General features: G+C 40.2%; 4 protein-coding genes across 17 annotated transcripts; 2 read left to right on the top strand and 2 right to left on the bottom strand.

Moving 5' to 3' along the window:
• The first annotated feature begins 1584 nt into the window (after positions 1-1584).
• mxd3 (MAX dimerization protein 3) lies at positions 1585-10182 on the top strand. 5 transcript variants are annotated; one of them, XM_012959108.3, is made up of 7 exons: positions 1585-2539; positions 3979-4185; positions 5681-5798; positions 6473-6502; positions 7084-7198; positions 8109-8280; positions 8584-10182. In XM_012959108.3, exons 2-7 carry the CDS (start codon positions 4116-4118, stop codon positions 8700-8702), a joined length of 624 nt encoding a protein of 207 aa, XP_012814562.1. In that variant the 5' UTR covers positions 1585-2539; positions 3979-4115; the 3' UTR covers positions 8703-10182.
• A 2020-nt stretch (positions 10183-12202) lies between these two features.
• prelid1 (PRELI domain containing 1) lies at positions 12203-20294 on the bottom strand (the record flags this gene model as incomplete). The annotated part of the gene is given in 6 exon segments (NM_001016173.2): positions 12203-12571; positions 12719-12797; positions 14926-15039; positions 15874-16099; positions 18426-18673; positions 20212-20294. Coding segments are annotated over 5 exon segments (651 nt in total).
• A 230-nt stretch (positions 20295-20524) lies between these two features.
• On the top strand, positions 20525-31994 carry rab24 (RAB24, member RAS oncogene family). The gene is given in 9 exon segments (NM_001016171.2): positions 20525-20554; positions 21506-21707; positions 23347-23415; positions 23802-23880; positions 24369-24436; positions 24522-24621; positions 26270-26320; positions 30329-30391; positions 31630-31994. Coding segments are annotated over 8 exon segments (612 nt in total). The 5' UTR covers positions 20525-20554; positions 21506-21590; the 3' UTR covers positions 31695-31994.
• A 5001-nt stretch (positions 31995-36995) lies between these two features.
• Positions 36996-84552, bottom strand: nsd1 (nuclear receptor binding SET domain protein 1). 10 transcript variants are annotated; one of them, XM_004912862.4, is made up of 23 exons: positions 84232-84552; positions 81459-82387; positions 70108-70243; positions 68503-68675; positions 64655-66719; positions 63245-63363; positions 62046-62307; positions 60567-60673; positions 59346-59406; positions 57316-57422; positions 56687-56830; positions 55757-55892; positions 55173-55373; positions 53222-53401; positions 52244-52400; positions 51924-52129; positions 51733-51845; positions 49471-49740; positions 48354-48470; positions 47865-48006; positions 45207-45313; positions 44559-44754; positions 36996-44255 (listed from the first exon to the last, which is right to left on the bottom strand). In XM_004912862.4, the coding sequence occupies exons 2-23, from the start codon at positions 82368-82370 to the stop codon at positions 42844-42846; spliced, it is 7323 nt and encodes a 2440-aa protein (XP_004912919.2). In that variant the 5' UTR covers positions 82371-82387; positions 84232-84552; the 3' UTR covers positions 36996-42843. The 10 variants fall into 10 exon arrangements, with proteins under 10 accessions (XP_004912919.2, XP_004912918.2, XP_004912917.2 ...); XM_004912861.4 differs by lacking the exon at positions 84232-84552 and adding an exon at positions 84086-84192; XM_004912860.4 differs by lacking the exon at positions 84232-84552 and adding an exon at positions 84000-84076.
• Between the last annotated feature and the right edge of the window lie 59627 nt (positions 84553-144179).

Here is a 144179-nt window from a genome sequence, read left to right on the forward strand (position 1 = left end):
ACGCTAAAAAAAATAGTGTAAAATAATAGAAAAGGCTGTTGCACAGTCCAGTTATTTATAGGGGCCCAGTTTCAATACCAATGGCAGGTCCTTTGGAACTGATCTGATTTACCTGTACTTATGGGAACAAGCACTGTAAGGTGTGTGTAAGGCAGAAAATGCCAGCAGCGTAATTATTTATATATTAATTAACTAATACAGTAGTTCTCAGGAAAAGTTTTCTTGTGTTGGTGGCCACAAAGTAAATAGCCAGGGGCAGCTGGTTATGCAGCAACCGCAAAGAAGTGGAGTCCACATGATCAGTAGAGATATATTGTATGTAAATATATATAGGTTTCCTTCTATAAAATGTCAACACCTAACATCAATTTTTTATACATTTAACCAGAAGCAAACAGGCATTTATGTGGCGTTCCCAGTTGGAACTGACCTAAAGGTCAATGTGTCCACTATATGGGTTAAATGTGTATGTAGAAGGCTGTTATATTGAGTGACTAATTGGGGTGGATTCGAAAAATGACTGGCAAACACGGACAGAGCTAGCAATCAATGAGCAGAGCTGACAATAAATGGAGAGGAGACTCAGGGCCGCCATCAGGGAGGGAGAGGGGGTACTGTTGTTCCCGTGAAAATCTGCTTCGGAATGGGGCCCGGATGCGTCACAAAAGTTATGCATAAGGTTAGGTTGAAACTTACACAATTTACTTAACTTCCACAAATGTTGCCTGGAAACTTAAGAAACTGACCTAACTTGCCTGGCAACTTAAGTAACTTGCAAAATACAATGCAGAGAAGGGGCAAACAGGGGCAAACTCCACTCACCACCAATGAATTCAACAACTTAGAAGTAAATTCTACTTTCCTCCCAATTAACAGACTGACTTATTGGCACATTAATAATTGATTTTAACTATTTATATGAACTGCTTATTATAGAGTAATGTCAGCTTTTTGTTTTAGGAGCTATTTACTGAATTTTATTAGTGTCTTCTACATGAAGTTTCAGTAGGGGAATGACTGGTTATTGGGCTGCACAGCAACATCACTGGGTCCCTACGCTAATGCAATTTATGTAGCTTGTGCAAAAACGTATCTTACCTTAACAGAAAATTACGAAACTGAAGTATAAACTTCACTGACCCCCCAATTAAAATACTGGCTTATTAACACAGTAATTATTATATACTTTATATTATATTAATTGGGCCCCACAGCAATCAATCATTGGGCCTCTAAACTTACAGAGTTAAGTAGTTTATGTGAAAAGGTGGGAAAGGGTTAAACTTAGGGTAAACTCCACTGACCCCCAATAAACTGAATGACTTATTCATTGGACAGCACTGTACTAATGTATTTTCCATGTTGATTGAAAGAACACAACAAAGGCATTTCATCACTGCCAAAGCTTAGCAATTTTAAAGCTATATGAGATAGTGTTTGCTTTTGCGAACAAACCAAAGAACCATTGGCTAGGAAGCTGACGCACCGCCCTATTGGCCATCTAAGCCTGTTAGATTGTCCAGCAGAGCAATTAGTCTCCGGCAAGAGATCTCTGCTACAGGGGCCGTCTAATCAATCCGAAATGCCTTTGGCTTTCCAAAATCGTGTGAAGTTTCCTCCTGCAGGCCTTTCCACTGTTGATTCCTTTTTTTGCCGGTGGAAAGGTTTTTTGAAAAGATTAGTCGCCTGCGGCAGCAGAGATTTAGCGTAGGTGACTAAGCTCTCCGTGGGACATTATGCTTACTGCCAACGAGACTGTTCAAGTTTGGGATCCTAAAATCTATAAATAAACCTATGTGATGGTGTCCAGTCCTGCATTTGAGCACTTTGTCCTCCATCCTGTGCCACCTCAAAAGGAGGGAGCAGGGGTAATAAGAAAATAATTGGACATTTGTGGAGTAATTTTGTAGCACACTTTGGCCATGCCCCTCATTTAAGTCCCATTACACCCCAATGTCTGACTATGGGAGACAAAGACCCTAACACAGAAAGCATTGACACATCTCTGCAGTTGCAGGTAGAACGACAAATGTCTATGTTTCTGTAGTTACAAAGGCTTCACGTTAATAACTTGACCCACTTAGTCGTTTAGCAATGAGCTCTATTATACTTATTAGTTAGCACTGTAAATACGCCCTGGAACCTTAGGGGCTCTCAAGAATAAAATGTTTCGAGGAACTACTTTGAGTAGCTCAGTGTATCCCACTCTATCCCGCCTTCCTTCTCCCACCATTTTGTCTCAGTTTTACATGTATTCCGCTGCTTTTTGTGTTTGAAATTTTGAAAGGTGCTTGACTTTCCCGCCTGAAACTGTTGCCATAAAACATGACGCTTCTAAACAACGCCGCGCCCCCCTCTCTCAGTATCCAATAGAAAAACTCGCACAGGAAGCTCCGCCCGTTTCAGGAAGCTCCATGGTAACCGTGGTCTCCGGTAAGCGGCTGAAAACGTCCCAATCTCATTGTGCCAGCGACATCCTGGAGTAGCGGCAGGGACAAGCAAAGGGCCGAGAGTTGGAGCTCAAGTAATAATAGCGGCGGTAAGTGTAGCTGAGGGAAATATGTGACCTAGGGCGGGGCAAGGTGGGCGGGCCCGCAGGCAGTTGCACTCGTTCTGCCGTCGCTCGGTAGGTATCAGCTACGTTGCTTCTTCCGGTGTTGGTTCCGCTGTGTGACAGCTAGAGATCCCGACTCGGAGGACGGCCTATGCTGTGGGCACATATTGGAAGGGATCAGGTGAGGAGGGCGGATGAGCTGGAGAGATCCCTTGTAGGGTGGGGAAATCCGATCATAACAATAACAAGTCTTGAGAGGTGGGAGGCCTTAAGGAGCCAGCCTACAGCAGAGGGTTTCGCCCTGTACCCTCGGTCTCCTTGACGATTAAAAGTATAAAATACGTGTAATACTAAGTAATAGTTGGTCGATCTGTTTAGGAAATACAGGCAACCTGCAGATCCCCAGCCCTCCTGCAACTCTGTTGCTGCGATTGTGGGCTATTGAATTTCAGTAGGATGTGCAGCTTGGGCAGCACAGATTTATGGGACAGGGCCCAGCTCCCTGCGCTGCCAGGGGCCTCTCTTTTCTTACTCCTCGGGCCTTGCATAGAGCAAATATGGAGGCGATCGGCTGATAATGCTACACTAGGGGACATGGGAGGATCACGGCCCATATAAATAGAATTTGTTCTGTGTGGGGGGAGGAACTAGTTTGTAACTGAACTGGCTGGGACTGCGCTTTCCAGCATCCCTCCTGCCTCTGCTACTGACAGTCCTGCAGCTGCTGGAATTGCCAAGGTATCTTATTCATTTCTTCCTCCTTACTTGTACATTTATACATGGTTTTATTCAGCCAAGATATTAGTCACACAATTCTAGTAGCAGTGCAGGTGAATTAGAGATCACGGCCACAGAACAATTGCTGGGGGGCTTTTCACACATTCTGACCAGATCACCCCTTTAACTGGGGACATGTACAGGCATGGAACCCATTATCCAGAATGCTAAGGACCTGGGGTTTTCCTGATAAGGGGTCTTTACGTATTTCAGATCTCCTACCGTAAGTCTACTAAGAAAATTGTTTGAACCCAGTAGGATTGTTTTGGCTCGAATAAGGATTAATTATATCTTAGTTGGGATCAAGTACAAGGTACTGTTTTATTATTACAGAGAAAAGGGAACCATTTTCAAAAATGTGAATTATTTGATTAAAATGGAGTCTATGGGAGATGGGCCTTCCGTAATTTGGAACTTTCTGGATAATGGGTTTCCGAATAAGGGATACCTGTACTTTAAAAAGAAGAAAATTTGTTGCCAAATCTGTATTACTTCTTACTGTATTTTTTTCTATATGTTTGCCCAATAAAATGGGTGATTTGATCCCACTTGTGTATGTAGTAGAGTAGTTTAAGGATATTTTCAAGTAATATTTTTTCCTGACAAATGAAAAGTTGACCATATAATTATTGGTTCTTCTTGGACAGTTGGAACTATTGGAAGCTGTGAACTGCTAAGGTTAAGAGGCAGCAGAGAAGTGAGTCCAAAGCAAGAGACTGCCCAAGGAGCTTTGCCGAAATCAAGAATCTCTTGAGAGGCTACTGCTGCATCTCCCCCTGCCAAAATGGAGCAGCTCCCCAGCAATCTGCAGGTTCTTCTGCAAGCTGCTGAGTATGTGGAGCGAAGGGAAAGAGGTGAGTTTATATATATTTTTCTCCACCTTGTAGTAGTCTAGTCCAGGGGTCCCCAACCTTTCTTACTCATGAGACACAGTCAAATGTAAAAATACTTACAGGAGGCTTTATTTGGTAGGAAATCTTGTTTTTATTCAACCTAAACTTGCCACCAAGTCAGGAATTGAAAAATAACTACCTGGTTTGGGGGCACTGAGAGCAACATCCAAGGGGTTGGTGAGCAACATGTTGTTCCTGAGCCACTGGTTGGGGATCACTGGTCTAGTCCCCCAAAAGCTGTCAGGTGACACAATCTAGTGTCACAAGTTGGATCCCTGTCAATGTGCATGGGTTAACCAGTGCCTTAAATGTTAGAGCAGTAGTTGCAGTTGAAGGTACCCATTAGCTTGTAACATGTTTACATATATAGTTATATTAGCCATATTTCCAAGAATAACTAGTACCAAAACTATGTTTTCACTACAGATGCCATCCTAATTGACTGATAAGCCTTGTTCAGGTATGTCTAGGAGAGCAAATAAGTACTATCCCCAAATTTCACATCTCGCCATGTTTTTCAGGTTAAGCCCTCCTGCCACTGCTTCAGCCCCCGTATACAGGACAACTTAAGCTGACTGCTTGGCCTCTCCAGACCGATTGGGCAGCTTATTGTGCTATGTATGGCTCCAAAATGGTGGCATACTTGAAATGTTTCTGACCAGGGAAAATTCCATTGTGTGAGATGCGGTACTCTGCTGATGGGTGGCCACATTAGGCAGAGACCCAAAAGCAGATCTTACTGTGTATGCTCACTCAAACACTCTAAATTATGAATCACTATTTCTGACCTAAACCCTAAAACTGTAAACCCTGACGCTATATTAATTCATGAAACTGAATAAGATTGCACTTGATGGTTGGGCTACCTGTCCTGTCAACTAAAAAGTAGTAGCACTAGTGTAAGAATGTTATAATATAAGATGTACTTTTTTTGTTGTTGTCCCCTCTCATTTTCTATAGTGAGCTGGTCAAATATGGGCTGATAATACAATGCCCCATACAATGTATGGGGCCGACCAACTTGTCCAACCAATATCTGTCCAAAAACTGGGCAGGTTTGACTCGAGGAATGTATTGGCACAGTGCTGCAGTCCTCATTCGTCGGGTCCCCATAGGCCCCACTGTATGGGGTTGTGGGTGGCTGAATTAGATCTCGCCAAATAAGTTTATTACCGTGTAAGACCATCGGTATTTTCATTTTACTTCGTTGCTGTCTGTCCTTGAAAACTCTAATATATACTGAATAAATTACCCCTATTATAAAATCTAAGGATATTTTAAGTCACTGAGGTGATGTCCTATGACCAGGGGGGGTACTCTATATTAATACACAAGTTTAAGTGAGTCAAATGACATCACTAAGCACAATTTATAAGGATTTAATTGACAGGTTATGCATGGCTTTTGTATTAAATATATAAATGCGTTTTGTTGGTTTTTTTCTCCAAACGTTAAGACTGTCTAATATTGATTTCAGAAGCAGAGCATGGTTATGCCTCCATCTTGCCATGTGATCCTGCCACCCCGGGGAGGCGAAAGCGTCAGAGAACAAACAGCAACCCAGATAATGTCAGGTGAGACACCACTGAACTACTTTTCACTAGCAATCTGTGCAGCCTTATAGATAGTGTTGAAACCCTTTTTTGCTGGCTTTTCACTTCTAAAAAAAAAAAACTAAAGTGATGATTGGAAATCTATTTCTTTTGGAGACTGAAAAATCTTCTTTGCTCTTGGTCTTACCTTACCATTTCCACCAACAGCTTAGAGGAGTTTCAGACAATATATACAAAAAGGTGGCTCTTTATTGGCACACTGATACTTTTCCATGAATGTCATGTCTCTGTTTTCTTCTTTTAGTACATTCAGTGATTCATAGTCCCGTTACATCTTTGCCATTTATCTTTCATGAGCAGCACTAACAATACATAATGCAGGTAGTCACTCAAGGTACCACATTATCCACGATCGGGCCCAGACTGGCAATCTGTGGGTTCTGGCAAATGCCAGAGGGCTGCTGTAAGATGCCATAGACAGTCACTATTTATTGAGCTGTTTGGGCCTCTGTGTACTTAAAATGCCAGGACCTATTTTGAATCTCAGTCCAGGCTTGTCCATAATTCTCCATTGTGTGGTGCCATGTGTTTCTAGATTTTTTTTTTGCTGCAATGGATATTCGGTCACACAGATACAATGTTTGTAGACTTATTGGTTGGATATTGACATCTGCCTTCTCTTTTTATACCTACAGATCTGTTCACAATGAGCTGGAGAAACACAGGTGAGTTTGCTGAGTATATGATGTCTTAGCAATTCTCCTTTTAAATTTCATCACTGACAGCTGAACAGAGAATTATGAAATTTTACATTATAGTTGCTTTTATTAGAACAACTTATCTCTAGGATTTGTTCATACAGTCTAATAAGAGCTCATTTTGGAAGCTGCGAGACAGGATCCAAAACTGAACAGTTTTCTATTCTAACGCCCTTTTAGCCAAGTGTATTACAAGGCATTATTTTGGAAGCCATGAATTCTATTTGCAGAAGTGTACAAAGTCCTACTGGCTTCTGTAAAAAGCATTGCTGTGTCAGCAGGCAAGCTGGGGGCAAGGCTTTATTATTAATTTAGATATTTTCTCCCACCCGGCTATTTTTTTTTTTTGACTGGGGAGACCACTGCTGATATAAAAGCTGCTCAGTTTGTTCCCTGAAATCATCAAATTGCATTCATGCAAGGGGCTGTTTGCAGCAACCCACAGTATAATCTGCATGTACTTACAACCCAGAGTTTGTTGTGAATGAATGAATTTATATAGGCTGCTAATTATTAACATGATACACATCTGATATTTATAACTGCAGGAGAGCGCAACTTCGAAGATGCTTAGAGCAACTTAAACAACAAGTGCCTCTGAGCATGGAAAACTCAAGGCATACAACTCTCAGTCTCTTACACAGGGCCAAGCAACACATCAAAGTAAGTGTGGAGGGTGGGAACAGATTGATGTAAGGCTGTTTTTCTGATATTCAATAACTGCTATAACAAATAAGTGACTTAAATTTATTCACAAGCTCCCATATATCCCTAGCCAAATTCCTGAGGATGCTGCTTCTCTAACCTATTTATCCCAAACCAGTGGCTTATGAGCAACATGTTGCTCACCACCCCCACATGGGGCTACCAAATAACCAGTCAAAGCCTTTATTTGGCATCCCCAAAGACATTTTTTTCATGCTTGTGTGGCACACCTCAAAGTGGTTAAAAATGCTGATATATGCTATCATTGTTTATCTGTCAATACTCTGGTCAGCACTTTGAAATTCTGGTTTTTGTGTTGCTGGATGATTCCATTTTTGTGCAGACCTGACTGCGAGATCACCTGCCCTTAGTCATAGTACAAAGGAAAAAAACAAATACCCAGCTGATAAACTTAGCTATGCTGAAATAGCATTTCTGTGCTCATGGAAAGCTCTGCTTTCTAATAAAGGACTGTAGGGAGGTGCTTTTGTAGCTCTTGGCATCACACACCTCATCCTAAAGTCAAGTAATAAACCTGCTTTTAGAATTTGTTTACATAAGCGCTCTTACACACAGGTGTTTCACTCTTGCGGATCTTAAATGCATTCCTACACAGGGGAACGCACAACAGAATGCAGCCCATTCTTCCAATTCGGGTTTCACACTGCTGCACACAAGCTTTGAACCCAAGTGGAACAAAACTTGAAGCCCTTACTAGCGTATGCATATAAAGAAACAGCATAATATGCATGTGGTTCTTTTTTGCCCTAATATTTTGCACATTTCAATAGAAATAATTCTAGATCATTCTTTACATTTCAAATGCTGATCTGTTTGTGTTTAACCCTTATTCCAACACTTTGTTCAGAAACTTGAAGACCAGGAGCTAAGGGCTAAAAGCCTGAAGGAAAAACTGAGGGTAGAACAGCAGAAGCTCCGCCAGAGACTAAAACAGCTTTTACCTCCTAACACAGAGAGGATTCGAACTGACAGCTTAGATTCGTCAACTTTATCCTCTGAGAGATCTGATTCTGATCAAGGTGGGTAGGAGGGGCATATGGTTGTGGAGTTATAAAAATGCCAACTCTCACAGTTCTCGTTTGACTACCAGCAGAATTTAGTATTTCAAAGAGAAAATATTTGGGTTGAAATAAGTGATAACTACCAGTGGATGTAACCATTAGAATTTTACAGGGGACCAGGTAAAGCTTGTCCCTCTTCTCATTTTGATTTTGTCTTAGTTTAACTTATGCTAGGATTTATTACTGAATATTTTTTTCATATGTTTTTTGGTGAACCATAACCTTATTCTAATTGTTCTTTTTTTTCCCCTCTTTCTACAGAGGATTTGGAGGTAGATGTGGAGGGAATAATTCTGAGTGGCAATGAGGGTGAACTCTTTGTTTCATTTAGTGCTGGGCTGGAACACAGCTACTCTACTCCAGCTCATGCCTGGCTATGACCTCTGATTACAAACACAGCAGATAAAACATCAGCAGACTTACTACATGGGCAGCTCCACAAAACAACTTACCTTGCAGATCTGAAAACACTTGCTGATGTGGTACACACAGGATAACTCAAATCAATTGTTTTCACTCACCTCCATATAAAGATGTGCTGTTACAGTCTTGAAACATTTGAAGGTGCTTTTGGACATACAACTATTCTTGGAACAGGTAGCAACATTCTAGACTTCTGTTGCCAGTGATTGGTAATGTTTACATCGCAATGCTGAAATGGCAGAAGTTTTTTTTTTTTTTTGTCAACTGACACGTCAGGAATATTTTTTTTCATACTGCCCTTTGCAAATCTATTAGGGCAGTGAGCTTTTCATTTTAAAGGTTAGATAAGGATTTAGTGTAGTAAGGAAAGTTACAATGTCAAATAGCTGGACTGTTGATCATTTGTTTTGCTTCCTGTTGCTGCTGCCTTTTTGTAGTGAAGATACTGCTTGGAGGGATCTTCTTGCTGCCCTGATGGGAGGGGCGCTTTGTGTGCCTGTTTATTTTTCTTTTTTTTTTCTTTTTATTCATGATTGCAATATGTGGATATGAAATCCCACTCCACTCCAACATTGGATTTCTGCCTTGAGCACAATACATCAGGTAAATATTAAGGATTAGCCAGTGTCCTGACATTTGTATGCCATGTGTCGCACATGCATATACAATACCATTTGTTCCCATCAGTGGCTACTGCCTTGGCTACACAGAAGCACTTAGTAATTCTGCACTTAATGGGAACCTGCAATTGTACACTAGATATTTTGTTTTTGTTATCCAAGATAAAAATTGCTTACCTTGTAAATGCAACAAAATGGATGCCACAGTCAGCTGAAACATTTGCGGTGGTCCTCCAGCTCCCATATAAAAGAACACATAATGAGGCACTTCTACTTTTTACTATGACTTTTTACTTCCTTTATGATTCACAGAAGAGAAAAGTTAAAAAAAAGTGCATTTTTAATGTCTGCCACATTGTTGGTATGGAAAGCATTATCTGGGTCTCTTTTTGCCCTCTACAGAACTGCTGCTTATTGCCATATATGTAAAATAGATACCAATGATTCCTGCACTTGGGAAAAAGTTAGGAGTCTGCTGCTGTTAGATCAACACTCTGACGCCTCAGTACCTGAGGAGCAACAAATCTGGTCCTGCAATAGTATTGCCTGTTCTGTAAAACAAATGGCAATACCCAATGTCTGGGTTTGGCAATTATTTATGAAACAATCATCTTAGGATGCTATGTGAAACTGCCCCTTCATGTGCGAGGGTGGAGCGAGACCTTGCTTATCACATTCCTGAACCTGGCAAGCATTTGTTGTAAAGAAATGTTCTGTCAGGGTCTAGAGGACAAATCCTCTGACTTTTTATATTTAACCTATATTTTAGTAAATGTGTTTTGTTCCATATAATGGCTGGTGGTCTTTATTTTTTTATTTAAATGTGGCACATATTTTATTCAGTTCTAAATACCAATAAATACCAAAACATTCTATGCAAATATTACAGACAAGAGACTCAGTTTTAACAAACGGTAGTCAGTGCCCCCTTGCTATATATTGCAAGCAACTTTCCCATATACATTAATTCAACCTTCTATTATGAATTTTAATTTTTTATTTGTATATGTAATTGCTAATGATTATTACTTTCTATTCTACGGGTTTATAACAGGAATTGTATCTTCTTTAGATCTGTTAAACAGCTGGCTTGCAGCACTGTTTTAGGAGCCAGGATATAAAATAAACAGCCAGGCAGATGAAGCTATAAATAGCAATTCCATTTGCAAATGGAATGTGTTAGTGGTTTTAAGGTATACTGGAAAGTATCTTGGAATTGGAAAGATATGTAATAAGAAGTTACAATACATTTATAGCCTCCCAGAGCAATAGTTTTTGGCTTCCACTGTCATTTGTAAGCTGGAAAGATGCATGCGAGGGAGGCAAAAGAAGAATCGGATGTTCTATAACATACTAAAAGCAAAGTACCCCTTCAATCAACCCAATTTGTCAACACACCTCTTAGGGATAAATCTTATTTGAGATAAAAAGACTGCATGTCTCCTTTTGATATATTTTGATGAATGTTGTAAAAATGTATTTAGAGAGTAGTAGTCAGCACCAAGCCTTGTGATTAGTTAGAAGTAGTGCAGGTTCCCCAATGGCCACTTTCCATCGGCACATCCAGGTACAGAAGAACAGGAACAGCACCTCTTGTCTTTGTAGATTAAAATGCCTTTATTGCAACATTTTTTTGGGGGCAAACAACAATAGCAGCAGCAACGTTTCAGGTCACAAGACCTTTTATCAAGCTGATAAAAGGTCTTGTGACCTGAAACGTTGCTGCTGCTGTTGTTGTTTGCCCCCAAAAAAATGTTGCAATAAAGGCATTTTAATCTACAAAGACAAGAGGTGCTGTTCCTGTTCTTCTGTAAAAATTTATTTAATCAGATTCTGCCTGTAAAACACGTGTGAAGACTGGACCATACATGTAAGCCTGAGACACAGACATCAGTAAGGGATGGGGTGTTGCTGAAACCAACAACAAAACAGGAATCTCTTGCCTGTTTTATTAAAATGATTGTCCATTTTATCCAATGCCGGTGTTGACATTACAGCATTCTGTACCTGAATGCATATAAAAAAAAACTAATAGATTGGTGGTCTGATTGTTCAAGCCTTATGGCCATCAGATTGTTTGTAGCTGGTTAAATGTTGTCTCCAATTGCAGGTGCTGGAGTCCTGCATCTGCATACAACTAACTCCCAAATGCTTAAAACTATAAAAGGATTTTTTGTGTTTATTGCCTCTAGCAGTATTGGTGCTTGACATTGTAGTACTGGGGTCTTGAGTACATTTCAGATCAGGGCACTGTCTGTGGTGGAGGTTGTGGGTTCTCCCCCTATTTGTAGGGGGGCAACATGGGCTGATAAAAGCTGCAATCAGCTTATTGTCACGTGTATAACCCAATACCTGGCTAAAAGTTGGGCAGATCAGGGTGAGGAAGCACATCATCTTGTTTATGTGGTCCTCGCCCCGATAGCCCATCAATGTGATCCAATTGTTGGCTTGTGGACCAAATGATCAAGCTGATAACGCCCATCTTGGGTGGACATATCGGGAAAAAGATCTGCTCGTTTGCTGAACTCCACAAACAACCAGATCTTTTAGTGTATGGTTAGCTTGGGTTTGATCCGGGCTCTTTTTTTTTTTTTCCTTCAACCATTCAAACCACACTGCTTGGTTAGGCAACCCTATTGTATGTTTGAATTATGACAATTAAATGTGGCGACTGACGGGTATGAAGAAAACTCCAACAGGGTGAAGAAAATATCAGAGCTATTTAAAGAGAAATAAAACAAGGTAGTTACCTTTACAAAACCCAGTCTTTTATGTGATCCCAAGCCTGTATATGTGAGGGTGCAAGCAAGCAAAAAACTTCCAGGCATTGTAATTAGATAATTATTTAATCATAACTTAAAGCATAGAAAAGAGTAATTTGTGATTCATTGTATTCACATTTCAGATTTTTTTTTTTTCTGGATTTGAAAGGAACTAGAGGAAAGAAATATGATTTCAAAAGATGCTAGTTTGATGGACATTGGTTCAGGTGATAGATGAACCCAGCAGTATTGCCAGCTTCTGGTGCCTGAAACTGAGTGGCCCATGGTCTTGGCCAACAAACCCTTAAACATATTGCTGCTTCTTTGTTGTAGCTGCCTTGCTGGCCAAGTCTTTGGCTTTCTCCTTTGCTGCCAGTGCAGTCTCCTTTGCCTTTTCTGTTGCTTCTTTTGCTGTTTCAACAAGGGTCCTATGAGGCACATCACCTAAGATGGTGCAGTAAATAAATCAGTTATTCTTGAATCAACTATTCATAAACTATCTGCAGAGAGACAAAGGCTACTGGGTAAGAGATAACTACGCAGTAGCAATAGTCTGGGTATCTTTAAACTTCTTTATATTTATCCACCTACCTTGCATTTTTCCCAGAATAAATTCAAAGCCCTTCATTGCCTTGGTCACATTACTTTTAAAACGAGCGAGACCAAACTCCTTAAAAAACAAAACAGAAAAAAGAATTGTTACAACCTTTCAGGACCATACTATAGCAAAAAAAAAATAAATAAAAAAAAATTATATTTTACAGTCATGGCCAAAATTGTTGGCACCCCAGAAAATCAAGTATTTCTCACAGAAAAGTATTGCAGTAACACATGTTTTGCTATACACATGTTTATTCCCTTTGTGTGTATTGGAATAGAACAAAAAAGGGAGGAAAAAAAGCAAATTGGACATAATGTCACACAAAACTCCAAAAATGGGCCAGACAAAATTATTGGCACCCTTAACTTAATATTTGGTTGCACACCCTTTGGAAATAATAACTGAAATCAGTCGCTTCCTATAACCATCAATAAGCTTCTTACACCTCTCACTGGGAATTTTGGACCATTCTTCCTTTGCAAACTGCTCCAGGTATCTCTTATTTTCCCAACATCAATTTTAAGATCTCTCCACAGATGTTCAATGGGATTTAGATCTGGACTCATTGCTGGCCACTTCATAACTCTCCAGCGCTTTGTTGCCATCCATTTCTGGGTGCTTTTTGACGTATGTTTGGGGTCATTGTCCTGCTGGAAGTCCCAAGATCTCGGACGCAAACACAGCTTTCTGACACTGGGCTCTACAGTGCGACCCAAAATCATTTGGTAATCCTCAGATTTCATGATGCCATGCACACATTCAAGGCACCCAGTGCCAGAGGCAGAAAGACAACCCCAAAACATAATTGAACCTCCACCATATTTCACTGTAGGTACTGTGTTCTTTTCATTGTAGGCCTCATTCTGTTTTTGGTAAACAGTAGAATGATGTGCTTTACCAAAAAGCTCTATCTTGGTCTCATCTGTCCACAAGATGTTTTCCCAGAAGGATTGTGGCTTACTCAAGTACATTTTGGCAAACTGTAGTCTTGCTTTTTTATGCCTCTGTGTCAGCAGTGGGGTCCTCCTGGGTCTCCTGCCATAGCATTTCATTTAAATGACGGATAGTTCGCTGTGACACTGATGCTCCCTGAGCCTGCAGGACAGCTTGAATTTCTTTGGAACTTGTTTGGGGCTACTTATCCACCATCCGGACTATCCTGCGTTGCAACCTTTCATCAATTTTTCTCTTCCGTCCACGCCCTGGAAGATTAGCTACAGTGCCATGCGTTGCAAACTTCTTGATAATGTCGCGCACTGTGGACAAAGGCAAATCTAGATCTCTGGAGATGGACTTGTAACCTTGAGATTGTTGATATTTTTCCACAATTTTGGTTCTCAAGTCAAGACAGTTCTCTTCTCCTCTTTCTGTTGTCCATGCTTAGTGTGGCACACACAGACACACAATGCAAAGACTAAGTGAACTTCTCTCCTTTTTATCTGCTTTTAGGTGTGATTTTTATATTGCCCACACCTGTTACTTGCCCCAGGTGAGTTTAACATGTTTGAAACAATCTTATTTATCCACAATTTTGAAAAGGTGCCAATAATTTTGTCCAGCCCATTTTTGGAGTTTTGTGTGACATTATGTCCCATTTGCTTTTTTTCCTCCCTTTTTTTGTCCTGTTTTAAGCAGCCCTAAGCCATAAGACTAATAATAGGTACATATCTTTCTTATGGGCTTTAGTTGCAAATTTTGTGAAAAATAAACTTATTGCAGTATTCATCCACCACCCTTCCATCCTATTTACTGCTTAAAAAACAAGCTCCCTTGTATAAATATTATTATTATTAACATTTATTTATAAAGCGCCAACATATTCCGCAGCGCTGTACAATAAGTGGGTTTCATACATTGCTTTATATGTTACTCTGTATGTCCAATCAATAACCGATACAAGAGGTGAAGAGAGCCTTGCCCAAAAGAGCTTACAATCTACAAGGAGAAAGGTGTGGGAATGGGCATGACGAGAGGTGTGGCACAGGGTATTGCTTTTAGCAGCACACTGAGGTTATGTTCCTTTGTAATGATAAATGGTTGATAAATGCAAAAGAACAGAGAGACAGTGTATACATTAAGGGGACAAACACAGTGTCTGTGAACCAAACAAATGAACAAATCCTTCCAATTTGGCCCAAGGAAGAGGCTCAGAAACTACTAAATTTGATTTTGGGCTGGCTTGTTGCTGCCTACTCACCTGAATAGCCCTGGTCAAACCAAACACTTTGGAGGACACCCATGCTTCACGCTTGATCTCGGTCCAGTTACTGTTCTCAGAATTTTCACAGTATACACAGCGCTCCTCCACAGACTGCAACCAAGACCAAGAATTAGAAAGGGGGGGAAATATAGTACATGTACAATTTCTTAATATTTAACTGAAGGAAAACAGATTTAGCAAACATTACAAATACTGGTAATAAAACCTTCCCTGCATAGAGAAGTAGCTGTGCTGCAAATGGCACTTGAAGTCCCTCAGATAGTGTTTATGCACCTTTCTTAAGGTCATACACGGGCAGATGAACTCAAATCAGCAGTTTATTTTACATCTACAAGTATGGGACCTGTTATGTTAGATCTCCATACCTTAAGTCTGCTAAAAATCATTGGAACATCAAATAAACCAAATAGGGTTGTTTTGCATACAATAAGGATTAATTACATCTTGGCTGGGATTAAGTAAAATGTACTGCTTTATTATTACAGAGAAAAAATAAGAAATCATTTTTAAAAATTAGGATTAATTGCTTATAATGAAGTCTATGGGAGATGGCCTTTCCGTAATTCGGAACTTTCTGGATAACGGGTTTCCGGATAAGGGATCCCAGACCTGTATTTGCCAGCTTATCTGCCCATGTAGGGAAAGGCTCAATAGCTGATGAGGGAAAAGTTGATTACAAAAACACCCGTAGCAGATTAGATAAAATAGATTAGGAAAGCACCTCTACTAAATACAGTATAAGCATCAGATGAAGGCCCATAGAACATTCTTAACCAGAAGAATAGTGTATATACCATGTCATTCTTATGCCAGGTGGTTTTCTGGATGAAAACCAGAGAAAAGACAAAAAAGCATTTTCCGTGATGCATGCAAAATAACAGCACAGCAGCAAAAAAAGGAAGAAGCTACAAAGGTCCAACTCACCATGATCGAGGCATGATTGATGTTCCATGTATATGTGGTCATGGTTTTGCTAAAAGGATCTATGATGGAATCTTCTACGACATACACAGCGTGGGCCACATTGGCTGGGAAAATGCGCTCTGCCCATCGCGGCAATCGATTGGTCTTGGTTAAAAGTCTCCTGGTCAGCAGCTTGTGGTCAGGTGTTACCTCACGGTATAGAATGTCTTCAGATAAAACATGTTTGCTATATACAGGGAGAGAAAACACAAGGACAAAGAATAAAAATGCCACTCTCATTTCTAGTTCTAATTTACTGTAAAGAGTCAATGGACCAGCTAATTAAAAAAAAACACACAGTGCATTGTACTATAGTGTGATAAACCCTATAGTACACACACACATTATATATATATATATATATATATATATATATATATATATATATATATATATATATATATATATATATATATATATATTTATTTTTCAGGCAGGCATTCACTTGTCCTTCATTCATTTGTTCCTGCTTGGTCTATTTATTCACTTGCTTTCCAGCTATTAAACACTTCATAATGATACTGGCAAAGGGGTAATACATCATCATCAAGTCATGGAGCATGCTTAGTATAGGCTGCTATCGAGAAATACCTGCAACTAATGTACTAAACTTTAACTTACTTATCTACTACTGGGAAACATGCGAGGGGGCAGAAGAAAATTAACTCAGCAGTAAATAGAAAGCTATGTCAGAGACCTGTGGTGGTCTAATGAGTGAAAGCAAGCATGCGCCGAACACAAACTTTTACCCATTTGCACCCACTATACATTCTGACCTATGCCAGGAAACACAAAACTTGATTTGTCAATGAAAAACCAGAAGTAGTGTCATCTAATGGCAGGTAGAAGGAGGAAAGAGAAGAGGAGAAGCCTATTGTACAACCTTTTCCAGGCTCACATCCATACCCACATTTAAATTACCACTACGCATCCAAACACTTTTCATTAATGGTCCTGAGCCAGAAATTGCAGTTAGTAAAATTGGGCGCTAGAACAGCACCATTCTATTAATGCACAGCTTAGTGCATGATTTTGTGGGAGGCTCAATATATCTGGTTCCTACAAGGCAACAAATGAAGCATGTCCACTACTTACAGAAGCCAGATCCTCAGATATAGTCAGACAGAGCCCTGCCCTTAGTGTGACCAAGTTAAATCAGTACTAGCAAAATTTGCCCCCCTATGTAGCAGCAGCATTATAAGATCCCCTTTTGCATTAAGCTTAGTCACAACAGACTTTTTAAAAAGTTGTGGCAACCAATCGCCCTGTGTGGTTTCACCCTAAAGGGATAAAAACTTAAAAAATATTTGTAAACTACTTTTAGCAAAGGTGAATTGCCTCTTTTTTTAAAAAAACAATGGGTTTACTTAGCCTTTAAACATAAAAAACTCATTGCCAAGGAGCTTTAGTGTTGAACACTATTTGTTACATGTATTTTACAGGCTTAACAGGAAGTCTGGGAAGCTGTTAATCCAACAGCCTATTACATCAGCTTCAAAATGAGGAAGGCTGGATTTAGAAATGTTCCAGAAAGCAGTACAGGATGCAAGCAAATTAAAAAAAAAGGTGATCAGCCATTAATACTTTAATATGGTTCTTCTGTTTGCCATCTGTGAAAAGGCGCAGTCATGTTCTAAAAAAAAAATCTGAATGTGAATGGCTCAGCTAGAATTAACGTTTGCCTAGCAGTAATGGAGAACCAAAGATAAAATAACTAGGCGACGTCTTCAGCTACAGTCAGAACAGTGGATTTACTACCAGAGTGAACTGTAGCATAAAAGTTAAAAAAACAACAAAGCTTTCATTTAAGATCAGAAGAATATATAAGTAGTTACTCTTTTAAATGTGCCCCTATTTAAAGACTGAGGTGCTCACTGCAATGTACTATAACGAGCCAATGCTATTTTGCCGGCTTACCTTCTGCATAGTAAGTTACACAGTACAGGTATAGGAATCCCATAACCTTTGTTTTTGTAGTCATCTTTTTGTATGTTATAGAAAGACCGATTCTTAGCAACTTTATAACTGGTCTTCATGTTTTATTTCTTGTCGTTTTTAAATTATTTGCCTTTTACTTCTGACTCTTTGCAGCTTTCAAATGGGGGTCACCGATTCCACCAGAAAAAAACTATTGCTCTCTGAAGCTACATTTTATATTTTCTGTTTCTTTATTACTTATCTTTATATTCAGCCCCTCTCCTATTCATATTTCACTTTTTCATTAAAACCACTGCCGAGTTGCTAGGGTAATTCTTCCCATAGCAACCAGATACCTACTGAAATTGTGCAAATTAGGACAGATATTATACTCAACGTCATACTAAAAGTTAATTTAAATGTGAACAACCCCTTTAATTAAATAATTCACATTTTAAAAAAAAAAAAATATTTTTCTTTGTAATTATAAAACAGTACCTTGTACTTGATCCTAACTAACATAATTAATCCTTATTGGAAGCAAAACAATCCTATTGGGCACTTGTATATTTTCAGCAAGAGGCAGAAATTCTCACCTGTAAGGGTTTGGATAGCGCTGCCAAAAAGCAGCAGATACTTGGTCCCATGAGTTCTTCAGGATATTAAATCCTGAGAAATACTTCACCATTGTTCCCAGTCACAGTAGGAATCACTGTGTCAAACAGGGCAGGCTGCTGGAACCATCAGAGGCCGGCAGTGAAGGGGGGGTGTGGAGGTATCCTGGCAGGAACCGTCTGTAGCCAGCTTGTTGCCAGAGAGTGTCTTTCCATTTGAGGGGGAACTGGAAAATACAGGTTATGGGTAAGTACTATGTTTTAGCTCAAAGGAAGTGTGAAGTGATACACAGCTTCTTCCAATTGTGTGGCAAGAAATCACATCATTACCCACTATAAGCATAAATAGATAAACATGTTATTCACTGCCTGGTGTACTAAGTATAACTCTATATGCTAACAATACATACATTTACACCAAATATATTACAAATATACAGACACTTTAGAAATGTGGCTAGCATGGTGGGGCAGTGTTTAGCATTCGATAGCCAGGGCACTATCTGCAAGGAGTTTGTTTGTGCTCCCTATGGTGGTGTGGGTTTCCTCTGGGTACTCAGTTTTCTCCCACACCCCAGATACATACAGGTTAACTGGCTCCTGATAAAATACACCAGCATATGAATCTAAAGGGTATATTTATCATGCTGTGTAAAAAGTAAAGTGAAGCATTACCGGTGATGTATCCCACGGCAACCAATCAGTAATTAGATTTCAACTGTTAGAAAACCAAAGCATCTGATTGGCTGCTATCAGCAACATCACCTTTTCAGGCCACTTTTTACATGCAATGATAAATATACCCCTAAAGCTGGCCACACACGCACCGATACTATCGTATGAAACCTCGTTTCGTACGATATTCGGTGCGTGTATGGCATGTTGGCGAGTCAACCGATATCGCAGGAAGCTGCTGATATCGGACGACTCGCCGATCGGGCCGGTTAGAAAATTTTGATCGGGCGCCATGACCAAAATCTGCCGTCAGGGCTGAATCGGGAGAAGGAGGTAGAAATCCTATTGTTTCTACCTCTTATCTGCTGTTTCAGCCCTGACTGTGTGTGGCGGATCTGACGATGTTTCATGCGACCGATGGTCGCACAAAACATCGTTAGATCGCCATGTGTATGACCAGCTTAAGACTGTAAGCTCAGCCATGCAAGGGTCTGAAGTCTAATCTCTGTAAAACACTGGAGAATATGTCAGTGCTTTATAATAATGTTAGCCTCCATCAATTCCTCTATCAATCTAGTGCAGAGAAAATGAAAAAAGCAACATTGGTATTTTATTTCTTCCACCCAAAAACAATAATCTGATTTTATTTTAGGTTTTTAGCCTGTTTTATCGATTGGCAACTCTTTCAATAAATGCTCATACTTTCTGAAGTTAATCCATTTTGCATTAGTGCCCAGCTGTTGGGTGCATGGGTGCAGCGTATACAGGTTATGGTGCACCTCACACAGTTAGGGACTTCATTAAAGTGCCTGCAGAGTTCCTGGGGGAGCCCGGCACCTCGTACAGCGAATATATAATAACATCTGGAACTCCCTGCAGATAGGAGGCTAGCGGATACTGTCTGAAACCAGGGAGATTAAGTGACAGGGGCAGCGCTTTAGCCAATAAATATCATTCTGTAACATTGCACCGCAGCTCTGGATTAAAGAAAGAAATACAGAATCGCAGTGAAATTGACAAGGTCTTATAAAAGAACCAGCTAGTCTATTGCGTTTGACAGTGACAAGGTGACACCCCCTGCCATCCGCTTACCCGCCTCATTCGGACACTCTCATCTCCCCAGCGCCGCCATGAGGGTACAGTAGGACATCATGACGCTTCCGGGCTTGGGAACCGCATCTCCCACACACGTGACCGCTACACATGTACTTCCGGTGGCAAGTGGCAGCCCTTGAGCAGAAAGAGGAGAGGCCTGGGACGAGCAGGCGGGCACTACGAGCAGGGGGTGGAGCCGAGCCAAGGCAAGGCTTGCGGTGGGCGGGGTAAATGTTGCAGGGCGGGGCTACCGTACAACACTGACAGATGAGAGAGGCCGCAGTGGGAACTGCTACACGATGAGATACGGGTTGCTGCGTTAGTGACCTACACAAAGAGGGGTGAGCTTTCACATATCTGACTGGGCCTACTGAGGTTGAGTAATGCCATTTTATAATGGGGGAAGTCTAGGTGAAATCTATTACCTACCTCTGTCTGCCTGCTGCTGTACTACGTTTCCCAGAATTCTGTCATAACCTGGTGCTGGGGGAAAGCGTGCGAATGCATTGGCCTGTATACATATTCATGGAATCAGGTGGTGGCAAAGCTTGATAGTGATTTTATATATATAACATATTTATATATCATTCTATCCCAGGTTGTATTGGGCTTTGGAGCTTTTGTTTTGCATGGCTAATGTTACACTCCTTCCTTGGTTAGAGTAATGAAACCAGTCTCCCATTCTAGTAAGATCCCAGGGCTTTGTATTCATTTAAGTCAAAATGTCTGTTTTCTGCTTTGTTTAGAAGCACTGTTACTGACTGCACCTTTCTCTCTAGTGGTAAAGTGGCCAGACAATTTAATTAAAAGCAACTTTCTAGTATATATAAAACGGTTTCAGTGATTTCAAAGCTATTTGTATTAGGAATCACTTCCTCCAGCCAAACCTTCTCTTCCCACAGTTCCTGGCACACTTCTGTTATTCCACTTCTTTCCAGGTCTGTTAATCACAGAACATACAAGGCATTGTTGAAATAGGAAACTTGGGCGGAGAGCTGGCTAGAGCTGGCTACCGATACAGTGTTGCAATGGGAAGAGACAGTTCCCTAGAATTAGATTTTCTTTCATTATGGAAAAACTTTTGGGTGGACATTCCCTTTTATAGAAAACTGCATACAATCCCTAATATTGAGTCTAATATACTTTCCCTTTTTTAAAATAAGTTGGTTATAGAATTAGATAGCCGCTTTCTAGTTCTAACAAAATGATATTGATATTTAAGTTCCTATCTTACGTTATAGCAATAACTTATGAGCCTAATGTAACTCATTTCCTTTGCTCTGTTTAAACAGATGACGTTGCCCCTGGGCGCTCACCACACTGGACAATTGCACTTACTGATCCAAGGGACAGTGCTTTGGTAACAAGGAGGACAGCATGAGTGGGCAACGTGTCGACGTTAAAGTGGTGATGCTGGGAAAAGAATCAGTTGGGAAGACAAGCCTTGTTGAGAGATATGTGCACCACCGCTTCCTGCAGGGACCGTACCAGAATGTGAGAGCAGGCGTAGTCTACAAAATTAGCGAATACTTGTATTAAACCAAAAGTGAAAGTAAACCTCAGTCTATTCACAACCAACCTTTTGAAGCATTACAATTCTTGGAAAGGATTACACTAACAATGCACTTCCCAGTGCTTAGTTCCTGTTACATTGAAAAATGTGTGCTGTAAAGTATTTTATATGAAATCACATGGGGGTAGTACAATAACAGATGGTAACAAATTAACCATCAAAGTTACTAGCTTGTTGCTTGAAAGGAGTTGCATAACTAGACCTGAAGAAAACTTTGCACCAGTTATTATATCACCCCTATCATGCATAGAATCTTTATAGCACTAATTCTTAGAGCTGCTGTGGTGAACTCTAACTCTCAGTGGTGAGACCAAGCATTTTACCACATGATACTGCTCAGTGCCACCCCATGATTTTAACTGGAATGGCATATGCCTGACACTGTGCACAAAGGGGACGTTTCAGCCTGAAACTGCTCTCGTGTACATTTTCCCACAATACATTTTATTTTAAAGGTGATGGCTGGTATGCTCATTGGAATGTTTTTACGATAAAATACTTGCATTTTGATGAAAAAAATCCTGTGAAACAAATGCGAGAAAACTGATAAAATGCCAAGAAAAGCTCAGGACAGTGGATTCCATGATGCAAATAATAAATCTGCTGGTCATGATTAGAAATCATCATATACATATACAGCAAATGTATATTTCAAGGAAAAAAGCTGGAAACTCTCAAGGAACACTTCCTGCAGTTCATGACATTTTTACTTGTTCCTTAAAACTAGCTAAAGCATGGTAAGGGGATAGACAAAAAAGGAGAACAGCTAAAAGTTAAGTCAGTAGTGTTTGCTGGAGATGGCTATATTGCTTCTGATAGGAAAAGCCTTTTGGGTAGGGCAAAAGGTCTGCCAACAAAAAAAGCCCAGAGAAAGTAACCACAGTCACAGAGCAGAAAATACCTTGGCATTTTTGCATTTTGACAACTAAACACAAGCTTGTATATTTGCTATGAACTGTACTACGCACAAACCTATAGCAGAAATAGGTTTAATTGGGAAATACCGGTAAATGGCTATTATGCTGTATGTTTTGTCCATTAAAGAAGAAGGAAAGATGTATCCATTTGGGGTGCAAAATGTTAGGCTCCCCCCCCAGTGATTGTAATCACTTATCTGATACCCTGGGCTGGTTCTCCATTTAGCAGAAAACACCAGCAAGCAAGCACCATGGAGTGATCCTCCTCTTCCGCTTCTTCATATTCAATGGTAGGCTGATGCATGCACAGTAGAGTGAAAAGGTTGACTTTATTTATTAAAGTTCTGCTTTTCACTCTATTGCGCATGCTCACTTACTCGAAGAAGGATGAAGCAGAGACAGGATTGCTGCACAGTGTTTACTAAAAAGTACTCTGGGCTGGTGCAGTTTTCTTGTAAATGGAGCAACAGCCCAGGGTATCAGGTAAGTGATTACCAAATGTTAGGTGAAATAGACTTTCCTTCTCCTTTAAATAATAATGTGATAATCACCTTTAGGCCTGTAAACAATTCTAAAGATATATGTGTTTATTGTTAGTTATGCATGTTTTCTTTAGTTTGATATAATCATTATTTTGCTTTAGACCATAGGAGCTGCATTTGTTGCCAAAACTATGTACGTGGAAGGACGCAGTCTAACATTGGGAATATGGGTAAGCATTATGTGCCTGTATAACAGGGAACTCCAACCTTTCTTACTCATGAGCCACAGTCAAATGTAAAAAGACTTGGGGAGCAACACAAACATCATAAACATTTATAGGGGTGCCAAATAATGGCTGTGATTGCCTATTTAGTAGCCTCTATGCATAATCTCATTTTACAGGAGGCTCTCTTTGGTAGTAAATCTTGTTTTTATTCAACCAAAACTTGCCACCAAGTCAGGAATTAAAAATAAGCATCTGCTTTAAGGCCACTAGGAGCAACATCCAAGAGGTTGGTGAGCAAGATGTTGCTCATGCGCCACTGGTTGGGGATCACTACTGTATAATAAAGTAAGTTGTGCCAAACACATTTGTGATGTCCCTACATTTTTCAGGACACTGCTGGGTCTGAACGTTATGAAGCCATGAGTCGCATATATTACCGAGGGGCCAAAGCTGCTATAGTTTGTTATGGTAAGGACTTTTTCAGAACTGGTGTGCTTTATTAGTTAGTGTGTTGGGCCTATTAGAATAATTATGATGATGATGAAAAATGATTTGTGCTTGAGTAATAGAGAGAGCGTTAAAAATAATACCTCCTGATTTAGCTGTAGTTATAAGTGGTATAGCAGAAAGATCAGTAGTGGGCCCCTGCTGTTGGTTAGAAAAAATGTTTTCTTTTGTTTGTTATTTATTTGTTACATTACGCTGAACAGTTTGTATTTAGCAGATTATTAAGAGTATATCTAATTGCCATTTTGAAACAATCTTCTGTTTTCTTGCTAACACTAAATTTCTACCTTTTAACGCCCTAAAAAACCTGAAACATGACCTTTTAGAAAAAACTTATGCCTAACTTCTAACCTCCTGGGGAAGCCTACGTTATTACTAACCCAGTTAGGCAGGGACCTGTAGCAATTACGTAATGTTCTGCTGATGTGCAATGCTTTCTCCCATTCTAGATCTCACTGATGCCAGCAGTTTTGAACGAGTCAAATTCTGGGTGAATGAGCTGCAGAACTTTGAGGAGGTTTGTCCAGTAAAACCCTTAATCTTGGTAATGTATCCATAGTGCAGGGCAGATATTCATTTATTGGACCTTTTTATTTTACCAGCACTGCCGGATTTACATTTGTGGCACCAAGAGTGACTTACTTGAAAATGATAAAAGCCTGCGTCAAGTAGACTTCCATGATGTCCAGGATTATGCCGAAGGTAGGCGTTTCTCTTCTAGTGGCACTAGGCTCTTATTAAAGGAAAACTATACCCCCTGAATGATTATTTAACTAATGCATAGTTTATATAATATTATGTGGCCTATTAAAGAATCTTACCAAACTGGAATATATATGTATCAGTAAATGTTGCTCTTTTACAACCTTTCCCCTGAACCACCATTTTGTGATGGGCTGTGTGCTCCCTCAGAGATCACATGACAGGAAATAATGCAGCTGTAACAGAAAGGAGTGTAGGAGTAAAATAACTTTGTCCATTATTGACTGATGTGACCTAACATATATGTGTGTGCCCTTGGTTTGTTTGTGTACACCGTGATTGCATGGGGTGGCCCTTAAAATACTTAAAATGGCAGATTTCTATTCGGGATTACCTAATGGCACACACTACTAAAAAAGTATATTCTTATGAAAATGGTTTATTTAGATAAGGCAGGTTTTACATATGAGCTGCTTTATGCAATATATTTTTGTAGAGACTCACATTGATCAGGGGTATAGCTTTCCTTTAAGTGGGACTTCTAATGGAATGCACAGGTCATGCAGACCAACTACCATTTTTCATCTGTTACATAGCCCTAAACTGAAGAATTGTAAAGAAAACAATTAAGTCACTGTGTTAAAATCAAGGTTTAGGTTTAGGAATGTACAAGATTAGCTTGGTTATTCTGCTGAAGACATGCTGCAGTAAGTGAGAACTGCCTGCTTTTAGAACTCTTGGTGCCTCCTGGCAGTTCAACAATGCTGTGCATCTCTGTGCTGGAAGCCTGCACATTTTGTAAAATGGAGGCACCCATATAGAATTAAAATGCAAAAAATAAATACAAATGATGATATTTACACTCTGCCAGCACAACAGATCCAGTTAACAAAGACTTATAATAGAAAATATTTAATCAATGGTCAAAAAGTATGCGTTTCACGTGGCTGTATGCCTTAGGGATTGTGATATTATTTGACTATTTTGGTCAGTGGCACACAATGAGATTTGTCACCTGCGGAAAATCTGTGCTACCCATGGGTGTCAAATATATTGCTGCAACTTGTAGTAGAAGCATGGAGTCTAAGTTAATCAGAACTCTTGGCTGTTGTATGGCAGGAAATTAAGCAAGTTAAGCAAATTAAGCAATTAAGCAACCTGCTGGAGGAGGAAATCAGAGTTTGCCTATTTTTTTTGTAAAACAGTTTTTTTCAGAATGGAGTTACTGTAACTGACTTTATCAATCAATAAACAAGCTGTGGCTTTGTACCACCATTCAACTGTGTGTCTTTACAGTTATTTATTGGGTGACAGGTTTGTATATTTAGCTGCCTATGCAGCCTACCTTTCCCAAGTGTTTTTCATGTGGCCATCATGCTTGACCCAAATTAAAAATTGGGGGAAAATACCAAAGCTCCCACCTTCCCATGTGATTCCAGGGTGTATTTTTACCCCTCTTCCTTTCACTCTATTACATGCAACATCCAGTTAAATTGGGGGAAAATGCGGAAAAAGGCTTGCAACAACATTTGTGTACCATGACTCTTATGTATATTTGTGCTGAAATATCTTCTTTTACTATTTTGAGTTGTAAAACCCTATTTCTTGTAATGATGTAACCCTATTTCTTGTAATGATGTGTTTGCAGAGATTAAAGCCCATGTCTGTGAGACGTCAAGTAAAACTGGACAAAGTGTTGGTAAGTAGAGATATCTGGTTTTTATTTTTTTTGTGTGTTTATACTTCTCCATTCCTAAAAACTCACTTTGGTTGGGTTAATGTCATATCGACTAAAAACCATCAGTATTCTAAAGAGTACTAAACCTCCCATCATTGTTCTAAATTTGGGTGTATTCCATTGGTTCCCGGTTCCCCTTCTGAACCGCTTCACAGGGAACATGAAGATTTGTTAAGAGACGAGGGTTCCAATAAAATGTGACCAAATCTATAAAACTGATAGGAAGGGTTTAATTCTCCCTTCAAGAGGCCCACTTAAGATGCCACAAGTGAAACTCATATTTTTGTATTTTCTATACGGACACACCTCGTTCTACCTCCAATGTGCCAAGAGACATACTATACCATATAATGTGGGTAAGCATAGTTCTGATATTCTGCAAATAGAATGGGGTTTCAGTTGTTCTAGAAGTTATTCAAGCAATTAGCTTTGATAAGTCTACTTTAGGTAGAATACAAATTTACATATTCAAATGAAAAAAATTAAACCCTCTAGTAGTTAGTTTAAATTGCTGACATTGATTTCAAAGGACAAAAGCACACAACATTCTGAGTACTGTGATCTCCTCAGAGGAAACTGCAGTGATTAAAGACCCTGAACTGCTTGCCATAGGCCAGTGATCCCCAACCAGTGGCTCGGGGGCAGCATGTTGCTCATCAACCCCTTGGATGTTGCTCTCAGTGCCCCCAAACCAGGTAGTTATTTTTGAATTCCTGACTTGGTGGCAAGTTTTGGTTGAATAAAAATAAGATTTACTACCAAATAAAGCCCCCTGTAAGCTGATAGTGTGCATAGAGGCTGCCTAATAGCCAATCGTAGCCCTTATGTGGCACATCCATGAACTTTTATGATGCTTGTGTTGCTCTCCAAGTCTTTTTACATTTGACTGTGGCTCATGAGTAAGAAAGTTTGGGGACCCCTGCCATATGCTGTGCTCCCTTAAAAAAAGCTTTCAGAGGTTAGTGAAATGAGATTGCCAATGAGACGGCCGTTTTTATTAAATGTAGTCTATAGTTTTCTAGTGTATAACTTAATGCAGGTCATACTTCTAGCTGTGCTATGTAATGTAGTCCTAAGAGTCATGGTGTGTAATTTCTTTAATGTATTTTTCCAGGATCCTCCTTTGTGGCTTTACATCTGACCATATTTGCTTTTGGCTTAACCATTTAACTGCATGTGAATGGGAAACACTGTCACATGACATCCATTGCTAAAAGGGAGGAAGGGCACAAGTGTCTTGTCTATTGTATAGTAAGACTGTATGCTGTTGTGCAGCCTAGACACTCGAGAAATAAGATGCTCACAGACTTGCTGTATATGGGTTATAAGCCTGTTGTATCTGGCTTGGATACTACTCTAACCTTTTTACATTAGCAGGGTATTAGAGCTACTTGTTTAAAGGCAGATTATCATCTGTAACAACATTTCTACCTTATATTTTGTGTTTTTTATATAGCCCCTTTTTTTAGTCACCCATTGCAATGGATTTTATTCTGCCCCCTTTCAGTCCCAAGATTCAAGCTGTCTGTACAGCTGGCAATCGGGCATTATCAGTGAGCCTAATTATTGTCATTAACATGTGTTTATAATGCACCAGCATACTCCACAGCACTGCACAATAGCATGTAAGGTGCATACATCAAACATACATATAGAATACAAAAACTGATTGATTTATACAAGTAGAGAGGACCATAAATTGATTTCTTTAGGCATTTAGCATGGTGAATTATGGTTGACAAGGTCCACAAGCAATTCATATTTACCTGTATAGGAAACACCTGAAGCCTCATGGCAGTATTTAGCTCAAATGGGAATCGTAGGATGCATTTTGAGGAACTTTTCAGCCAGCTGAGCACCACTTATGCTAGTGGCCTATAAAGGCTGGGAACAGAAACAAAGCATATGGTTTTAATATTCCCTTTTATCTCCGTACTTCTCATGTTCTAACAAAGGAATCATTCATTCTTTTTCTGATGGGGCTGAGCTAGAATCACATGACTTTGAAAATAAATAGGTCCATGGGTACCAGCTAAATACAGAAAAAGTGAGATTTTCTTTTCCAAAATTCCAAAATTCTTTTAAAAAGCTCATCTCTTTAACTAAACTGTACATGTAGCTTGGCAACATTTTTGTCTTATTATTATTGTGATGATAGTGATCACAGTCATTGTTTTTATAAGGCCCACTATGCCTTCACATTATTTTGCACAATTGTGCTTAATACAGGAAATACATTTGATATGATACATATGATTAGCGTGTGAGAACTCCGAAGTTCTTGTAGTGGTTTCTTCTGTAGAGAGTTCCTGCTTGGCTAACCACAGCCGCAAATTATATCAGAGCACACCCGTTGGTTCCTAGGATGTGCCTCCTTGTGGCTTCTTATTAGAAGGTTATAGAACAATAAGAGCCTGTGCAAAAAGGTTGTAGCCAGGGCCTAGCAGACAGCGGCAGCTTGGGTAAGGCTAGAACTACAAGATAAACCAGTAACACCTGTAGAAAACTAGGCTTTAAAAGCAAACAAAGTCAATGTATAGATTCACACTATAATATTTCCAAGTACACAAGGGACAAAGGGATTTTGTTTTTTTTAAATTACAATTTATTGTTATTCTGTATGTTTGTTTATCAGCTCTAGCAATGTATAGCGTTTGTGAAAAGATACAAATCTTTTATTCTTCAGTTTATTTTCTCTGTTTGAACAAACAATTTGTTCAAAGAAAAATCATAAACCCTTTCCCTTCTGCATGTGATTTGCATTGGGAAAAAAGGATTTAAACAGCTGTTAGCACTCAATGCTACCGCTGAGCAGCACAAGGAGCGATACCCATTGAAAATAGGGATGCAGAGAATCCACTTTTTCGGATTTGGCCTAACCCCGGAATCCTTCGTAAAGCATTCAGCCGAGTACCAAGCCGAATCCAAATGAGCGTATGCTAATTAGGTTTTGGAAAGGATAAATGTCACCACGTGCCCAGCGCATGGTGAAAAATGTACTTGACAAAAAGTCACGTGATTTTTGGGATTTGGATTCGGTTTGGACAGGAGCATGCCTCCCATGCAGTGTATTGGTGGTGCAGGCTGCCTCCCACCCAGTGGATTGGTGGTGCACGCTGCCTCCCACCCAGTGTATTGGTGGTGCAGGCTGCCTCCCGCCCAGTGTATTGGTGGTGCAGGCTGCCTCCCGCCCAGTGTATTGGTGGTGCAGGCTGCCTCCCGCCCAGTGTATTGGTGGTGCAGGCTGCCTCCCGCCCAGTGGATTGGTGGTGCAGGCTGCCTCCCGCCCAGTGGATTGGTGGTGCAGGCTGCCTCCCGCCCAGTGGATTGGTGGTGCACGCTGCCTCCCGCCCAGTGGATTGGTGGTGCACGCTGCCTCCCGCCCAGTGGATTGGTGGTGCACGCTGCCTCCCGCCCAGTGGATTGGTGGTGCACGCTGCCTCCCGCCCAGTGGATTGGTGGTGCACGCTGCCTCCCGCCCAGTTTATTGGTGGTGCACGCTGCCTCCCGCCCAGTTTATTGGTGGTGCAGGCTGCCTCCCGCCCAGTGGATTGGTGGTGCACGCTGCCTCCCGCCCAGTGGATTGGTGGTGCACGCTGCCTCCCGCCCAGTGGATTGGTGGTGCACGCTGCCTCCCGCCCAGTGGATTGGTGGTGCACGCTGCCTCCCGCCCAGTGGATTGGTGGTGCACGCTGCCTCCCGCCCAGTGGATTGGTGGTGCACGCTGCCTCCCGCCCAGTGGATCGGTGGTGCACGCTGCCTCCCGCCCAGTGGATCGGTAGTGCACGCTGCCTCCCGCCCAGTGTATCGGTGGTGCACGCTGCCTCCCGCCCAGTGTATCGGTGGTGCACGCTGCCTCCCGCCCAGTGTATTGGTGGTGCACGCTGCTCAGATCTAGGTGCAGAAACAGAATTTCACATGCAATTAAACATTGCCAGTGTTGCTCTGATTGTTTTTTTCCTATTACAGATGAGCTTTTCCAGAAAGTAGCTGAGGACTATGTGAACTTTAATTCTATGCAGGGACCAACAGGTGAGTGAGATCACTAACATAACTAGAGGTTACATGGTCAACAGCATAATCCTTTAATGAACCATTTCATGAAACAAACTTATGGACCATACTTTGGAATTCTTCATAAGTATAACAGGTTTGCACTATTTATTGATATAAATGTGTATCTTTATTTATACAGTGCTACTTGTGTATGCATCTCTATATATGTATGTACAGAAACTAAGTGTTATGTACCAAGAAACCCTGCAAGAAGTAGTTCCCCACATAGGTTTCCCTAGCAGGGACTCACATGTTAGCTGATGGAGATGAACAAAGGACTTTTTATTTTTTTTTTGTTGCCAAGATTAATCACCGGCAACAAAACCCTCTATCTGTCATTGACCTTAGGGCAGTGTCACATGTAACACTCTTCCATGGGTGGCAAAGTGCTGAATAATTTTCTTTAATTCTAAAGAATCAGTGCACATGATACACTTTACATTCAGCTGTTTGGCTTAAGTACAGGAAAATGTGGAAGACGTAGGCATTTTCAAGTTGAATCCTCCTTATCTGAATTAAAGGGTATTTTTGGACACTTTGTCCCCTGTGTGAGAGGTGACTACTTAGGGCCACAAAGTACTACATGAGACAGTGCCATAAGAGGGATTGAGAAACTGACATAACAGTTTTGTGGAAGTAGGGCAGCCATGCATAGTGCTTTTTTGTCTTACTGCATTCGCAGAGCTTTACAAACAGAAAACCCAATTCAAACAAAGCCAGAGCCATACATAGTTGTAGCTACTGAAGCCTATTATTTATCTTACTGTATTCACATCGCTTAGCAAATAATCCAAAGAAAGCTAGAGCCAGACAGTAGGAATCCTATACCTGTACAAAGAGGCCTTAAGGTACATTTGCATAGTAGGAAAGATATTAGCCCAGACATTGCATTACCTGCTCACCATTATCCATTACATTTGTTAATGTGGTAGGTTCCTTATAATATATAATAGTTAATGTTCAAGGAGAAAGAAACCCCCAAAAAGAATGAAACTAAAAATGCTATATTGTTCCAAAATTAATATAATAAATTATTTTATCCATCAACCAAATAATTTATATTTTAAGGACCTAAAGAAAAAAAAAAGATTTGTGAAAAAAAAATATTATGGCTCAAATGTAGAAGCTGGAAAGCATACTTTATTAGTAACTCTTCTTTCCAACACTTTTTTCTTATTAATTACAATGATTTTTGTGTTTATTTTACTTTCTAGAGGCAAAAGGTGTGGATCTGAATCAGAAGCAAAACTCCACGCTGTACTCCTGCTGCCATCACTAGGCTAACAAGGTGCCATGTGCCCAGGCACCCACCAACATCTCAGACTGCCTTTTGTTCTAGATTTTGTTTTTCTTACAGTGACTTTGACATGGTGATTGCAAGAAAATTTTATTCCTCATTCCTGTGTTTGGGAAAATGAATTTTTTGCCAAATATGCGTACTGCTGTAGTTCAACATGTCTTGCTGCACACACTGATGTATGGAATAAAGAACTCTCACTGGACACAACCATCATGGATTGTCTGAGACTTCTCTAGGGGGTCCTATACATTTAAATGATGTACACATTGCAGACTGCTTGTGACATGCTGTAAATTAATGAATGTAAAATACCCCTTGCTGGAAGCGAAAATCAATATGATTAAGTCCTTTGCAGACAACTTTATTGTACCTGCCTTTTATTTACAGTGCAATTTAAAGCTCTTTTCTGTTAGATGAGCATGAAATTCCATTTTTTTTCCCTGTCTGTTTTTTCAATCCGTGACAGGTGGCTGGTACAAGGGGAATACTTTATATTGGCTAAGCCTGTTTTGTGCATTTCTGGTCCAATGTGGTACCTGTGCCAGAGCCACATATGCATATTGTTGCTCTGGAATGAATAGTTGGCGAGACCTTCCGCTGCAGAACAGACAAGCAAACTGTATGATATTTCTGTGTATTTATATCAAGCATTATATGAGCCCTCACGGTATAAACACTATCTACAGACTTACCAACTTCTTTTAGATTAGAACGTTTATTGGCCTTTGTGAGGGAGGCGAAACTGGCCTACTGACCAATATCTTGTAGGAGCACAACCAGATATAAATTAAGCTGGCTTGAAAATGCCATTAGATGTACTGTGGCCTTTCCCAATGGAGGCACCTGATATAATGTGGTTGTCATGCCTGGACTGGCAATCTGTTGATTCTGGCAAATGCCAGAGGGGCTGCTGTAAAACGAGTAGATTACGGTGTGTATCATTTTATGATATACATATAGGGAGAGAAATACCAGAATTAGTGAATGAAAACAAAAAATAATAGAAAAGCACCTGATATAACACCTAGGAAAATGATCCTTTAGAGAAAATATTCCTATAATTAAGGCCAGTAACTTGTGGAATACACCGTGGCAGAAAAATGCATAAGTAGCTCTAACAAAACCAGACTGTTGTACAATTTTTACTTTTTGCAAATGCAGAAACTTCTGGACTTTCTTGCTGATTTTTCTCTGTTTCTTAACAAAAATTAATTACATATAAACCAAATTGGTTGAAGGGTAACACTATACAGTCACAAACATAATTAACTGGGAGCCTTTAATTTGAGCACCATAGGCACCAATGCTGCCTTCCAACGCTGGGTCCCTGATTAGAGCAGGTTGGAGTCTGTTTGTTCTTTTTGTGCTTGAGTGGGTTTCCTTCCATGCACCTAAAACATACAGACATATTAACTGGCCCCTGATGAAACTAACCATAGTGTGCACAGTATGGGTATGTTTTGGTTGCACTGGGCCACGGGCAAATGTTAATGAAAAACATCTCTATGCTGTATAACATTTCCCCTTATTTATATAGAATTCACATAAGGCTGATTCCTGGCCTGTGGGGGTAAAAAAAGCAGGCTGAGAATCAACCTTTCAGTTGGCATTGGCCTCCTACCTTGCCTTCACTGGGCTGACATAGTGGTTCTGGGTGCAGGCAAGGGAGGAGACTAAGGCAAGTAGAAGGGATAATTTTTGTCTTGTGTTTTTCCGTAGGAAAAGAAAAATCAGCCTCATAGCGAACATAGGAAGGTTAATTAGACCAGATAGAATTGACTGAGTGTGAATGCGACAGCAACCTTAAATTGTAAGCACCAGTGGGGCAGTGTAAAGCGCTGTTGAATGTGTTGGCGCTCTATAACTAAGGATAATAATAAAATAGCACCCTACAATCTTTGGCCTTTTCAGCTCTTTAAAGACTCTGTAGAACAGAAGTGCTGCTTTGCATTCCCTATGGTAAGATTCTTGTGGCCCTTGCACCTTTCAGCTGCCACAGATAATATGTGACTTGCCTGGTATAAAACCAAGTATATGTTTCCCTTTCTGCTGAAACGATTGTTTAACACTTTTTGGCCTCAAGTCCTAACAACTGGATGTGTTCTTGAGCATTTTGTATCCTGCTCCACTTTTTTCTTCATTTGAAACCTAGTACAAATGACATTAAAAAGATGGTGCATTATATTATTCTTCTTTATTTTACCTCTGTTGTACCATTTATACTGTTCATTAAAGGGAAAGTATGCCCAAATAATGATACTACTTGTAGTCTTTTTTCATACACCCAATATAAACGTTCTGTTCATGGCCATAACCAGTGTTTATCAGAAAACCAAAACATTCTAGCATGAGAGTGGTACATTCTGAACTGGATACACTGAGTGGGATTGTCTGACTTATAGGCTGTAAATTCACAACATACAACCAGAGAGAATAATATCCCAGATGAATGTACCTTAAAAATCCAGATATCAAAACATAATCTATGATAATATACCAATATTCTAAAACAATGACTCTGAAAACACCCTAATCCTTTAAACTTGCAGAGGAAAGGAAGTCCTTTAGCAGCCCTAATTTTTAAACCCAGACCACAACCCACATTTCCATCTGCTAGGACTTGCTATCCACATCTGCCTTTTTCTTAACCTGCTACCTTTAATCAGAAGTGTCATAATTGAAACTAATTGGGGCAATGAACACACAAAACCGCATGAAATGTTTAATATAAGGTTGCACAGAATTCAGGATCTGGTTCGGGATTCAGCCTTCGAACCGAATTCTTAAAATCATGTTTCTTGTTGTTGTTAGATAACCATGGAAGTAGTGCTGGGCGGTATACCGGTAAAAACCGATCACCGGTTTTTTTTTTGAAACCGATATGAATTTTCTACATACCCCCATACCGGTGTGCTGAATACTTCCGGGTGCGCACGTGACGTCAGCGCGCACATGACGTCAGTGCGCACACTCTAAAAAAGCGCCATCGCTAGGACGCATTCAGAGTCGGATACCAATGTGAGCTGTCGGGGGGTGCCTGGCCAGTAATTATATTTTATGTGAAGGGGATGGGGTTGTGTTTGGGGTGGGGTGGGGTGGGGGGTTATATTTATGTGAAGGGGATGGGGGGGTGTTTGGGGTGGGGGTGGGTGGGTTATACTTATGTGAAGGGGATGGGGTTGTGTTTGGGGGGGGGTGGGGTGGGGGGTTATATTTATGTGAAGGGGATGGGGGGGTGTTTGGGGTGGGGGTGGGTGGGTTATACTTATGTGAAGGGGATGGGGTTGTGTTTGGGGGGGGTGGGGTGGGGGGTTATATTTATGTGAAGGGGATGGGGGGGGTGTTTGGGGTGGGGGTGGGTGGGTTATACTTATATGAAGGGGATGGGGTTGTGTTTGGGGGGGGTGGGGGGTTATATTTATGTGAAGGGGATGGGGGGGTGTTTGGGGTGGGTCGGTTATACTTATGTGAAGGGGATGGGGTTGTGTTTGGGGGGGTGGGATGGGGTGGGGTGGGGGGTTATATTTATGTGAAGGGGATGGGGGGGTGTTTGGGGTGGGGTGGGGTGGGGTGGGGGGGGTGTGTGCGGATGGGGGGGTGTTTGGGGTGGGGGGGCTGCGTGCGGATGGGGGGGTGTTTGGGGTGGTCACCTAATCATGCATGGGGAAAAAAAAATACAGTCAAATACCGTGATACCGATATAATTTTGAAAAATACCGTGATATAAATTTTTGGTCATACCGCCCAGCACTACATGGAAGTTGAACATTTTTACTGTGCGCTGCTCTCTGAACCCTCTGTAACCATCTTAATGTAGTCTTTACTTACCGCCTACCCTAACCCACTTAGCACTTCAGTAGAGCAGACGCTCTTGGGTCCAGTCTCCCAGCAAACCAATTTTATAATAACCAGTCATTAACCAGGGTTTATTTACTATATCCGTGGGACTCAGTGCTTTATTGTGCTTTCTTACAACCCCAGCAGACACTTCAGTAGCCACTGGCATAAAAACATATTTCAGTGTGCATGCACCCAGAAAAAGTGGTGGTCTTAGCATGGAGGAACCCAGAGAAATTATTTGTAGTAGAACCTTATTGCTAAAGTATGAGCTTCTGAAGTGCATTGAGGAACCTGAATGATTTAATTTCATGGGAAAACATGATTTTTCAAAACGCATCAGTTGATATAGAGCTTCTCTAGCAGAATCCTACATTGAACTCCATTTTTACACAAACAGATTTTTTTCACATGGGGATAGCCATATTTTTAATTTCCCAGGGTGCCACAGCCATATGACCTGTGCTCTGATAAACTTCAGTCACACTTTACTGCTGAGCTGCAAGTTGGAGTGACATCACCCTCCCCCCAATCCAGCAACCGATCAGCAGGTCAATGGGAAGGCAGCAAGATAGCATCTACTAGTAGATCTGAGAATAGCACTCAATAGCAAGAAATCCAAGTCCGGCTTGGGACTCCTCCAGTTACATGGTAATAGGAGAAATAATAGGTTACCTGAAAGCAGTTCTAATGTGTAGCACTGGCTCCATCTGAAAGCTCAGACTCAGAATCAGACACAATGCACTGAGATGGCTGCCTACGCACCAATATTAGAGCTAAAATACATTTGTTGGTTCAAGAATAACATTTTAAATGGTAGAGTGAATTATTTGCTATGTAAACAGTGTAATTTAGAAATAAAAAGTACCTCATAAATATATGACAGTATCCCTTTAAGTGGCTTTCATTTTAAGGTGAGTGTGGAAGTTATAGAAGTCAGCTACCAGTTTGGAAGAAGTTTAATTAATGTGCAGCATGGGACTGGCCTTTGCCCAAGGCCCACTAGGATAGTGTAGCCCACCAATGTCAGCTACTCATTTTAGGTCAGGTCAGCCTGCTATGGTAGAAACACTGAACACTGCACATTACAGACCCTATCCAGAAGCTGTAATTATACTGGAACATGGAGGCCAGGCACAGTTTCATTCATTCTAGAAATTGGCAACACAAGGAACTACATGATTTCAGTGGAGGCTTGTCCAGAGAGCACCAGTCCCTTACAGTAATCCTGTATTTGGCCACTCAAAATAGGCTAAATGCTAAGCACTTTTGAATAATTTTTTTTTTTTTTTTGAAGAACTGTGAACTCATACAGGTTTCATATCTGTGTTGCCTTTGTTAGACAGTAGAAAAACACTGACTAAACCTGCTTTGTATGATAAAACAATGACATTGTGTCCCCTAGGCTACAGACAGAGCGGCAGTTGCACATTCCAGCAGTGGGGAGCACTTGTTGGTACATACAGCATACATAAGCTTGGAATACTCTGTTATTCAGTTTCCTGGGTTACATTTATTCCTTGCACAGTTCGAGGCAATCTCCACATCAAGCAGTACTTTATATATGTTCTCCTGGGAATTGTGCAAGAGAACACAGTAGGGTACACTACCACCTACTAAAACACATGAAGACTTTGGGCTCATTTTGCAAGTGTCCCACAATTATTCTGCAGTCAGTTGCACATAAAAACAATTTTGGTAAAGGTACTTGTGTCAAAATGTGCTCCTTGCATTTCTGTCTAGTTGTGCTTGGTGCTACTCCACCTGTTCCAAACTGAGCACTGCTGCACCTATTGCCTGACCAAGCAGCAGCTCCAGGGTTCCCTCCTCACTGAGCGCCAATAGGCACAGCACACTTGTGTCTGAAAATTGGGCACAAACATCCCTTGCATGCCACACCAGAAATGATGCCATGTACCTCATTGTGTCCAGTTAATGATAAAAATGCACTCACAGTTGCATACATTTTAGCAAATCAGATGCTGCACTTTGCTCATTGCACTTGTGGACAGATGATGCCTCTTGTTTTGCTTTGAGCACATGGCTACACTGCTGAGCTGTTCTGCTGTGGCCTGAAAATGCCTTAGGAAGTGCTAACAGGCCATGCCATGGCTTCTAACAGGGAAAAAATGGTGCCTTCCGAAGTCAATTAGCAATAGACATAAATTCGGGTAGAATGAACAAAAACGAGGAAAGGAAAGAGACTAAACCTAAATAGGTAGATGCTTTATTTGGAAGTCTCATAGCCTTGGATAGGAAACAACATGGGAGGTAGGTGTGAAATATTTTAACACCATTTTGTTTTTTTTAGCTTTTATTATTTTATTGCCTACAATTCTTTATTTGGGAAAACGGTAACTGCTAAAAAAAAAAAAACAACAACCAAAGGGCCCTTAGGAATGGGTGTCTGAATGTATATTTATGGCAACACAAACACACACATGGCATTGCAAGTGACTTTTTGCGAGTTCAACTTACATGCCTCTATTCTCAGCATATCCCAAAAGTGCATCAACCATTAAAAATGCAGAAAAAATGGCAAATTTCCGTATTTACACCAAAATTGTTGTTAAAAAATATTAAGCAGATTTATATCTTGTCCTTTTAAAATAGAAATGGCTAGAATGTGTTTATATGTCAGTCATGCACAGGAAAATGCAGGCTTGCAATATAGCAGTACAGGCATGGGATTCATTATCCAGAAAGATCAGAATCACAGGAAGTCCATTTTAATGAAATGTAATTTTTAAAAATTATTTCCTTTTCTCTGTAATAATAAAACTGCATCTTGTACTTGATCCCAACTAAGATAAGATCCTACTGGGTTTAGTTAATGCTTAAATGATTTCTTAGAAAACAAGGTATGGAGATCCAAATTATAGAAAGACTCCTTATCCGAAAAATACCAAGTCCAGAGCATTCTGAATGACAGGTCACAAACCTGTATTGGGCTCTGCAGCTGCACTAGGAACTGTTTGTCAGAAAACAAAATCAAGGCATTAAAATAGAGTCGAGAGTTCTTTTGGTTAATTAAAATGAGAAGTCTTGTTGTAATTCCATTACAAAAGTTCCAGCCGATTAAGTGCATGATGGAGAGCAAACATTGCTTTTCCAAGTAAAATTGAGCTTGCAAAAGCCGCTTCATAGAAAATCTGCTTATTTCCTTTAAATGTCTCACCATATTTCCCCGGGGGTGTTTCACTTCACTATCCTATGCATTTAAAGATATTGACCTATCGTATCTGCAGAAAACGAATTACTGCAGCCAATTGGGTATTAAAGGAAAAGGGAGGTGCCAAATGTTAGGCACAGCAATCCCGCCCCCAAGTAATTGTAATCACTTACCCGATACCCCGGCCCAGTGCCCCTATCATCAGAAAATGTGCAATACAGTGAAAAAGCCACATTTTTTTTTGTTAAGGTTCAGCTTCTCATTCTACTGCGCATGTCCAAGCGATGCAAAGACAGAAGAAGGGAGGGGATCACTTGCTCACAAGTACTCGGGGCCCATACGTGTGTAATTACAATCACTGGGGGGTGCCTAACATTTTGGCACCCTTAAAGATCCTACTTTTTCTTCACCACTGTTCCCTTTTCAGTAAATGAAGTTGGAGCCTTGCCAATCCTTTGTTTTAAAGAGAAATATCACCATAATATTAAGAATTGATATGTTATTTATGGGGGAAAAACAGTACAGAGTACATTGAGTAGCTGCAAAACAGAGAAACCCCATTGTATTTAAACAACTCATTTTACTGGTGTGCCTTTTCTAAGCAACTTTTCACTTGATCTCCAAATTTAATTTTGTATAATTTTTTATACATACATACATATACACACCTAATATGCTGCTTTAACCACTTACCTGCCAGGGACTGTAAATTCGAAAGCTCGTTTGGTGACATCCCAACCAACCTATCCCCGATATACCCACCTAAGGTCAAACCTAGGGCCAAACAATTGAATCACAACAAAGAGGATACAGGCTGTCGGGGCAAGAACAGCATCTACAAGCCAATCTGAAGGGACAATCACACCTTCCTGATTGACATGTGGCCGATCTTCAGCCAGATATTGATTGGACCATACAAACTGAGCAACATAAGCGGCTTAAATCTTCCTGCCCCCTTAAGATAAGGCTAATATAGAGAACCAATTAAAGAAGTCTAAATTACAAGCCTTGGAGCTGCAAACAAAATTCAATTAACGAAAACATAATAAATAATTTTGTTTTGAAGGGGAAATATATAACTCAAAGTGCAGAAGCCCACATACCCAAATAATTACTCTATACCAAGAAACTTGTTTTACTTTGTTCTACCATGTCATTTTTGGATCAGTGTCAGACACACACATAATAAGAAGACAATATAGGCAGGAATCAATTTAAACTTTACAGTATTTTTCTTCTATATACAAAGAATTACAGTACATATTCATGAAAGAGTCAGATCTCTTCCATTAGTGACAGAAAATGCAGGAACTTAGTAAAACAGGGACAGTAACAAAAAGGTGAGAAAATATATGATGTGATCCTTCCCTTGAATGACATACAGTGTTAAAACCCACAATGATGTCAGGGGCAGTTAGCTGGATCAAATGCACTGTTCCAGAATCAAGTAGCACCAACATTTCATGATCCATGAACAAGGTGGAATGTGATGAAGATGTAGAAGCCACCAGGTCATGTATAGGCCTTCCGTCCATGTTACCCATAATATAGTACCGCCCCATAGCAAGATGCCTGCAGGACAAAGTTAAATGTTTCTGTAAAACAGAGAGAGAGCAGTCTCATATCCCGATGCACAGTGTTTTCTGCTCATTTGGAACATAAAGGAGCTTGACTTTAAAGTTCAGCAGCAGTGGGCAAACATAAATGATGCCATTAATATCAGAAATGGTTGCTCTACGTTTTATCATACAGGATGACAAGACTTTTCTAGGGCTTGTTCTTTTATTTTGTCTTTTTCAATGTGAAAGAATACGCAAGCATTAACCAGTGAAGGCAACAGCAAATTAGCGGGACAGTAAAGGGCGGAGGACTGGCCTATACTGTATTTCCTACAACATCAACATTTAGTCCCTAAGATGTCCGGTTAGCAGGGCCATGGTTTTGTCATCCTTGTTTATGACTCGATCAGGTCTAGACACTCAAGCAATGTGGGCTTTCTACTCAGTATGCCATTTTAGCCCCATGTACAGAGATGCTAGCTAGATGCCAGGGAGCAAGACAAAGTGCCCAATTACTGCCTTGAAGGGTGAACTTTAAAAGGCAGCGACTATATTCCACATGTCAGATGAGGGCAGTTAGCAGGATATATGCCAACCAAAGGAAGGAAATATGCAGCATCAGGGTATGGGTGACACAAAATCTGTTAAAAGACAATTGCTTTATGTGCAACTGAAGGCTAAAATCATGTGGTGTTCAATCTCTTTTATTTATAAAAAAAAAAAAAAGCAACAATTAAAAAAATGACAAGCTAATCAATGCCAGCTTTCTTTTTGGCTCCTAATCCATAACTACTGTGCAAGGACCAGGGAGAAAAAAAAGCAGGAGACATCAACACAAAAACGAATCTCTGGATCGGTCACATCAATGAGGCACTGGTACAGGCACCAACACCAAGATTCACAACAAGGTTTTGGTTTAAAAAAAAAAAAAAAATAAAAAAAAAATATATATATTAAATACAGTAAAACACTACACACAGCTGCCTGTAGCACCATGATTCCCAGCATAAGATTGCTCAGACTCAGCAAAGGCAGAATTGATTTGTGTCGAAAGGACATTTGTAAGGGTGTGGACCTTGTGTGCTGCAGTAGGGATGGCAGCCAGGGGTGGTCATGAAAAGATATATGTGAATGCACGCCCATAAAACTCTTACTACTCTCAACTCACCAAATCTGAGAAAGGGCCATTTAGGACAAACCGTACCACTAAGATACAAAATAGGCTTATTTACACAACTTTCCCTAAAATCATTTGGGTTAGCACCACATAAATCCTGACCTGTGCCTAACACCACATTCAGACCACTCTGGACTGTAAACGTAAATAATTGTAGTTAAGAAAGGAAACCTCAAACACTGTACATTTCCCAAAGAAAACACAGACATATATGGGAATGAGAAATGTCAGTGGATCCCTACCCAGCTCTTACAGTAAAGCTCTTGTGAAGGCTGCAATCCTACACTAGAGCACTAACCAAAAAAAGCATTTTCCTTTCTTAACAGCTTCTGAACTCACAAATTCTTTCTAGTAGGTTTCTGTTTTCTGCCTGCTGCATTCTAGATATAATAGGGCTATCTAAAAACTACTGTATACACCATACTGCGAGGACTATCCATCTGGTGTGTGGGGCTTTGGTACAGGGAGATTTTCTATATCTTTAATAAGGTGGCGTCCAGCCCATCCCATTAAGTTAGAGAAGCCCTGATATATGGGTAGAGGCTACATGATGCAAAAGGGCAACTGAAGCCTAATATGCTGCAGATAACTGTTTCAAACCGGAGACTGTTTGTGATGAAGAACTGCATGTTTTTTACTTTTTTGGCAATGTTTAAAAAAGGCTACAATAATTCTTACGTATGGGTTTCTGGCCAGTTTGAGCATGCAATTGCAGGATGATACCAGGCACACCTCACTACATTACTCCAAAACTCACTTATCTCATGCAATGCCCATATGCAATACAAGCTCTTAGACCTCAAGAACAGCATCTTCAACAGTCTACTAACATTTCACTGGAATAAGGCACCTCTCAGTTTTATTCGCCACTGGACATCCCTACAATACTAAAATTAGCTGAGCTTGACATGTCTACAGAAGTGCCTTATTGTTTTCACATCATAAAGCAGGTTTCCGTGATATTAACCAGACAGCACACATATTCACAGATGAGGTATGAGAGTTCAGCCGGCAACCACTTCACTGCCTTTGGCCATAGTGTCATCTTGCTTCTTAACCCTTTTACTATAAAAGGGGGTTCAGGGATTGCTGTAAATGAATTTGAAGGAATGCAATGGTCAACTTGTCTTAAAAGGTGGTTCTTAATATAATCACCACTTTAACATAATTTTCTTTTTTTTTTTAAGATGGGTCCTTGTTTATGTACACGGTTACAAACATAGTAGCCAATCAGAAACATTGTTTTATCTATTCCATAAGAGTTCTTCATTCTCAGAATACTGTGTGCAGCATAATCCCTTGTGATTGCACATCAGTCATCACAAAAATGTACTTTTCTTTGCACCAGGAAGCACTCTGACAAAGACTGACAGTAACGGTTCTTCATATTGAAGAAGAGTTTGGTTCAGTGGAACTAGTCTTCTCTTGTACAACAGAGCTGAGTGACATTTCAGAAGTGCTAACTGTTTTTTCTGAGGAGGCAAGTGTACATGATATTGCTCTGCCTGAAGAGTTCTCTGGAGCTGCTGGGATAGAAGGGGACTCTACTGTAGATAAAGATCTCTCACTTGGTGCACTGGGCTTCTCCTTTACAGTTGGAGAACAAGAATCTTTTCTTGGAGTGGCATGGTTCTCTACCTGGCTGCTTTCAAGAGACCCTTCTTTTTTGGTTGAAATTTGAAACCTCTCTTTATGTGCGCTCAGGGACCTTCGGGAGGTTGGCATGGTTGACCTCTTTAAAAGGATCTTAGGATGAACTTCACTGTCTGGTTGATGCTTATCTTTAGGCTTTTCAGGCCTCCCTGTGAGGGATGGGTTAGAAGGTCTTTCTACTTGGCATGGGCTTACAGGTTTCTGAATCCCAGTTGTGTGGTTTTGAGTCAATGGTTGCTCTAAAGTAGTATTTAACTTATCTTTAGATGGTTTATTAAGCGGCTTTTTAGTTATGCGATGTTTAGTGTCAGGGTCCAATGAATTTTGGGTTTCTTTAACATCATTCTGTTTATCAGCCTTGTTTTTTTCAGCAGTTGAATGCTGGTTGGTGGCAGAAGTCAACAGAACTTTACCTGCTGTTGTATACTTTCCAGCTGATGCTAACAAAACTTTTCCTGCTGGTAAAGAATGCTTTCCTGCTGTGGATATAATCATCCTACCAACAGATGGAGAATTCTTCCCAAGAGAGGTCACCAAAACTTTCCCAGCAGACAGTTGCTTCTTTCCAATGGAAGCCAACAGTACCTTACCAGCAGGCAATGATTTTTTCCCCAAGGAGGTCAAGACTACCTTCCCAGCAGGCAATGATTTCTGAATTGCTGAGGCAAGTAACAACTTACTGCCAGTAGTACACTTTTGCCCAGCAGAGGCAAGGAGTATTTTTCCAGCAGACAATGATTTTTGCTCAACAGACCCCACATTTTCCTTGCTAACATTGCCACTAGATGTAGAACCAGCGGTTGTTGGTGTATGCAACACCTCAGTCACTGAAACATTTTTCTTGTGTGAATTGGAAGATGCTGTTTTGCCCTTTGCACTGTCCAGTGTTTTCTTCTTTGGAAGTGAGGGGCCAGCAGAATCGTTCTGTTCATTAGAAGAGTCATACTCCCTAATTTCTCCTGGCTCTAAGGGATGAGGCCCACATGGGTCATGCTCTGTGCAGGATAACCGTCCGTCAAGCTTAGAGATGAAGAGCATTCCCTCACGGTGCTGCTTGCAGAAGGAGCTTGGACACATCTCACATAGAGAAGCAGCCTCCTTGTGACAGATGTCACATTGATGCCAAGGACACTCCCACTTACCTAGAAAGAAATATTATAACAGATATTTAATAATCATCAAAAAGCATAGATATTTTTTCCTTCAGTGATTTTACCAGGGCCAATGCTGGCACCCGTACCTCAACCAGCAAGCTCATTGCCCTAATACTAGCTATTCTGTAAAAGAAAATCTCACTGTGTTAATAATTTTATGCCACAAAATTCACACAATTTTAAAATTTACAATGCTTTTAATAACAGAGAACCGTAATGTTTGCATTTGGCAAAGTAAGCCTATAATAATGAACTGTTATTTCTAAGGCTTTGTCTTATGGACGCACTTACCAGCTGGTCTACGGGTTAATTTCAAGCATTCTGCATGGTATACTTTAGGGCAACCTGGTTTCTTGCAAGATACAAGCTGTCCTCCATCTCCACAGCTGAAACACTCATCTTCATGTTCTTTGACTACCTCACTTTTTTTACGTTTCACATACTGCTTCCGCTTTTTACCCTTGTCCTCAGATGAGACTGGCTGATTCTGAAGAAGCAATCAAAAATGCCTTAAACTTGTAGAACTACAATGGAGTAACAAAAGCATTATGGTCAGCAAATTTAATGTTAAATTTGGCTGCTATGTGGTTGCTAGGATACCAGCTACACTAGCAACTAGGCAGTGATTTTGCAGTCAAAAAGAAAAATAGGAAAGGCTTCTACAGAAAAAAAACCCCCAAAAAACAAAACAACTAGAAAGATAGTCTCATATGGACCCAATTTTCTTTTTTTTTGTTTCTGGAGTCAGTGACCTCAGCACCAAGCCTTTTACACAGCAACTTTAAGTCAATCTAAAGGTGAATATCCCCTTCCCAGATAAATCAAAAGGTAAACAATTAGAAGATCACAATACACACCAACCTGTAACACACTACTGCCAGCCAATTTAAGATTACTGTATTCGCAGATTGCCTGAGTTATTGTTATTCAGTAACAAACCTTGGGGCGCACTCCGAGGAAACCACTGCAGTTTGGTGCTCCGCATTTGCAAACAGTCTTTCCATTCCCAAGACACTCCAAGTTGTAGTTAAATGTTAACTCTACCCCTGGGAAAAGGAAATAATAATATTTTTCATAGTGCTTTCATCAATTTGAATTAAGAATTTTAATTTGTTTTATTAGAACTTCATTATCAATAAATGACTAAGACTGAAGAAAGAAAACACTGAGTGCACAAGGCCACATCAGTGCCTAAATGGCCAGTCAAAAAAAGAGCAAGAGTTCACAGGATACAGCCCCCAGATTACAGGGCAATCAAAATTTAAATAACAAAAAGTATCCCAAACTGAATGCAAACTTGCAGTTAAAAAAAAAAAAATCACATCTTTATTCAAATATCCATATTAAAAACATACAGACCCCACAGAATGCCGCCTTACAATTTCATACCCTTCCTGTACTTAGTCATAGGCAGTTGTGTCCCTGTAGGTTCCAAAGCCCACTTTTAAAACCTATGATTACCCCACCCCTCGTTAAGAACATAATGAAATAAAAACATGGTTGGTTAAAGGAAGACAGCACTCCCCTTCATCCAAAACATTTCACAAATACATTGGCAGGGTTCTGTAACAGTTAAAGCTGTACACCGATTTATAAACAGGGTTCTGTATCATTCAAATTATATCAATAGTCAACCACCATTTAAAAAACATTCATTTGCTGTCCATAAGCTCTTTTTCTAAACAATCTTTACAACAAAAGTAAATTATTAAATCTTAAGTAAAATATGTAACATCAAACTCATAATTGAAACCCAAAGGTAAGCGCATATGTAAATGAAAAATCCAGAATACCTCCCTCCTGGCTAGAAGACTTAACAGGTCCCCATCTCTCACTCCTAATCTTACCTTTTCAATACCCTGCCTGGACTGAGAAGATGTTAGTGTCGGCTCCTAATATATAATGCAAAATGTCTTGTTATACTACTCTTCTCAATGGCTTGGGGCAATCTGACTCAAGTGTTCCCTTATCCTTTCATTCATTGTCCAATTGGTGCAGCCCACATATCTGGCACTGCAAGCAAGTAATTAGATACATGACTGTATTACAATTAATATAATCCCTGATCTTAAAAGTTTTATTTGTGACGGTTGTTCTAAATTCCTTAGAAATCTTGATATGTTGGCACGTTACACACCTACGACTTCCACACTTATGGCTACCGAATACTTGGAGAAAGTTCTGACCAATCCCCTTCGTCACATTGGTAAACAAGCTTGATGATACCAGATCTTTAAGTGTATGTGCTCGCTTGGGGATAGAACTAATCCCCTGATTACTAAAAAGCTCCATCCCTCAGACGCAGAAGACTGGCCAGAGCCATTTTGGGCATTAGCTTGCAAAATATTTTCAAAAGGACTTTTTTTGCTTGACTAATTTAAGGAGCTTAGTTACTGGCAACTGTATAGAGAAATGTGGACAGCAGTCATCTAAATGAGTTGGATTTTGCTGAACAACTTTTTTTTAATTAAATACTTGTAAGTGAACCTCGGATAAGAGCTGATCACTGTAACATGCACAACGCAAACAAAATGTGCTTTACAATTATGGCCCAATCAGCTATAAGCCTCAACCATAGATTCAGCGAAAAATAAAACCAGTTTGACAGTATATGAAACTTCAGCTTTAAAGAATAAGTAAACCTTTTTTTTTCCATCAGTAAAATTACTCTAAACAGCCTCCAGAATTACCTACCTTTGTCCCAGCATTCTCTCTGACCTGGTTCCTCAGTCAGGTGTTCTTTCTCTTTGCTTCCTTGTGCAGAGTGAAGCCCTGCCCCCACTTCCTGTTCGGGTCTCTCATCAAAAAAAGAAAAACAAAAAACCCTGCTAATGCACAGACTGGCTCCTGCTGCCTCCAGGCATACGCAGAAGGCTCTCCACTCTAACAAGGTTGTCGAATTGAAGAGAGAACTGAACAGGAAGTGGGGGCACAAGGAAGCAAAGAGAAAGAACACCTGACTGAGGAACCAGGTCAGAGAGAATGCTGGGACAAAGGCAGGTAATTCTGGAGGCTGTTTAGAGTAATTTTACTGATGGAAAAAAAAAAGGTTTACTTATTGTTTAAATTCTTATGTGCTATAGTGCAAAAACACAGTTTGTAGCACAGAGTAAAATCTATTGCCACTGTTGCCCAAATGGTTAAAGCTGTAATAAGCAACCTGAGGCCATCTGGCTATTTCCGATTCACAGCTTCCTCCCACTATTAACAGCATCAGAATGGAAGGGAGGCTAAATGCAGGGTGATCTATAGTATATCTTAATTTGAACATAGGTAGAGCTGTAGATAATTACTTGACCAAAATCATTAACAGTATTGACCTGTTAATGCAATGCTCTCCTGATGTGTCACCAAAGGTTTCTATTATGATTCAGTTGTTGGAATGGGGACCAAAGATTTAGATGAAACCAACTGGGCCCAGCACATGACTGGTTACAGCAGGTAAAGGTCTGCTTGTTCGAGAAAACTCGCCAAACGAGTGGATCTTCTCTTTGGTTGACTTTACAGTATAAGGTTTACTGCCTAAACAGGAAGGCTATGAAAAAATCTGAAAGTAGGTGAAAAAACAAATAATTGTATACAACTTTTAACTCTTACCTGCTTTGATATCACACAGAGCAAAGAGCCCAACTCGTGTATCACCATTCACAGTCCATTTCTGAGTCTCGCAGTTAGGCTGGCAGCAGTGATTCATAAAACGTGCAAAGTTACCTTTGGGCCCTGCATCAATCACACGGTCCTAGAAAGTATTGTGGAGGGTATTAGAAAAAAAAACACCAATATTTTCTGGTTAAACATCTATCCCTTATCACCTTGAATTTCCTGAAACACAACTACCTTAAGATTACAATTAACTGCAAAGAGAACTTTTATTTTAAATAAGTTTGAAGTTTTAAAGATTATGTCAAGAACTGCAACTAAGTCTCACAATTTAATAAACACCACTTTACAGCAGGGCCACCTCTGTGCTATTTTCTATTGCTGCATTTTTACTGCTATTTACACCAACCAAGTCTTGCCATTTATTTCTGCTGATCCAATTCCACCCACCCCTCCCCTTAGACTATCACACAATTTGATCCTTACCTTATCTAGTGTGAGCATGTAGAAGTTTGTGATGTCTTGCTCTTGGGCGTAACGGATGCGAGCACGGCATTCCTCTTCATCAATCATTTCACCCACATATTCATTCACAAATTCTCCCTATAAATGTTCACAAGTAACACACATTAAGGGTCATTCATAAGTGTGCTAAATAGGACATTCCAAAATGAATCTGAGATCTGCAAACTTATAGCTGCACATTAAATTCAGAAAAGATTGGTGAAGTTGTTAAAGGCATTACCTTTTGCGTGAATTTTTGTATATATTTAGGACATTTTCAGTCATTGTAAACATAGAAACTATATATTATGTAGATTATGGATATTTCCATATTTTCACCTACTTTCAGATAACAAACCATGAAAACTGAAATGGTAGTGAAACTGGCATATCCCCCGCGATATATATATTAAGGAGCGGTGGCCTGACCAAGGGCAATACTCACATACCTGTTACTTTTCTCCAGCTCATGAATATAAGGCACTATAAGCAGGGTAGGGTAAAACATTTGCTATTGGCCATAGCCACTCATCCAGTAGTAAAAAAATGTCTGCAGCTTTTTTTTTTTTTTTTTTTTAACTGAAGGTAACACATGGCAGGTTTGTATGCCAAATTTAATAATTCCTATACACACTGCTATAACAGAAAAACATTAGCCTCTGAGGAATATTGTTGCAGTATTATGTAGTAACAGGCAGACAAAATATTGGGCAAGGGGTAAGGTAAGGGGCAGCCTATGGATAGTGTCTGCTGCATGTCTTTTGCAGATGAGGTAGACTATGTATAAGGCTAGCTGCCAAGCCTATGGGGGAAGAAGGGGACAAGGATTGTCGTCTGTTGCATAGGAAGAGGTGGACTATGGATAGGGTCAGCACTGTCTGTGTTAATTGCTATTGAGAAGGAAACATGTAAAACATGAAAAATCAGTATTATGTGCAAGTTAAAGAGAACAAATTGAAACAAACATAGGACTGCCATTTTGGTTACTATATACTTGAGATGTTGCTGAACTTCCAGCACCCCTTTAGGAGCTTTTAGTTGCCCTCAAATGCAGGGAGCTGAAGGGACGGGTTGAATAATAAACAATAACTTCCCACACCTTTTTAATGTCAGTCCTACACCGCAGCCCCCATCCACGACTTAGAGTTCGAAAGATTTCAACTTCTGGGTACTGGCGTTTGGAGAAGGCTTGATTCTGACAGCGCTCCCCTGCTGGGCACACTGAGGGATGGCACTCGTACAGCAGCATACGGTTGATGCACTCGGAATCCTGCCCACATGGATTTTCATCAGTGGCCTTGCAGTTGCAACGAGGGATTTCGGAAAGATCTGCAGTTAAAATCTGAACTTTTCCAACCGGCCTGTTGACCTACCATGAAAATTATATAGGTTATAAAGGTTTTAATCTTGTAATAAAATCAACAGTTAAAAACAAGCCATGAAAAAGCATAAAAATTACTAAAAGCAAAGCTTATTTAGAAATTTGCACCTTCAACTCTGTTTCAGGACCTGAATCAGGATTTGGACTAGGTCAATCCTAAACTGTTATTTTGTTTCTTCTCAGCCACAGAGATGATCAGACATTCACCTTAAAGTGACAGCATTCCCTCCTTTTAAACATTGGTGCAATGAATAGGGCTTACACTGAACATACATTTTGCCTTTCTTAAATTAGGGAACATTTATGGTTTTTGTTATTTTTTTTAGCAACAATCTACTTCCTAATCACTGCAAGCCTGCAGACCAATGAGAAGTCCTCTGAATAAATGAACCCTTCCTTCCCCCAGCTACAACTGAAGCAGCTTCTCGGTTGTCAGCTGGTTTTGTTTGACTTTGCTCTTTAGGATCGGGAAGTAGAAAGTAGCTTTAGTTTCATTTTTCAAATTCTGCCCTGAAATAACAAAAAACATATAGTTCCTATTTTGCTAATTAAAAGACAAGGCAAAATGTTCAAAAGAAACCCTATTCATTGCACCAGTGTTAAAACAGGGCCAGATAATGGCCAGGGACCCATACATGGGCAGATAAGCTGCTGAATTGGCCTAAAGGGGACGAATCAGCAGCTTAAATCTGCCCTTGTACATAACATAAATTTTTTTTTTATGCTGTAAATATTTGCATATCATTGTAGCTTCCCATTTAAACAGGACATTCAATTACTGAATTTCGCATTAATTTATAAAAGGAGGATGCTATACAGCTTACCCGGTCACTGACAATAAAACATGCTGTCGCACAAATAGCAATATATCTCTTCTAACGTATATGTATAGATTTGCAAAGACAGAATGCTCTTTGCAAATAAAAGTAACAGACTGGTGTGTACCTAAATATTTCCCTATGCTATATTACTTTTTGCCCCTTAGGGCTCTGGCACACGGAGAGATTAGTCGCCCGCGACAAATCTCCCCGAAATGCCATCCCACCGGCGAAAATGTAAACCGCTGGCGGGATGGCATACGTGGCGGCGCGATTTCGCTGAAATTGCGGCAGTTGCCTCAAGAGGAAACTTCTGCGAGTTCAGGGAAATCGCGCTCTAAATCAAACAGGAGAAAGAAATCTGCTGCCCATACACTAGAAATAGCCAAATCAGAGTCTCTATGGACAATCTGACAACCCACATATTGGGCCAAATAGGGCTGATTTGATAATTGGTCTGGGGGCAAAGCATCACATTATATACAGCCTAGAGACCTATCTGACAAGGACCATATCAACATGTTGAGGGTGTTCTGATAGGTTACTAAAATCAAGCCTGACTGATAGATTTCTGAAAACTGAGTCAAAGTCAGAATTACCAATCATCTGTCTAATCAGAGCATAAAGCCACCGCAATAAATTATAACTAATTACTGGAACTAATGGTGTTTCAAACTGTTGCAGTCCTTCCCTGTGGCTTCATAGAGAATAAGGAATGTACCTTAGAATTCTCATAGCTGGCAATTATTCTAATGCAGTCACTGTCCAACTGGAGGCTCGTGGGCTGCATGAGGCCCTCCAAAGGTTTATTTGCCCCCCCCCCCCCCGCTATTTTAAGTTGTTTTAAGTTGACATTTTCATTTACAGTAGTCTGGCCCTTAAACATGCAAAATGAGAAGTAATCGGCCCACTACATGTAATAAATTAGACAGCGCTGCAGTGATTGATCCTTAAAGAATTTGGTATTTGCGGATACCTATAGTTTAAATTAAAATATGTCAAAGACTAGGAGATGTCTATTAGAAATAGCTACAGGAAGAATATTATATTTAATAATATCCCTCCAAAATGTACACATTTTCATTACATCAAACAAAACCACACAAAGCCTAATTGCCATAGACTTTACAGCAACAACACAGACAATTAATGTCCTTTTTACTTTTATGTGTTTATATGGTGGAGGTTTCTTGTCATTCTTTTTATCTTCCTGTAACTGTCTCATTTCTTTCTGGGCCTTTAATTCTTCAAACCTTTCTGCAGCTTCCATCAGCCCTAGAAAGACAGAACAAATTTAATAAGTGACACAATGCAAGTGATAAATGGGAAAACATTATTTGCTCCCTTCTGTACCCTTTTTGTAAACAGCATCCATTCCCTTGCTCATTTTGTCTTTGTTGAGAGCATCTCCTTCCATATATGGGAACACTCGGGCCTGGTGTGTCCACAAATAGTCTTTGGAACCAAAGAAGACAACTGGGAACTCGCCAATGTCATGCTTCATCTTCTGGATGTTGGGTGGAATGGTTTTTGGATGACAAACCTCTGCTGGCCACCACCTGGGAATGCGAAATATAAATTTTGTATATTTGGTATATAAATGTTTTTTTGTGGCCACTAATGATGTAAACTCAACCACTTTTTCCTCTTATCCCCAAAACAAATATTCTCACCTGTATCTCCCCACCTTCACCCACACCACTTCTTTGTAATGTGGCTTTTTGCCAGCTTTGCAATCATTGCAGAACCAGCTGCCCTCTGGCATATCAATGTTTAAGCATTCTCTGTGAAAAGCAGCAGGACAGGATTCACAGCAAAGGAGGCTTCCACCTGTTTGGAAAAGTGGAGAGTTCTTAACTTCCATTATGTACATACAGTAGAGATGAGAGGAAAAAAAAAAGCTTTTTTTATTTGGTACTTTAAATATTCTCTTATTAGCAACTGAGCAAAGGTTATTGTTATTAGTACTTGTGGTATTTAAGGACAGGCCTGATTGCCATTTTAGAGTCAGAAAGGCCCGTTTTTACCATTTTTCTGCAAACATAGGATACCGTTTTTTTTTTCTTTCTCCAGGATACATGAAAGATGGATTTAATTAAAGGTGAAATAAAGGTAAAAACTAAGTAAGCTTTATCAGAAAGGTCTATGTAAATAAAAAACCATAAGCATTCACAAAAGAAACAGGATTTCTTGTCTCCTTTTTTGTAAACATGTTCTTCGGCATCAGACTTCCTCTTTCAGAAAAGTCTTTCACTCCCTGGGGTGGAGTCTGCACAGCTATCTCCTCTCTCCCTTCTCCTGCTCCCCCCTCCCATAAGAATTCATACAAATTCATTCCCCCTCCCATCAGAATGTGTGATCTGAGCTACCAGTGGCTAGAGATGCAGCAGGAAGCTACCAAGCTAAAATGGTAGCTGCTATCTTAAAAAGAAAGCTTCTAGGGCTCTTTACTCAGGTATGGTAAAGGTTTCTGCAGAATAAATATAGTGTTTCTAGGTGGCACTAATGAGATTAATCTATTGGCAGTAAAATGCCAAAAAAGACTTGCCTTCTCCTTTTATTAAGGGATAGTCTACTTCCACTTAAACCAAGTTGACAAGTGCTTGCCTAGATGAACAGTTAACATAATGCTCCAATAGCACCTTACTCACCTTCTGAGCATACAAAACACCAGCTGACATTTACATGCTCATGGTTCTTGCATCCACGCCTTGGGGTGAAGTGGTTGGGGCAAATAATACTGTTGGAAGCCAATGTAACTGCTCCTGCTGGCAGGCAGAAATCATTTGCATGGTATGCAACTGGGCAGCGTACACATCTCATCAAGCGGCCTGAAACAAAACTTGCAGTTAAACCACTCCGTGTAGCCCACATTCAAAGAAAAATACAGTTAAGGAATTAAAAAGTATAATGCCGGGTGCTCATGATAAAGCAGTATGTAGTACAACCCCTAATCAAGAACACATGACAGTAACTTAGAACGTTAGAATGAACGATTTAGGACCCCACGTTAGGCTCAATATTAAACCCACTACTTAAGATTTGGTCAAGCCCTAAACACAAAACTGTGTATGCCAATTAGCTTAATTTAAGTATTAGTTTAAATTAAATAATTTCACTAACAAAGCAGCTCAATGGGCAAGATAAGGGAATAGCATTGAGGTATAACTGTGATGGTTAAGCCTATTAATAGAGGGCTATCTAAAGTATCAAACTTTTTTAATTGCAGGTTTTTTGTTTTTTTAAAAAAAAAAAAAAAAAAAAACGCCTAAATGACACCACACCAGAAAAAAGGTGACTATATGGGTCCTATTTAAAAATTATGCTTAGGCAATTCCAGTACTCAGCTAAAGCTGGCCATACATGTTAAGATTTTTAAAAGATCTTTTCGTCATAATAGGACCAAGCTTATCCTAAAACGATTGTTTAAAAGTACCATTTGTCCATCAACGAAAACAACCATTTCAAGCGATATTGTCTAGTTGAAGCAAAGAAAACTGTGGGTAGCTACCTGTTTGGGCCTACAAACTATTGGACAAACTTTTTAATAATAAAAATTTTCAAACCTGCCTAATCGATTTCCTGACCGAAATCGTTAGATGTACAATCGTTCTGTGCCCACTAACCTTACAATAATTTGATAAAACATACTAAAAATAGGTCTTTAGAGAGAAAAATCTTGTGTGTGGCCACCTTTAGGGAACACTGACACTAATTGCTTATTAGGAAAGTAAAAGGATTTACATCCTAAGGATGTAAAGGATTTTACATTAAGTAATCTTAATGCAATGTCACACCATTTCACATTTATGTAGTTGGATTAAACACAGAACACATCCACCATATCCTGGCAGGTAAATATTCCGTTATTTAAAAATTGAAATGTAAACAGAAACAATAGTTTAGGATCCAGATCTTAAAGGGGTTGTTCAGCTCCAGTTTAACTTTTAATATGAAGTAGACAATGATATTATAAAAGAATTTACAACTGGTCTTTATTTTTCATGAAGGTCATGAATAGAAAGAAAAGTAATAGAAAATAACAATACAATTGTTTCCTCACAAAGCTATAGTTTTGGGGTGTTATGGTCAGTTGGTGAAAACTATAAAAAAAAACTATAAAAAGAAAAAAATAATAGACAAAGAGGATCAATTGAAAAGTTGCTATAAAACAAAATACAGTAACTTTAAGAATAGTTAAGTTAGCTCTGAATTTTAAAGGAGAAGAAAAGGTACAATCACTGAGGGGGTGACAAAATTTTAGGCACCCCCCAGAGATTGTAATCACTTACCCGATACCCCGGTCTGGTGATCCTGTTAGGAGAAAAACGTACCAGTCCGGGGTAGTGGTAGGGTAAAAGGCTGTACTTTAACAAAAATTATATTCCTTCTCTCCTACAAGGAGCACCAGCGCAGGGTATAAGGTAAGAAACAACCATCACTGGGGGGCGCCTAACATTTTTGCACCACCAGTGATTTTACCTTTCCTACTGCTTTAATAGTGGATTTACACTATAACCGTATGCAACAAAATGAAAAAAAAAAAAAAAGCCCACATTGGCTTTTTTTTTTTTTTTTTTTATGTATACAGCACAAACTCACCTTTAGATGCAGAGGGGTTGCTTGGATTGGTGGCATAACAGGTTGAACAGATATGAAGAGAACAGCGGAAGCCTCTGTTTTGTTGAGTTGCAGGAGGGTATTTAAGGGCACATTCTTCATGATAATATTTGCCACAGAGGGGCAGCATGCAGCGCTTCACTCCTTGGTCAGATTCCTTACAAACAAAGCAGGTGTGATAGCCTAAATGAACAGGGAAAAACCAAGCATAAGTACAATTAAAGAGCAGTTTTCAGTGCAACCTCCATAACATTCATTTCTCATGTACAAGGAAATAGTATACAGGATTTAAAAATATCACATATTTTCCTATAAATACCCCTTTTATTACAGGGACCAGTTGTAGATTTGCAAGCAAGCACCCTGACAATTTTCTGATGAAGATGATTAGCATCACGGGACCTAATTAACTGATATGAACAAACAGTATATGCAAAGACAAAAAGTTTACCTCTGCAGAAGAGCTAAATTCTTTACAGATTTAATTTAAGAAAAAGGACAAAACAAAGACCTGAAGATAAAAAGGCTTAGTAAAAAGCTTAAGTATAAAGGTGGCTGAATCGAACCTTGTAACGTACCCGAGGAGCACTCTGTGCAGACAAACTTTCCCTGAGGCATGGCCTCCATGCCAAGGCACTGCAGATGGAATGCTCCACAGCACTGGGCCTCACACAGCAGCAATTCTCCAGGTTTCTCACACACCTGCATGACAACCAAAAAGAGCAAGCTCAGCAAACAAGAGGCAATACACTTGATATCTTGTCAACATTGGGATGATGCAAGACACAGCTACAAAAACTAAATGTGAATTATCCTGCATATTTCAATACTCAGGTTGAATATCTAAACTAAGCAGTCAAGCCGAACAGATTTATAGGCCAGCGATATCCAACTTTGTGGGAACTGAAGTCTGATGGGAGGGGGGGTTACTACAACAACACTTCAATGGTTCATGTCGTCAGACCTCACAGTACTGGATAGTTAAATACTGCTTCCATAATAATAACACACAATTAACATTAACATCATGAATATGTGTTATGTATACTGGGAAGTGAATTCAAATTATATTTTTTCATTATGCAAAATAGCATATTTAAGTTAACCATTTAACAAGCATTGCGTCCATAAAGTTCAGTTCCAATCCAAGTTCAAATGCAGTTAATATGTGATGGCTGCTAGTTCACGGGTACACCGATATATAGCAGCTTCAGTTTATTGCTGGCCATTGACTACACTTAACAAAACTTGCTGGGGATCATTTATAAAACACTGGACAAATTTGCACCAGGGCAGTAACTCATAGTAACCAATCAGCGATTAGCTTTTTTTGAGCCAGCTGCACGTAGAACAATGAAATTAACAAGACTGGTTGCCATGGATTACCAGGTACAAATTTGCCAAGTGTTTTTAAATACCCCCACTATGAGAAGAAACATGCAAAAAAATATTTAAGGTACTTCCTAGAGCTACTAAAACATAATGGCATCTCTTACCTGGCATACATTTTCTTTCATTGCAGCTCCCCCACCACTACGTTCTCCTTGATTCCTCTTTAAGGAGGCTCCTGTCAGCTCATGTTCTAGTCCTTCCTCAGCAGTGTCACTATGGCTGGCAACGCCATTCTCATGAGGCTCTTCCTTTATTCAAACACAAACAAGAACTGTCACAAATGAATAAAGAAAAACCAAAAGCTCCAGCAACAGTTGTTACAGGAGCTTAACAGAGTTGTATTAAAGCATTCATGTCCTGGGAAGGATAATGGAAGACCAGTAAAAGTAAATTCTTGATAAGCTGCAAGGGGTTGTCAAGCCAAGAAAGATTTTATGCACATATTTTTAATTCTGCATTTAGATCTGAACAATATAACATCAGTCAGTAAGTTATCCCGAACCCTCTAAACCACCTTCAATGATGAAATGTGCTTACAACATCAGTAATAATAATGTTTATTAACTGTTAATTATTATTAATAAGATTATTACCAAAGTAATACAATTAATAATAAAAACAACAACAGTAGATCAACTATGTAAGCATTTTGAGTGACAAATGCTTCAACACCATGCCTTACAACTGGTACTGAGGTAATGTCTGAAACATAAAGCAAATTAGCATACAATACCCCAGGGTAGGAAGACTGTCGGGAAATCAGGTTCCTCTTCTTCTTGAACTTTCCCGCAAGCCGAATCCTTTTACGCCTTCTCCGATTCTCTGGCAGCCTTCTGGATGCTGAGCATATAAAAATGTAAGAAAAATCATTGCTGTGTTTGCATTTAATTATCCTGTTCTAACATAAACAGCAGTACATTAAATAAAGCCCTCATTCTACACACTGAAAATTAAAAAATTACCAGATTTGCCACTTTATGATGCTGCAAAGAAGCTTTATATCTTGTGACATGAGGCATCTCTACCCACTACATCAACATGCTGGTTTGGGAATGCCAAATTTAGTGAAGCCAATTGTTCCAATGACCCAGACTAGAAATTCAAAATGCTGGCAGCCACATTAAAGGGATAATATACACCACTTTTCAACATTAGCTGAATGAATGGGACTTGTGCTGAACCTACTTTTTGCCTACTGTTTTAATTAAAATTATTTATGTTTTCTGTTATTGCTGGCACTAAACAAGAATATGACTCCAGTTTCACTTAAGAACTGCCTGTCATTTCCTGATCACACAGAACATCAAGGTAGTGATAAACTAAAGCCGATAAAACAAGTCCACCGAGAAGCTCCTGATAATAAGCTGCTTACAGCTAATGTCTCATGGGAAGATGTCGCCTACGATAGATCTCTGCTACCGTAGGCAACTAATCTCTCCTAAATGCCTTTCCACTGGCAACAAAGGTAATCACCAGTGGAAAGGTCTACATGTCACTTTTGCTTTCTGAAGTGGTTCCTAGTTTCGTCCTGCTGGCAACTTTGCGTGACTTTGGAAAACAGGAACGACGCATAGGTCTTTCCACCAGTGATTCCTTTTGCTGCCGGTGGAAAGGCAGAGATCAATCGTGGGCAACTAATCTCTGCATGGGATATCAGCCTAAAGTCTGCTGCTCAGCGATGTTTGTTTGTTTAAAGGTAGAAAGAGAGCTCTGAACAAACTGCTCTGTTTATAGGGGGCTCTAAACAAATTGCCCTGTTTATAAAGAAAAGGGTTAAGTGAATATAGTCCAACTTTCAATTAGTGGCAAATAATAAATATTGGCAAAAAAAAATAGGAAAATATTGATTTTTTTTTAATTAAATCAATAGGCAGAATGTGATTTCAACACAAGTTCTTTTTAATATGCTCATTTTTAGCAAATATTATTTTAGGTGTATATTGTTCCTTAAAAGACAAGGATGAAAAATTAGATAACTTTGGTCATCTGGGACATTCCTTAGGCTATGGCCACATGGGGTCGATTCTTGGCATGTGGATTAATGCAAGCTGAGAATCATGCCTACATTCCGATCAGCCTTTCCATGTGCCTGCACCTGGAGCCACTACATCGGCCCAGGTGCAGGTACATGGATCAGATTTTGGCATACTTATACATTTTCAGGACTCTGCATGATGTGCCTATAATTGGGCCAATGACGTGGAAAGGCTGAAGGCTGATCGGATCTTAGGGGCTTATTCTTCACCTGCATTTTTTAACGCAGGCCAAGGTTCAACACCCATGTGGACGTAGCTTTAACATTCAGAAAAAACAAATGCTCTAATACTGTACATCAATAGAGAAATGGTTACTCTTTGCTTAAGATTGTTTCTCATTTCACCTAGCTGTATACTTCATATCATCATATGCTTTAAAGTTTGTATCATAATAATCTAAAGGCAAGATTTGTTTTAATATCCAGTGAATATAGTTTATAAAATGATTTTTGCAAAATAATTTACCAGTATGTTTATATTATATTTTTACATCACAAAACCACATCAAAAATCTGCCGTATAAACAGCTTGTAGAAACTGGCTCTACAGTAAGGGCTGTTGCTACATTCTGGACACAATGTATGGGTTATAATTGTAGAAAGCATTTCAATAATCAAAGTAGATACAAATTCACAAACAACAGTGTACACAAACAAGGCTCAAAAGAGGTTTCCCAGAACAGAATGCTAAAAGCATCAAAGAAGATCCACAGCAGAAAAGCACCTACCTGCTCTGTACCTGAAGGACTGCTTTAGTACGTTTTGCTTGAATGAAGTAGTCTTGGCAATCTTAAAAGTTAAAAACACACAATTTGTCAAAACTATTTTAATGATGGCCAAACCCCCAGGAATTTCCCAATATTCAACCAACAGGCACTGTGTAATGTCAACCAACTGTCCTTACACAGTAAGAAAATAATGGTGTTTTAGGGTGACCATAAACAAGAGAAATGCAGCAAATTTATAGAGTGAAGGTGGCCCCTATGCAACCCAAACAAAACTAGAAAGCAAAACAAACAAAAAAAGATGTGAATTAGCTCTACATTGTGTAAGCTCTAACAAAGGGGCCCTCTATACCTCCAGTGTAGGCCAGTATTTAAATGTGATCAGCTTTATATTTCTGTTAGGGCTCACGAGGGAGATTAGTTACCCGCGAGAAATCTCCCTTGTTGCGGGCGACTAATCTCCCGATATGACATCCCACCGACGAAAATGTAAATCGCCGGTGGGATGGCATACAGGGCGGCGCGATCGCCGAAGTTGCCTCCGATTTCCGCAAATCGCAGCGCTGCATATGCTATCCCACCGTGTCATATCGGGAGATTAGTCGCCCGCAACAAGGGAGATTTGTTGCAGCCGACTAATCTCCCTCGTGTGCCAGAGCCCTTAGCCTGGTAAACTGTAATATTTTTTTTTTATTTACATTTTATGGTTAAAAACTTTTTGTATTTTTATATTGCTAAATGATGGAAATAAGTCTTTTTAGGTACTTCTTAAAATGATCTCAAACTTTGTGCAAACCCTTTTATATTCAGTTAAATATTTGAATTTAAAAGTGTTTTGTTGGAAGAATGCGCCAATAAGTGCACAGTAATTTGTATTTCTTCTGTTGATGCAAGGTTGTAAAAACAAGCACCATTTTTAATGTAAATGCACATTACAAAGCAGGGATGCACTGAATCAACTATTTTATGATCTGGCCGAACCCTAAATCCTTTGCAAAAGCTTTGGCTGAATACCGAACGGAATCCGAATTTGCAAATTAGTACAAGAAAGGGTTAAATACATAAATTTCAACTTGAAATGTTTAACTTCCGTGTTTATGAGACAAAATCACGTGACCCAAATCCTGCTGAAAAAGGCAGAATACTGAACCGAATCCTGCATTCAGTTCACCCCTCTTGGAAAGTTAAAATTCAGTTTTAACTATTTTCCAACATTTGTAATACCTTAGCAGGGGGTTTTGAATCTTCCTCCAAAAGCCCAAGCTGTTCATCAAGGTCATCGAATTCACACACCCTCGGAATTAATTTGCTCTTACGCCTGTTTTCTCGAACTGCAGAAAGCATTAAAGACAACTAGTTACAAAAATAACCAGCGAAGGACACCAATGTCTGGTGCACTTACAAGCAAACGCATTTGCTGAGAGTCAGCTATCCCTTGGCATTCCATTACATGTTTTAACTGGACAATTTCATATCAAGAGGTAATGAAGGAACAGAACATTATTTGATATATGTTAGGCATTACCATTTGAAAACATTTTTAAACAACTAAGCTAGTAGAAATGCTTAACTTGTCATTGCTTATTGACACTGTGTCTACATACAACCACAAAGTGTCATAAGCACCTTATGCTTAACTGATTTAGGTCTAATTTCAAACTTGTACATGCAGCCCATGCCTTACATTTCAATTTATTCTCCATTGTAACATTCCCCAAACTGCCAAAACTGAACTGGCAGAGCAGTCACTGAGGTGTGCAGTGGGCCCAAAAAAAACAAGAACAGGATGGTGTTACATAGGCAAAGTTACAGCAGAAAAAAGGTAAGTGTTCTTATAGCTCATTGCAGAGGTACTATAAAACTGTCTATATAGGTAAATTGGTATAACACTCTGCTAAGTAGTCAAAAAGCAAGCAGTGTTATAGCACTGCATGTGTGGCTTCCCTCTATTCTATTAGATTAGATTTGGTGCAAGCACACTGACACCTAAGCTACTGCTGGTCAACATTAGTTTGCTACTATTTGGGGAACCTGCTGGAATTCTAAAAGTTGTTTTACTTCAAGGAAATTTAAAATGATTCTGTCAAGATTTTATGGTGTACTTTTTTTATTTCTAAATTACACTGTTTTCGTAGCAAATAATTCACTTTACCTTTTAAAATGTTATGCTTGAACCAACAAATATATTTTTTAGCTGTAATATTGGTGTGTAGGCTCCATCTCAGTGCATTGTGCCTGATTCTGAACTTTCAGAAAGAGCCAGCGCTACACATTAGAACTGCTTTCAGGTAACTTATTGTTTGTCCTACTCCCATGTAACTGGGGGAGTTCCAAGCCTGACTTGGATTTCTTACTATTGAGTGCTAGTACTGGGATCTGCTATCTTGTTCTGTTGATTGGCTGATAAGGCGGGGGGGGGTGATATTACTCCCAACTTCAGCTCAAGCACAGGTCACATGGCTGTGGCACCCTGGGAATGAAGAATATGGCTAGCCCCATGTGATATTTCAAAATTAAATATAAAAAAAAGTCTGTTTGTGTTAAAATGGATTTCAATGGATGATTCTGCTGGAGAAGCTCTATTTACTGATGCGTTTTGAGTATTCCTGTAAAGACATTAATAAACATAAGCAATCAACTGAACCACTACAGGACAAGAATGGTTTTACAACAATGGAACATGAATGAAATACATCTTTGTACCTGGATTGACTTGCGATTGAGCGGTTATACTAGAAGGTTCAGAAAAGCCATCTGACAAAGATTGCTCTGGTGAAGCAAGACCATGATCCTCTTTTTCTGAAGAATCACTCTTTTCTTCATTATCTGGATTTTTTGTCTCCGTAGAATAAGCCTCAGCCAGTTTGGAAAATTGGGAAGATGATGTGGCTTTACTATTTATTTCACTCAAAAAATCTACAGCAGGGAGGATTAATTTAAGGTTCTTTTGCTTGTTGACTTCCAACTGTTAAAGAGGAAAAAAGAATTACAAGCAACATCTGTTTTTCCTCCACCTGCACATTAAAAGCGCTAGCCTCCTTATATAAAGACTCTTCCTGGCCTACAAACTTTGTGTCATACACCTATAAAAACAATGCCATTGGTGCCTTGAAACCATCAGATTCTGCACTTGTGCTAAGGATTACATATCCCTGGCAGATTAGGGCAATCTGTTTTCAGTTATTGTTATGATTACTAAAACACACAATTGTGATAAGTGGCATCACCTTACTAATATGCTGAAATAAGAGAATAAAGGGGTGTCACCTTCAGGTCAACTTTTAGTATGTTATAGAATGGCTTATGCTTAGCAACCTTTTCTATTTAGGCCCTCTTCTATTCATGTTCCTGTCTCTTATTAAATTCACTACTTGGCTGCTAGGTTAAATTGGACCACAGCAAGCAGACAGCTGCCAAAACTCCAAATTGGAGAGCTGCTGCACAAAAAGGGGGTGAACCCACCTTAAATATGTTGGAACTCATGCTGTTTAGACTGGGTCCGTATTAAGGTTTTTTGTACTGAAGAAAATAGAAGTTACAAAAAAAATAAATAAATAAATAAAAAAATGTATGACTGCATCTATGAAATTACTGCATAGCAAAGCTGGTTTATGGACAACAAACAAAAATGTTAAAAATCACTGCTATGAAAACTGTTCAATACTTGCTCTTTCCTTTTGTTATTCGGGCAATATTATACATGTAGCGAGACAATATTTGTCATTCCTTAGACTTAAGGGCCAGGTAATATTAAAACAATCATGTAAAGCATAGAACTATATGGAGCTTTAAGCAGATGAGGGGTGATAAAAACCCCAAGGGTCACAACCAGCCTGAACAGCCCTTATTTAGATTTAAAAAAAAAAAAAAATACACCATTATGCCCTCTGATGCCAAGGTACCTGGAGAGAGACACCCAACTTCTTCTGCTTGTTAATTTTGGGGGTGCTTGTCTTAACATGATCACCTGAACGCCTGGTAAATCTCTTCCTTTTTTTATATTTCTTTCCAAAATTTGACCCTGTTATGGTAATAAAAAAATTAAAATCAAAAGCAATGTTTGGTTACATGAAAACAGGATCTGTATGTTACCCAGAAACTTGTGTTAAGTGTTAAAAGCAAGTAAAATTTCATACCAATCACATTCTGTCCATCTACTTGCAAGGGGAACCAGTTGGGCAGATTTATTTACTGTTCATATTAAAAATATGAAGGTTTTAAGAAAGTGGCGGGCTGCCAGGAAACAAATCAAATGTGTTTACAGGGGATTGCCTGTGAAACCTCTATGTTTTTAATATGAACAAATCCATATGCCTCCTCTTCCCCTGTGGATAGTACAGAACCCCCCCCCCCAGCATATAATTACACACTTTAGGGACCATATAATGACTATTTGCAAATGCTAACAAACTCCCAGAACAAACCCCTGCCATTTCACCTCCCACAGGCAGCACAGGGCAGGCAAAGTATAGCACACACAGGAAACATAGGGCAGGCAGAGAATGGCACACACAGGCAGGGTAGGGCAAGCAGAGTATGGCACACAGGCAGCATAGGGCAGGACAGAGCATGGCATGTACAATACTCTGTGCTTTATAAAAGATTGTAAAGAGATACCAGTGACACAGAGTGAAACTACACCACTGTTAAAAACTCTGTGTGCCACTAGCTTAAAACTATACAATACAAGGGTATAATGGACCTTTAAAAGACCCTAAAAGACAAACTGAACTTCCTGCATCAACCCTAAGGTTCAGCAGCCCTATAACAGTAATTCCTTCAAATTTGCCTACAGCAGCTACCCATTTTTGATCTTGTACAGCACGTTTATGTTTTTCTGGGCTGCTATTGAAAAACTAAACTTACGGGATGCTGGAAAAAGAGCATAAGTAGAAAGCTAATGCTAAAGTGTGGATTTAAAAAGTGAATAAAGAAAAAAAATGTCATGTACAGTGAATATGTAAATTTTATATTCAGGTTGACAACAGCCCACAGCAATGTGCTGTGAATCAGCAGAAAAGATGTTGAACACTAACTGGGAGTACATTTAGACAGAATTTGGGGACCTTGGCATGACCCAGATATCTCACTTCATTAATCTCAAAATAATATAGTATCAGCACTAATTGGAATCTCTGGGGATTGTAGAAACTCTTTTTCCTTTTGTATTAGTTGCCTTGTATCATTCACACTGCTGCAGTGAATATAGATTTGTATTCTTATGTAATAAAATAAAAATCTGCCTAAAAGAAATTAGTCTTATCTGAAAAGGGTAACTGCTTCAATTCATATTGAGAGCTTCAGCTTCTTACCTCTCTTTGGAGCTTCTGGCTGTGCTGCTATACTAGAAAGCTCAGGTTCTCCAAATGTCACTTCATGATCCTGCAGCTGTTTAGGAACTTCTAAAACATCTTGCTCCTTCTTGCACAAACTGGACTTAGTAGAGGCCTTATTTAAAAGGTTTGTGCTGCTTTCTGGGCCATTATGTTTGATTTTCTGCCACCTCTTTTTAGGCGCAACATACTTTTGTGACTCATTCCACTGAGAGCATTCACTGCTCTGTTCTGAGCCAGGTCCAGTTTCCTCTGGGTAACCTGCACCAACTTCACTGCAATTATAAGGATGGGTTATGCTTTTACTAGGACACTCACCATGTAATTGCACTGAGGTATTATATGAATTTGTAGTTAGTTCTGTACATTCAGAAGATGCATTGACATTTTGTGCAGAAATCATGCTCTTTTTATACTTTGACACTTTTTTGGGCTCCATGGGTGGCTTTTTCTGGAAATTGGAGTTCTTTTTAGAACTTGACTTTCTGTTACAGACGATCTTATTTTGACCTGTTGCTCCCAGTTTACTTTCATTGTTGGGTTCTTTTACCATACCAACTTCATTACTGTGTGTGTGGTTACCAGAAATACCACCTACATCAGGTACAATATCAGGGCTACCTTTAATAGAGTCTTCACATGGGTCGCTACAGCTGGATACAGTATTTTGTCCAGTCATTAGCTTCCTTTCCTTTGTTTTAGTATCATGCATGTCTTTCAGCATCATTAGCAGGTTGCTAAATTTGTAATCTGGTTCCAAAGGTATTCGATTTTGCCCTGGAGCTGAAGCAAAAAGCAAAGGTGTTGATGGTTTGGATACTGTACTTTCGGCTCCATCCTCACTGAGAGACCTGGAGGACAGTTCTTTAAGACCAGATATAACACTGTTTACTAATTTTGTCTCATTCTTCATTGAATCGCATGACTTTTCATGCATATTACTTAACAGATTCATTGCTTCAGGACGTCCAGTTTTACCAAGAGAAGCCTTTGCAGGTTTGTGGCCAAGTTTCGAATCCAGAATGTTTTTAGACTGTGAATTTTGGGTTGCCGAATCATGGACTAAACAGTTTTTGCTTTCAGGAGTCAAAGCCTTGGGAAAATCTTTTATTGAATGTTGACTTGGGCTGGGGGCATTGCTTTCCAATAAAGAATTGTGCAGGTTCTCACAAGAGTCAGATAAAGAAACATTAGTAAGCGACGGACTGTATTTGTTTTTATCCACACTGTGCCCATTCCCATCTGGCACATCTTCAGTAACCCAGTCTTTCGAAAGAGAAAACTCATTACTAGATTCAACATTTGTGCTAGAGTCTAATGAAGATGCAACCAGCCGCTTGCTTGAGCGGCTTAATTCAGAATGAATTCGTAGTCGCTTCCTTTTTTTAGTTGTGCCAGCAGATCTTTCCTTCTGTACAGAGCTTACACTTTGTTTAAGCCTAAAGTCCTTTTGTTTAGCTTCAATTTTGTGTCCCATTAAAGGTTTTTCTGATTTTTCTTGTCCATTGTCAGTTTGAGCCTTTGTTCTCTCTAAACCCAAACTTTGCTCTACAAGTTCATCATTTTTATTCCATTTCTTTGCAGATAACGTTACGTTTTTCTCCTGACTTATGTTGTAGACCTCTTTAGATATTTGTTTAGATATACAGCTCTCCTGTTGAGATGGTGCCATTCCAAATTTTGATTCACAAGTTTGACTGCTAAAAAATTCTGGAGACCCTGGTTCCTCTGTTGTTCTTGAATCATCGGTTGAAACATCAGATAGCCGTAATTCCACTTTTCTATGTTTTACAGGCTTTAAACGCCTATGTTGTTTTTTTGAGTCAGTTTTAGTGCATGACAGGTCAATGCTACACAAGGAAGATTTTACAAATCCATTGAATGAATTCTTAATTGGCCCACTGGATTCCTTTGCACCATAATTTGCTATTTGCTTGTTACCTTCTACCTCTTCTATGCTTTCATACCTCTCAGCCCCTCTGGAGAGACAGTCTTGGGCATGTTCAATGCTGGACTGCCATAGCGATAAAAGTCTCAAGGGGACCTAATTAAAATGAAAAAGGTTATATAAATGTAAATAAAAAAACTTTATAGAAAAGCTTGTATTTATTCTTTCCTATGCTGTTTTAAAGCCATTAAACATTTTCGATATATATTTTTGACAGGCAGTGTCAAGATTACTTCAGAGCCATTAGCATAGGGGCGACCTATGAAGGCTTTTCTAGCAAGAAGCCACCCCTGCATAGGCTGCGCTAAGCCTTCAGTTAGACCATTGTGCCGCCATCCTTTTGGGTGAAGACACACAGAGCTACTAGTACTTGGCACAGCTACTAAAATAGATAATGCTGATCATTTACTGATAATTGTCTCTACATGTTTTAGCAGAGGCGATTCTCAGTATTGTCTGTGGCGTATTTTATGGTGTTTATTAGCTATGACAAGTAGTTGCTACTAGTAGCTCAGTGTGTCTTCACCCTTTAGGAGATCTCAAAGAGTTCTACCTAGCTAAATCAAAATTGTATTTTACTACACTATAAAAAATATTGGCATGAATATGTAGAATGTTTTATCAATAAACTGTCCATTAAAGATGGATTACAACAAAATAGGATTCTGGACAGGGTTGTCTATGTGCAAAAATCAGTAAAACCTTTATCTTAGAGGACATCAAGTGGATTTAAGTAGCTAATCCTAGAAATTTAAAGAAATACTGTCACGGGAAAACATGTTTTTTACAAAATGGATAGCAGTTTATAGCAGAATCCTACATTGAAATTTGTTTTTCAAAAATGCAAACAGATTTTGTTAATATTTAATTTTGAAATTTGACATGGGATAAGCCATATTCTTAATTTCCCAGGGTGCCACAACCATGTGACATGTGCTCTGATAAACTTCAGTCACACTTTACTGCTGAGCTGCAAGTTGGAGTGATATCACCCCCCCTCCCATTCTTCCCCAGCAGCAGTTCAGCAGAACAATGGTCAGTCGCATAAGTCAGTGTAGGACTGGCCAGAAGGGATGACTTTGACGTAGTTGGCCAGCTTGAAGTATATTGCAATGTATGGACAAACAATCCCTGTTTTGTTTAAAGGGGAGGGCATTTCTTAGTAGCTTAATGCACAGAATGTCTTAATGTCCTATATATATTGATAATGGGTGAGTGCAGAGGATCTCTTGTTGTTGTCTATATGTATTTTGTGGTCACAACCTCATTGCACCCCCGCCTAATGGTTTAAAATTTAGTGGTTGAGCACAACTTTTCCCTTTTTTGCTATAATGGGAAGGCAGCAAGATAAATTCAGACACAATGCACTGGATGGCACCTACACACAAACATATCAACTAAAAAATACATTTGTTGGTTCAAGAATAAAATTTTAAATGGCAGAGTGAATCATTTGCTATATAAACAGTGTAATTTAGAAATAAAAAGTACACCATAAAAATCATAATCCCTTTAAGCCTATATTTTTCGAATTTATAACCAATGCATGCTGAATGTCAAATGTGGAAAGCAGAACTTAGTGGTTCAGCATCTCCACCTCCACCTCCATTAATATATTTACTTGAAGGTCCAAGGGGCCAGAAATAATCACAGATCATGTTTTTGGGGACCTTGATATTCTGTAGTATAATACTCTGCAAAAGCAAGGGATAATATGTAGTAAACAATAGGGTGTAGACTGCAATAGCTGGGCATATTGCTGGACAAATAACAGCCAGTAGCGGCAAATAGCGGCAACAGAAACCACCTTACTTTTGCTTATAGCTTATAAGAAGGTATTTTTTGGACTATGCAGACACATTAGAGTAGAATAAAATACCTTATTCTTAAAAGATTTATCTTCCTGCCTTTGAGTCCGCCGGAATTCTGGCAATCCTTCAAATTGGTGTGCCCCCCTGTACGGTACAAGTGCTTTTGCAGGGACCCAGATCTTCTCAGTTAACTCTCCCAAAGTCTCAACATAATAATTCCGGGGTAGCCTTTTGCTAAATGCTGCAAAAAAATTGAATTATACTAAGAAAGATGCTATGTGCAAGTCATAGGGGGGGAACATATTATGATGTTAACACTTCCTTGAGAGAGCAATAATATGCATGCAGGTGTATAGAGATTATTGCATTATACTGCTAAAACAGAAATTATGATTTTGGTTTAAGACATATCTAAAAGTTAAACATTAAACTTAAGTATGAAGACAAATAGAGCTACTTAGTAGAGCTACTTTTCATGGCTACTAAATGCCAGAAAATACCCTGCCATAAGCAATACGGAGAATTGACTCTGCTAAAACACAAGTAGAAACAATTATCAGTAAATGAACAGCATTGTCTCTTTTACTAGTCGTGACAAGTAAATGCTACTAGTAGCTCTGTGTGTCTTAAACCTAAAGTGCTTGTAGCTGGGTAGATAGTGGTTACTGTTAACCCAGTCAGTAGCCTATTTGCTGGGCTTAAATTATAGCTTCCCCAATTGACCTATGTTTTGGACTCAGTTTGGTACTGAGAGGAAATTCCTTCCAGCAGAGTACACTGCAAGAGGCCCAATGCCAACATATCTGCAAGGGCCTCCCAAATCAGATGTGGCTGTTCCTCCACCTGTGTATAAATGCAGGCAGAAAAACATCAGTTCTGCTCTGCTCTGCATCTACATGCATTGAGTCGGCTTGTGTACAGACACACAAAGCATATTTCAACCCAGAAATGGTAATACTCATGTTTTGGCAACTAAATCCTCTCGTGTTTGCACACAGGCTAAAGCAATGCCTGTTGGCTTAGATGGAAGCGTGAGCGAAGGGGATCAGCTAGTTCTCTGCCTGCGGTTATGCACAGGCAGAGTTAACACTAACAATGAGATTAGCTTGTCTTGGCTCATCACTTAGCCAAACCAGGCAAACATTAAGACATAGCACCATCTAGCAAAATGACTAAATCTATTTGTGCATGGTAAACTTAAGTTAGCATGTGGGAAAAGTTACATAAGACAGGATTGAAAAGATCTAGTTCCAAATGACCAAGCCATCATGCCAATTCTAAATGCACTTGTATACAAATATCAAAGCAGGGAACGTATATTAGTTATAATAGTCACTCTGCAACTCGTCTGTTACAATTATGAAATGGGTGATTGCAGATGCTTGCTTTCATAGTTGTAATAGCACGAGCCCTAGTAACACTTATGGTTGACTGCGGTTTGTGGCTAGCAACTCATAGATCTCACCCAATGCAAAAATAATTGGATCAAGAGGAAGTGGAGCTGCCAACAAGGTGCAACCCTATAGGATTGCAGAATGGTCTGTTTAAACCAACTTACTGTCTGGGCAGGTATGTTCAGGGACAGGAAGGGCAGTATGACCAAAACTGATCAAATCTGGACATTTATGGTCAACTTAACACAATCCAGCTTTATGGAACCCACTTGCTATTACCTTTATGTTGGGGTTCTCCCTCTGGCTCTGAATTGGCACAGATTCTGCATGGCCACCATGGGCGCCTGTTGAATTTGGCCCAGACGACATCCCCCTCGTCATACCTTAAAAGAGCAGGTTTTTTCCTTCTTGGTAACTGCAACAGAGAGAAAAAGACAGCAGGAATGACTAGGCAGCAGTGCTCCACCTACACTCAGACATCCTCTAGAGGGAAGTACAGCGCAGGTTACATGAGGACACAGAGCAGAATCCAAAGCGTGAAGGATAAAGCACAAACACTGCAGCACATAACACAAGTGAGAAACATACAGTGTTCACTGACATAATACAGAACTTTGAAACCACTGAACTATGGATATAAATAGGGGTGTGCTTTGGTGTGATGTGAAGACATGTTGTGCATTTTTTAGTGGGAAAAACAAATTGTAGTCTGACAACCTATGTGGCTGTGGCATATGCAATTATTCTTTAAAATCATCCTCAGTGGAGGAATGGTTATCAAAATTCTGATAAAATTCTCCCTAACGCCCTGTGCATGTGGCATGCAATTAGACTAAAACTGCAGCATGCTGTAGCACAGAATTGCACAGGTCAGTGTGACTGCAGCAAACCAGTGATTTGCTTCTTTGGACATCTTTTGGACATGAATAGCTTAAAAAATTAGTTCAGCAAAGAAACACCACATGAACATTATCAATACACATTGCCTGATATCCTATTTGGCCAGAGATCTAATAATCCCTGGTTAGTGCCAAATGCTGCTTAACCAATACCCTGGGGCAGGATCCTGTTCGCTGAAAATCACACTGGCCCAGGGTACTACTGTATGTGCTCCACATCACAATCTTCTTCCACTTTTTTGATTTTTGCTGCAACCCTAGTTCGCATACACAGAGTAAAAAGTTGTCTTTTCACTTTACTGCGTTTGCTCACCCAAACCGGGTTGTATAGAGAGGATACAAGAAGACTAACAGACAGCAGCATGGTGCTCCTACAGTAGTTCGGTGGGAAGTGTCCAACATTTTTTGCATTATATGGTGATTATACCCTTCCTTCATCTTTCATGCACCATTATATCATCTAGCTACTATTCTTTTGAGCCTTGTATATATGCATATTTTTATCAATATAGTACTACTTTTGCACTGTACATTAAACCCTTAATGTAATTAAGCCACATTTCTATGGCAGAAACAAACAGGCAAAAATCAACAATTAATCAGCGTATTGCACCATGAATTCCTCATTTTAAACACTTCAGTTAATAAAAAAAATAAATAAATAATGGCTACAAATATTGTACCACGTTAAAAAAAAAAGACAGATGCTCCATTAAAGGAAATATTCTAAGCAATTTAATCCAATATACGTTAAAAATATTCAGTTGTTTTAAAGTTTTAATGTATAAATGTAATTGCAATTAAAAGAATTATTTGTTAATCTTAAATCCTTGTTGAACTATTTTCTGCCCTCCACAAGCAATTACATTAAGGAGCATCTGTCATCCCCAAATTGCTTCCCCCACCAGAGGTGTAGGATAATAAAGCCCGCACTCCAGTTGGGGAAATAAGTTTAAATTTTTTTTTTTAAAAATCCCCTGCAAAACCTAGGCCTCCCACAGCAGGAAGGAGATCCCCGTGAAGGGGCCACGATGTAAAGTATGCATAATGAGCGAGTCCTGTAGAATGCTCATTATGTACATGCATCTGACATAGGAGCAGTGGACGTGCCTCTCAAGTTTACGTCACATACACGCACATAATGAGTGACTGGTGATACTTGCTCCTTATGCTCCCAGTGCAGGTTTGTGGGCTTTAGTTTCCTTCGGCGGTGAAATCAATTTGTTTGTGAAAGGCGTCCTTTAAAGGAGAATGAAAGGTAAAAACTAAGTAAGCTTTATCAGAAAGGTCTATGTAAATACAGCCATAAGCACTCAGAGACTCTGCATTGACTTCTCTATAAAAAGATTAGTTGTGTCTGTTTTCCTCTGTCACAGACACGCAGTTTTCAGCTCTCTCCTCTCTGCTGCACCCCCCTCCCTCAAGAATGCTAAGAACTCCCTCCCCCTTAGGAATGTGGATCTGAGCCAATCAGCAGGAAGCTGACTCAGTCTTACTAACTGAGCATGTTCACTTGGTCTGGGTGTCTGTGCAGGAGTGAGGCATTATGGGAACTTTCTTTACACAGCTCAGCGTTTTTTCTTCCTGTTTGCTTCAGATCTTCTGAACAGGAAAAATATGGGGAGACTTAAGGGCACTATTGAGACAACGGAAGGTATTCCTGCAGCTTGAGATTAACTCTTTACTAGCCTTTCCTTCCCCTTTAACAGATATGTGAAGCATTCAGGGCATTGTGGGAAATTTAGTCTTGGCTGGACAAAAGCTAACTAGCATAAGAGGTAAAAAAAAACTTTTTTTCACTAGGTAAATGTTGGGTGTAAATTCCATAAAATGAAGGCATAATGTAAATGTGGCGGGATTCATTTAGGCTGGTCAGTTTTGGCTTTATAGTCGACTTGGGTTAACAGCACATTGTAGGATCCAACTATGCTGGATACAACATATGTAGAAATGAGAAAAGAAGCAATTTGGGACATAGACCTGATGAGAAGATCAGTGTAACTGGCTTCTCTGAAAATTTCTCCTAAATTAGTTCCCTTCCTTGTATTGCATTTAATTAAAATGATGGTATGGATACCACACTAGTTTAAAATGCACTGTGCCAAGCAAGCACCTCAGTGAAGCATTCTGCTTAATTCCCCACACCCCACCTTAATATGAAAAATATTTAAAACATTTCCCAGATTTTGATGGACAGTACAGTCAAATAAGCAGCATAAACGCCTAGCATCTATACTTAGGACCTGAAGTTTAGGGGTTAATAGTTTCAGGGTTAATAAAGTATTCCATTACTAATGACCAGTCAATAATAAAAAAAAAAAAAATAATTGCCAACATGAGCAGCCCATATTAAAAACAGATGCCTTGCAAAATTAAGTCTACACCTAATTCCTTTGAAAGCTATTGGTCAATAGTTTTGAAATGTCTGTGTGTTAAATGGTTAACTTGCATACATGTTAGCAGGGCTAACCTGTTTTAATATGCACATATAGCAGGAAAAATATAAAAGCAACAGTAGCACCAAAAAAATTAAAGTGTATCAAAGTAATTCAAATATTACATAATGTTGCCCCGCTATGGTACAACTGGTGTGTTTGCTTTAGAAACACTACAATAGTTTTTAGAAACAAAGTTGTTGTGTAGCCATTTAAACTGAAATAAGGCTAAATAGCACAGTTCACATAGCAGATAAAACATTTACTATGTAACCTGTTCCTTTGTCAGACTGAATGGCCTACCACTGTGGCTACACAGCAGCATGGAACTATAGTAGGGTTTCTGAAGCAAATACACAACTTCAATGCAGGGCAACCATATATTAGATTTCAATTGCTTTAATCTTTTGGCATTTTTCATGTTTTGTTACATTCCAAACTGTAAATGAAATGTTTCTTTATCTTATTTTATGTGATGGATCTACACAAAATAGTCTAAGCTGGTGAAGTGAAATGAGAAAAATATATATAAAAGATGGCATGTGCATAAGTATTCACCCCCTTTGCCATGGAGCCCCTAAAAAGTCCTGGTGCAACCAATTACCTTCAAAAGCCACATAATTAGTGAAATGAAGTCCACCTGTGTGCAATCTAAGTGTCACATGATCTGTCAGTATAAACACACCCTTTTTGAAAGGCCCCAAAGGCCTCAACACCAAGCAAGAGGCATCACACCATAAAGACCAAGGAGCTCTCCAAAGAAGTCAGGGACAAGTTGTTGAGAAGTCAGGGTTGGGTTATAAAAAAAAAAAAATATCCAAATCTTTGAGGATCCCCCAGAGCACCATCAAATCCATCATGGTTCACAAAAAAAAAAATACATCTTCAAAGTTGTAGGCATGTTCTGTAAATAAAATGGTGCAAACTCTCAAAAGAATCTGTTTTAATTCCAGGTTGTAAGGGAACAAAACATGAAAAATGCTAAGGGGGTGAATACTTTAGTAAAGCACTGTAAACCTAAATTTGTACTAGCACAGATGGTAGGAAAATGGAGCATATTCAGAAAGGTATTATGACCTATCAATTATTCTTGGTAAGTTGCAAAATCTTTAGAAAGGACAGAAGGCTAAACATAAGGGCAGAGGTCGACAAAACCCTCAGCTTTCCTTTTTTTTACCCAGGTAGAGGAAAGCAGATCCAATATTGTACACTCCTTCCTGGAGCTCCATTCACAGGCATGCCGCCAGCCTGTGTGGAGCTACAGAGTGCATATTGGCATGGAAATACGAAAGTTTGCATCTACACGCAGAGTGGATGGTCCACTTCGTGTGCCCCAAATGTGTTTGTCATGTTGTATGCACTTGCTGCTATTTTGGACAGATCAGTAGCATTCCAGCGCTTTTTGAACTAACTCTTGGTGCATTTATATAAATTCTTTCTATGTGTAGTTCCTGTTCATCTTTCCATTGGGAAGAGGCAGTCAGATCAGCATCTGGCTACTTGCAATTCAGCTCACATCTGCTTCCAGCACACCAAGCGCCTGATCTGGTGCACCTGTAGGACACTAGCATTACAGCATGTACTTCCATTCTGTCAAGTGGGGTTTCCCTTGCAAGTCTACAGGGCATGAGAGAAAAACCAGACCACTTAATAGCAGCATTTAAAAGGGGAAGAATTACTCTTTTTTTAGAAAATGTATTAAAAGCTTATTAAATGTTCTTTCCATGCACCAGTGATGAAGTAAGAGAAACTAACAGAACCCCATGCCTGGAGCAATAGAAGTGAGTATCTGAATTCTGTATAGAGCATCTACTTTGGTGCCATATATACTTGGTCCCTGTTGGGCCTGACTGCACTGAAAAAACAGTGTGTGTCTTATTTTGGTACTGATATTTCAACTTTATGATATATTTGTTTTCACTATAAGATTGACCTTGGTTAAAAAAAAAAAAACATGGTGAGCTCTATAGCAGTACAGAGTATATGCTCCAAACATATTTGATTTTTTTTTTATTTGATTTGATGTTTTGGTGTTGATGCATCTCTAACAAAGATCTGCTGCACTGGTTTTTGTTTTTATAACTCTCCTCCAACCTAGGTTAAGCCCAGCTTTAACTGAGAAGTCTGATACTCCACCATGCCTATATGAGCAGTGTAAGGAGAGTCAGATCTGTCAGTCATGCCGAGTGGGTTGGGGTGCGGAACTATCTTCTTACAGGCTGCAGTAGTGTTTACATTTGTACTGAAGCCTACAAAAAGATCATATTGCCACCTATAATTAAAATGTGAGTCAGAATATATTAATGTCACTATTTAAATAATTCAGATAACTCACAATTAATGTGTTCTGCTTTTTCTTCTTTTTTGGATTAAAAAATGTAAAGTAAATGTAAGTAAATAAAATAAATGAATCAGGTTTTTGTTTCTATCCTTCCTTACTCTCCTCAATGGACACTATTGGTGTATTTCAGCCAGAGGAGAAACAACCACTGCCATTCCAACTGACTTAAATAGGAATTCTTGTGACAGTGCTGGTACTGACATTTTTTTGCACAAAAATGGTCTACTTGGTGGATTTCTAATTTAAGTGAATAAAAGCTGGCGGTGACAGCTTTTAGCCCTTCTCTAAGAGACGAAATATGCCCCTGGAAAATATGCCCCTTTGCTATAGCCCTAAAGACAGATAATAAGCTCTGTATATGGAGTGCCTAATTCTGCCTTGGTGTCACCTATGGTCTAAGGATAATGTCCCACAGGGAGATTAGTTGTCTGGTATAAACCTCTGCTACTGCGGGCATCTAATCTCCCCGAAAAGCGTTTGCACCGACAATAAAGGAAATCGCCAATGGAAAGGCCTATGCATCAATTCTGTTCAGAAGGAAACTTTGCACGACTTTGAAAAGCCAAAGCAATGCGTAGGCCTTTCCACCGGTGATTCCCTTTATTGTCGGTGGAAAGGCTTTTCGGAGAGATTAGTTGTTCCTGTCTTCCCGTAGGACAGTGCTGTCCAACTTCTACGGTGCCGAGGGCCGGAATTTCTCTAGCATACATGGTGGAGGGCCGCTAATGGAAGCCAGTTTTGACCACTCCCCTTTTTGAAACCACACCCACTTCAAACCACACCTATTTTATCACAATGGTGGTAGCACAGCAAAATCCCAAATGCATCCTTACTGTGGGGATATCAACCATCATTCATATGTGAAAGAATTATGTCATATTAAGATATACCCTTAAATTCCATATGCCTCCTCCTCCCCTGTGGATAGCAGAGCAACCCCCAGTACATAATTACACACCTTAGGGACCATTTAATGGCTATTTCCAACTGCTAACAAACTCCCACAACAAACCCCTGCCAGGTTCACCTCCCACAAGCAGCATAGGGCAAGCAGAGTATGGCACACACAGGCGGCACTCTGCCTGTCCTACCCTGCCTGTGTGTGCCATACTCTGCCTTCCCTATGCTGCCTCTGTGTGCCATACTCTGCCTGCCCTACCCTTCCTGTGTGTGCCATACCCTCCCTGACCTTTTCTGCCTGTGTGTGCCATACTCTACCTGCCCTATGCTGGCTGTATGTGCCATATACCATACTCTGCCTACAGTACTTATGTCTGAGGTGTGAAGAAGTGAACAATGGGAGTGATTACAGCCTGAGCCTGAGGTGTGAACACTGCAGGGGGTGAACAATGCAGGTATTAAAAGGTGTGAAAAACACAGGGGATTACATATTTAAACAATACAGAGGGATTACAGCCTGAATCTGAGGTGAGAACCATGCAGGGGGCCAGTTAATCACAGTACTGATACCATTTAATGCTTACTCAAAGGTAAGCCATCAAAGCAGCCAGACAGGTGGGGGGCCACACAGAGGGGGGTCGCGGGCCGCATGCGGCCCGCGGGCCGCCAGTTGGACAGCACTGCCGTAGGACATTACCCCTATGGAACACATAAGGTAGTGTACATTAACTGAGGGGAGGGTTTAGATAAAAGCAAAATCATGGGGACATTTACGGGCCCAACCACTCTGCACCTCACTTTGGCTAAAAATATCCAACGAGAGGTGCACAGCATCAGAAGGTGCAAACCAGCCTTGTCTTTATCACTGGTAATAGGCGCCCCTCACTGCCCTCTGTTTGTCTGAATGATGTGCAAGTTGGAGGAGGGGAGTGCTTAGTGCCTGCACCCACTAATATATAATTTGCCCAACACTGGCAGCGTGGTATTCATAGGGGCAGACATAGGTCTTGTGCAAAGTGTATAAGCTCTTTCCAATAGTAAATAAACCCTTGTATCTTCTTCTCCAAAAATTGCTTTTAAAATGAAAAAAATTGAAATCATATTCAATCACATCATAGCACTTGATGAATGAGGTGATTTTTTTTTTTTATTCTCTTAAGCTCTAAATATTCAAATTAAGGTTCAGATTTAATTTACCATTCTGCTGAATTTTGTGCATTTGATTCCTTAAAAATAATCTGAAATGCATGAATATGGTAGGAAAAGCTGGACAGTGCAGATACCAGATTAAAACAAATCTATAATTAACCCAAAGGCTTCACAAAAGAATTGGGTGGATGCCAAAAACATAATATACGGTGTCAAGCACAACAATGGCATGATTTACACATATATCAAGAACCTTCCAAACATATTAGTAAATCAAAAGCAGAGGAATGCAAACAAGAAGAAATGCAAAAACTATCAAAAGGTAAACTGCGGGGATGCAACGAAGCCATCAATATCTGGCTGAACCTGAAAAAAAATCCCCGATAAATATGCATGTTTACACCCTAGCAGAAAGATATCGACAAGGCAATGGGTCATTTGGCACCTATATGCAGATCATCAGGTCAAATCTGTCAAGACACAGCACCGCATAGGTAGTCAATAATGACGTGTGTGGACATCTTTAATACAAACAAACAATCCTAATCACAAAGTCATACAAAGCCTTTGGTTCTTTACTACTGCAGGACTACAAACCCCTGTATAGATAGCCAATATATCTGCAATGCCACAGATTGCCAATTCCTGATGTATAAAACCCCCCCCCCCCCCAAAACATTGGGATCTAGAAAGTGAAAGTTAAGGTTAATGCCCCATAGAGAGACTACTATTAGTCTTTCCATCTGCAAAAAAAAAAAGTTATCGCGGTAGAAAGATATACACATCACCTTTTTTTTTACAAATTCGCACATGGTTTTCTTCTGCTGGCAATGTCGTACAACTTTGGAAAACAAATAGACACGTATGCCTTTCCAAGGGCAATTCACTTTATTTCTGGTGGAAAGGCATTGTGGAGAGAGAGTAGTCATCCATGGTAGCTGTGTCAGGTATTAGCCCAGCGGTTTTCAACCTGTGGGTCGGGACCCCTTTGGGGGTTCGAACAACCCTTTCACAGGGGTCGCCTAAGACCATCGGAAAACACTTATTTCCAATGGTCTTAGGAATAATTTTATGGTTGGGGGTCACCACAACATGAGGAAATGTATTAATGGGTTGCGGCATTAAGAAGGTTGAGAACCACTGCATTACCCTAAAGGGGTGGTTCACCTTAGGGTTAACTTTAGTTATGTTATAACTAATAGTTTTTAAGTATTTGCATTCTTCTGACTCTTTCCAGCTTTGAGATGGGGGTCACTGACCCCTGCAGCCAAAAACTATTGCCCTGTGAGGCTGCAAATTTATTGTCATTGTTACTTTGTATTACTTATCTTTCTATTTAGGCCCTTCTCTATTCATATGCCTGTCTCCCTTTCAAACCCCTGCCTGGTTCCTAGGTTAAATTGGAACCTGCCAAACACATAGCTGCTGAAATTCCCAACTGGAGAGCTGATGAACAAAAAGCTAAATAATTTAAGAACCGCAAATAAAAAACGAAGACAAATAGCAAACTGTCTCAGAATAGCACTCTCTTCAATATACTAAAAGTTCATTTTAAGAAGACAGCTTTGATTCCCCACTGCACACACAGTACATACATCTACTAGTTAGGATAATGCAGCTAATACCTCTACAAAAGCAGCACATAAATAAGTACATGTGCCTCAGCAAGTCCACCTATCACCTTCAGCACTCAGCATCAGAACCAATATAGAGTATTCAAAGGTGTTTTCGGTTCTCCCTGAGGGCACTGCAGTGGTCAAATGCCAAATGTGCTATTTCAAAGGGTTTGTTTTGTCCCTCATAAGTGATAAGCTACTGCAATGATTCGCTTACTGGCTGGTTAAACTGTGTTAATTATGGAAAGTCAAGTCATGGCAATTTGAATACCATGGCACTGCTGTCACAGCACAGAGAAGAACTAAAAGCTTTAATGTTTCTGGCCATTCCAGTACAACTAATGAATATGATTAGGTCTAGTAATTTCTTAAATATTTCTTTTTTTAGCTCAACATTAGCAGCATCTCTTGGTTGTTAACTCACTCCTTTGTGATAGGCTTGGGTAGCATGGAAAAATAAAGTGGATAAGAAAGCCACAATACTTACACAATACTCTAGTTAGAGGTGTTGCCTAAAAAAAACCCTTATACAGTCAAGAAAGTTCCACAGCTGCTGTGAAATGTATTAACTAATGTAACAAATTGTAACAGTTGAAATGGTCTGTCTTGATTACTGAGCTGCCAAACAGAGAAAGGGACATTAAAGTTTATACTTCAATTTTAGACTGTAGAAAATAAAAGGTAGGAAAAGATTGATAAGTCTTGAAACAGCTGGTCTGAAACCAACTGAACTGAAAAAAATGGAAGGTTAACAACCCCTTTTAGTTGTTAGGGCAAAGTAATCAGTGTGTCAATGCTTAAAAAAATCTATAAATATGCTATCCAGTATATTGGGCCAACTTTCACATGTTTGTGGGTTAAATTATAAAAACAGAATAATATCATACAAAGAGGTTTATAAAGATCCTGGGTATGCTGATGTTCATAACTACAAAAATCTTGTGGAGGGCCACAACCATTCCACAGTCCTCCAGATGTAGTTTCTGGTCGCCTGAGAAACCTTTAGCATATTTTCAGTAAGAGTGTTTGTAAGAATCTAGGGAATCTACAGAGAATGCATATATAAAACATTAATTTGTTTGGCTTGTTGATTTAGATGGACCCACAACTAATATGAATAATGAACATTCTCTGTAATGCACTGGGTAAAGCTGCTGGTGCTATATAAACAACAGATAATAAATAAGAAAATGACAGTGGATTTTTCTTGTCCAGCCTTAAATTTCTTAAGAAAAGAGCTGGTGTTCTAGTGTGATTTTTCACATTTAATGAGATTTCCTTCTCATATTTGAGATGAATGAGAATAGTATTGCGTGTACAACTGGTCACATTGCAAAACAGTTTCAGCATCTATGGTGTAAACAAAACCTTATTTACCCTCAATGACATCACTGTTATTAAAGTGGAACTAACACAAACCAACCCCTTTAAACAAAGTTTTATAACTACTATGAACAACAACTTTTAATGGAAGGCCCAGAGTAGCATCTTTCTATGTAAAACTAGAAATGGGAGAGAGAAAAAAAAAAAAAAGGTATTTTCTTACGCAAGAACATTAACAAACCGAAAATATCCAAAGGTCTGCCAATTCATAAAAGCATATAAACAATCTGGTGTGCTAGATGTACATTTTTTGTGTGTGTGTGTATAAATTGGACTTTTTACAAATTATAAGGGCGACGCAATGATGCTGTCCTGCACACAGCAAGAAGTGATGCATGCTGCACTGCATTAAAGTCAAACCTTCAACATCCTCTCAGTGTGCACCGATAGGTAGATACCATGCCTGTCACTACATATTGAACAATGCCAGTGGATCAGCCTTTTTTGGTGGTGGTGAAAATGCCTTGAGCCATCAAGAGTCATGGCACACAGGTATGGGTCAGGATTGTCCAACCAGCATACATTTTTTTTTCTCTGTATGGCCAGAAGTTACTAAGCAGTTGCTTAGATTTGCTATATCATAGAACAACAAGGCATAGCAATAAAAACTAAACAAGCTTTTCTAAGAAAAAGAAAAATTATGATTTACACTAAACAAGATGTCAAAGTTAATCATAGTTGTGGAACCTATTGTCATTCTCCACTGCCAGTTAAAAAACCAAGACAAAGTAAAATCTTTGTACAAGTGTACGTGGACATCACCAAAATGAAAATCAATTTTCTATTGAACTTGATATTTATGATGGGGCCACAAAGATTCAAATAAAAATAAACCCCCATTTTAAAACCAAGGCAAGCACCCACTAAGTAAATTTCTCACACACCCACTAACCCAAGATTGGCTTACAAATTGTAATCCTGATCGATCCGGAGATAATTCATTATGTGAATCCAAATCGTCCAGCTCTTCTTCTACAGACAACGATTCATCTTCAGTGTGTTCCGCTGTTAGCGGTCCTTGGTTACTTAGTCTACCATCTAAATGTAAAATTGTACTGTGATCCAAATCCCCATGAATTGCATTTTCTGGAGTAGTATTAATAGGTGCACCGTTTGGAATTTCAGCATCCCGAATCATTGATAAAAAAGATGTTTTTGTGTTTAAATTTTCATTTTCCATTGGGTCCTCTCCATTACTAGACCAAGCAAGTGGAACTAAATCCTCTAATTCTGATCCAAACTGAGGTGTGGGGTTAATTTTAGATTGATTCTCCCCAACAGGTAAAATATTTTGCTCCACCGGTGGCTGTTGCCCATAGCCTGGCACATCAAAACCTGGCCCAGTGTGATTGTAATTTAACTGTTCTATAGCATAATTTGGCTCTTCCATATCAACATGACAAAAAGAATCATAAGGATGCATCCCATTCTTTACATTTTTGGGTTTCATGGTGAGGTCTTGTGAAAATTGACGAGTAGAATCCTGATGACTGGCATGACCTCTTGGCTCATTTGAAGTAAAAAAATAGGGCTGAGGATTTGGTTGAGATCCGTTTGCCTCCATGTTTTGTGATCCATTCATGCCTTCGATGCTTATCATGGAGGCCAGATCCTGGAGTCTGCGCAGAGGAATGTAGTGGGAGGAGGGATCCTGCCCATAACCCAATTTGCCACTTTGCGTGGGTGAGCTCAGTGGAACGCTACACCCATTTGGTAGTTCCAAAATGCCCCTGTCACCCACGCACGGTTTGCTTTTGGCATTAGGATCCACTGAGTTCAAATAGTCTGTAGTACTCCTTAGTTCACAGGCTTCATCCATCCTGTGCAGGCATTAATCTGTCAAAAAAAGCAGAAATTAATAGTTAGAACAAGGAATAAATACAAAAAATAATTGTGAGTGAGACACATGACAATGCTGAAACATTTATATTTGAGTGGATATGTAGTGCACAGCTCTGAGGAATATGTTGCAACTTTTTTTTAAACAAGCAATAACAATATGAAGGAATTAAATGAATAGCTGTATAAGGGTATGGTATAACAAATGGGAACAGTCCAAAGCTTGGCCTAGGCCCCTGTGACTACATACTTGGTCATGTGAAACAAAGCCAGACCCAATTACCACTGATAAATTCTTCCCCTACCGGCCAAAATGGCAGTAGTCAGAGGCCTAATAAACGTGCAGCAAATGTCTGGCTCTGCCGGTGCAGACACTGGAACACAATCTCATCTTGGCCGAGGAACATACCATAACCTGGGGAGGGGAGCACGGAAACACAGACAAAACGGGTCTCATCCGCACAACTGTCTAACCTGCGACCCCATCAGCTGTTTGTGAATCACAGCAACCCCACGGAAAGACTCTGGCTGTCGGAGAATGATGGGAATCGAAGTTTAAACACAACTGCAAACCAGTATTGCCAGAGAACTTAATCACATATGCCGGCTTTGTCCCTTTATGTATGCACATGTATCAGTGGGCAATAAATGCATCCCACTATGTGTAATGTAACAATCCCATTCATCCCCACACACTTATAACATGAAACTGCAAATAAGAAATTTCTATGCAAACAGTTGGAGGTCACCGGTAAAAGGAGTCCGGAGACGGAACCGGCCGTGTAACATATTGGTTAGAGAGGAAAAAGACGAATATGGCTCCCCCTGCCCACCCCATGCATGATCCGCCGGTGCAGTGCAGTAGAATGGAGAAAGGTGAATCTATCCATGCAGGGGAGGGGGGGTTAAAGTTTGCAAGCTGTCCAACAAGCAACCGGCCTTACCGTGCGCCTGCCCCTCATCACACTGCGCTAGGCCTGCAGCCCGCCGGTCTCTGCACTACCTCCCCCCGCCGCACAGCACGCAGCGGGCTAGGCTGCCTCTTTCCCTTGCTGGAGGAGGCGTGCGGAGCCTGGGTGGGGGAGGGGACCTTCAGGAGGAGGGTGGTGCTGCTGGTGGGGGTAGTTAGCTAGTGGGGGGAATACTATGGCTCAGGGGTACTATAGAAAGGGCAAGGAAAGCACACTGAGGGGATGGGGTTGGAGAAGGAAGGGTATCTGCCGGGTATGGGAGGTGACTTTGGCTAGCAATCTCACACCTTGTGTCCATCCAGCTGTTGGGCTTCCACTTCACAGTCAATAGGATCTTGGGATTTGTAGTCCAGCAGCAGCAGCAGCTTGAGTGTCACCGTGCAGTGTCCCTTGGGGGTATAAGAGTGGCCTGCGCTAGGTTGTTATTGGTGGGGGTGCGGATGATGTAAGAGAATCTGTAAATATGACATAGTAGTGACAGACAGGAGTGAGTCTGTGTCCTGTGATTGGGGCTCTTGCAAATGACAGCTCTTATGGCGCGCTGCTAATTGATATCCAGAGGGGGAGTCCATTTTACAGAGGGGGCGCACCTAACATTGGGAAGACGTGTAAAGGGGAGTAATGCTTTGTACACTGACCTTAAGTGCATACTGTATTGTAAAGGTCTCCAGATGGTCCCTTCCCTCCCCCCTCCAATCTCAATGACACTGCCCGTGTCACTTACACTGAGAACGGCCCTCGCTCACTCCTCCATCTTAGTTTCTGTGCAGTCCCCCTCCCTAACACTGGGGGCCCTTCTCAACATAACCACACGCCCCTTCATCCTGTCTTATAGCCAAGTAATGGCATTAAATATAGGCTTGCCCTTACCTCCCGCTGAGAAAAACTGCCCCCAGCTGGGACATGGGAGGCATACTATTGACAATGTCAAAATGGCGTCCCGGGCGCGGCCTGGGCTCCTTCCGCCTTCCTTAGCCTGAGCCGGGACTCAGAGACGGCCTGCTCAGTATTAGCGACCCAAGGCGTTAGTAACTTGGTTGGACTAAGCGCTGCGTGTTATGACGAGTACAGGAACAGCTCCCGAAAGGAGAAAAGCTGATTGATTCAAGTAACTCTTTTGCTCAGTCCGTGTTATTGCTATTTAATAACTCATATTGCGGGCTCATAACGTTGTCATACACTAAACTGAACCGGGCTCCCATGCCGCCTCATTACACTGAGCTATTCATAACACCACTGTGCGAACATGTGTTTTATAAAGAAAAGTCGCGCACACACATCTCTTGTTCTGTACTTTGTGCTCGGCCCCCTACAGGAAGCCTGAGGAACTGCTGCGCGTACTGTTAGGCCTTCTGAGCGGTCAAACCTTGCAACTATTATTCATATAGCGAAGACGTATCCTTTACAGATACTATAGATTTTACACGCCAGTCTCTGCCAGAGTGCACCTTATGTTTCAAAGGGGTTCAACTTTGAGTTCAATTTTAATACCATGTAGACTGTAATATTCTGAGACAATTTGCAATTGATCTTAATTGTTTTTATTACTTATGTTTTTTTTTTTTTTTTTTTAAATGTTTCACTTTTTGTTCAGCAACACTCCAGTCTTGAGTTCAGTAGTAATCTGGTTGCTAAGGCTCATATTACCCCAGCAACCAGGCAGTAGTTTCAAAGAGAGACAGAATTATGAATAAAGGAGGGCATAAATAGAAAGATAAGTAATACAAAGTAAGAATAACAATAACATTGTAACCTCGCAGAGCAGTCGTTTTTTGGCTGCTGGGGTCAGTGACCCCCATTCAAAACCTGGAAATAGAAGAAGAAAGCACATAATTAAAAAACTACAAAATAAATAATAAAGATCGATTGAAAAGTTACACTATGGTCAGTTCTATCAGGAGCCAATTAACCTGCCTGTATGGGTTTAGCGTTTGGTACAGGTTTGGGGTCTTTTATCCGGAAACCTGTTATCCAGATAGCTCCGAATTACAGAAAGCCTGTCCCCCATAGGCTCCATTTTAATCAAATAATATAGAATTATAAAATGTATTTCCCTTTTCTCTGTAGTAATAAAACAGTACCTTGTAATTAATCCAAGCTAAGATATATTTATTTCTTATTGGAATTAAAACAATCTTATTGGGTTTAATTAAGGTTTTATTGATTTTTTAGTAGGTGTGGAGATCCAAATTACGGAAAGACCCCTTATCCTGAATACCCTTGGTTGCGAGCATTCTGGATAACGGGTCCTATACCTGTACAAGATTATCTGGAGGAAAGCCAAACGTGTCTGGAGAACATATGCAAACTCAATGAAGATTGTGCCCTGGCTGGAACCATAGTTATAGAACCCCAGAGCAGCAAGGTAGCATACTATCCACTGTGCCACACATTGCCAGTTTACACATCTCCCAGCATCCCCGGAACTAGGATTGACACCTGGATGGTATTTTACCCACCTGGCCAGTGAAATAGATACTTCATCCCAATGCTTTTAATAGGGAAAAAGCATAAATATATAATAGAAAGGCCAGAAATGTTGGCAACCCTACCTTTGACTGGCCACTACACTTACAGGCTCATGTCTGAACACTTAGGGGCCCATTTACTTACTCACGAACGGGCCGAATGCGTCCGATTGCGTTTTTTTCGTAATGATCGGTATTTTGCGATTTTTCGGATAATTGTCGCGACTTTTTCGTTGCCATTCCGAATGTTGCGCAAAATCTGGCGATTTTTTTGTAGCGTTAATACTTGCGCGAAAAGTCGCGACTTTTTCGCAGCTTTCGCGCCGAGTACGAAAGATTCGGATTCATTCAAGCTTCAGTATGGTGACTTTTCTTGGGCCAGGTTGGAGCTGCAGGGTGCCATTGAGTCCTATGGGAGGCTACCAAAATCATGCTAAGTCTGAAAGTTTCGCCCGCCGCTTACGAGTGCTCAATACGAAAAAGTCACGACAAGATACGAGCGCATCGTAATGGCTACAAAAAATTCGCGTTTTTTCGCGCAAATCGTATTGGTAACGTAAAAGTCGCGACAATTTCCGCAAAGTTGTAAAGGCGCCGAAAATTCGCAAAAAATACGAAAAAGTCGCAAAATGTTCGTTTTCCAATCGGAATTTTCCCAATTCGGATTCTAATTCGTGTCTTAGTAAATGTGCCCCATAGTATAGAACAATGTTTACTTCTAATGCAAATTAACATTTTGTTTTTATCTACAATGTGTTTTTGTCCCTCAGAATTCCATGATAAAAATGATGGAGTGCTAGCAAAGATGCACAAAGTGGTCTAGCTGGCCTCTACTTCCCAGAACAGGTATTCATGCATCAGGCATTATGTATAGAACTGGGAGAAAAAGGCAGACGCAGAGCTAGCTGCAAAAAGTGTTTATTAGCAGGCTCTTTAGCAGGTGGGACACATAATGGTCAAGTGATAAGTTGTGTCCATTACAATTGCATGGGATTGCAGTCAGGTGGTTTTTTCCAGGGTAGCCTAGTGTCAAAATGCATTGGACACCATTTTTCTGAGAACAACACCCATTCCTCAATGCTTTAGGCCAGGGATCTGCAGCCTTTTTCACTTGTGAGCCACACACAGATGTAAAAAGTGTTGGGGAGCCACACAAGCATGAAAAAAGTTCTTTGTGGATGCCAAATAAGCCCCATGTGGCCTGCTGGCCTGCAGGAGGCTCTGCTTGGAGTAAGACTGTGTCTCTGTGCTTCCAAAACTTGCCTCCAAGCCAGAAATGTAAAAATGGGCACCTACTTTGAGGCCACTGGGAGCAACATCAAAGGGCATGGTGAGCAACATGTTGCTTACAAATCACTGGTTAGGGATCACTGCTTTAGGCTAATGCCACACCATGTGCATGGCATATATTTTCGGCAAGCCAAAAAATGCTTGGCAAAAATACGCGCCATACTCTCCTACCTGTGCCTGCACCTGAATGAATGGAATACGCTCATGTGCAGGCACACGTAGCTGAAATACGCATAAAACGTGAGAGAATGTGAAGTCTTGCTTTTATGCGGATTTCGCCTACATGTGCCTGCACCCGAGCATATTGCCAAAAATATACGACATATGCATGGTGTGTCATTAGCCTTACAAATCCAAATGGGAAGTACCCAGCAGGCTGATAGCATGGAGCTGTTTGCGGACAATGCTAGCCTGATTTAATGAATTACTCACCTACTCCAGATCTTCTGGTAGATCACAATCTACCTTTTGGGCACCTTTGACTTTATAGATAGCTGTTTGTCCAATAGACCTGTGATCATATAGCTGACTGGTCAGTTATCACTGTTTGCTCTCTATTTATTCAACTGTTATTGTATAACCATGTTCATTAAGCATGCCTTAGAAATAATTTTGACATTTTAACAAAAATTCAGTGGAGTTACAGGCAACACCCATTTACATTTTTTATCCTGTGGCTCAATAATTGTTATAATAATTGTCTTTCAGCAGAATCCTGCCCTGAAATCCATTTTCTTTTTTTCAAAAGAGCAAACAGATTTTTTTATATTTAATTTTGAAATTTGACCTAAGGTAGCCATACACAGGCAGAATTTAGCTGTCAATTGGGGTCCTTCAGACCCCCTTCAGCACCCCTGAAAGGCCTACCTGACCAGCATCTGGCCTAAAATTGGCCAGATCTTGATTGGGCAGGTTTGATTTTCCATTGGATCAAGGACTGCATTGGCTCATTGATGTGGTCCTGACGGCTCCTATTCCGTTCATTTAAATTTGATTGTTTGGCCCTAGGGACAAACGATTGGATTAACCCTTATATCACCAACCTTAGATGGGCATATTGGCTGAGGATCGCCAAAAGAGCAGATCATAACGCGTATGTCCACCTTTACAAAAAGACATTTTCTTACCTTCCCAAGTCCTCAGCCTTGTTAATTACAATCTGAGAAACTTCAGTCTCTCTTTGTTGCTGCAGTTATTTAATATGCAATTCCATTGCGCCACCTATAGGTGAAAGATTATTATTCCAACTATATGGTTGGACAAGAAATGTACAGGTATTACATATGAAGACGACCTTCTCCATACAAAGCACATTTTATATTTATACATACCTAAAGCATATAAAGAATTGTAATTTCTTTCTTTATTTTGTATCCTGAAAAACTGAATTTGGGCATTCCAGCTTTCTTGTCACAAAGCTTTAAATAGGAATTAACACATATTTATTCAAGTGTGAAAGCGAATATCACCGGTGCTGTTGCCCATAGCAACCAATCTGATCTTTGCTTTTTTCTAACTTGTAGGTGACCGTTCATATCTAATTGCTGATTGGCTACTATGGGCAACATCACCAGTGATGTTGGCTTACACACTATAATAGAAATGCCCATAAACATAAACCCTTATTACTTCACTTTTAAAGTGGACCTGTGACCCAGGCATAAAAAGCTGTATAATAAAAGCCCATTTCAAATTAAACATGAAACCCAAACTCATTTTTTAATTGACACATCTCTACCCATTATAAAAGCATTTAAAAATCCCAGCTGTCAATCACATTGCCTGCCTCACTAGAGGTGGGGCAGACAGTTACTTTCACTTTCAATTCAGAACGTCTTGGATGATGCTGTGCCCCTCACATTCCCCTTTCCTCCTTCCCGTCTAATTTTGTAACCAGTGCATGGACATAGGTACTGGCACAGGAACAAGATTTTGGCAGGATGCGAAGCTTGCCTTAATAACAGTGTCCACAAAATGGCACCTGCCCACTTGCTGCAATTGTGAATTCCAGGACTAAAACAAACAAGGTTTATATAATTTATATGGTGTAAGTCAGTGCTGTCCAACTTCTACGGTGCCGAGGGCCGGAATTTCTCTAGCATACATGGTGGAGGGCCGCTAATGGAAGCCAGTTTTGACCACTCCCCTTTTTGAAACCACACCCACTTCAAACCACACCTATTTTATCACAATGGTGGTAGCACAGAAAAATCCCAAATGATTGGTCCTTACTGTGGGGATATCAACCATCATTCATATGTGAAAGAATTATGTCATATTAAAATATACCCTTAAATTCCATATGCCTCCTCCTCCCCTGCGGATAGCACAGCAACCCCCAGTACATAATTACACACCTTAGGGACAATTTAATGGCTATTTCCAACTGCTAACAAACTCCCACAACAAACCCCTGCCAGGTTCACCTCCCACAAGCAGCATAGGGCAAGCAGAGTATGGCACACACAGGCAGCACTCTGCCTGTCCTATGCTGTCTGTGTGTGCCATACTCTGCCTGCCCTACCCCTGACTGTGTGTGCCATACTCTACCTTCCCTATGCTGCCTCTGTGTGCCATACTCTGCGTTCCCTATGCTGCCTCTGTGTGCTATACTCTGCCTGCCCTACCCTGCCTGTGTGTGCCATACTCTGCCTGCCCTACCCCTGACTGTGTGTGCCATACTCTACCTTCCCTATGCTGCCTCTGTGTGCCATACTCTGCCTGCCCTACCCTGACTGTGTGTGCCATACTCTGCCTTCCCTATGCTGCCTCTGTGTGCCATACTCTGCCTGCCCTACCCTGCCTGTGTGTGCCATACTCTGCCTGCCCTACCCTGCCTGTGTGTGCCATACTCTGCCTTCCCTATGCTGCCTCAGTGTGCCATACTCTGCCTGCCCTACCCTTCCTGTGTGTGCCATGCCCTCCCTGACCTATGCTGCCTGTGTGTGCCATACCCTCCCTGCCCTAAGCTGCCTGTGTGTGCCATACTCTACCTGCCCTATGCTGGCTGTATGTGCCATACTCTGCCTACAGTACCTATGTCTGAGGTGTGAAGAAGTGAACAATGGGAGTGATTACAGCCTGAGGTGTGAACACTGCAGGGGGTGAACAATACAGAGATTAAAAGGTGTGAACAACACAGGGGATTACATGTTTAAACAATACAGAGGGATTACAGCCTGAATCTGAGGTGAGAACCATGCAGGGGGCCAGTTAATCACAGTACTGATACCATTTAATGCTTACTCAAAGGTAAGCCATCAAAGCAGCCAGACAGGTGGGGGGCCACACAGAGGGGGGTCGCGGGCCGCAAGTTGGAGAGCACTGGTGTAAGTGAAGTTTATTTTGCTTGACAAACACAATAGAAAACAATTTGGAATTATTTCTTAGGGTGACAGGTTCCCTTTAAGATATTGTTTTGTTAACCTATTTGTACATATACAGTATGCTGTGTTTTCGGCTACATTGGAGGTTCAGATTCTTATATTCATGTATGTGTGTCTGTCTGTTTGTGTTTCCTCTGGTTACACCCGTTTTATCTCATTCTCTTAAAAACATACTTGCATGTTAAATGGCTTCTGTTAATATGTCTAGACTGGGATTTAAAATAAGCTCTAGCACAGGGATCCCCAACCTTTTATACTCATGAGCACACTTAGATGTAAAAAGTGTTGGTGAGCCACACAAGCATGAGAACAGTTTTTTGGGGATGCCAAGTAAGGACTATAATTGGCAATTTGGTAACCCAATTTGGTAAACTGCTAGACTACAGGAGGGTCTGCTTGTAGTATAGCAGTTCACATGCTAGACTGTGCCTCCAAGCCAAAAATTTAAAGACGGGCATCTACTTTAAAGGGGACCTGTCACCCTAAAAAAATAATTCCAAATTGTTTTCTATTGTGTTTGTCAAGCAACATAAACCTCACATCTTATTTTCTTCAGCCTTGGAATTCAAATAGCAGCAAGCAAGCCGGCAGGCGCCATTTTGTGGACACTGTTATTAAGGCAAGCTTTGCCTCCTGCAAAACCTTGGTTCTGTGTTGTATGGGGTATTGGTTACAAAATGAGATGGGAAGAAGGGAGGGGGAATGTGAGGAGTGCAGCAAGTTCTGAATTGAAAGTGAAAGTAACTGTCTGCCCCACCTCTATGCCTAAGGCATAGAGGCGGGGCAGGCAAAATATGATTGGCAGCTAGGATTTTAAAATGCTTTTATAATGGGTTTTGGATGTGTTTATAAAAAAAAATGAGTTTGGATTTCATGTTTAATTTAATTAAAAGGACTTTTAAGGCCACTGGGAGCAACTTCAAATGGGGTGGTGAGCAACATGTTGCTCACGAGCCACTGGTTGGGGATCACTGCTCTAGTATTTTCAGTCCACAGAGGCCCAAACAGGCATTTTACAGCAGCCCCTCTGGCATTTGCCAGAACCCACAGATTATCAGTCTGGGCCTACTGATGAACATGACTCCAGTGTGTATAACTGTGACAGGAATCTTAGATTGTAAGCTCCAAGGGCAGGGACTAATGTGAATGATCTCTGTAAAGTTCTGCAGTTATATAGAAAAATCATAGAGTAAGTAGCATAAATATTCTGCAAGTTCCTATTATCACACTTAGAGAGGCATATCTCCAGGTATTATATTATAAGGCAAGTGCTCTTAAGCCGGCCATACACGCACCAATAATATTGTACGAAACCTCGTTTCATATGATATTCAGTGTATGTATGGGTGCTCGAAGAGGCGACTGATATCGCAAAAGGCTTTGGATATCGGTCGATCGCCCAGATTTGACTTTGATTGGGCGCCACTGAAGACGCCCAAGCAAAATCTATGTTCAGGGCTGAATCGGCAGGTGGAGGTAGAATTTCTATGTTTTCTACCTCCATGTCTGATGATTCAGACCATAGGCGGAGGGTGACTTTTTTTGTTTGGGGAGGCTAAATATGGGCCATACATAGACTGATCTAAAGCTAATGTGAGACTTGCCTCTTGCAGTTCCCACTGACTCCCAGGGATACTGTACAAAAGTGCGAGTGGGAGAGCTTTTTTTTAACCCTAAAATGCTTAGGATGTAAAAGTATTCATACATGCACTTCTGTTAGAGATTCTCCATACATTTGTGTTTGTGATCAGTTAGCTTAAAGGGGTAGGTTCACCTTTAAATTAACTTTTAATATTATATAGACATTGATATTGTGAGATAACTTGCAATTGCTCCTCTTGTATTTTTAATGGTTTTTCAGTTATTTAGCTTTTTGTTCAGCAGCTCTCCATTTGGTATTTCAGCAACTATCTGGTTGCTAGGGTCTTATTTACCCTAGCAACCAGGTAGTGGTTCTGAAATCTGGAAAGAGGCAGAAGAGAAAGGAAAAATTATTCAAAAACTATAAAAAAAATTACCCGTATATACTCGAGTATAAGCCGATCCAAATATAAGCCGAGGTACCTAATTTTACCTAAAAAAACTGGAAAAACTTATTGACTCGAGTATAAGCCTAGGGTGGGAAATGCATCCGCTACTGCTAAGTTTCAATAATCAAATAAATAATAAAAGGACACTCAGCGTGACCCCCTGTTAACAGCCCCCCACCAGCCTGATACATAGTGACTGTCTATAGCATCTTAGAGCAGCCCCTATGGCCAACACTTAGCATTACTCTCCCCACCTTTCTCTACTGACCCCATCTTGCTCTATTATGTCCTTAATTCACTACTCTTTCTAAAATCCTACCTACCACCTGCAGGGCCCTGAGACATTGACCCTATTTGCAACCCACCAAACACTTCTGAGCCCAGATATTAAACAAGAGGTGTTGAATCTGGGCCCTAAGTTCAACCCTATGCTACTTACATTGCATCAGTGCATATATGTACAGGCTGCTTACATTTGCCACAGCAAAGCATATATGGGGAAGGTGCCAAATCATATCCATACTCCATGGTGTAAGCATTCATATTCGCTTGGCGCACCGCCCCCCCCTTCCGCGCAGGCTCTTCAAATCCATATACTCGAATATAAGCCGAGGGTTAATTTTTCAACACATTTTTGGTGCTGAAAAACTCGGCTTATACTCGAGTATATACGGTAATTAGGAAGACCAATTGCAAAGTTGCTTGGAACAGAGCAAGGGTTTTTTTTGTTTTTTTTCAAGGTGCCAAAGCCTTATTGAAAATCCGCCTATGATTCGAACGAAGGATCGAAATTGCTACGTGTATGGCCACCTTTACCCTCAGTGTATAGAATCCCTGCCATGAACCAAGACATTACTGGGGGGTTTGCCATAAAGAAAATAGGACTAGTCACATGAGCACCATGAAAAACATTCCCCCTGCAAACCCAAAAAGTGACTTTTTAAGAATGAAATAATTGTCTCCAAAATGTTTTTGATGTGACGTTTTGCAGCTTCAGGAGCACCTTTCTTGGAAGTTAAAAATAGTAAATATGTTGGAGCTATATAAAGCATAAATATAAAAATGATAATACAAGCTGAATATTCTAGATACAGAATACATACATGTAATAACAATGTATGATTACAGTGCCCTCAAGTGATCTATTCTGGTAAAAGCTTGATATTGTTTGTGCAACATGGCAGACAAGAAGATGTGAAAAAAAAATTGAAAAACCAATGAATATTTTGAAATCTTGATTGCCATAAGAAAAGCAGTAGGTGACTAGGTATGTAGCATGCGGGGCCCCAAAATAGTACATTTGAACTATCATGAATGTCAATAAAGCCACAATAAAATCAGCAAGTTTACTGCTTGTATGTGGTATAAAGGACAAGAAAACAATTAAAATACGTGAATATAAAATTGAAAATCATTAAGGGATATATGTACTGTTAATATGAATGAATTTGGTCACAACACTGCCACCTGCTGGTCAGTTTCAGAACAATGTCAAACAAATGATGTTCTTCTGGTGTTGTGACAAAATTCATTCATATAGACACTACTTTATCCCTTAAAATGTTGGAATTAAAAGAAATGAATGAATCAGTCTTATTTTAAAAGTTTATTTATCCTTTAAATTCCAAAAAAAGTACGTTCGTGTTTTTGGAAACAACACATTCTCCCGAAGCTAAAATGAGTAAATACATCTTTCTACCAAACATAAAAGCTTTCCTTAATGTTGTGGTTTTGATAATAATTTACCTCAAAGCTTGCACTTTGCCGCATCTTATCTCCCATATATCATTAGGTATCAAGATAAAACACCCTTAATATTAATGTGAGGTGTCTATTGAACAGTTTGGTGCAAATCTGCATAGCATTTCCCAAGTATTTCACATGTAGAGACCCCCATGAATGTAAGTTGTATATACTTATTTCTTAGCTCAGGGGTGGGCAAACTACAGCCCACGGGCCACATCCGGCCCCTTGGCCTTTTTAATCCGGCCCGCCGACGACGCCAAGTCTCATCACGCGACACTTGGTGTCATTGGCGGGCCGGAATTAAACAGACTAAGGGGGCGTAACAGCAATGCATACAGCCGGAGCGCATATATAGAAAAATAAAAAGTATATACAGTAGTGCAACAACGTATGTGCAGAGAATCCTTATCCCCAAAGATAAAAGAAAGAAAGGAAAATTTGTGCTCGTTTAATTTACACTCACACCAAAGTGTAGTACTGCTAACTGCTTACCAGATGGCAGTGTTGATGACACAAACGGATATAGTGTATTCAGTTGTAGCAAATAGCTAGATGAATGAATGTTGCATCCTTGATGTTGATTGCAACTGTATCTACGTGCAGAATCAGTCTCACGAATCTTATTGCAGAATGTGGCTGTATCCTCAATGAGGCACAAAAAGAAGAACAGCAACTGGTGCAATATTATTTATTATAAAATCACTAATAAAAGAATAAAACTTACAAATTGCCGTGTAACATAGAATCTTAAAAAGCCCAACGCGTTTCGTGTACTTGACGGTACACTTCCTCAGGAGAAAGGATCAAATGGTTGCAACCCCCAAATGAACAGCCTTATATAGCTCTATTGAAAATGTTATTAGTGCCTCGTGTACAGCCTCTGTCTGACGTTTATGACATCATCAGGAATAAGACTCACGGTCTCCTTTCTACTAAGGAGTAGTAATTGATTCAAATGGTAAATAAAAGAGAGAGTGGCGCTCCACATAGAGCAATAACCAGGGGGAAGTACATCTTGGGTCCCACTGGACACTAGAGGGCTGAATACAAGTCTTTATATTGATAAGGTGCCGCATAGGCAATAAACGTGCCCGGATATCTACCCACAGGAGCTTCATAAGTCTGGGTGTGTTGCCCTGGTAATGCTTAGTGCAACCCAGAGTGCCTCCACACCGGGCTGCATGATCGCCGTCAAACACAGGGTCCCTATCTATCTACGCACCCAAATGTCCACTGAAGGTAATAAAGTCAGAGCTATATAGTATAGGTATATATACACGTCCAGTGATTAGATGGATACTGGACGTGTATATATATCTTTAGTCTCTACACCTCACCTTCATACATCTGATTTTCAAGGTTAGTTTCCTAGTTTTAATTTATTTGTGTGATACTATATAGCTCTGACTCTCTCTGGCTCTCTTTTATTTACCATTTGAATCAATTACTACTCCTTAGTAGAAAGGAGACCGTGAGTCTTATTCCTGATGACGTCATAAACGTCAGACAGAGGCTGTACACGAGGCACTAATAACATTTTCAATAGAGCTATATAAGGCTGTTCATTTGGGGGTTGCAACCATTTGATCCTTGCTCCTGAGGAAGTGTACCGTCAAGTACACGAAACGCGTTGGGCTTTTTAAGATTCTATGTTACACGGCAATTTGTAAGTTTTATTCTTTTATTAGTGATTTTATAATAAATAATATTGCACCAGTTGCTGTTCTTCTTTTTGTGCCTCATTGAGGATACAGCCACATTCTGCAATAAGATTCGTGAGACTGATTCTGCACGTAGATACAGTTGCAATCAACATCAAGGATGCAACATTCATTCATCTAGCTATTTGCTACAACTGAATACACTATATCCGTTTGTGTCATCAACACTGCCATCTGGTAAGCAGTTAGCAGTACTACACTTTGGTGTGAGTGTAAATTAAACGAGCACAAATTTTCCTTTCTTTCTTTTATCTTTGGGGATAAGGATTCTCTGCACATACGTTGTTGCACTACTGTATATACTTTTTATTTTTCTATATATGCGCTCCGGCTGTATGCATTGCTGAATTCGTTTTGGGACCCAGTCAAAGGGGTTGAACTGAATCGGAGCTGCAGGAAAGAAACGCTTCACACAATTGATTCACACAAGATTGGAAAATATATCACAACTAGAGCACTGAGGACCTTGGTATAGTATATACCTCACTACAGAATCCTAAGGGGGCGTAACGCTGGCCTGGCCCGGTCTGGCCCGGGGGTAAGTAAATGTGGCCCGTGAGCCAAAAAGTTTGCCCACCCCTGTCCTAGCTTATTTTTTAACTACTTCAAATACTTACTGCCTGTTTGGTGTGGTAAAACAGGTTTGAATTGGGTCGTTGGGACACCGGGAGAAAAACAACCCACTTCCGACCCAGACCCATAGAAATTTTGGAATAAAAAGGGAAAACAGGGAAAACTTACACATTTTGGCACGTGTATGCTCAATAACTGGGGGGGGGGGGGGGGGGGGGGTGAGGGATCCCTTTAAGTCACAGGCTCAGTTGGCCTTTGCTACCTCAAAAAAAAACCTGTTGTTCCCTCATAGCCCTTCCATATCGAAAATCATTGTCAGTATCGAGAGATATTGACGGTATATAAAAAGTCATGTGTGTCTTTCACAGTACATGGTATGCTGGGTATGACAATGTAGGGACCCATAGGGTTAAGCTCCCTATGGCTTTACACCCTACCTCTTCACACCTTTATTGTTATTGGGTAAAAGCCCTTATACTCAGGTTGCAGTTCTAAAACTGTTCCCTATAGGTTTAGCCTGGTTGTTCATGCCCCCTGCAGACTGATACAGTGTCTGGCAGGAGGGTGTGACTTCCTCTTTTAGCTGCAGTCTGCCTTCCGAGCAGAGCTCCATCTGAGCCTGGGAGCAGACAGTAGGCCCCAGAAGCCATTGTACCCTAGAGGACACTATACCTCTAGTGAAAGTCGGGGACAGGGCCCCGTGAACGAGGAATTAGCAAGCACAGTCAGATTGTTTAATAGCACTTTCTAGGAAAATGAAGGTAGTCAGCTCTAGCTAGTAAGGGCAGCCATTAGCCCCACCAAAGGAGTGATTAGATCCAGGAGTAGTTCTCCTATGCAGCAATGATGCCTCAGTGCAGGGCCACGGAATAGAGATAGTGACAGGCAGGATAACCCCTGATCCCTACTCACCTGGAGGACGCATCCACTAGAGGTTATCAACCTTAAGGAGTTCCTACTACTTGGACTACCTCCCAAGGGGTACTGGTTGAAAAGTATGTTTCCCTGCCCAGACTCTACCAAGAGGTGGGATAAAACAGTGCACACCCTCTCTTCTGCAAAAGAGCATTTCCTTATTGTACCATCTCAATCTGCCTGTCTGTGAGTATGATAACCCTGTGTAATATTTGTGTCTTGGACCAATAAATCTGTATTATAGTTCACCATAAGAACCTCTCTGGCGTCCATTTATACCATCTGCACTACCCAGCCTGAAGAAGTTGTAGTTCAACTACACCCTCAGCTCCTATCTTACTTTCTCCCACATAGTGGAGGCCCATCCTGGGAAAGGGGGTCGCATGTAACACATGCTCTACATCAGCTACTAACCTGGATTTACCCCTTTATAGCCAAAATAGTGTTACAACAACATTTTGCAAAAACCAGAATTTTCAGGCCTGACTCGCTTGAATACATGCAGGCAGCATCCAGACTTCTTGCAAGGATGGGACTGCACTACATACAAAATAATAAGAAACAACAATGGTAGTCCCCATTGGGCAATCATGGGTCCACTTGGGGCATTTATATATTAAAATATACAAAGAAACAAAATCCAGGAGTGCCCAGTTGTACTACTTTTGCTAACCTTAAGGGGCCCATTTATCCGAAATCCGGACTTCTAAAAGTACGATACAAAAAATTTGTGTTAAATCCGATACTTTCTGATGTGTGTTAAAAGCGTGAAAATTTTGCATCGTTGTTGTACGAAAATATTGTGGTACGATCCGAAAGTTCCGAAATGTTCATATCCGAACGATCGTAAATGGCTCAAAAACCTTTCTGACTTTGTTCCTTCTGTGCATGATTTTGGAAGCCTCCCATAGGAATCAATGGCACTCTGCAGCTCCAACCTGGCCCAAGGAAAGTCTCCCATAGGAATCAATGGCACTCTGCAGCTCCAACCTGGCCCAAGGAAAGTCTCCCATAGGAATCAATGGCACTCTGCAGCTCCAACCTGGCCCAAGGAAAGTCTCCCATAGGAATCAATGGCACTCTGCAGCTCCAACCTGGCCCAAGGAAAGTCTCCCATAGGAATCAATGGCACTCTGCAGCTCCAACCTGGCCCAAGGAAAGTCTCCCATAGGGCTCAATGGCACTCTGCAGCTCCAACCCGGCCCAAGGAAAGTCTCCCATAGGGCTTAATGGCACTCTGCAGCTCCAACCCGGCCCAAGGAAAGTCTCCCATATGGCTCAATGGCACTCTGCAGCTCCAACCCGGCCCAAGGAAAGTCTCCCATAGGACTCAATGGCACTCTGCAACTCCAACCTGGCCCAAGGAAAGTCTCCCATAGGGATCAATGGCACTCTGCAGCTCCAACCCGGCCCAAGGAAAGTCTCCCATAGGAATCAATGGCACTCTGCAGCTCCAACCCGGCCCAAGGAAAGTCTCCCATAGGAATCAATGGCACTCTGCAGCTCCAACCCGGCCCAAGGAAAGTCTCCCATAGGAATCAATGGCACTCTGCAGCTCCAACCCGGCCCAAGGAAAGTCTCCCATAGGAATCAATGGCACTCTGCAGCTCCAACCCGGCCCAAGGAAAGTCTCCCATAGGAATCAATGGCACTCTGCAGCTCCAACCTGGCCCAAGGAAAGTCTCCCATAGGGCTCAATGGCACTCTGCAGCTCCAACCCGGCCCAAGGAAAGTCTCCCATAGGAATCAATGGCACTCTGCAGCTCCAACCCGGCCCAAGGAAAGTCTCCCATAGGAATCAATGGCACTCTGCAGCTCCAACCCGGCCCAAGGAAAGTCTCCCATAGGAATCAATGGCACTCTGCAGCTCCAACCCGACCCAAGGAAAGTCTCCCATAGGGCTCAATGGCACTCTGCAGCTCCAACCCAGCCCAAGGAAAGTCTCCCATAGGAATCAATGGCACTCTGCAGCTCCAACCCGGCCCAAGGAAAGTCTCCCATAGGGCTCAATGGCACTCTGCAGCTCCAACCTGGCCCAAGGAAAGTCTCCCATAGGGCTCAATGGCACTCTGCAGCTCCAACCCGGCCCAAGGATAGTCTCCCATAGGAATCAATGGCACTCTGCAGCTCCAACCTGGCCCAAGGAAAGTCTCCCATAGGGCTCAATGGCACTCTGCAGCTCCAACCCGGCCCAAGGAAAGTCACGATAACGAAGCTTGAATGAATCCGAAACTTTCGTACTCATTGCGAAAAATACGATTTTGTCGCACAAATTGACACAAAGTACAAAAAAGTCACACAAATTAATAAAAAAAATCGCAGAAAATACGCACAGTTCTAAAACTTTGAATTTTTAGCATTCGGACCAATTCATACAGTAATGAATAGGCCCCTATATAAATATTAAAATGAAATAGGCAAGCATTGGGTCAATATGCAAGGTGTTCTGAGCCTGATTGGCTTAGAGGGAGCTGCCAGGACTGTATTTAGGCCCGGTGTTGCCCTCAGCCACAACCCCTTTCCTGGTGGTTGGCGTGTGTGCAGATGGTCTGTCTGTGCTACTCATGTGCTGATTGCATTAAAAGGGACCTATCACCCAAACATAAAAACTGTATAATAAAAGTCCTTTTTAAATTAAACATGAAACCCAAACTCGTTTTTTTATTAACATATCCCTACTCATTATAAAGGCATTTGAAAATCCCAGCTGTCAATCATATATTGCCTGCCCCGCCCCTATGCCTCTGGCCTCTGGACTTCCTAGTCACTGCCCTCCTTTTATTCCCCCTCCTCACCATCTAATTGTGCAGCCAGTGCCTGGGCATCAGGTCCCCCATTCTATCACATACACAAGATTTTGGGGTGATACAAACCTTTCCTTAATAACAGTGCCACAAAATGGGGCCGGCCTGCTAGCTGAGATTGTATAATTCCAAGACTAAAAGAAATAATTTATACAGTGTAAGTGAAGTTTATTTCTCTTGACTAACCCAATAGAAAAGAAGTTGGAATTATTTCTTGGGGGGACAGGTCCCCTTTAAAGGCAGGTTCCCCTGCAACCCCTCAGCTCTGCCTCTGGATTTATCCAGAATTATCTGACTGTGGGCTGATGGATTTTTTTTGCCTATTTTTGTACTTACCAGGTACCTGTAGGTTTCCCCACTAAACATGGGCCCACAGGTGATTATGCTAAAGCTGGGCAAGTCCGCAGGCATGTGTGGGACATTTGACTCAGGAGCAGTCCTACAAATGGTGCATATTTGCCCATGCAATGTTTATCTGACCAACAGAATTACTTTTAGGAAGCTTTCCTAGTCTGTCTGTTCTCAGATGAATGGGTGGAGTGTTGGCAAGACCCACCATTTCCCTCTATGTCTCCTTTACCACCTCTAAAGGTGGATATCGGCTCTGCAGTATCTATTTTCACCAAGTCTGTCCATTTTCAGTGCATTTTCACCACGTTAAAATGCCCACAGAAATTTTTCCCCATATGTAATAAAATGCACTAAGTTTTCCCAGTAGCAGTAACCCATAGCAACCAATAAGATGTTTGCTTTTAAACAAGTGACCAGTTCATTCTACCTGCTGATTGGTAGCTATGGGTGACTGCTCCTTGGCAAACTTATAGGAGGGTAAAGGTTTTGCTCACTTTACTTTAAAGGACAGCTACCATATTAAAATTGTTTCCACTGCAAGAAGTGTGGGCTAATAGAGCTCTAGGGAGTACTGTGTTGTGGTCATGTGCATAATATGTGACATAATGCATATATGTGCCTACAGCGCACACTGTTTATGAGTGAGCTAGGATATTCCTCATTATGTGAATGCGGGATGTCCCATGGCAGCCCAAACTGGGTTCCTAGTGAATGATGATTTAGCGGTGTGAAAAATTCTGTTGTTTACAGCTTTTTACACCACTTTGCTGTTTGTTGCCCGATCTTGTTCCTTTAATGTCAGTGAGTTATACCATCTCTAAGGGTTTAAAGGAGAAAGAAAGGTAAAGACTAAGTAAGCTTTATCAGAAAGTTCTATGTAAATACAGCCATAAGCACTCACAGAAATGCTGCACTGACTTCTCTGTCAAAAGATTTCTTGTGTCTGTAATTCCTGTGCCAGAGACACGCAGCTTTCTGTTCTCTGCTCTCTCCTGCTCCCCCCTCCCTCAAGAACTCACTCCCCCACTTAGGAATGTGGATCTGAGCCAATCAGCAGGAAGCTGACTCATAGTCTAACTAACTGAGCATGTTCACTTGGTGCAGGAGTGAGGCATTATGGGAACTTTCTTTACACAGCTCAGCGTTGTTTCTTCCTGTTTGGCTTCTGATCTTCTGAATGAGGAGACTTAAGGGCACTATTGAGACAAGTGAAGGTATTCCTGCAGCTTGAGATTAACTCTTTACTAGCCTTTCCTTCTCCTTTAAAATAATAGTGGAAGTGAAAATAAATGACATGCATTATTAAATACCACAGGCTAGCTTTTTGTAATGGATTATTTCCATGATGCACTGTATGTTTTTAATTCACAAATCTGGGCGATATTGGACAACACCATTTACTGTACACCACTCTTTACATTTGTTTTCATTTAAAGATATGAGATCTTAAGTATGCTTCTATGTTGTACCAATGTTGTCCATTAGATGGCAGAAGTGTGTTAGGATTTCTGATCAAAGAGGGCATCTATAGAAAGCAAACAATGCACAGTACATGGTATCCAGCCCATTATAGTAACATGCTCCTGTCATATTATTTTACAAGCTGGCCATATATCTTGTAATATTCCTATAGTGGCAAACATCAGCAGCATCACTACCAAAGCTTTAGCAGGTAGATTTATTAATAGCTAACAATTGTTCTATATCCAGCCCAGTCCCCACTGTGCTTCCCTTGGGTGCAGCAAGCAATGTCAGCATTCCAACAAGTCAGCAAAGGTGCATCTGGCACACAGGATTCCAGAGTATTGCGATGGCGTACCACATGTGATAGCTTGGCGCCCTTGGCCCTTGCCTGTGTGGCATAGTTTACATGTGGTGACTGTCATGGCGAGTTACCTGCACTTTTCTTTGATGTTGTACATTTGTAGATTGATATGTTGTTTAAAGTGGTAGTTCTAAAACAATTTGTAATTGGCCTTTATTTTTAATTTTTTTTTTTTAGTTTGTGAACTATTTAAGCTTTTTTTCAGCAGCTCTCCAGTTTGGAATTTTTGCAGCTATCCTCCTTTCACTGAGCTGCAGACTTAGGAAGGGAGGGCGGGAGCTCAGGTGCCTGCATCTTTTTCCTCTAACAGCTTTCTGTATGCTCATTGGTCACTAAAGTCCTGGCAAAGCTGTATGGGGATTGGATGTTTATGGACCCATAATAATAGTCCCTATGGCTTTTAATACCTACACTTCATCATTTCCTAGTTACTAGGCAGATGCCCATTTTTTCTAATTAGTATATTTCTATTATTTGGCCTATAGGCTTATGACCACTTCCTACAACATGTCTTCAGTCGCTGACCAACCTTGATGTGCTCCAGGGAGTCTGGGATTAACAAGGCCCAGTAAGTGTTCTGCCCTAGAGGGCCAACCCAACCTCTAGTGAAGTCGGAGAGCAGGGACCCCCTGAGAGAGGGTTCAGTCAGTGACAGGTCAATATTTGTTATAGCACAGGAAAGTGGGACAAATAGCTAGTAAGAGCAGCCTTTGGTCTGACGAGGATTGACAGCAGGGAATAGCTTTCCTCTGGGCTTTGCTAGCTTAAGTGAAGGGACTGCAGTACTGACGAGGGAATAAGAAATAGTTTATCTCCCTGATCCATGTCTGCTGTATGAGATCCCTAGGGATGAACCATAAACTTCCCTACGTTGTCCTGACATTGATCATCAGTGTGGATTGTGTCTGTGGATTCTGTGAGTATTAATAACCCTGAAGGAAATTGTGTTGGCAATAAATCAATTTAATCTGTTTAAATTTGCTGTAAAAATCTCTGGTGTCCTTATATTTAGTATTTTAGCACACAGCATAAGTGAGTTGTAGTTGTACTACATCTCCCCTTAGATCCTTTCACATAGCGAAGGCCCATTCAAGTGTGTTAGAGTAAGGAAAGAACTTCATCCCTTCCTAATTCTGCAGCTCACTGACAGCAGGGGGCCCAGGTAATCCAAGTAAGTACAAAAATACAGGACCTCTATCTGCCGGGCACCTATCACTAAAAAAAGTGTAGTGTAGGCTACACACTCCACTAGTGGGAGACAATAGATTTTTACTAAATATGCCCCTCACCAGCACTAAGTCACCTGTACCAGAAGGGACACACTCGGGCACGTACATGCACATAATGATCGAATGATACAACTTACTCTTTATGTGCATGCGTGTGATGTAAACTTGTGAGGCACAACTCATTATGTGAATGCGCACTATACAACATGGCTGCCTGCACGGGGAGCACTGTACTGGTGCAGCCTGCCTACTGATCGTAGGAGGCCCTGATAATTATGTTGTGTGGGGCCCTGTGATTTCTGATGGCAGCCCTGGCTCTATAACTTGCCCATCTTTATAGGATAAATAAACCTTTAATAAGTGAATGTAAAACTGGCAAGAGTGTTATTCTAAACACTTTTACATTTTACATAAATTCTTTTTTTTAATTTCAAGAAATGAAGGGATCTATTCATATAAATGAATTTTGTCACAACAATGCCACCTGTTGGTCAGTTTCTGACAGTGACGTAGTTGAGGAAGTTGTCAGGGGAAAGAATAAGGGCTAATCTTATGTTCTTTTGGTTAGAAAAAACATTAGAAACCTCAGATAACTTTTATTACATTTTTCCTAACCAGAAGAACATCAAATCAGCCCTCTTTCCTCTGACAAGTTCCTCAACTATGTCACTGTCAGAAACTGACCAGCAGGTGGCGGTGTTGTAACAAAAATTATTCAATAATTTTTGTAATAGTTTTGAATCTTGAAAAAAATTATGAATGTAAATTGACAACGTTGTTACAATAGCTCTCTCATGAACTACAATCAATTTTAAAGATTTACTCTACTGGGTAGAAATGCCATATTTTATACAATAAACTTATTGCACCAGCCTCAAGTTTCACAATCTCTATAACAGTAATGATCCAGGCCTTCAATTTTTTTACAGTGGGACACCATTTGGATTTTGTTAGGTATGTCTGTGACACATACTCACTTTGCTCTGGCAGCTGTTGAGAAGCTAAGTTTAGGGGTCATTGCAAATTATTAAGCAGAAAATGAGGTTCATGTATCATATAAGCTGATGCTACAGGGCTGATTGTTAAATTCTGATGCTAATTGCACTGGTTTCAGAGCAGCCATGTAATAAAAAAATTATAATTAATAATCAGCCTTGTATTGTGACATTTTTATTCTATATATATATATATATATATATATATATATATATATACACAATATATTGTGAGTTGGTCTCTAAGCTCAGGTAAGTGACAGCAGCACAGAGCATATCTCAAATCACTTCCTAGTACAGGCATGGGATCTATTATCTAGAATGCTTAACCACTGGAGTTTTCTTGATAATGGATCTTTCTGTAAAGTGGACCACCACACAAAAAAAAACATTTCAGTTTCAAACAAATATTTATTCAATTTAATTCAATAACTATTTACAGTATAAATAATATGTCATAATGCTATCAATCAGTAGTTACCATCAAGTCCATGGTACTCTCATTATTACAGAGGAAAAACAAGTCACCAAAAAATAAGGATTGTTTGATTAAATAGGACTCAATGAAAAAATAGCATTCCTGTGTTTTAGGGCTTTCTGAATAATAGGTTTCCAAATAGTGGATCCTATACCTGTTAGTTAAGAGGAATCATATATTGCATAATTGGGAAGTGACGCAAAAACTGGCAGGTCTGGGTTATTGGGCAACAGGCTCGGATTCGCAATCTGAAGGTTCTGGCAAATGCCAGAAGGACTTCTACTTGTTATTTCTTGGGATACTGGGTGGGCCTCTGTGTACTTAAATGCCAGAGTTTATTTTGAATCCCAGTCCAGACTGCTCAGCAATAACCTACTGGAGAGGAAGAACACAGTGTGTGTGTGCCATCAATATTACAGAAAATTATAGCAATCTTACAATAACACACAGAGGGAAACATGCATTATATTACAATTACCATTCTTTCCCTTAGATTCCTACTGTTAGATTTCTGTCATATAGGCTCGGTATAAAAACATATTATCTGCAGCACAGGTATGTTAGCACACAAAATCCTCTATCTAACCTTATCTGGGAGTAAGGTATATTTTAGTTAGTTGGTTGTGAGATTGAACAGCTTGTTTCACAGCATTTGTTTCATTGAAATGGTTTGACTTAATGTGGAAATTTAAAGTTAGTATTTACCCTTGAAACCGATCCTATATAAATCACATTTACTTGTCCAGAAACAGTCAATGGCTCCCTTGGTATCTATAATACTATGTTATTTAGGAAAAAGACAGCAGGACCATCATTCACTTCCTCTCAAGAGACTAACTAAAAATTCTACTGGTGATAATAGCTTTAAAATTATATCCTGGAATTTACAGGCAAGACTCCTAACTACTATTCTCAGCCTCAGAACTAAACCATCTATATGGGAGACAGAAAGCTATAAAACTTCAGTATCAGCATTCAACTGTGCATATATCAAAGGACATTGGAGATTAAACAGATTTACTGTTAAAACAAAAAGTAAATGATGGAGTAAACCAATGATGGTCACTATATAGAGTTTAAAAGAGTTTAAGAGATGTATTTAAAGGGTCAGTTGACCCCATTGTTTAACATGAGCTCAGCAAACAGATTTTTTTATATTTAATTGAAATTTCACATGAGGCTAGCCATATTCTTCATTTCCCAGGGTGTGCTGCACTGCAAGTTGGAGTAATATCACCCCTTTCCTTTCTCCACCCCAGCAGCCGATCAGCAGAACAATGGGAAGGCAGCGAGGTAGCAGCTCCTAGTAGATACCAGAATAGCACTCAATAGTAAAGCTGGTCATACATGCGCCAACGATATTCGGTGCTTGTATGGTGACTCGACGAGGCGACCAATATCACAAAAGGCTGTGGATATCGGTTGTCTCGGCGATCGGGCGGGTTAAAAGATTTTGATCGGGCGCTAATGAAGGCTATATTCAGGGCTGAATCGGCAGAAGGAGGTAGAAATCCTATTGTTTCTACCTCCATATCTGACAATTCAGCCCTGAACGTCTGTGGAGGGTGGGAATGATCTTTTGTGCGACCGCTGGTGTGTGGCCACCTTAAGTAATCCATGTCTGGCTTGGGACTCCTCCAGTTACATGGGAGTAGGAGAAACAATAGGTTACCTGAAAGCAGTTCTAATGTGTAGCGCTGGCTCCTTCTGAAAGCTTAGAATGCACTTAGATGGCTGCTTACACACCAATATTACAACTAAAAAAAATATATTTGTTGGTTCAAGAATAACATTTTAAATGGTAGAGTGAATTATTTGCTATATAAACAGTTTAATTTAAAAAATAAAAGTAACCTATAAAAAATCATGACAAAAGTAATTTAATCTTTTACAGTTCTTTGAGTTCTGGCATGGTGTCAAGAGACTGGAGAATTGATAATATGGTGCCACTAATCAAAATAGGGTCCTGTTCTCAGCCTGAAAACTACAGGCCTGTTAGTTTGACATCAGTGGTAGGAATTTTTTTGGAAAGGGTAATAAGAAATTGCAATACAATGAAAATCATCATACAATTTGCTAGACAGGAACTCTGGGATGGCAATGTAATGTGATCTACTTAGACTTTGCTAAAGCATTTGATACAGTATACCACAAAGGCTCCCTTGGTGTCCCTTGGTTAAATTAAAGAATATTGGACCAGAACATAATATTTGCACTTGGGTAAAGAACTGGTTGAAAGATGGATTACAAAGGGTGGTGGTAAATGGAACATTTTCTAATTGGACCAGTGTTGTTAGAGAACAACTGCAGGTGTCTGTCCTAGGCCCTTTGCCTTTTCACTTGTTTATTAATGTTATGTGTAAAAATGTAAGCTTTCAACCATACTTTTGCCTCTATATCTATAGGTCTCTAATAAGGCAACACCTTGGGGCTGATTTACTAACCCACGAATCCGACCCGAATTGTTTTGCGATTTTTTCGTATTCTTTACGAATTTTTCGTTACCAATACGATTTTTGCGTAAAAACGCGAGTTTTCCTATCCATTACGAAAGTTGCGTAAAAAGTTGCGCATTTTTCGTAGCGTTAAAACTTACGCGAAAAGTTGCGCATTTTTCGTAGCGTTAAAACGGAACGCTACGAAAAATGCGCAACTTTTCGCGTAAGTTTTAACGCTACGAAAAATGCGCAACTTTTTACGCAACTTTCGTAATGGATAGGAAAACTCGCGTTTTTACGCAAAAATCGTATTGGTAACGAAAAATTCGTAAAGAATCCGAAAAAATCGCAAAACATACGAAAAAATCGCAAAATACCGATCATTACGAAAAAAACGCAATCGGACTCCATTCGACCCGTTCGTGGGTAAGTAAATCAGCCCCCTTGAGTATGCAGTGCAGTTTGGGCTCCAGTCCTTAAGAAGGATATTAATGAGCTGGATACACTGCAAAGATGTTCAACTAAAGGGGATGGAAAAATTAAACTATAAAGGAAGATTATCAAGGTTGGGAAATTAGTGCCTTCTTTTCTCTTTTGTATTAAAATTATGGTTATTCATGCACAGAGACACCTTAGATCTGTGGAAGATTGTTGTTATTACTGTTACTAACTGATGTTATTACTAACAAGCTTGGGGTTGTTTGCGAGTAGAGATGGCATGGCGCTAAAAACATTTGAGTTCTGCTTCCTTCTTTGATTACTATATACAAAGGATTAAGGGGATGTGCTGGCGTTCCTTATGCAAGCAGAAAAAGAGAAAAAATACTTTTGTGGGAACGTGATACCGTTTATTGCCTAACTGTTATATGTAACAATGCAAGATTTGAAGAAAAAATTACATCTCTTCATCAGGTATGATGTTACAATTTCTGAAACAGTACCTAAAGATTTATATACACACAGAGACACAATAGGATGCAGTTACTTCAAAGTAGGACTCTGACAAGGACATGTTAAATGAAAAGTAGATAACCAGGATATTGAGCTGCTTGTTCAGTGTGCTGAAGCGCTAGAACTTTGTTTGTAATGACCTGGAGGTGGGCATAGAAAGTACTGCCTCTACCTTTGCCTCACCTTGAGTATGCAGTGCAGTTCTGGGTTTTAGTCCTTTTGTATTAAAATTATAGTTATTCAGAGACACCTCAACTCTGTGGAAGACTGATGTTATTACTGTTACTAACTGATGTTATTACTAACAAGCTTGGGGTTGTTTGCGAGTGGACATTATTACTTAACTACAACTTAACTATGTAACTAACTATGTTTTACAGAGGAAAGAGTGAAAATGAAACAAACTTCCTGTTTCTTGGAAGCCACTGTGGGAGGCAGTTAATCAAATTACCAGTCTACAGATACACCCCCACTGTAATAAACTACTCCTAATCTCCAAGCCTAGCAGAGTTTATTTATACAAAGCTCATTATCTCTATTTGAGCAAACTGTAAAACACATAACTATGATCCATTAGTGCTTTATAATAGAAAAACAATCCTGAAAATAGTTTTCTTTTTATTAAAAGAGTTAATTATCTTTAATGTTGTCTTTGCATTAACTTTGTAATGTCACTGTAAAAGTATGTTCCCAATACTTTTACATTACCTGTCTCATCATCCATGTTCTTCTATGAGGGGGCTGCCATTTCTGTTGCAGTAGTACGTTTATATTAGAAATTCTAATGGACAGGTTGAGCAGTGACAGTCAAATCTTGCTGTTGGCTATGCTATTTTTCATTATAGTCTTACCCTGTGCAGCTGCCCATTGGCACTTTGTTATATGTGCCCTCAGTTACTTACCCCACTGTGCCTTGGGCATACAATATGGTTGCCTATTGTTCCATTCATTTGGGCTGACAACCCAAAATAATGGTCTAGTACAGTGCTGTCCAACTGGCGGCCCGCGACCCCCCTCTGTGTGGCCCCCCACCTGTCTGGCTGCTTTGATGGCTTACTCTTGTGTAAGCTTTAAATGGTATCAGTACTGTGATTAACTGCCCCCCCTGCATGGTTCTCACCTCAGATTCAGGCTGTAATCAGGCTGTATTGTTTAAATATGTAATCCCCTGTACTGTTCACACCTTTTAATCTCTGCATTGTTTACCCCCTGCAGTGTTCACACCTCAGGCTCAGGCTGTAATCACCCCCATTGTTCCCCTGTTCACACCTCAGGAGCAGTAGAAACCCACAAATAATCCCTGCATACTACAAAAAGAACATATACTGAGGTGGTACTGCAATTAAAAAGTTTTTTAATATATAGTTATTGTGCAGACTGTAGGAGCAGTGCCAGCATTGTGTCACTGTAGGCTGCCTGTGTGTGCACACAGCATAGGGCAAGCAGAGTATGGCACACACAGGCAGGGTAGGGAAGGCAGAGTATGGCACACACAGGCAGAGTAGGGCAGGCAGAGTATGGCACACACAGGCCAAGTTTGGCACAAACCAGCCAAGAATGGCACACACAGTGAAAGTATGGCACACGCAGGCAGGGTAGGGCAGGCAGAGTATGGCACACACAGGCAGGGTAGGGAAGGCAGAGTATGGCACACACAGGCAGGGTAGGGCAGGCAGAGTATGGCACACACAGGCCAAGTATGGCACAAACCAGCCAAGAATGGCACACACAGTGAAAGTATGGCATGCAGGCAGGGTAGGGCAGGCAGAGTATGGCACACACAGGCAGGGTAGGGAAGGCAGAGTATGGCACACAGGCAGGGTAGGGCAGGCAGAGTATGGCAGGTTTTTGCTGTACTACAACCATTAATATGGGTACGATCATGTGATAACATGGGTGTGGTTTCAAGTGGGTGTGGTTTCAAAAAGGGGAGTGGTCAAAACTGGCTTCCATTATCGGCCCTCCACCACGTAGGTCGGAAAAATTCCGGCCCTCGGTACAACAGAAGTTGGACAGCACTGGTCTAGTAGTTCATCAAACACTGGGAGATACTGTTTATCGTCAGATTGAATAATCAAACCTGCATGGTTAATAAACCAAATAACATTCATAGTGCATGAGTGCTGGTCAGGATTGTCAGGCACCATACTTAAATTTTCATACCTCCCAACATTTGAAAAATGAAAAGAGGGACAAAAAGATTTGGCGTGCGCAGCGCTGCAAATTTTTTTGATCACGCCCCTTTTTGTGGCCACGCCCCAATTACCACACCCCATTTTAAAAAAATACCCCTTTTATATAGATAAAATGGCGGGTGCAGACGAAAATGTGCTATACCCTCATACTGAATGACCTAAGGAAAACAATACAGCAACTCCTACATATAAATACAAGTATAGAGAGAAGGCAGTGAGTTATAACTAAGTACCAGTTTTGCCCCCCCATACACAGTACCCCCATACACAGTAGCCCCCCCATACACATTACCCCCATACACAGTAGCCCCCCCATACAGAGTAGCCCCCCCATACACAGTAGCCCCCCCATACACAGTAGCCCCCCCATACACAGTAGCCTCCCCATACACAGTAGTCTCCCCATACACAGTAGCCTCCCCATACACAGTAGTCTCCCCATACACAGTAGCCCCCCCATACACAGTAGTCCCCCCATACACAGTAGCCCCCAATACACAGTAGCCCCCCCATAAACAGTAGCCCCAATACACAGTAGCCCCCCATACACAGTAGCCCCCCATACACAGTAGCCCCCAATACACAGTAGCCCCCCATACACAGTAGCCCCCCATACACAGTAGCCCCCCATACACAGTAGCCCCCCATACACAGTAGCCCCCCATACACAGTAGCCCCAATACACAGTACCTCCCATAAGCGCTTCGTCTGCGGCTTCGTTATGCCTCTCCTTGCGCTGCGCGACAGGTCCTTTTATAAGGTTGCGCCCCGTGCGTAATGACGTCACACCCACAGCCGCAACCTTATAAAAGGGCCTGTCGCGCAGCGCAAGGAGAGGCATAACGAAGCAGCCGACGAAGCAAGAACATCCGGTTACAGCAAGCGCATCCCGCTTTGCCGGATAGTTCCATGAATGTCCCGCAATGCAGGACATTCATGGAACTATCCGGGACAGCTGGACGCGCCATAAAAAGCGAAAAAGCGGGACAGTTGGGGGGTATGCTTAAATACATACTAAATATTGTACAAAATTATTTTATTGGTATGTGTATGGCCATCTTTAGCGCTAGACAAGCATAGTCAATGTACAGAGAATAAAGCTGGCTGCAATCAGTTTGAAACACAGGTTGGAATGCTGGTATTATTTAGCATTTAGAAAGAGTTAGAGTTTAATACTGCAGAATCCCTACTGGCACAAGGATATATGATACATTTGTCTGTGGATTTAAGGAATACCCATTGATGGTACAGCTATTCTGCTGATCCAGGAAAGATCTGGAAAGGTAATGACAGGTTTTAAAAGACACAAATGTTCGAAAAGGTCAGTGCAGTTCTATTGACTCTCACACATGTTCTAGCCACAATCTGGTCCATGACCCCTGATTTCAGTGCATTCACTAGGGAAAACATCTGTGATTCAGAGAACAATACTGTATGGAAATTATATCAATTTAGAATCATTACAGGAGTGCAAGAGAGCCCCTGATTGATAGGATCATAATAACCCAGCAAAGATTCACTGGAGCTCCATTTATTACCATCATCATTATAAAAACTGTCTAAGCAGAAATGAAAATAGAAACAAACCAAAATGCACCTGAAACTGAATAAATATATATGAAAACCCCAATCATTTTTTTCTAATGCAGACGCACTATTGAAGGGTAGAATTGTGCCTCATACAAAAATTATATAAAGAAAAAGATTGCTTAAGGGTGTCAAGTTAAGGAAATTGCCAAATGATTTCTTCTGTAGGTTATAGAACAGGTATGACATTTCTTGAGCTTTTGGGATCTATTATAGTAATGTAATAACAGATGGCTCCAGGTCTAGTGTTCTAGCAATGGATCAATAGGTAGCACTTACTGGTCTCCAGTTGTCAAACATCTGCTTGGTTGCTTTGACCAGGCACATTTTTAGCCCATTAATATTTGTAACTGTATATATTTATTTTTATTTATTTATTTATTTATTCCTTCTATCCCTACTATTAAGGGAGAACTAAGCTCTAAAATTGCATATGGCTAAAAATGCCATATTTTAAATGCTGAACTTACTGCACTGGCCTAAAGGTTTAGCATCTCAGTAGCAGCAATGATCCAGGTCTTTACAGCTGTCACAGAGGCTCCCCATTTTGGAAAGTGTTTGCGACACTCATATGCTCTGAGCAGCTGTTTCAAGAACATTAGGTTTAACTATCATATAAACTGATGCACCAGGGCTGATTATTAATTTCTGATGCTAGGAGCGCTGGTTTCAGAGCTGCCAAGTAGTAATTACCTGTATTCCGGGCCAGAACTAGGGGTAGGCAGAAGAGGCACCTGCCTCGGGCACAACGATGGGGGAGCACTAGGAAGGTACAAACCAGGTTGCTTAGGGTGTCCCATCAGCTTGGCCCGCCCCTGCCTGTATTATTTGCTAATCAGCCTTTTATTGTGACATATTATTCTATATATACAGTATATTGTACAGAGCATGTGCAGTAAATCAGCAGAAAAGAAGATGGGGGCTACTGGGGCATCTTTGGGGGCACAGATCTTCCCTGTTAAAGGGCTGTGGTTGCCTTGGGCTGGTACAGAAGCCCAAAACATAATGTACAACATTTCTAACCTACTTCTTTAATTAAGCTTTAGTTCTCCATTAACAGATTGTAAACATGTACAATGCTGTGTACACAACTAGCTTTATATAAATTAAAATATGTATACAAAACATGTTAAAAATGTTGAATGAAATTTATAGTATTGTAATGTAAGTTGTACAGATTAAGATTTATTATGGCAACTAGGACTAGACTCAATGGTCTTAATGTCATTTGTTTCTTTGTTTCCAATTAACTCCACTGAGGCCAAGGCAGCCGTTTCAAAGCCCCTTCTACTTCCTTTACCATTAAACTCTGTTAATTTGAAAGGGAAGTCATAAAGTAGCCACACAGGCAGCAGGAATAAATCCACTTTACAATGTATATTATCACCAGAGTCCTGCTAATGGGAGAAGTATATAACTAAGAACTATATAAAGTGCCATCGAGCCAAGGCACCTGGCGTTATACCACCATTGCTTCTAAAGGCACATTAAGTTATATGTCAGATTTGTCTGTCTAGAGAATAAGACAGCCTTGAATCAGTGCCAAGAGATTGATATTTTAAATTTGTTGACTTCCCTGAGTTCAGGAAGCAAGAGCATGCCAAAGAAAGAACAGCAAACAAAAACTGGAAAGAAAGCTAACACATAGGGCTTCATTCATGAAATCACGAGTTGAAATCCCGAATGGGAAAAATTCGGATTGGATGCAATCATTTCTGAAGATTGCAAATATCACGAAAATGCTTATGAAAAAATCGTATTAGTCACAACAATATCATATTGGCGATCTGTAATTTTTGTACCGAACAATTGTAAACAGCGGGAAAACCTTTCCAACTTTGATCCTTCTATGCATGATTTTGGAAGCCTCCCATAGGACTCAATGGCACTCTTCAGCTCCAACCTGGCCCAAGGAAAGTCTCCCATAGGGCTCAATGGCACTCTGCAACTCCAACCCGGCCCAAGGAAAGTCTCCCATAGGGCTCAATGGCACTCTGCAGCTCCAACCCGGCCCAAGGAAAATCTCCCATAGGAATCAATGGCACTCTTCAGCTCCAACCTGGCCCAAGGAAAGTCTCCCATAGGGCTCAATGGCACTCTGCAGCTCCAACCTGGCCCAAGGAAAGTCTCCCATAGGGCTCAATGGCACTCTGCAGCTCCAACCCGGCCCAAGGAAAGTCTCCTATAGGGCTCAATGGCACTCTGCAGCTCCAACCCGGCCCAAGGAAAGTCTCCCATAGGGCTCAATGGCACTCTGCAGCTCCAACCTGGCCCAAGGAAAATCTCCCATAGGAATCAATGGCACTCTTCAGCTCCAACCTGGCCCAAGGAAAGTCTCCCATAGGGCTCAATGGCACTCTGCAGCTCCAACCCGGCCCAAGGAAAATCTCCCATAGGAATCAATGGCACTCTTCAGCTCCAACCTGGCCCAAGGAAAGTCTCCCATAGGGCTCAATGGCACTCTGCAGCTCCAACCTGGCCCAAGGAAAGTCTCCCATAGGGCTCAATGGCACTCTGCAGCTCCAACCCGGCCCAAGGAAAGTCTCCTATAGGGCTCAATGGCACTCTGCAGCTCCAACCCGGCCCAAGGAAAGTCTCCCATAGGGCTCAATGGCACTCTGCAGCTCCAACCTGGCCCAAGGAAAGTCTCCCATAGGGCTCAATGGCACTGTGCAGCTCCAACCCGGCCCAAGGAAAGTCTCCCATAGGGCTCAATGGCACTGTGCAGCTCCAACCCGGCCCAAGGAAAGTCTCCCATAGGGCTCAATGGCACTCTGCAGCTTCAACCTGGCCCAAGGAAAGTCTCCCATAGGGCTCAATGGCACTCTGCAGCTCCAACCTGGCCCAAGGAAAGTCTCCCATAGGGCTCAATGGCACTCTGCAGCTCCAACCTGGCCCAAGGAAAGTCTCCCATAGGGCTCAATGGCACTGTGCAGCTCCAACCCGGCCCAAGGAAAGTCTCCCATAGGGCTCAATGGCACTCTGCAGCTCCAACCTGGCCCAAGGAAAGTCTCCCATAGGACTCAATGGCACTCTGCAACTCCAACCTGGCCCAAGGAAAGTCTCTCATAGGACTCAATGGCACTCTGCAACTCCAACCTGGCCCAAGGAAAGTCTCCCATAGGGCTCAATGGCACTCTGCAGCTCCAACCTGGCCCAAGGAAAGTCTCTCATAGGACTCAATGGCACTCTGCAGCTCCAACCTGGCCCAAGGAAAGTCACGATACCGAAGCTTGAATGAATTCGAAACTTTTGTACTCGGCGTGACAATACAAATCGTATTGTCTCAAAAATTTTGTCGCAAAGTACGAAAAAGTCGCAAAAGGTACAAAAAAGTCACAGAGAATACACGCGTTTTTCTTCCACCGGAACTTATGGAAAATAACGGCGTAATATCCGGCGTAATATCCAGTGTTCAGACAGCGATCTTTTCCATTTATTTTACACAGCTTTTTACTCCGTTTTTTCGGCAAATTAGTTTTACACAGCATAATAAATATGCCCCTAAGTGTCAGGATAATTTATAAGAGCACTTTCTAGGAAAGTGAGATAGTGAGATTAGTTAGAAAGAGCAGTTTCTGGCTCCAACCAGGAGAGATTAGCTGGAAGTACTCTTCCCTACAGGCACTGTTAGCGCAAGATGCAGGTATCAGGTCAGTTCTTATCCCTGATCCATAGTCGGCTGTGAGGGATCCTTGGCTGCTAAGGGACACCCTGAGGATACAGATACTTGGCCAGGCTACTCTCCACAAGGAGGCCGTGCTGGTCCTTACCCTTCCTACCCTAGGCTGAGGTGGGCTATACGGGTGGACACCATATTTTTCTACCTTCTGTGCAATTACCTGATATCTCCTCTGTGTGAGTATATTGCAATAACCCTGCATATTGATTGTCTCTGACAATAAACAAATTCTATTGTTCAACTGCAAGAACCTTCTGGCGCCCATTTATTACTCTGCACTGCACACAGCTCAGTGGGTTGTAGTTGCACTACACCATAGCTCAGTTTGGTCACTTCCACTTAATGAAGGCCCATCCTAAAGGATTGATTCGCGTGTACCCCATGCTCTAAACCTACGCTGGCTGTGCTAGCTAGTACAGCTATATATATAACCCAATTAGATTGTTCTGCTCCGATAAGTATTCATTGTGGCCGATTCACTAAAGTGCATTAAAACGAGCGCTATTTATAGCATGCATCAAAAATTTTTATTGCTTCTTATTTTTTACGACTTAATGCACGATTCACTAAAAGGACAGGCGTCATAATTTAGACGCGATGTTCTTTGCGTTATTTAACTCGCGATGAGCGTTTTTCTTGCGTTATTTTCTGCCGCATGCGTTATTTCCCACTGTGTGTGATATATTTCGCTGCGTGCTATATCAGCGCATGATTTAACGCATTTCCCTGAAAACTGGAGGATGCATCACTCTAGGGCCAACACATACTTGAAAAAATCCCACTGTAAAGTCCATATTGTGTTGCCAAAAGCTCACGAACCACAATTTTCTACCCCAAATTTTCTCAAAGACTAATGTGATATTTAGCGCATTTAACGCTTCATATGCATTTATGAATCATGCGTTAGTATTATATCTATGCGAGAATTAACGCAATGTGAGGTAAATAACGCATGCGATAGTGTGTTTTTTTGCACATGCAATATGCGTTTTAACGCATGCAAAATTACTTTGATGAATCGGTACTCATTTATTGCGTGCTTTTTAACACAAAAAAGCATGCGATAATTGTTATCGCACTTTAGTGAATCTGCCCCATTATATCTTAGTTGGTATCAAGTACAAAATAAAAAAAAAATTAATTATTTGATTAAAATTGAGTCTATGGGAGATAGCCTTTCCATAAATCGGAGCTTTCAAATAGATTTGAATAGAATACGTCACAGCAGCTGGTTTACAGGATATAATCTTACATCCAGCTAAAAGCTATACTAGTGCCAATTTATCCCCCCTGCTTGGAAACTGGAAGCTGTATACAAATACCATGACATAGGGAGGTTATAGAAATCGGAACTTCCAGTGACTAAGACAAAGCCCTTTCTGTCCTGCACTCTCTACGCCAACTTTCACTTATTATTATTTATCCATCTGCCTGCCCTTCCTGAGGTTGTTATTAACACCTCTGACCCTTGAAACATTCACTTCCTGCTCCCCTTGCCTTGTTTGTTCTGCATGTTGTCAGTAAGTGCTTACCTCTGCCCCCTGACCTCACAGATGGTGGGAGCCATGCAGCAGCAACCTGTATGACTAGAACAATTATCAGTCACTCAGAAGGTGCTAGCCCATGCACTGGAAGTGCACAAAACAAAAATGTCTGGCAGAGATGATTCCCTGGTCAGCCCTTTAAATGACAGATGGGTTTAAGTCTAAATTCAAGCTCTGTAGCACTGGAATTTTACTAAAGAATAGCATTTCTTTTAAACATATTTTTATAATTATTTTGAAGAACTGTAAAACTTGAGCTGGGTACACAGAAATCGAAGTGTGCACAGTAACGTATATGCACACATCTAATTGTGAGCTAAGCATCTATTGTTTCTTATCAAGAAACTCATTATTCAGAAGGCTTTGAGATACAGAAATACAATTGGCCATAGTGCCATATTAAAGCCTATAACTCTTCATTTTTTTTATCTGTAATAATAAGACAGACTGTTGTACTTGATATTAACTAAGCTAGCATAGATCCAATCTGATAAAAAGTATTTATTATGTTTAAATTTTAATAACCTTAAAGAATCTCACTCCGCATTATGGAACAACTCCTTCAGCTCTGGCTGAAAACAGTGGCTCCTATCCACCTGTCACTACTTCCCACTGAGATGTATGGAAAATGCCCTTAATAAGGCAGATGTAGCAGTACAGGTACAGTAATGCCACATGTGCCATAGGACCTAAACCACATAAGGAAAATGACTTTTGCTGTGGGACAGCTTTATACATTAGTCTCCCTTTGTAAATGAGCTTTTGACACAACTGCCGATGGTGGTTATCCCTGAAGGCTCTAATATGGGTAAGCAATGGTAAAAAGTAGTCCTGCAGACTATACAGTCATTTACTACCCACAAGTACAGTTGCAGTGATGCAAAATGGCAGCAGTCATTGTGTGAAAAATAGCATTCATTGAAGCTACTTGCGTCTAAAGCCACTCCTTGCGCTTCCACAAAGTTGTGCTGGGCACCCAATAATTTGTTCAAAGTGTGCCTATGGACACAGGGATCTCTGGAGTTACTGACCTCGTGCCTACAGAATCCGCACTTGCGCCTAAAGAATCATACACAGACTACATTTTTATGCTGAGTGCTAGAATATCTGCTATATGGACTATTTAAGAGCAATTCTGATTCACATCAAAGAGCACTTGCATGTAGTTGCAGTGCAAAAATATTTCAAAACTTTATTCAATGTTGATGGACCTTCACCCGTGCTTTGGGCATGTGGGTTAGAAGACAACTGTCATAAGGGAATAATAATTGCTCATATGCACATGCAGTTTATATTTGCATTTGCCTTGATTCTGCAGAATATTACATCCTTAAACATGATGACAGCTTTAAGCTAAAATGGGATCCATCCTATTACAACCTGCCCTTGGCACCCTTCTGTCTATCCCCAGCACTTCTCTTATCTATTTAAGTAGCTCATATTTATTTAATCCTTAAAATAGTTTTACATCTATCCCTCCAGCTCTCAAATTTCAGGCAGATGTTGTTGCAGGGTGCCACGGTCACTTTGTACTAGATTTATGGGGTACCAGTTCTGCAGTCTTTTAACAGGAAGTGCTAGCACACAGACAAGTCCAAGCTGCACTCATTGATATGTTTTGCTTCTTGCTGTGCTTCAGTTCTTACAGAGATTTGCTATCTAACATTAAGCTTTATAACAGCATAATAAACTATTCTCCAGCTGCAAATGTCATATTTTTGTATGAGGGAGGCTTTCATTCCATGGTAATATAAAGAGCCACAAATGGCATTTGACGCCTGTGCATCCTGTGTAAAAAGTAATCTATCCCCACTGTATTCCACATTATCATCTGTTATGGAAATCTAAGCCTTATAGTCCAATATCATCTTCAATGGCTGCCCCCATGGCTACCCATCAGCTTATTCATATATACTGTAGCAGTGTTTCTCAGGCATACCTAGATATTATTATTGCAGGGTATTGGTGCATTGCAGTGGATGCTGGTTGGCAATTAGAAAGACTCCATCTGCTGGTTAAAAACAAGCATAAAAAGTGCATGTAGAAACAAGCAACATGAGCAAAAACGCAGATCTGTGTGAGCAGTAAATAGGGATGAGTGAATTTTCACATCAACCACTGGGATTAGAGCCTGATTTCAGAAATGTCTGAGCAACTAGGAGAAGGTTTATCTTGACAGTATGATATTGATGCAAAAGTTGCTGCCAGATTTGGAAGAAATTGGCAACATGAGAACCTTTTTTCATAAAGAATAGTTGTAGCATAGTAGAAAGGATGTTCTCTAACAATGTAGGGTAATGTATACACTATTGCTGAGCAAAAATGCCTTAACTGCAATGTAGTTTCACATTTCCATTGACTCCAGTCCATTTTAGCAAAATGTTTTTTTGTGAAAATTTCAGTGGCTTCGCTAGCAAAATAGTTTTTTAGTAAAGAACTAGGTGTTGTAATTTAGGGCAAAATGCACTGTAATTGTATATTTGTATTTATATTCTGTAATTGTATTTAACATCTTCTGTTCTATGAATGTATTGTTTTAATGTATGCTGCTGTGTTTGCAAATAGTGCTATAAAAAAACACATACATATGTATCACGGTAGTTTAAGGTAAGGCACATTGAAGCAAGAAAAAAGAGGATAGGGAAAATTAATTGCTTTAATTGAAACTAAGTTTTGTGTGCTAATATTCTCCATTTAGTTTTGCTTAAATAGTGATCTACAAACAACATTCTTACCCATGTAGCTCTAAAGAATGCAGTATCCATGTCAGGCTCCTGCTGAGGTTCACGTGGAGGAACCAGAACCAGCATGAACGTTATTTATGTGGAGGCAGTTAATGGAAGAATGAGTTCCCTTTCCCCCTATAAAAGCTTATGTGTCAGGAAGCAGAGGAAAAGTAATGCAACTATGATTTAAAGGAAGAATACAATAGTATCTTATACTTGATCCCAGTTACGATATAATGAATCCTTACTGGAGGCAAAACAACCCTATTGGGTCTAGTTAATGTTTAAATTATTTTTTAGTAGACAAAGTATGAAGATCCAAATTACAGAAAGACCTTTCATCCGAAAAACCCCGGGTCCTGAGCATTCTGCATAATAGACCCTATACCAGTATACTATTATCGGCTTATTTATCAATTTTAGTTTGAATTTTGTGTTCGTTTTAGCACACAAAAATTTGAATTGTGGGAAGAATTTAAATTGGAACATTAATAAATTACCCCCTTAGTGTTTTCCAGTAATCTTTGTTCATTGGCTTGTTTTTCATTTATTCATGCGGGGGACTCTTAAAACTAACCTCAGTTCTAGGAAATGGTTTAGGAAAGACTTTTGGACAATGCAATAACTGCCTCTAACCATGACCCAGGATAGCGACATTGACTAAGTGCGGGGGTGTTTTAGCCCTGAGGAAGCCTAAGGGATGCTGGCCCCCCTTGCCCCTCTGTGCTTAGTTTCTGTTGAGCCGGAGGGGTTCAAGGGGGGGGCTGCATTGCTAGTCTAATTTAGAAATTGTAATTACGGCTCTTTAAGTTACCAGAAGCATTTTTTTTCCACCCCTGAAAACTTCAGGGGTGCTGCCAACTTAAGTTTCTCAGCTCACCTCATTGCAACAGTGCCCCTGGCTAAGTGGGAACCTTTAATCAAGAACGTACCTAGATGATAAACCTGCTTTACATCGATGCAGATGGCCAGTTCCCTATCTCCTAACTTTTGTGAGGATTCCTAACAGAACTCATGCCTAACACTAAGTGGTTGACTAAGGAACCTGAAGGGTCAGTCACAAATGCCCTGGACACAAGTGCAAACCTTCATTATTTGCATCCAGGGCATAGCTGCTCTCTGCACCTTATTCTACATTAAAATAAAATGATCTGAATGATATCTAAGTTAGGGGCAGGATGTGGAATAGCTACATGCCTCCCCCAGCCCGCTCCTTATGAACACAGTGATACCAAACGAAGGCAGTGCTGTATTCATCTGGAAAGTCTACGTCACACTCATGGAGGGGACAGGGTGCAAAGGTAAAAAAAACATGGGACGTACCCCTGTACTTTTTATACTGCCCTGTCATTTGTAAATGAGCTCTAGAGAAACTTAAGAATAAGATGCAGGTATATTTGCCCAGGGAAGATGGACAGAACAAAGAAGTGTTGCCCTGTACATTAATATTTTAGGCCCATATTTCACAGAACTCAGTGGGTTGCAGTCCTTAGTATGCAGTCTTTAGTGTGCATGTCCCTACGCCATCAATGATCGCTCTACTGCTGCTAGGGAATATATATAGCATATTATCTCTTTTTATAGCAGGAAGTGATGAGGGAATCTGTCCCATTTCTGTGAAAAGTTTGTGAAACAGCGACTGTGACTTTTTTGACGTGACTGTGATTTTTTCCTCACTTGTGATTTTTTTGCGACAGTTTCGCTAAAAATTTGCCAATGGCGAAATGTGGAATCTTGCTGCGAATCCATGTCCATAATTTGAGTCTTCATACCCTAAGTCTACTAGAAAATAATTTAAACGTTAAACCCAATAGGACCGTTTTGCTTCCAGTAAGGATTAATTATATCTTAACAATAGGAGTCTACGTGAGATGGCCTCCCTGTAATTTGGAGCTTTCTGCATAATGGATCCCATACTTGTACTTGAAAAAGTATTATTTTTATCTGTACCCCTTCTTTCAGGTAAATGGGCTGTCAAGCAAATACTAGAGAACAGCAAATAGGAGGTTTCAGCTTAGAAAGTGGAAACTACTGCCATGTTGTCCAGCAATATGACATGTGGGCAATTTATGGAAGCTGAAAATATGTCAGTATAATATTAAAGGTTCTTTTAGTTTAGCTGTCACTTTAAAAATGGGAAAAAAGGAAGCACAGGAAATTTCACGGCTGGAGCCATAAGGAACTTGGTAGCCATGTAATGCAGGTTGCAAAGGTATGGTTGGCTGCTTAACATAAACTGGCTTTGACTTTTGAGGGTTACAGAGAGTGTGGGAACGGCTGCTTAGTCAGGAAACAAGAAGGATTTAATGGCTCCGGTGGAAAATCCTTTCTGCAGGGAGCTTTACATTCTCACTGCACATACACAAACACTGCACAAATTGTGCACGCTTTATGCCTGGTACATGAAAATAAATGTAAGATTTGAAAAACATATTAGGGGTCATTTGCTTACCACAACTTATACCACAAAGTATAATTTCTTTTTTCCCCCACAATGAATCTTTTTTTCCCCATAATTCTAGCTTCATTGCATCTGCAAAAGGAAAAATGCCCCTGAAGTAATTTTGATCAGTGCATCTAAATTCATGCACTCGTATGTGTGCTTCGACCCAAATCTAATCCCGGAAGGCACCACTTTGGGGGCTCGCTTTGAAACTGACACGTGCACCCTATTCTTTAGGTACACGTTTAATGCATCATTGATTCAGGCTGCTGTGGAAACTGTGGAGCTACTGCCATCTCTGGAGGAGGCAAAATATTCAGGGTTCCCTTGTGTCAGTGTACAAATTTGCACAAATTTGAAACATGAGGTGGGCCAAAGGCAGTGGAAGGCAGGGAAGTGCAAGGAGCAGCTTTGTATGCAAGTACCTTTAATGAATGCCGCAACTGCATTTGCAGTAAGTAAATAATTCTTTTGACCCTGTTGTATTATAAAAATGTAATTAATAAAGACATAAATAAACACACTAGGTCATTGCTATTTGAACTTTACACACATCTACTGTACATGTACATTTGCCCCAACATAGCCAACCATTAGCTGTACTTGTCATCATTAGTCACCATTAGTCAACCAATCAGCAGGTAACAGTTAAAAGCCAGCATCTTATTGGTTACTGTGCTATAGTTGTACTGCTTCTGGGCAAACTGTGTGCCTTTTATTGCATATGGGGGTTATACTTTTATGTAACTGCACAGACAGAAGTTGCACAAACATTGATCCATGAGCTCTTCCCACTTAGCCTGCTTGTCAGACATTATCATCAGTGAAGATGACTTATATAGTAGCAAAGCCTGCTTTACATAATCAGCTTTGTAGCTGCGATTACGGTGCAGCTAAACATTCTGTAGTGCCTGTGACCTCCTGCAGCTTCTCCGCGACTGCCTTGCTGTGGTTTTTAGTTTGTACCGATTTCATTGTCATATCGTATTAACTTGCTTATCTCAGTGACATAACAGCTGATCTCTAAGAGGATTTTTAGCTCTAGTATAAGCAGCAACTTCACTCATAGCCCACATTTACATGTTTTCTGTAGCTTTTTAAAACTTTGCAAGAATATGGCTTCATTATTATATAGGGCTGTTTCCATGCAGAAGTGATGCCAGATGCACATTTCTTGCAACAAAATAGATAGCTGTTTTTCACTAATTGAATATCATTTCCCTCAGGGAGTTATAGAATGCACAGAACTGCTCACCTATGGCAGCATTTCTTGGCCACCTCTTTAAAAGCACACACAGCTTATTGGTTGCTATAGATAACTAGCAGGTTTTTTATATTTCCCCTTAAGAGTGTAAGCTATATTGGGCAGGGACCTCTGTATCTCTCAACACGTGGCAGTTACTGTAAAGGACATGTCAACCCCAAAAATATTTTTTTGCCTAATAAAAAAAAACCTAATTCTAAGCAACTTTGCAATATGAGTTTATTAAATTGAAAGCAGCATTGCCTTAACTCCTGGTTATGACTTTTTAAACTGTACAAAATCCAGTCTCCTCCAGTAAAACAGGTCTGTCTCTGCTGCCTGTGTCATATTGTTTCAAATGCCAGAGCCAGATGTATATAGCAAAGTTGCTTAGAATTAAGTTTTCTTTGAGGGGTTGACATGTCCTTTAATATTTTTTACATCTTTTCCCCATTTGTTGTACTTATATGTTTCCTCTATTTCTCTGAATATACTAAAAACACTGTGTGCACATTAGAGTAAATAAAGATAAGGGCCCATTTATAATTTCTAGGTATAAAGAACAGGAACAGAACTGCACCATATAGAACATGCTCGGGCCCACTTGAGATAAAACAAATCATAAACAATTTCTTTTTTAGGTTTTAATCTACAGTATGAATGATAGATTCTATCTTTTGCATGATAAAAATAAGTTACTTCCAAACTAATTAAATACAAGCACAGGAAAGACACTGTGGCATTTATGAGAAACTGACAGAAGCAAAAAAAAGTATTTGCTGTAAATGATACCAGAGAAATAACTTCATAGGACTCATTTAGGAACTTAGGGTAATAGGCAAAGTTTAACTCTTGCAGGCACATTGCCATATTTTTTTTACTTCAGTGCAGTGTATTTTCAAAGAATGTTAAGCACAATTGCAGGTAGCATCCATCACAACTTGCCTCCAATGCGCCAATATGTACACAAATTACCACATTTTTTTGTAAAAAACATACAAATTGCTAAACACAGTTTCAGAGATAGCACCACTTCCAGTGCACCAGTGTGAATAGTGTCAGTAATGGCATTAGTGTTCACTTTGCTTGGCCCAATTCAGTTACAATCTCTTTGCATAATGGACTTCTGCATCTGTGCATTATTAATCAATTATCTTCCTAGCAATAAACAAACATAGAAACCAGGCAAATTAGGAAACACCCTAACAGGTATTCCCCATTAGACTTCAATAACATGCACCATAACCCAAATTAATTATTAAGCAAATAGACTGTCCGAGAATGGTAGAAAAATAATAGTTGAAATTTTAACCTTTATTTAACTTCAATAAAACTCAAAATTATACTCATAGAAAAAGAAAGAAGCCCCAGTTAAAAATAGCGTAGGGTGGAAAACGGTCTCTAGTTCATTCAAGCTAACATGGCACAATGTTATAATTTTTAAATAGTGTAGTATGTATCCAATTCTCCCCACTGCACCCTCTGACTTGAAAGTGACAGTGAGAATATCTAAGAACACTCGCAACATCTATAACAACTCTTATCTCGTAAAGAGAAACACAGTATCGTGTCCTACTGCAATTTGTGAGGTACAGAATGGCCAGGGTGCTTATCATCAGCACTTCAATCACAGGGCATACAATCCACCTCCTTTATCAAATTGAGCGTATCCATACACCCCCATTAAATGTTTCCATCACCCCACCATCAGATGCAGCGTTATGTTCAGTAGTTGTAGCCCAGCCTCCCTTGTCCACAGAGCGTTCCACCCCCTCACCTAAAATTGCACATCAACACCAATAATAATAAAAAAAACAACAAAACACAAATACAAGAGTATTGTACAAATGATACCTATATTGGCTAATAAAAATACATTGCAAATTACAAATGAGAACTGAAATGGCACAACATTTATACTAATAAATGTTGTGCCATTTCAGTTCTCATTTGTATTTTGCCTGATGAAGGGGCCTTAGAGCTCCGAAAGCTTGCAATGTATTTTTATTGTTAGCCAATATAGGTATCATTTATTGTATTTGTGTTTTGTTGTTTTTTTATTATTATTTTTGACACTGGCTAACACGGTACTACAGTTTTTGTTTTGTGATACACATCAACACCCAAACCTCCCCCCTAATCAATTTGCCCAACGCGCGTTTCGCTCCTCACAGCTGAGCTTTTTCAAGGACTAACACGCCCGCTCTGTATGCCGGCTTTTCAAATCCTTCAGCAGCTTCGATTGGTCCGGTCGCACCTCCTTGGTTCCGCCCATGTGACAATAAACAAACATGGATGAACTTAAATTTCCTTGTTTGCCTTGTTTATCTCCAGAAATTACAAAAACCAAACATTTGAATGATTAATAAACAACAGGCAATATTTATGTTCAGCAAGTCCTTATTATTGAATTCATGTTGGACAAAGCAGTATACTGCCCCTTTAATCTAATTTCTATCTGCAAGAACCAAACATGGAAGAAATTATATTTCCCTCTGTGCCTGTAGATTTTTCAGTGTTAGGGCACTGCCACACAGGGTGGATTCTTAGCCTAAACGCAGGCCGAGAATCCACCCCTATGCTCCAAAAACCCTATTGAAGTGCCTGTGCTTGGGCCAACACAATTGCTCCGGTTGAAGGCACATGAATAGGCTTTTTTTGGAGAGTAGGGGCGAATAACCACAGGCTGAGAATCCACCCCATGCCTATATGTTTTAAGTGCCCTTGTAACATATAGGCAATAGGCAAAATGTATGTACAGCGCAAGTCCTAATTATTGCACTCATATTTAACTAGGGGGTGCTCTTTCTAAAGTGGATTTGATTATTTGTCTCAATATGGCAGGTTAATTCGCTTGAGGTCAATTATTCACTGCAGAACACAAATATTTTCAAGCTTCAATACCTAAATCCAGGAGAATAATTGTCTAATTGTTTTCACTTTTTAGCCAGTCAAGTCCCACAGCGTGCAGACAGATGCTAGAAAAGCATGCACATACAGACTCTGTGTATCTAATACCACTTGTTTTCACATACAATCACTGGCTTCTTTCAGGGATTTGGCACTATTTACCTCCCCTATATATATTGTTTCTACTCTATGGGACGCAAGCTGGTCTCTCATAGCAGCTCCAGTTGGCGGGCCTGGCAGTGATACATGATCCAGTCTTGGCAAGAATGCTACATTTCCTAGGAGAGGGCATCCAAACCAGCCAGGAGATAGGGAGGGGAGCAATGCACAGCTGCTGAACCCCAGATTATCTTACAAGCAGGAGGTGGGGGCAGGTGGATGGGATCTCAGCGCTGCAATTCTTTGCATAGATGGGCAAAGCTGTGAAAACAAAAACAAGTCAATCTCACAAAATACATTTTGCATGCTCTGCCTGGGAATACAAGTGTGAATCCATTTTTGTGTGTGGAATTATCTATGCACAGCACAAACAATAGCCCTTCAGACTGTTGCACATTTCACTGAGAGAACATGAATTGTTTAGCACCGTCTCTGATTATCTACATTATATCAGGGTTTTATTGCAGAGGAAATGAGTAGGTTTTATTAATATTTCAAATACTGCCACAGGCAACATGTTATTGCCAAGGTGGGCAAAAAAAATTACTTTTAGTTCATCTTGGGGATATTTATAATGTCTGCTATGTGTTTATGTATGTCACCCACATCAGTGATTAGATGGGATGGGTATGGTCACCTGATTGCAAAAGGGGCAGAAGTTCATATTTTCCCACTAAAGAGTAGAATCATTGTTGGACAAAAATGCCCACCTACCTGATGTTGCTCCTAAGGGTTTTGACGAGTGCCCTGACAATGTCTGACAAACAGGTTAGGGCAGGGGTCGGGAACCTTTTTGGCTAAGAGAGCCATAAACACCACATATTTTAAAATGTAATTCCATGAGAGCCATACAGTATGTTTGGCCACGGATGCTGCGGGCAAGGTAAGGTGGGTCCCAAGGCTTAGAACACGTCTTCTATCTGCCGAGCGCAGGGGCAAGGTAGGGTGGGTGCCAAGGATGCCGGATGCGATGCGAAGGAGTGTGTGGCCTGCGCTCGGCGGATAGAAGATGTGTTCTAAGGCTTAGAACACGTCTTCTATCTGCCTAGTGCAGGCCACGCCCACCGTTATTTTTTTTTTATTATAGATTTGGCAGCGAGCCAGAGGCAGCCATCAAAAGAGCCACATCTGGCTCCCGAGCCATAGGTTCCCTACCCCTGGGTTAGGGCATAAAGGAGTGGCACACCATTACACCAAAATGACTGTGCTCACTGGCAGGATATTACCCAGAAACCCGAATTTGTCTGACTATGAGCTAGTCTTTTTCCTGATTTAGTCTCTCCGGCTTCTCTCCAATTCATTGGCTCCCTGTCTCCATTTCAGGTGTGCCCAGTGTTGGTCCGAGCTGCTTGAGGGTCTATTTCTACGATCATCACCGCTGCAGTTCTGACACACAGGAAAAACAAAAATAGGCCTGTTCGTTGTTTTGTAAAACTGATCTAAAGAAAAAGTTTGTACATTTTTATACGAGTGCCTGGCTTTGTATATAATTTTCTGTCTAACACACAGGGACCCAGTGTCGGACTGGGATGCCAGGGGCCCACCAGACAACCTTAGACCATGGGCCCACTCTCTAAACTCTTTTCCATCCACTTCTTACTCAGTCTCTATATTTTCGTATTTTTTTTATCTTTACATACTATAATCTATTCTTCTATATATTTTGTTGCTTTGTTCCCATAGAAAAATAAGTAATGACCATGAATTAGGCCAAATGTCTTGAAACAGGAGGGCCCACTGACACCTGGGCCCACCAGGAATTTTCCTGGTATGCCTGTGGGCCAGTCCGACACTGCAGGGACTGATAGCGTGAAAAACCAAAACACTTGTGTAGCTATGTGTGCATCAGCCAGGGTGCTTGCAATTACGTATCGTGAGAAATGGTGACAATCGTACAGATGCATCTCTCTGGCACTGTTTGGCAGTGGCAAACAAATAGTCCCATATGCCCTTACATTATCATCCATCAAGTTCAACCCTTCCAAGTAAACCCAGCACACACAACATATTCGGACCTATCTATACACTCGCATACATAACTATATATACCAACATCAATACTAACTGTAGATATTAGTATCACAAGAGCCTTGGATAGTGTTCTTGTTTAAGAACTCATCCAGGCCCCTCTTAGGGCACTGGCACACGGGGAGATTAGTCGCCCAAGAACAGGGAGTTTTGTCACGGGCGACTAATCTCCCCGTGTGCCAGAGCCCTTAAAGGCATTAACAGAATCTGCCATTACAACATCCCTAGGAAGGGCATTCCCCAACCTCACTGCCCTCACCGTGAAAAACCACCTACACTGCTTCAAATGGAAGCTCCGTTCCTCTAATCTAAATTTACCCACATTATGGATTTATTTTAGCCATTTAGAGATGTATTATAAAGTATAGTTGCTTTAAAATATGGATGCTCTGATCAGGAATTTGCTTCAGTTTCAGCCAAATTTATGCAGGATTTGGTTTCTAAGTGCCAGGCCAAACCAAATCGGAACCCTAATTATCATGTAATTTAAAACAATAATTTATGATTCTTTTTTGCTATTTTTCCAATGATTTTACCAACTTGAATATGTAAATTAGGGTACTGGATTCAATTTGGGATTTAGACAAATTTTGCAATAACATTATTATTTCTTCATTTCTGTTTTTTTAATTTTTTAGCTTTTTCTTCAGTGTTCTCCAAATGACCCTAGCAACCAGGCAGTGGTCTGAATGAGAGACTAGAATATAAATAGTACAGGGCTTAAATAAATACATTATTAATAAAACGTAACAATAACATTATGGCCTCACAGAGCAATAGTTTTTGGCTGCTGGGGTTCATTGTCTCACATTTAAAAGCTGGAATTAGGTGGAAGGAGAAGGCAAGTAAATTAAAAACTACAATAAAAGATGAAGACCTATAGAATAGTTGCTAAGAATCATCTATTCTATAACACACTATGGGCCCGATTCACTAAAGTCCGAAATAAGGAGTGCTATTTATAGCATGCGTTAAAAATCTTATCACTTCTTATTTTTCGCTCGATTCACTAAAAGGACACTTGTCATAATTAAGAAGCGATGTTCTTGGTGTTATTTATCTTGCGACGACATATTTTCAAGCAACGTGCTGCGTAATATGTTGTGTGCTGCGTAATATATTGCTTGAAAATATGTTGTCGCAAGATAAATAACGCCAAGAACATCGCTTCTTAATTATAACAAGTGTCCTTTTAGTGAATCGAGCGAAAAATAAGAAGTGATAAGATTTTTAACGCATGCTATAAATAGCACTCCTTATTTCGGACTTTAGTGAATCGGGCCCTATAAGTTAATTTAAAGGTGACCTGCATCTTTAAGGTGACCCTTTAACTATTGAATCATCTGGTTTTGCTGTGCTTTGGTTTTCTTTCATTTTAATATAATTAGTTTCTGGGGGTTGTCAGGCAAAAGGCTAGCAGTGTCATACACAAGTTTCATTGGTGGTTAATGTTATATAAATCTACTCTGGCCCCTAGCTACAGCAAGGCTTCAAAGGGGTCCACCCTACAAAGCACTGGCCTTAAGATGCTTCCACCCTAAACGCTTCCAACTTAAAACAAAAGAAAACGGTTATTGTTGCAGCTGGGGGTATGGACTGGTTGAAATTTTTCTCGAAAGGCTGCTGGTTGAGTTGGAGGGAAGAGCTAATGAGTTCATTTAGGTAACCTTGAGCACAGTGCATTAGGCTGGCTATGTTTTGAAGAGAAGTTATAAGGTTCATTTTCCTACTGTTGGGGATTCAATAAAGCTGTGGTCATTCCGCTACTTGGCTCCTTTTGTCAGTGTGTGTTTATTTATGGATGGCATGCAGCTTGCTCACCCCATGTAACAAGCCTTTCTAATAAATACCTAGCATTCAGGAGAAGAAAGATCCATATTGATCCATCTCGACCTGACATACGGCACGTATTGTTCACTTATTGTGTTCTTGTATTTATAGGAAAAGTATATCCTTTTTAATATGAGGTTTACATGTTATTTTTTTTTACAGTAAAATTCTGAATTGATGTGTATTTTAGCTTATTGTGTGTTTGTATAATATTTCCTTTTTTGCTTATTTCTATTTATAGAAATAAGTTGAAAATATTTTATATTTCTTGCTGCAAAAGAAGAATTTACTGAAATGATCAGAAAAGCCTAATATTTATAGCCATACAGGTTCTTGTTATGCAAACACACATATATATATATGTGTAAAATAAGGAGAAGGGGTGATTTTCTAGCATAAGTGCTAAATTGCTAAATTGCACCGGTGTAGTTGTCCCAAACCAACCAGTTTGCTTTCATTTCCTACCTTGTAGTAGAGTCATTAAAACTAAAAAGTGATTGGTTGCTGTTAGCAATATGTTAATAAATTAGCCTTGAGATTGTAGCCTCGTATGCACAAAATAATTAGTGCTCCCACATACAGTTGCACACCACCGACTCAAGATTATAGACATCAGAAAACCAACTGAGATTAGCAGGAGTGTATTTAGCACCCTGCACTAATCCCTGGCAGATTGGTAATATAATCCTACTAATGACAAAGAAAAGGTAATCTGAAACATGCCAAACATGTATAATTCCCTAGTGGCCCTACTCTGGAAAGTAAAAGGGGGGATCTTGTTACCGCAGAGAAATATACTTGAGGACATTAAAAAGTCTTCATTGGGCATTTCAGTCCAATCTTTGAAGAGAACTTTCCACTCCACACAGAAATGAGTTACACAGAGACAGCAGACCTTCCGACCCCAGGATCCAACAAAGCAGCTTTAGGATAGATCTTAAGACCCTTCTGTCATTTGGTGTATTTTTTTTAAAACACCATAACATGTGTCACATTAGAAGAAGGAGAAGATCAACATCAGACTGTTGCCCTTGGCTCATTAGATTTGTGGCAGATATCAGGCCCAAATTCATAGTTACTGCTAACCCTAATTTTCAGGGAAAATCTAATTTTTTAATAATTATTCTTGAGAATGACTGTCCTTAGCAATATCCTGTGTAACCGGAACCAGCAAGGAATTTTAGTTTTTTTCAGTGAACAGAATGCACATTTTAATAGTTGCTGTTTATGGCCAAGGTTGTGCCTTGTGTGGTGCCCAGGGGCATGCCTTTCATGTGGTGAAGCAAACCCTTGCCTCAGTCAGTGCTGTTCTTAAATGAACGTAAGGGAAGTTGAAATGGTTGTCCCAATTCAGTACTTGCCAAATGTATTCCCTTCAAACCCGGTTTGAAGCCCAACTTTTGGCAAGGCCCCTCATTACCTTATAGCAAGGGTGCACACAAATATCAACATTGTTGAATCAATCATTCAGCCATAGTTCCAAAAATATGAATGGATCAAACAAGTGTTCTCTCCAGATCTTGCTCTAACTGACCTCTAATATGGGGTTTTCAGGTGTATTTAGGAGAGTAAATAGACATTCTTCCTAAATCTGTTGATAACTGGCCTTCAAGCTGGATCGCCCACCAACACTGCCTCAACTGTAAAAAACATGTGTTCCCGCAATGTGTGGCCAGAGAACTCTCTGGCACATGGTGCCAGCCTATTACGTAGTACCACTAAGTAGAAAGCTGTCTGGAAAAGTTCCCCAAATAATGGTAACCAAGAAAAAGCCATTGCATGAACTTCTGTCCTTGTGGTCTATCTCTGGTTACAAGTTGCAGATATAAGTAAGTCATCATTCTACAGGCTTTATTTAGCTAACAAAGATAGATTTTAGGCTTTTTTGACAAAAAAGGGAAAACATTGACTTTATGACAAATATATGCCCCTTAATCCTTTCAAAGTCAGCATAGTAAATTAAACTGATAATTAGAAACAGAATTGCATCTGTCAGTTCCCGCCAATGTGGAGCCAGGGTGACTGAGTACAGCAGTTGCTGTTTTACAGCGACATTAGGCCTCTTTTATACATTAGGCATTCTCTAATGGGCAGTGTCTGCGATGTACCTGTCACATATTTCCTAGAAATACTCATCTATTAACATAAGTACTACTCATAGTCGATTGCTCAAGCTGTTTTATTTCATTCACAGCCCTGCTTTAATGATGTGCAGAAGAAAAGGGTCTCCATATTGGCACAAACTTGCTCTGCCCTTAAGACTTTTGGGCGTGAGGATGGTGTGGGAGCAGGTGGCCTGTGACATGGCTGGGGGTGCATTATTTGTCTTGCACATGGTGTTAGTGAAATTTGAAATCCTTTCCCATCCTTGAAGCGGTCACAGCTGTGGGATCAGTTACAGGCCTGTGCTGCTAGTAGAGGTCATGGTTACTTACTGTAAGAGGGGGGACTAACTCACAACAGATGTGCAGCAATACATCTCTGAAAGTGATACACAGGAATATAAGAGAATAAGTAGTGTGTGTACTAGCTGGTTATGTAGATCTGCCAAAACATGACATGAATCACCCTGTGTGGCAACCTCATTAGTCCAGCTCAAAACCCACAAACAAAAATGTAAAATATACAATGTAAAAAAAAAGATAAATAAAAAAAAGTAATATTAACTTGGTAACTGGAAGCCTACTAGTAGATCCAGCCTTTAATGCTAGTACTTTATGAAATCATGTCTAGGCCTATAAATATTTGCAGTTTGATGCATATTGCCTTCCCTGATCCCTGCACCAAATTTTCCTTCAAGGGCCACAGCCTGTAGACACACCAGTGAAAAAAAAAAACAGTTTGAGGCTATTTTGCAGTTTATTATGTATAGTGATTGCCCTTCAGGCATTAATTTATGGAATAATTGCTATGGATATGGTTAACAGGTGTGTCACGTAATTGATCACCCACCAACTGAATAATAGGAAGAAGGTGATATTTGTATTTGGGGAGGCTGAATAAATACATTTACACAGATTTCTTAATAGTATCCCATGTTAATTCCACGTATAATACCCCAGAACACATTGCATGCATTCATCCCAGAAAACATGGCAGGATCAGTTAACCAGAAAGTACAGGAGGCCATCTCCCATAGAGTACATTTTTAATCAAATAATTCCAATTTTAAAAATTATTTCCTTTTTTTTTGTAATAATAAGATAATACCTTGTACTTGATTGTAACTTTGCTGCACAAATCCATATTGGCAGCAAAACAATCATAATGGGTTTATTTAATGTTAAAGTCTTTTTCAGCAGACTTAGGGGCTGATTTACTTACCCACGAACGGGTCGAATGGAGTCCGATTGCGTTTTTTTCGTAATGATCGGTACTTTGCGATTTTTTCGTATGTTTTGCGATTTTTTCGGATTCTTTACGAATTTTTCGGATCCAATACGATTTTTGCGTAAAAATGCGAGTTTTCCTATCCATTCCGAAAGTTGCGTAAAAAGTTGCGCATTTTGCGTAGCGTTAAAACTTACGCGAAAAATGCGCAACTTTTCGCATAAGTTTTAACGCTACGCAAAATGCGCAACTTTTACGCAACTTTCGTAATGGATACGAAAAACTCGCGTTTTTACGCAAAAATCGTATTGGATCCGAAAAATTCGGACAGAATCCGAAAAAATCGCAAAACATACGAAAAAGTCGCAAAATATTCGTTTTCAAGTCGGAACTTTTCCAATTCGGGTCGGATTCGTGGGTTAGTAAATCAGCCCCTTAATATATGGTGATTAAAATTATGGAAAGATCCCTAATTCAGAAAACAGATCCTATACCAGTAGTATAAAAAACAACAGATGGCAGGATAAATGCAACTTCATCTTAAACTTACGAGGTGATATGATAACTATGTATAAATATATATTAGGGGATCATATAATAACCTCTCTAATGCTTTATTTACCAGTAGGTCCTTCCAACGGACACGAGGGCATCCACTCGGTTTAGAAGAAGGGAGGTTCCGTTTAAATATTCGGAAAGGATTTTTTACTGTGAGAGCTGTGAAGTTGTGGAATTCCCTCCCCGAATCAGTCATGCTGGCTGATAAATTATATAGCTTCAAGATAGGGTTGGATGGCTTTTTGCAAGTGAAGGAATATGCATTATGCATTATGTACAGTATATATAGGCATTAAAGTTGAACTTGATAGACGTAGGTCTTTTTTCAACCTAACTTACTAAATTACTATGTTACTATCTATATTACCTCCATTCATCTGTGTTGGTTTGTTAAAGCTTAGCCTCTCCAAGCCTTCTTTAAAATTAAGTCCTTTCAAAAAATGAGTTAAAGTCCAGTGAGACTTCCAGTGTTGCTATAAAATTTTTTGTATTTGTCTTTTTCTCTTCTTTCTATTTTTTTTATTTAGATTGCCTTACCCATTCATTGAGCAATGCCACCTCTACGGATATTTATTGCTGCCTGAACTGAAGTGACTATGGCCAGGATATACTGTATGTTGGTATGCAATCCAATATCTACATGTAACACGGATCATTCTCATTTGATTGATATTTTGGACCAAAAGTAACAAAATCACAAATAAACTGTAGTTTCTCATTCCTTCCAAAATGCTCTATGTCTACAGTGCAATTTACTGGAGTTGCCATGTTTCACATAACAAGCATATATAGCATATTTCTGAGAATTATTTTATAAAATTCTTAGCACATTACCTTTCTTCACAATAAGGTTGCCAACTATTCCTGAATCAGTTCCCAGAGATGTTATTAACTGAAGGATATATGTTTGTCATCAAGGTCTAATTAGCCTTGCTATTGAAAATGTCATTCCATCCAGCTCTGTTGCTGTAAAAATCCATTCCTAGAAATTTCACTCTAATCCTAAAGAACCTACCAGGAAATAGACTGGTTATCTTGTACAATGAGGTGCTTGTAGAATAAGAAGTGGCAGGGATACTGTTGTCTTTGCTCTTTTTTAAATGAAAGACAGCAAAATTAGACATGTGGTTAGGTGGCTGTTTCTTTAAAAAAATGACCCTCTCCCATCCTCCTTTCACATTCTAGATTACTTTAATGGTTCATCTTTAGATGTGGCCCTTTGGGCAAGTATAACTGTTTGTCAATCATCAAGTGAAGCACTGACATCATTAATCTGATTAGGGAGGCAATCCCAGACCCACTCCCTCTTCTAGTTGTTGTCAAGACATTCTTCTTAATGTGTCTCCCATGTTTTTAAAGGAAACGCCATGGGAGCCAGATTCTTCAAAACTATCACAGAACACATGTAGCGTTCTGAAAGATTTCCTCATAAATCTGACTAAAACTTTCTTCACTTGACAACTTAACTGGATTCAAGTTTCCTTTTACAAAAAAAAAGCCCACTAATATTGCACGGTGTTAGCATTTGACTGACCGACTGTCTAACAAATAGTAAAAAAAAAGAGGTGCACAAATGGTCCTAATGTTATTAAAAATAATTTTGATCAATTTTGATTGATCCCTTTGCAGATTATACTGTATAAAGATATACTGAGAATAATTTCTTTTTTATTCCCACAATTGCCAGCTCAGTTTATAGTTTTAGCCTTCCCTTCCACTGATTCTTAAGGACCAGTAAAACAAAACAAAAAATGCTTATGTTTTATGTGCATTATATTATAATGTACTGTTACCTTGCACTGGTAAAAATCATATTTTTGCTCCAGAAACACAACTATGTAAATAAGCTGCTGTGTAGACACAGCGGCAGCCATTCAAGTTAAATAGGGCAAAAAACTATAGAATAAAATGGGTTTAGTTCTTACACATAAGCAGATAAACAGAAGTCAAATGTAATTTTTGGCTCCAGAACCATAGAATGAAAACCTTTCTCATATAAAATAGTATATTTGTTGTCAAAAATATCTTATTTGTGGGAGATGGTTGCTGAAAAATTACACTAGCTAGCCTGATACAATCAGAAAAAAATGTGTGGCCATTCTTCCATGTGTGGGGCCCCCTAAAATGAGGGTTTTAGACATCTACACTCTGATATAAGTGGCCAAAAGTGAATTCTGATCATGTATGGGATCAACAATCAACCTAAAAAAAAGACCCTCGGCTGAACAAATAGATGACTTTGTATTGGCCATATTGTGCCAAATTGCACAATATCTGCTCTTTTGGGCTTTGGTGTAGGCCTTTTGCTCAGACATAATGAAAATCTGCTCATTTGTGTCTAGTGATATGAATCATTTAGACTAGAGAAAAGCAAGGCTAGAGAATTAGACTTTATTTTGGTAGATGAATTAGTAGTAAAAGAAGAGATTTGGTAATTGAATACTAGGAGGTAGCTGTTCATGGATCATTTTCCTTTGTAATTTTGTAATGGAATTATTAGTATCTAGCATCTCTGAGGGTGTTGACAACTTTATATGGCAAACCAAGCACAGACTGAACTATCTATCCCCTTTCCAGTTCTAGATTTACCAAGTTAACGAAATCCAAGACCCATCACTTACAAAGTGCATAAACAGACTAAAATGGCTTCTCTTTAGATCAATAAAACACAGTATAATAAAGGTCACTCACCAGGTGGCTTTGCTGGCTCAGATGGGAGGTATATAGTAGTCAAGTAAACAGTGCAGCCTTGATCAACACGGCTTTCATATCAAATCACATCTGATCTTTATTAGACGTAAATTAGGATAAAAAGCCTGGTGCCTTTTAAGCAGATCACATGATTCACGTGATGCTGATTTCTAAATTATGCATCTTGGAAGTTTTTAGGCGGCAATATTTTATTATGATTTTTTTTAGAAAAAAATGTGATCAACAAAAAACTAACAATTCAGAGGTAGCGTACCTATATCTTTCAGAACATACAGCAAAGTGCTTGGCTTTTGGAACTTTAAATTACCTGCATCTCCTACATGTTCCTAATTCTTGATTTGAGGGAATGTGTGGTACACCTACATACTGGATTTAAAATTTGCCTCAGGTAAGTAAATATACCAAATATAATATATACCAAATATGCCATTTATGCAATGGAAAGTGAAATATATGGATGCTAAAAGCCATGTTTTTACCCACAATGCAGAATTTTCACCCAGATTTCTGCAGGTTTAACATTTCCAGGAGCAACCCCTTAAGCCTGCTAGTAGCTTGTGCAGAAAAATCACCATAAACACTATTTAAGTATTAATAGTATTAAATACTAATATGTCTTTATTTTATAGAACTGTATAAAACTTTAAAACTCATTCAACCCTAGTTTGTTTGTGTGTGGAGGGGAACTTAAGTTCAACACTGAGGTGAAAAATGAAATCTCTGTATAATATGTTGGCACTATATGAAAACAGGATAATAAAATGCTTTTGTTGCGACTGTTATTTATAGGATATAGGTGGCCCTTTATAAAGTATAAAATGAGCTCTTCAATCTGTTGAAAGGAGTAATAGAATACTACTATATGGAGTTTGTACTTACTATTCATTTTTATATTCCATTATTTAATTGGCCAGTTCATTGTTGGATGGTGTTTATATTTACACTCAGGTCAGAACCTCGGAAGTTATTTGTTCTTCTTTATGGTAGGAAGGGATAGGTGTATGTTTCCTTGTTGTCATTATCCTATGATGTATATTTTATTTCAAAATGGCTATATTTTATCGGTAATTAAAAGACTTTTAAAATTCTGGATTTGAGGTGGACATATTTTATTTGTTTCCTGCTTTCTATTCTTCAGTATTCTCATCCATCCGGCTATCTAAAGCAAGCCCCAAAAGAGTGCCAATGAACACTGCCATATAAGTTGCCTGTATTTTGGAGAGGTAGCCTCCATCCTGGGTCACATCGCATTTTACAGTAGTTAAAAATCCATAACACGTAGAACTGGTTATTTAATCAGCTCAAGGTTCATAATTCCCCATTATCTTATAAGTGATGATATATATAATCTTGTGCCAAATTGAGCCCAGTTGCCTTTACATGAGTTTACTACTATCCCTTTTTTTGATGGAACCAACAACACGATGCAGTTTAAGACCCGTTCCACCTTTAGGACAATTGAAACAGCAACAGACAAATTGATTTCAACTTGACATGAATTACCACCAGTGGATTCCCCTGATTTTTCTCTGACACACAGGTCTCTGTTGGCTCTTTTGCTCTTGCTACAGGGTTTTCAAATAATGTAAAAAAGAGTCTCCTGAATTCCTTCTGCTCTTCTTCAACCAGACCATCAACTTCAGCTATAGGAACTGGTGCTTTCTCTGAAGATAAATACATTGACTCCTATTACAGTCAAGCAGAATAATCAGGTCATCACATATAGAAGAACAAATGAACAAATTGCATAGTAAATAAATCTAGACATTGAGAAAACGTTTCTGTGGTCCTTTCTTCACCTCAACATAAGAAGACAACTTAATAAATATCTGACAGCTACTGTATAAATAATAAGCTATCATAGGATTTATAATGTATGCAAGAGCAAAGCTCCCTAATGATATAAAGGCACTGTAAGAAGTACAGATTCCTTGAAATCTAATTACTCTGGATGAGATGTGTTAAAACCACCCATTTCATATCCTTGAACATTCGTTCAAATCTTATCTGTTCTGTTCTGATCTCTGTAGACAACTCCTGATAATGATAAACAAAACCAGGAATTCTGCAAAAATAGACTGATGTTGGCAATACTTGGTCTGCTTATCATGTTACATAATATCATGCAGATGCTAAAGTCCTGCTGATGATTCATATGGTGTGTCAAGGCGCCAGAACACAGTGGCACGGAGGGACCAGTCAAACACACAACATCAAGGACATCGAACAGCCCAAGTAGTGCTTTTTGACACGTTTTATATTCAGAGAGTTCCTATCACCTTTCCGCTATAGCCAATGGGAATCAAGGTGCTTACTTTACATAGTCTGTTAATAATAATAATAATAATAATAGTCACAATCATATTTTAATTTTTAAGACAAAATTACAGCAGGTTGTTATAACTTAGTTCATTGCATTGAGAAGTGATTTGCAAGATTTCTTTCAGGTTAGATTGTAAGATTTTATGAGCAGGACCCTCTTCCTATTGTCTTCTTATAATATCCAGTTGTAGCTGTACATCTATTCTGGTGCAATGTTTGTCTGTATTTGTAACTGTTATGTCTTTTGTGTCTTTGCATCTTTACTCTGTAAAGTGCTATGGAGAGCTATATAAATAATAATAATGAACTTGATTGCTATGATTTTTCACAAAAATCTGTGGTGACAAAATGTCATTTGTGCCACTGCCCTTTCTGTGAAAGCAAGGCCAAATAAAACTGCATGCACAGGTAATGTTTGCGGACACCTATAATACCAATAGTTATTTTACTGGCAATGCTTCAGAAAGGTGAGGCCTGGCTTTTGACTATGATAAGTATGTGAGGCTTTGGTGGCATTAAGAACTGCTGTTGATTTTTTAAAGTTCTGCCAATGCTGTAACATGCCATAGACATCATTTAGTGGGCTGGTGTGGGTATGTTTGGGCCACTGTGTACTTGAAATACCAGGGCTTAGTTTAGATCCCAGTCTAGGCCTGTCCATATTGTATAGATATCGGTCTGGATTGGCAGACCAGCATGTAGGCACAGATTATTGCTATGGGCGCTTTTATCTGTAAGTATATGGCCATCGTGAGTCAGACCTTTAGACTTGGTGCATGCACAGTGAAGAGCTTTTCTGGACACTTCTGTACAGGGCATAACCCAAGTCTAAAGAGATGCAGAGGATAATTAGGAATCTTGGTAGAGACAAGAATGGTAAAAGGTTAGCAATTAAGAGTCTCTAAGGGGTGCTGAATAAATCAGCACCTCAAGTGACTCAGGCTTTGCTTGTCCTTTAAAGTTATATTTGGTTAATTTTGTAACTGGCACTAGCAAACAAACGGTTTTGTAAAAGCAATGAAGCTGAAGAGAAGTGGCTATGAATAGAAGGAAATGTAACACACTATATTAGAATAGTAACATTCTGGGGTAATGCAGAGACCCTAAAAGTATTTTATTTTGGGGGCCTAGTCAGTTAAGGTTAGGCAGCCACCTGTAACACTAATAACTGGCAGATCTGCAGTTTCTGTCAATTCATCACAGCTGAAGTGCAAAATGCTCAATTCCGGCTGGATCCTTTTAGAGGCAGATGTTATAGCTCAAAGATGCCTAATGGCAGGTGATACTAAATTGTTTTCGTGGCATCCTGCTGAAGAAATCTCTGGCGTCCTAGAGTTAAAGCAATGATACGGTAATAAAATCATCTCAAGAAGCTGTCCATCTGGAGCTTCCAGGAGCCAGATGCAGCCTCTGTCTTACTCCAGCCCAGCATCTCATTCATTGCAGCTGGACACTGGAATCCCATTCAGCTGGAGGTGCTGGTGGGGGGAGAGCTCTGTAATTGTTGTGTAATGATCAGGATTAGGGGAAAGGCCTGACTCTACTCCTCCAATTACAAACATGATCCCTTCTGAAAGGTCCACCTGATTCTTATCTCAGTGGGACAGGAAGGAAGGGCTAAGGGCTTTGTCCGTGGCCATCTCACACAGAGGGCTCTGTGGATAGGCCGTGTGGGCTCCTGATACACTGAGTGGGGATTAAAATGACATGATTCGGTTCATGTGGCAAGGAAATTCGTTAACCATCACTGCTCACAGAACCAAAAATACCATTGCTCATGCTTTTTTTAATGATTTATAAATGCCAGTACTGTCTCAGATCTCCATTCCTACTGTTGTACGGTATTTCCTCTCAGAGTGGAACGTGCCTTACTATAAGGAGAATAGGGGCAGAGGTGGAGGTTAGCTTAATCATTAAGATATTTATTCTCTTTGTGCTAGCTTCACTAGACATATAGGTATAGGTTACTGGGGCTGAGCAGAGTTTGCCTGTGTTGCCATGTAAAGCTTTCCTTTGTTGAATGCTAAACATACTCCCAGCATTTCTGACTGGAAGATAAGTATATCTAGATCCCTGTTGTGCCTTAGCCATGACTAGTAACACACAACCATGCCCCAAGCTCTGCCAGGCTCCACCCACTTCCACCAAGCCACAACCCTTTTCAGTTCTGCATATTAGAACCATCCTGTCTAAATATGGGAATGGGGGTGGTATTTTAAACACATAATTTTCCGTTTTTTTTTTTTTTACTGTGTGACTGCCCAGTGGTGATTAAATGCTAAGGGAAAAGGATCAGTCACACCAAAAAAAGTAATTGTCAGGGAGGCCATGGCATTGTGGATTCATACCATTAGTTTGGAGCCCCATGGCTAGGTATCAAGCAGGTTACCAGGAGACAGAACTTTATTAGAAACTCAAGGTACAGGAACACAAGATCACCAAGAACAGCACTTTGCATCACAGAGTCAGGAACAACACAGGATACAGATTGAAGTTAGCAAAATGAGCAAACGTAACAATTACAAATGATCCAGGCCAAATGGGGGAGGGACCTTTTAAAGGCAACAGAAATTGGAAATTACCAACACCTGGCAAAAGATAATGATATCACAACAGAAACTTCTGTTACTGAGTCTCCTGTGGCTGAGAGGTACCTGCATAGCCACTATAACAAGCCATACAGGGTTCAAGTCCTGATAGTTCCTTGCAATAATTAAAATATCATGTACTGTTGCCCTGCACTAGCACAATGTGTGTGTTTGCTTCAGAAACACTTCTATAGTTTATATAAAAAAGCAGCTGTGTAGTCACGGGGGCAGCCATTTAAGCTAGAAGAAAAGGAGAAAAGGCACAGGTTACACAGCAGATAACAGATAAATTGTGTAGAATATAATGGGGTTTTATCTTTTATCTGCTAAGTTACCTGTGCCCTTTCCCCTTTAAATGGCTGCCCCCATGGCTACACAGCAGCTTTGTTTTCTAAACAATAGTAATGTTTCTAAAGCAACAGGTGTACCAGTGCAGGGCAACACTACATTTTATTGTTATTACTTGTATATGCTTTCATTTTTTGTGTTACTGTTCCTTTAAGTTTTAAGGCAAAGGAGAAAATGTTACTTGCAAGTCATACAGTGATATTGCCATGAGAGCCTTTGGGCGGGAGGGGGGGGGGGGGGTGTTTGGTATTGATGTATTGATGTTGCACTGCAGGTGGCTGCTAAGGACTACACTGTTTTTTTTTTAAATAAAAAAAAAGAATGGGCAGCCTGAGTAAGTGTGACCCTGTGTCCTGGCTATACAAATATGCCCCTGCTTAGATAAATATTAAAGTAAATTAGGCCTTTAAATAAACAGATGATTTCCCCCAACTCAGACTGGAGAATTTTGACACAGCACTGGATTTACTGTAAGATTTATTAAAATGTGGGTTTAAAGCTTAATACCTAAAAACTATTATGTACTGGGATTTTTATAAGTGTATTTTATCAAATGGTGAACTCTAACCAATGCCAATGCCATGCCAGAGCAGATACAGGATCAAGTAGATGAGAGTGGATAGGCTGTTTGCCATGTGTGGCATTAGCCTAATGGGTGCAAAGGGCTCCCCCCATATTTAGTCAGTACTTCAAACCAAGGTCTCTCTGCACTTTGCACCTCAGTCACTTCTTGGTCTTGTGGGAGACTGTTTGGACCTCACTGTACTGGAAATGCTAGGGTCTGAATGTGAGTCCAGAAATGGGCCTAATAGCACATGATGAGATTTTTGCAAGCAACTCCAGGTCTCAAGCATTGTTTATAATATATTCCATGCCTAAATAGCAATGGCTGTTGTCCTTTTCAACCACAGTCCTTGGCTAAAGTGCTTATGTTTTTCTAGGGATGATAATCAGTAGATAATCAGTTTTGTGCAATAGTGACATATGAAGGCATATGAAGTTTGCTTCAATTCTAGTAAGCCATGGCTAGCAATCACACATAATGGGATGTTCATTTGGGTCAGAGGTGCACATTTGGTCACCCAACTCAACTCAGGAGGCTATTAGGATTGCAGCATATCCTTTCTTTGTGTACATGTGATATGATTATTGCCTTATTTTAATAATTTCAACAATGCCTACATTGTGTATTCTAAACCTCATAATTCTTGGCACATTATAATGTGCTTATAATGTAATTGTGCCAGCCAAGTATAGCAGCTGAGCTTCTGTACACCACAAACCTGCCCAAGAGTACAGTGATTTCCTATGAACTGTGGCTGGGAGCTTGGCAAACTTATTGTTTATTCACCTATTCCTTGTTGCCCCATCTTTGAAAAATAGAAACACCACCTGTGACGTTGGCTCAGAAAG

This window comes from Xenopus tropicalis, chromosome 3 (assembly GCF_000004195.4).
Source record: "Xenopus tropicalis strain Nigerian chromosome 3, UCB_Xtro_10.0, whole genome shotgun sequence".
In the NCBI taxonomy this organism is placed as follows: Eukaryota; Metazoa; Chordata; class Amphibia; order Anura; family Pipidae; genus Xenopus; species Xenopus tropicalis.

What these genes read in the sequence shown, in the direction of transcription:
- mxd3 (XM_012959108.3), top strand. Translation starts at nt 4,116, where the DNA reads ATGGAGCAGCTCCCCAGCAATCTGCAGGTTCTTCTGCAAGCTGCTGAG. An exon ending in TGTGGAGCGAAGGGAAAGAG is followed by an intron (nt 4,186 to 5,680) that starts GTGAGTTTATAT and finishes CCAAACGTTAAG; the next exon opens with ACTGTCTAATATTGATTTCA. An exon ending in GGGCCAAGCAACACATCAAA is followed by an intron (nt 7,199 to 8,108) that starts GTAAGTGTGGAG and finishes CACTTTGTTCAG; the next exon opens with AAACTTGAAGACCAGGAGCT.
- nsd1 (XM_004912862.4), bottom strand. Translation starts at nt 82,370, where the DNA reads ATGGATGAAGCCTGTGAACTAAGGAGTACTACAGACTATTTGAACTCA. An exon ending in ATTCAAAACCCCCTGCTAAG is followed by an intron (nt 59,407 to 60,566) that starts GTATTACAAATG and finishes TTAACTTTTAAG; the next exon opens with ATTGCCAAGACTACTTCATT. An exon ending in CACCATATAAACACATAAAA is followed by an intron (nt 49,741 to 51,732) that starts GTAAAAAGGACA and finishes TTTTCATGGTAG; the next exon opens with GTCAACAGGCCGGTTGGAAA.